This window comes from Alosa sapidissima, chromosome 2 (genome assembly GCF_018492685.1).
Source record: "Alosa sapidissima isolate fAloSap1 chromosome 2, fAloSap1.pri, whole genome shotgun sequence".
Lineage (NCBI taxonomy): Eukaryota > Metazoa > Chordata > Actinopteri > Clupeiformes > Clupeidae > Alosa > Alosa sapidissima.
In genome coordinates this window covers 38,694,616-38,807,708 of record NC_055958.1, presented here as the reverse complement: position 1 = coordinate 38,807,708, position 113,093 = coordinate 38,694,616, and the positions used below count along the sequence as shown (strand labels likewise).

The following is a 113,093-nucleotide window of genomic DNA, read 5'->3' as shown; positions in this document are numbered from 1 at the left end:
GCAGTCACAGTTCCACAGGGCGGTGTTGGGTTGGGGGGGGGGGGGGTAGGGTAGACAGGATCCTAGGTTCCTAGGTTCCTGGCTGTCAGTGATGGGAGAGTGGGTAGAGTGTTCAGCATCCTGATTGCTTGGTGGATGAAGCTACTTGCAAGTCTGGTGGTGCGGGAGCGGAGGCTCCTGTACCTCTTTCCAGAGGGCAGGAGGCTGAACAGTTTGTGTGCAGGGTGGGTTGTGTCCTTGACAATCATTAGTGCTTTGCGGGTGAGGCGGGTGGTGTAAATGTCCTGCAGGGAGGGGAGTGGTGCTCCAATGATCCTCTTAGCTGTGTTAACAATGCGCTGGAGGGTCTTCCTGAGGGAGGTACTGAATCCTAGCTTGTCCAATTTGCTGATGAGTTGTTGTGGTATTATGGTATTGAATGCTGAACTGAAGTCTATGAACAGCATTCTCACATATGAGTCTTTATTGTCCAAGTGGGTGAGGGCTGGATGGAGGGCAGAGCAGATTGCATCCTCCGTGGATCGTTTGGCTCGGTATGCAAACTGGAAGGGGTCCAGGGTGGGGGGTAGGGTGGCTTTGATGTGTGACATGACTAGCCGTTCGAAGCACCTCATGATTATGGGCGTGAGTGCTACAGGACGGTAGTCATTGAAGCATGAAATGTGATGATTTCTTTGGCACGGGTATGATGGTGGCAGTTTTGAAAAGTGATGGGATGACTGCTTGCTCCAGAGAGGTGTTGAAAATGTCTGTAAAAACATCCTTCAGCTCTTCTGCACAGTCCTTCAACACTCGTCCTGGTATGTTGTCTGGGCCTGCTGCTTTGCGTGGGTTAATGGTGGCTAGTGTCCTCTTCACGCTGGCAGAGGACAGGTACAGGGGTTGGTCGTGGGGGGGAGGTGGGGTTTTCTGTGGGTGAGTGTCATTTTGTGCTTCAAAACGGGCGAAAAAACTGTTCAGGTCATTTAGCAGAGAGGTGTTGTTCTCACAGCTCCGTGGCGCAGGCTTGTAGTCAGTGATGGTCTGTATGCCCTGCCATAGGCTCTGTGCATCTCTGCTGTCTTTGAAGTGTGTTGTTATTTTGTCTGTGTAATCCTTTTTTGCCTTCCTTTATTAGAGGAAGTTTGTCTGAAACATTCTCTATTATACAACAGTTCCGGTCGAGCTATTTATCCATTTTTGATTGGACGAGAAGCATTCTATGAGTCATCACGAGTGGCAAGTCACCGCACATTGCCACTCAAGACTTTTTACTGCTATTAATCACTCTGCGAATGATACATTGTCACCATTAACACTAGCATTCCATTCATTCATAAAAAGCGTGGTGGCAGTATTGCTCAGCCCTGCCCCCCATATGTGGTCTGAGCTGGAGACCAGTGCAGACAGCATAATACATTAGGAACAAAACTCTCAGGAGGTCAAATTTCTACCATTTACCATAGTTATGTATTCCTTCATGTTGGTTTGGTGTGCTGGGGTTTGAAGGGGTCCTGTTTGGATGGTGATTTTGTCAGGGGTTACGAGGATAGGACCCACGTGCAAGACTCTTACACACAGGTTTAGTCTACAGGTATAAACAAGTTAAATTTAAGACTTTTTAAGACCTTTTAATACCACTTCTAAATTAAATTTAAGACTAAATTTACAATGGAATTACAATACCGGTATTGGAAATATACAGTACTCTTTCCAAATAAACACACTGATGTCTGTTCAAAATGAACAGTAGCCTACAGTAGAATGAGTCTAAAGATGTGTAGCGCTCTTGCTCTTTAAATTAATAATAAGAACAAGGTGAACTACCGTATCTGCTAGGTTCTAGAAGCTGATATAAGGTTATTAGAAATAGTTTGAATGACTAGGAGAGTAACAAATAAACAACTAGAAAAGCATTTCCTGAAGGAAATACAGTGCATGAAAATGCAAAAATATGATGTAACATATCATAAAGAGTAAAAACAAACTATAGATTAGTTTTAATATAGTTGGTGTGACTGAACAGTTAAATAGGTGGATAGTTTAAATGGTTAAATTATTTAGGTAGATAGTTGACGATAACTGACAGTTGGAATGGCTCTAATGTTTCCTAACAGTTATGATAACTATGTTAACAAAGATAACAATGCTAACCAAGTTACTTAACTTAGTTACTTTAGCTAATGTTTTCTAGCAGTTTCTTTTAAAATACTAATAATGCTAATGCTGTTAACTATGCTAACAATGCTAACCATGTGACTTAGCTAAGTTAGCTAATAATTTATAGCAGTTATGCTAAATAGTAAGAATGTTAACATGCTAACCATATGACTTAGCTATTCATTTTTAGCAGTTATGCTAACTATGCTAACCATGTTACTTAGCTAACTTAGCTAATGTTTACTAATAGTTTTGTCAAAAATGATAACTATGCTAACAATGCTAACTAACATGTTATCAATGCTAACTATATGACTTAGCTAACTTAGCTTATCATTTTTAGTAGTTATGCTAACTATGCTAACTAGCATGCTAACAATGCTAAATTTTTAACTATGCTAACCATGTGACTTAGCTAATCATTTTAATAGTTATGCTAACCATACTAACTAGCATGCTAACATGCTAATTATGTTAACCATGTGACTTAGCTAATCATTTTTAGCAGTTTTGCTAAAAATGCTAGCAATGCTAACCATATTACTTAGCTAACTTAGCTAATCATTTTTAGCAGTTTTGCTAAAAATGCTAACTATGCTAACCATATTACTTAGCTAACTTAGCTAATCATTTTTAGCAGTTTTGCTAAAAATGTTAACAATGCTAACTATGTTAACCATGCTAACTAGCTACAGTGGGTAGGAGTCATAGTTGATGACAAGTAACAGTTACAATAAGCCATTATCACGCTGATACGACGTACTTCCGCATTCATGATTTTTGTGCACTGCCACTTCCGGTGAATTATTCATCATTCTGGCGTACCCATGATGGATGAGCGCAAGTTTACTTATACTGCATCCCTGGTAAATTTACCTAAAATAACTTTTTCTGACGTACATCGGCTAACTGAACAACACTCCATCACAGCCCGCTCCAAAGTGGACAAGGGATACAGTTTCTTTTTCGAGAACTTCATCTACGACTATGAAGGTGAGTGGCTACTAGCTAGCTACAGGGTTCTTGCAGGTCTCAGTAAGTCAAATTTAAGACCTTTTTAAGACATTTTAAGACCATAAAGATTGAAATTTAAGACCTACACAACGCATTACCAAAAAATATTCAAATCAAAGAAATTCTGAAAAAATCATTGAAAAGTCGTTGAAAAAGCATTAATTTAATTTACAGATAAAGCAATCAAACTAGTAACCTTCCACACCCACCGTCTACAACCCAACTGATTTTTACATTGCTCACTTGTAGTATACTGAAGGAAAAATATCCTCACGTACCAAATGCCCTAAACCTTAAGCCCAAAATGAAAATAATCTAAAACAAACTAGCCCTCAAATAGAATAGATTTCATCAACAAAGTCAAAAATGAGACTGGAGTTGAAACTGGGTGTGAAAGTATGTTTTGGTTGGACACTGCACTTGTGTGCGTGTGTGTATTTGCATTAGAATGTGTGTGGTGGGGTATGTGTATGAGCCTTGTCAAAGACGTTGTTAGGCTTACAGTATTTTGGGGGAGCTGAATTCACCTAAAGATGATCAAAAGCCCTCCTAAAAATATATAGTATTAATATGCGTCCAAATTCACTTCCATTATTCTCTGTTGAATTGCTCACAGAGTACTTATCTCGCACAAGTCGCACAGATGTCACTTGAAAGAGCGAAACCGGAGCTTTAAAATGATGTTAGCGGCTTGTGCTGATAAACAGTTTGCATTTTGCGGCTAGCTTATGTTTCTCTGCATGCGTTCCACCCAGCGCCTTCACACCCAGAGTCCCTAATTGAATAGTTTTTTTGCAAAGTTTGCAGCGAGCCTCGCACCTGGAGCTGGGTACCACTTGTAACCAACAGCAGACATCACTGTGATCTAGCCAGTGTTGCCACAGTTACCTTGGAAAAGTAATCTGATTACTCCTTTAAAAAGTAACTTAGTTACTTTTAAAGGTCACATTCACTGAGAAACCGTTTAATACTTGTTACTTTCGAAATACTATAGCTCACTCCAAGTTGCATATGCATGCTGCACGTGAAAATGATCTTCTACCCCCATTGCCCGCATTAGCCAATGAAAGAAAATACACTGAAAAACAAGCGAATCAGAAAGAGCCCTTCCCAATGACGCCGAAGGGAAACTGACTATTCATGGCCTCGCCCACCTTGGCTTGTGACCGCCCACAGGAAGACAGGAAGATTTTGGCCAGGAGATTGTCTCTGCAGCTAGTAGGAGCTAACAGCAAGTTGTTAACATGGCGGAGCAAATTCGTGCCTGTGTTATTTGTGGCAATAACACATCAATGTTGCATGTCTTGCCTTAGAAAGAAGAGTTGAGGAAGAAATGGTTGGAATTTATCGTTGGAACACCACCACCGAAGTATAGTGCAACATTAGTTCTGTGTTCCAATAATTTCGACCACACTCACTGTGCCTGCCTACAGTTAGAAAGGGGTTTTGCATCGATGTTCTGAAAACCTGGACGTCACAACGATCGACCACCAGCTCACAGGCTGTAAGTACAAACAAACTTTTCCACCTAACGACTGTTACAAAATAGCATGTTTATATTCTTCGTTAGCATGCATGAAAAGGGCACAAGCTAGGCTTAGGCTAGCCTATATTACAGGAAGCTACACCAGGTACGTAACTGAAGTGTTCTGTTCGCAACGTGTAAAATCAGAGAATGTCTAATAGGAAGGGCTCTGGTAAAATCCATTAGAGCAATGGTCTATTTTTTTGAACGTAGCCTACAGGCCACGCGCCAGGTGTAGCTACTTCCATTGATTAGACCTATTGGAAGCTAATTGTTGCAGAAGACACAAAACGCGAACGGAATGCTTCAGTTACGTGCCTGGTGTAGCTACACTCATAAGAAACTGTATGACCACACTACCCAGAGATTTAGCTTGTTGAACCTATAATCTTCTAACCGAAGCGTTAAACCACAAATAATAATATTGGCAACAATATCTTATGCTCAACTAAGGACTGGTATTGTTCTAGTCTAAACAGGGAAAATCAAAAACACAATACCCGTGCACTATTAGGCTAAGTCGCTATCACTAGAGCCCAGGTATTTACACTTCAGTCTAATTTATGTCTTCTTGCCATTATTACATTGGCCTTTGTAGGCCTACAATGATGTTTTGTTTGATTACTTGCTGTTTACTTAGTGTTTTGTATGTCTTCCAGAGCACATCCTCATGTTGGGCTACACAGCTTTCTAGCCTACATTAGGTCATCACGTTAGAAGCAAAGGTTTGTGATCTAACTTTTATTGTTGTGCTAGTTAGTTTCTAGAAGTCTTTTTCTAGTAGGCTAATACAGGTTCTTATGTGCTCGTCAATGTTTTGGAAAGTCAATTCATGGGTTTCTTCAGGTCACTTTCCACAGGTGTATAAAATCAAGCACCTTGATTATGAATGCAGACTGCATGGTGCTTGATTAATACACCTGTGTAAATGGACCTGATGAAACCCATGAATTGCATAACAGATATAATTGATGTTACTGAATGTCTTCTTGTGGGTGTGCTACTTAGTAAATCATACACCTTACCACAGTCACTAAAATATTTTTTGTTTCCATTGTGCCAGTACAGTTTTGTGTGAGAGAGTGAATGTCCTGTGTACTATTAGTATCTTGTTTACACAGTAATACACATTTATTTACTTTAGGTACCCAAACAGAATACTTCATGAAAAGTATGAGTATTTATACAAGCACTTCGGATACACCATGGACATGGGGGCCTGCTACCTCTACTCCCATCAAGTCTGTTCATCCAAGGCCAGCTAGAAGACCTCGGGTTGATCAAGAGGAGGAGGAGGAGGAGGATGAAAGTGACATCTCCACAATAACACCTGATGGCTCCACCTATGGCCCAGCGCAATCAATGAGCAATGTAATAGAATCATCACAGCCAACGAATGTGTTTTGTGTATTGTCCCTTCGGATACCCAGGACAACACAAGCCGAAACAACATCTCAGACCTTTTTCCCCTAAATAATCCCAGCACCATCTTACAAAGGATCTGTAGGCCAGATGTCTGCATCGTCTGGCAAAAAGAGGACATTGTTAATTCTGTGCATAGTTTGGATGGTCTTGTTTTGTGTTTGCATTATTTTAATAGACTGCAATATTACTATTTGTCAGTGTTTCTCAAACTTTTTCAGACCAAGGACCACTTAAACAATAATAATTTATTGGAAAAACTTGTTAACAGACTATATATCATTAGAAAACCTATCAACTACAAACTTAATCAATACTCAGGATACAACCTCTCCTTGGTACCCCTTTATCACCTACTTACAGTCCTGACCCTCTTTGCCTGAGTTCCATCTCCACACGATCATAACACACTTCATCAACAGATACACATATCATCGAACACTAGGCAGGGGAGGGTAGCTGGAACTATTATTGTTATTATTATTATTATTATTAGTAATATAAATAGCATCCCCTTCTTTCCCTCCCCCTTTTATTTACATTCTCTGATAACTTTACTAATTTCACTCTTTCTCTATGCCTCTCCCATCGTTATTCTGCCGGGGCCCCATTGGATGGCTTGGGAGACTCGGTCCTGGCGGGTCGCTGTGTGGTTTTGGCATTGGTTGGGTCCTGTGGGTTATCTATTGGCCCTGGGCCCCTGGTGTGCACCCTCCTCATACGCTCATGCACACGCCTTGTCCTGGAAGCACACAGCACGCTTTACTCTCTTTTAATCGCACTACATGTTAGGTGACATACATAAACAAAAACTACAAAACAGGCTAGGGTAAGAGTGGAGTGCAGGTAGATGCCTCATCAGGTGTCTATCTGCATGCCTCACTTATTTTAATGCACACATTGAGGAGGCATACATCTTACACAGGGTAAGTGTGGTGTGCATGGGGAAATCCTGACAGATATTCACCATGCATGCCCACTTCTTTTAATGCTACACTCTAGATAGACCCCTCAACCTAGCCATTCACATACTGTACATATTTAGGTCAAGAGTGGCGTGTTGGGTGAAGGTCTGGGGGCGAGGTGTGGTTGGTCGTGGTAGTGGGGGATGTGTGCATATGCTGGGGGCCTGGGGCGATGGGTGGCACACAGGTCCTCCCCTCTGTCAGCTCGTCGCAGTATAACTGCAGGGGCTGGGTGGAACTGTGGCCATTAATGGGTGCCCAGGTTGGCAATCAGTCAGGCAATCAACCAGGCAATCAGTTATTCCTATTATTATACTTATCATTAATAGAATAATTACAACTCCTCTCCTCTGAAACCCTCCCTCTCTATGTTCCAGCTTCTCTCCTCCTGGCCCAACAGCAAGCCAGCCTTATACATATGCGCACACACACACACACACATACATCCTCACATACTCACTACCCCTCACCCCCCATCCCCACCCCCATCCCAACACCACCTCATTCACACTCGTAGAGCTACCATCCGCATCCCCCCTTCTTTTCATTCCGGTCATCAATTTCATCCCTGATAATCATATCTGTAATCATCCTGGACGCAAATCATCCTTAGCCTTTCTGTTATTAATGTTATGTTGTGTTATGTTTGTGGAAGCCAAGTCAATGTGATGTCTTGTTAAGTTACAGTATGTGTTTATGTAATGTACGTCTGTTTGTCGTATGTAGTATTCATGTGCATGTCGTAGTGTTGCATTTTTTGTAATGTCAATGATGTTTGCAAATTAAAAAAAAAAAAAAAAGTTAAAAAAAAAAAAAAACAATTTAAACAAAAAAAAGATCACTGACCACCTAGCAAAAAAAAAACAGTAGACCTACTTCAACAGTCTATTACACAATAGGCCTTCTCACTAAACCACCTTGCTTATTGTCTTTGCACCATGCTTATGCTTTCAGAGGATTCATATGATTTAAACTGGCATACTGTAGGTTACATGAGTGTTGCAGAACTGCAGAAACAACTCATCTATTATATTTTACCACATCTACTTGTGGAACACTTGAGGGAGCTTGCGGACCACACTTTGAGTACCACTACTGTATGTAAATATAATAAAGCTATTTATTGAAAATGTACCTGTTTTGTATATTAGTTTTAGGAGTTGCATCAGTTTTTGTCCCTTTTAGGCTAAAGGTTTATCTTACCTTTCATATCTTCTGTCTCACAGGGGGCCATAGTAGTCATAGTCGAATGTTTAGTGCATTTTGAAGGGAGTACATTATGTTAAGGCAGACTGGTTCTAATCCTGGGTACAGGGTCATACAGACAACAGGGGTACTGGTGTTGCCCATTTTTCTAACCACATGAGCAATCCCCTTATGAAAAAGTAGTATAGGAATCTTATAGTATTTTGGGACAAAATATTATAGTAATCTTATAGGAATACGTATTTTGGGACATACTGTAGAAGTACTACTAATAACTCTATAATATCCTATAACTGCTATAGTTTTTCTATAGTAGTCTTATACTATAAGATTCCTATAGTACTTTTTCCTAAGGGTCATATGTGACAGAAAACAACTTGTTTGGTCTGGTGCAATTCCAGCGAAATATAGCTAGGACGGAGTAGGTAAGTGTGTTTGCATTTAGATCTATATATATATTGAGCTATAACCAAGTGGTCTTTCAATGATAGTTATGGTTTGAAATCCATGATACTATCTATTCCGATAGCATACAATTAGCAGGCTAGGTCAGTGGCTGAACTGCATTTAGGGTGCTTATAACCAGTGTTGTGAAGTAAAATATCTACTAGGAAGATTGCAAAGACTTTTGACTGTGTAAAGAAATAGGTCTTTATTTTAAAACGTTTCCAACTGTTTATTACTTGAATGCAAGATGACGATTGCCACAAACGTTTACCTCTTTTAGGAGAAATTTTAAGCTGACATGCAATTGTTACCATTCTATTAAACCAACGTTCACCGACAAACGATCAGGAAGCGGTTCTTCTTCCTACTCGGATACTATGATCAAACACATGAAGTTGTATCCACGAAGACATTTTGTGCAACAGTTTTGACTCGAGTTTTAGCCAGGTTTTAGCACTGTAAAGTTGAATATGGAGCATAGCACAGGCAGAATCGGATGAGGACGCACTGGAGGGAGCGTCACAGTACTGTTAGCCAATCAGAGGCGAAGTCATTAACATGTCATGAATATTCATGAGCAAGAGGCAAATCCTGTTGTTCCTCCCCTCCCACCTTCCCCACCAAACTAGAACAGCATGAAATAGACGCAGGAGAGCATTTTTTTCACCAAAACCGGCTCACAGGGCATTCATTAATACTAGAGACCATGGCAAAATTAATGAAAAAACGATGAGATGAGACCTTTAAAATCAAGTAATCAGTAAAGTAAGTTAGATTACAAGTTACTTTATTAGTTACTTTCAGCAGCTGCTGACAACACCCCCACCGCCTCAACATAAAAATGATAACTGGTTTTGCCAATACTCGTGCTGATAAACAGTTTGCATTTTGCGGCTAGCTTATGTTTCTCTGCATGCTCTGGCTTGTGACTCCAGCGCCTTCACACCCAGAGTCCCTAATTAAATATTTTTTTTGCAAAGTTTGCAGCGAGCCTCGCACCTGGAGCTGGGTACCACTTGTAACCAACAGCAGACATCACTGTGATCTAGCCAGTGTTGCCACAGTTACCTTGGAAAAGTAATCTGATTACTCCTTTAAAAAGTAACTTAGTTACTTTTAAAATCAAGTAATCAGTAAAGTAAGTTAGATTACAAGTTACTTTATTAGTTACTTTCAGCAGCTGCTGACAACACCCCCACCGCCTCAACATAAAAATGATAACTGGTTTTGCCAATACTCACTTTATTGGAAATGCATTTTAACAGTAATGTCAACAATGTATAGCAAACATCCCAACCTGAAAAAAAGTAATTTTTGGGAGGTAGCCCTTTAGCCTAATTAGATACTGAAATTCAGATGTTTGTGCAATAATGTCTAGTCAGTACACCAAATAAGGAAGGCCTATTGATAGAAATTGTGATGATAAAATATGTAGATTTTGGTAGTTTGGGCTTTTCATTTTCAAAAAGAGAACAAACGGGAGAGCGCGGTGTTTGCAAAGAAAAGGCTTTTCATGTAGCCTTGGCAACTAGCTATCTAGTATAGGCCTGAATAATAGCAAATTAAATGACACTTGTTCCTTTTTGGGGTCCACTGACTCTGCTCTCTGTCTTGGATGCGCTTCAGGCACACACGCACCACCCCTTTCTCTCTCCCTCTCCGTCGTGTGCGCGCTAAACTCAGATGAACACGCGATTAGAATTCCCGGTCTGGCTTGTGCGCTCTTGTTCATTCTAGATTCCGGGAGATTTTATCTAATTTGCGGGCGTCAGGAAGCCGCTATCGGGAGACTCCCAGAACTTCAAGAGACTTGGGATGTCTAGTTAGACAGCACTTTGTCACCAGCACAGAGTGTACAACGTACCTTAATGTTATCATGTTTAGCGGACACAAACTCAAAATAATGACTGTATAGCTAAAATGCTCTCTCCTCCCTCTATTGTTGTTTATGTTTGTGTTGCTGCGTGGTATTACACGTGAGTCATCATGCTGAAAACGTGAGTGTTAATCCACGAGACAAGAAAAAAGCAAAGAATATATCTTTTACTAAGGTAAATGACAAAAATAGTAGGCCTAACGCATAGTGACTTGGATAAGTAACTTGAATCTGATTGCTAGAAATAGTAGCGTGTTAGACTCGTTACCGAAAAAAAAAAAAAATGATCAAAATAGAGTAACGCGTTACTGGCATCACTGGATCTAGCCATGTCTCATTGAAAGTAGGCCTACACTTTCCCATTTTCCACATGTAGCCAAACTTTAACAAATTCTGAGGAGACGCAGACGTATTTTGCGGGCAGGTATTGCATTTATCACGGGATTTGTAGATTTATCACTGCGTAGGCTAGGTACCAACACCAATATCCCCCAGAAAGAACTACAACACACTGAACCAATGTTCTGAACATTCTGCTGGTTTTGTTACAATGGTAGCAAAGACGCTAGAGCTCTGCTTTGCAAGCTACGACTCAATACTTTTTTGCTACTTTGTAATAACTTTCTGCGGCCAGCGTTTCTGGAAATGAACGATGGTAAAATATTTTTAGACCTGACTAAATGAATTTTAAGACCTCGGAATGAAAATCTGGCCGTTTTTAAGACGTTTTAAGGCCTTAAATTTAAAGTTCTGAATTTTAGGCTTTTTAAGACTTTTTAAGGCCCCGCGGGAACCCTGTATTCACAAGGTTTCTGGGCAGCATATTTATGTTCTGTTAGCAAGCGAACTTCTCATGACTACCGACAAAGTAGCCTACTGCCAGCTGAAGAAGCTCTAATTTTAAAACATTACTGAGAGACAGGCACTGTACAATCAAGAAATCTTGCCACTGAATCCAAAACTATGTTTAACATTATGTACAAAGCTTAGGCTACAGTAGACTAGCATGTTGCAGGGGCTGCTAAAATCACACAGAAACGCAAAACTCGGCCAATCACAGCCCTTGCTGTCGAATGCGCCGTCTGGTTCGACCGTGGAACGCAGACTATGCTGCCCCCAAGCGGCTGCAGTTGTACTTACATTTCACCCAGCTGCGTGAATCACCTTGATCATGAATGAAGTGTCAATTTTTAACTGGGACCCACTGTAAGATTTTCATAGCCATATGTGTTTCTGGCGGTAAGGGTTTTGTATAAGACTTTTGTATTCATCCTTTTAGAAGTTCTAGAGAAGTTTTAGAATTCATACAAAAAAACGTTAAAACGAACATGCTGCCGCCCCTGATATCAACAACCAATCATTTCCCATGGTCAATAAGTCACAATGCATATTTTTTTAGCGTTCAAGCTAACTGATAAAGTGAGGTAACCTATGTGGTAAGACGCGCAAAGTGCCTGTAGCCTACTTGTTTTGAACATTTCAAAGTCCAGCGTTTCTCGACTATGGGCCACGCGGACCAGCACCGGAGTCCGGAGCCCCAGAGAGAAATTATTCCCGGGCTTCGTCTGATAATTTGCTGCGCAATTGATCAAGGAACCGCGGACCGACAGAAAAAGAAAACAAACGTTTCTGCAATCAGTAGGAAATACTTGCTAATTTGGTGTCATCAAACATAGAGGCATACAATTAAATGGTGGTATGAGCGTTCATTCAATGCACGAGAGAAACTGAAACCACTTGATAACGTTGGTAGCAAAGCTCCAATTCAACCTATTGGAAGGCTATTTATGAAACTACATTTAATAGAACTGTCACGGTACTGACCGGAGTTACCTTCAATCAAAGTGTGTGACCAAGGAAGCACAGTGGTTGAGAATGGACCAAAAAATTAATGACGTGGCTTGCACACAATACAAGCAGAGGGGTACATAGGAAAATTACTGAACTAATAAAGAAAAAAAAAACTAGCAATAATTCTTTAAAAATTTCAATAGATTTTACAGGTGACTGTTACGACCCTGTATTTGGAAAATACTCACGTTGCACATCACCAACAACATCAAGACTGACATCAAATGAAACAGAGGGGTACATATACCTGACGACCAGCACCATTCACATAGACGGGGAAACAATTACTAAATAAAAGACAAGACAGACCCTGAATCACAAGCATACAGATGTGACCTATGCTCTAGATGTTATATCAAAAAAACATTGCTAAATAGTACACCCTATTGCTTGTGTTAAGAATAAATTCGAAGCAATTGCGCCGGAATTGTGTCGAGGCTTCGAAACAATCCGACACACGTAACTCCATGGTGACATCTAGTGGCCAGTTTTGCTAACATCACATTTTGACCATGAAGCACAACTGCTCCAGACAAAGAATATAAATAGCCAACATGGAACGCAAGATTACGTCCACAGCCACGTGGTTCAGTGGTTAACATACTTGCATTCGGCCGGAGTGGCCGGTGTTCGACTCCCTGCTGGTGCTTAAAAAGTTCAGACTAGCATGCCTTCAGTAACTAGAACATTTTTATATCTGCCAGTTACAGATGTTTTGTTATTTCAGTTTCATAGTACATTATCCTTTGGAATATGCTGGAGAGGAACATGCTACAATGGTTTTAAAATGTAGGCTATGCTTATGGCCCAGGGGTTTTTTTTGGGAACATGTTGTAGGGAAATTAGTACAGCGGCTAAGGCCAGATTTTTACCTGAATCGTTCAGTTTTTGCAGAAAGCACGAAACCTGGTACAGGTATACTACTACCCCTAGTGATCAAAAATTGAAATGGACCCCAACACATAGCACCCCCTAGTGTCCCCTATCTTGACTTCAAATATGGCCACCAAAATATGCCCTTTTTTCTACTTTTATAATGCTTATGATGTGTCTATAGCCATCTTTCAGCATTATGACATACATAATGAGACAATCATGCATATTTAAAATGACTAAACTCTGCACTTGCCTGGGCTCAATCCTTCTAATTTGTCCCCTAGAGGCTGGCATGCTAGCAAGGAGGCTAAAACCCATGGATGCTAGCGTCTAGTCTCTCAAAGAAACATATGATGCCTTTTGGGAAATTAGCTATTTTGTCTTCTATCCTAGAGTTAGATAAATTAGTACATACACCCAGTAAGAGTTAGATAAATTAGTACATAACCCAGTCCAACACATCCTACTGTTAGCCTAATTCAATTGAGGTGGGTGGGGCCAATTAGCATATGCTAAAGTTTCTTTTAAGGCTTATAGTGATCGTTTGAAAAGATCCATTTTGTTTTATTGTAGTTTAACATTTTGCATCCCATAACATGATTATGCCTGTCAATGAAGCTTATTTAAATACGTAATACCTTATGAGTTTAGCTCCCTCCTGACAGGGAGGGCTCATGCTAGTCAGTGAACCAGCACTTTCAGGACACTGGCTAGTGCGTTCAACACCCAGTCCTTGGGTGTGCTTTGTGGTGGAAACACCAAAAGCTCAAGACAGGTAAAGTTGAGTATCATCCAAATACCATTGATAATCAAATTCATGGGAGCGAATGGTCTCACCCAAGGAAGTGTGTAAATAGAGAAAAGTAGGGGCCCTAATACTGATCCTTGAGGCACACCTGTGGTGAGGTCATGTGCCCTTTAAGGTAGGATTTAAACCAGTCAAGGGCTTTCCTAGACATCCCAGTTCAGATAGTGTAGAAATAGTATTGAAGGCTGCAGATAAGTCTAGTAGAATGAATACTAATGACTTAGCAACTTAGATTAGGACTTAGCTACTCTCCATGCTTCGGTCACAGACAGAAAAGGAGTTTCAGTAGAATGACTCTTGAAAACAGACTGCATAGGGTCTAGCAGGTTGTTCTGATATAGTAAGTCCAAGACTTGCTTGAAAACCACTTTCTCGAAAAACTTTGACAAGAAAGGAAGAAGGGAGATAGGTCTGTAAAAACAGGAATGGTTTTAGAGGTGGTGGCAAACGATACATTTTCCAACTTTATCCTCCTTGACTGATTTTTTACTAGTTTGGCTAGGGTCAGTGTCACTACTGGTAGCATAAGCCAGTACCTGGAGCCTACAAACGTTGCACAGGTAGTCCAACTCCTCCAAAATGGCACACCAATACGTTCCATTGCCAGAAAGATTGCTGTGAGCCCTGCCAGAGCCCTACAAAATTACCTCCTCCAGGCCGCTGGTGTGAATGTCTCTGACCACAGTGTCAGACTTCATGAAGGTGGCCTGAGGGCCCGATAGCCTCTGGAAGGACCTATGCTCACTGCCCAGCACCGTGCAGCTTAATTGGCATTTGCCACAGAATACAAAATTGGCAGATTCGCCATTGACGCCCTGTGCTTTTTACAAATGAGACCATGTTCACCCTGAGCACATGTGACGTCTGAAGATGTCTTGGAGAATGTAAGGCTGCCTGCAACATCATTTAGCAGGACTGGTTTGGTGGTGGGCCAGTGTTGGTCTAGGGAGGGATATCCTTGGAAGGACGCACACACCTCTACGGGCAAGACAACTGCACCCTCACTGCTCTTAGGCATCAGGATGAAAACCTCAGACCCATTGTCTGACCCTGTATTGGTGCAGTGGGCCCTGGGTTCCTCAATGGCTGGAAACATGTAGAATGTGCAGGCAGTTCCTGGAGGATGAAGGCATTGATACCATTGACTGTCCCCCAACACTCCCCTGACTTAAATCCGATTGAACACCTCTGGGATATTTTGGTCCATCCAACACCGCCAGGTTGCACCACCGACTGTCAAGGAGCTCAGTACCATGTCCACATCTGGGAGCAGATCCCCCAGGACACCATCCGCCGTTTCATTAGGAGCATGCCCCAATGCCATCAAGCATGTCGGGACCATACAAACTACTGAGTACCATCATGAGTTGCTGTGCTGAAATTCAAGCAAAATGGACTAGCTTGCCGCGTCATCTTAGATTTTCGGGGGGTCTTTGAATTCAGTCCTCTGTGGATTGATAATTTTCATTCCAAAATAACGAAGTGGCATCCTTTTGTTCCTAACATTACCCAGTCCATATCAGTTTGAATCCTACCTTACAGGATGCTCATTTAGCATATCATGGCTTAGACAGCTGTCCGCACCTCACCATCCCACCACAGGGGTCCCCCAGTGCTCAGTACTGGGCCCCCTTCTCTTTCGTATCCACACCACTTCTTTGGGACAGATTATCCATTCACACAGCTTCTCATACCACTGCTATGCAGATGACACACAACTTTTAACTGTTCTTTCTACCTGATGACCCCTTGGTCTCAGCACGGATCTCGGATTGCCTCTCAGACATATCTACATGGATGAAGGCACACCACCTCCAGCTAAACCTCTCAAAAACCAAACTGCTGGTCCTCCCAGCTAAACCTACTGCTCCCACCTACTCAAATGCCCATAGGCATATGCTACCCCCCGACCGTTGCGCTCTTCAGACAAACATCGTCTAGCTCTGCCATCGGTACGCTCCAAACCTTTTTCATCTTTTGTTACTCGTTGGTAGAACGCGCTACCAGTTCCTACTAGAGCAGGGACATCCCTCTCCATCTTCAAAAAACCCAGCTCTTCAGAGAATCAGATCCCCCTTGGGGATCAATAAAGTATCTATCTATCTATCTATCTAGTTAGCTAATTCTAGCACTTACCACCTGACTTGACTGTAAAACAGCACTCACTGATGCACTTTTCCCTGTTGTACTCTACCTTTTTGAATGGTTTTAAATTGTTATAGAATTGTTGAGAGAATTGTTTTAAAAGCGTTAAACTGTTTACCAGGTTGTAAGTCGCTTTGGCTAAAAATGCGTCAGCCAAATGTAATGTAATGTAGATATCCAGCATGATGTTTTTTCCCCATTGAGCAGTGTATAGTAAGAGTTAAGGTTTACTCAGAAAGAGAAGAAGGTAGAATAAGAATTTATTGATGATGTAGGTAGTTACTTCAATTAAGCAAAATATAGAATAATTGGCTTATTTTCTTACACATAGTGGCCATATTGGAATCTTACCAGATTATACTTGATGCCTCGTATATTATTGAGGTTGTCATGTGATAAAATGACTGTTCAAACTTTGAAATTGTTTTTGAATGATATTTCTATCATGAATAACAATTGAGATGGTCTATATTTTCACATTTGGTATCCGCCATATTGGATTTCAAAATGGCCAACATCAAGTTTGTTTGGAAATCATGTCAATAGCTTCCTTGGCCCTAAAAATTGAGTGTTAGAACTTAAAATACTTTTTTATCTTGTTTAATTTTGAAGTTGTATCAACAATTCTATTAAGAATGGTAGCCATATTTGAATTCAAGATGGCGGCCACTAGGGGGCGCTATGTGTTGGGTTCCATTTCAATTTTTGATCACTAGGGGTAGTAGTATAACTGTGCCAAGTTTCATGCTTTCTGCAAAAACTGAACGATTCCGGTGCTTAGCCGCTGTACTAAAATAAAGGATACATGAATGAAGCAGGTTAGACTAATCAGGTTCAACATGGGAAAAATAAACAACACATTTTTTGTATGTCAACATACATTTTTATTTAGGAATAACTTGTTCTGCCGTCTTGGCATTTAATCTGTTTCTTGTTTTTGAATAAACCTCCCCAGCCTTGGAAAAAAATCTTTCACAAGGCACACTTGTTGCTGGCATGCACAAATATTTGTTTGCCATCATACTTGGGTTTGGATAAACCACTCTCCTCTCCTGCCAGTATTTCAAAGGGTCACTAGACTATATCTATCTAAACTATCGCCCACTGTCGGTCTCTAGCGTGTCAATTAATCTATATCACTAACCTATCAATCACAAGAATGCACTATCAATTTGCTATATGTCGCTATATCTCTCAAAATCTCTCTCCTCACAAAAAAACACAAAGATAGGATGTGTTTGAATGACTTTTACTGGGACTGGGACTTTGTAATTTAGATCAAACAGGTGTTTACTCGGGTAATTGGCTCGCGCGGTAAGTGTGCCACCTGTCCAAACCAAATTGAAACACCACGAAGACTCACTTAGCCATGGTCACGTGACATGGGCTTTTTGAACCACACTTCGAAACACTTGCGTTTCGGAAGCTCGACATTGTTTCGAAACGTCAGCTTTGAGCGTCACATCCCTACGTATAACTTAAGTTAACAATAAACGTACAAACATAGCAGCTAGTTGTCTTGTGTCATACCTTGCCTTACATGAAACATTACAACATAATGGGAAATAGTGTTACTGTAGGTGAGTGCGAATGTCCACAGTGCTAGCCACGTAGCTATGTCCCAAAGTTACACTCTTGCGCAACAGCATGTTGCAGTCGCCACACAGACGCAGTCCATTCTGTTATGTTCCATTCCATTCGGTTATGATCTCCCAATGCTGCCATCCATAAGGTAACAGTCCATAATGTGGTGTCAAAGTCATTTAGTGAATGTTAATATTAATGTTGTGTATGCATGTGTGGGTACATAACCACTGACATGGAGGGAAGATGAGGGCCGCACAGGGCACAAGTCCTGTGCGGTCATGTCTTGACCATCACAAGAACAATGTGGATTTATGCAACTTCCATAAAAACAGCACAGATTATATTACTCTATCTAGAATATTGTATAGTCAAATTTGAATAACGTGGCCAAAAGATTGTGGCATAATTAAATATGTCAATATTCTTTCCATTTGCCTACCAGTGTATGATGCTTGCATGAGGGAAACATCCCAAAATGATGACACCCATATAATTGCTGTTTTGAGAAGTATTTATCATGCAACCATGCAAAAGCAATGGAACTATTGTAATTATATTTTACATTAGTAAAGCAGTCCTCTGATGTGCATGTTTTCACAAACTTTTTGTGAACAATGTTAGCACTTTAAACACTGGCTGCTTTGAAGTGCATGTGTAACAAGGTGGACGTTAATGCATTGCAGGTGACCCAAATAAATGGATAGGAACAGAGAGCTTTGGTAAATAATTATTGCTTTTATTTTTCTTTAACTGCTCCAGGAGGAGGAAAGGAGACTTGGTCAGGGGGAATGTCAGAACAGAAACAAACAAAAATACCTAACTCAATAAACTTGCGGATAACACAGAGACAAGGACACCGGGAAAACACTTGGGTACAGCTGTGACTGTCTTTTAAGCACTAGCACTACCAATCAGGAGTGAGTAATCAATCACACTAAAGAACACTCATGAAATGTTTGAAACCCACACTGGCCACTAGGGCATATACTAAGAGGGAGCCTACTGCTACTGTATACAGGCATTGGCTAACTAGTAGAATGTTACACAATAGGTCACAGCTAGGGGGGCAAAGAGACTAGAGGAAACAAATGAAAATAATAAAACTCAGACCAGTAAAAAGGGAGAAAAATCAGGCAGGGAACATTAACTGAGACAGCCCTCGAGCGGGTAGTTAAGAGGGCTGCTCAAAAACATGGCCGACTAGGCCAGTGCCGACAGGGTAGGAGAGGGGGAAAGCAGAAAACAAACAAACTGGGGATGAACAACCAAACTAAATTCACACTGACCATAAACCAACCTAGCGCTGCTACTCGGCATTGGAAGGCACAATAATGGGCACTGGTATGAAGCATCTTTTACGTAATGAATGCGCACTCTAGAAAGTGAAAGTAGCCTAACGTAGGCCTACTATGTCGACCTACTATATCATTGTTTTGGTATGAAGCATCTTTTACGTAATGAATGCGCACTCTAGAAAGTGAAAGTAGCCTAACCTAGGCCTACAGTATATGCGCTCTGTGTCTGAGCTGTGCACGTCTGCAATTGATTACGTTCCTCAAATGGAGAACACCTCAATCTCATGGTATTGTTTGCCCTAAAATGCACGAAACATGCAAGTTCAAAATCCCGCCGGTAGCCACGTTACATCTCCGTTTCATATTTGCCTAGGCTACTAGCCTACAATAAATGAATTGAACGAACTCAACTCTACTGCTTCGGTCTTTGAGACTATGAATTCAGTACAACAAACTTTCTGTCTTTCTGAAGTTTATTTTTGTATACCGGGGTACAGTAGCCTAATTGCCTAATGTATTGACAATAGTTTTTCTTACCGGCTTGCTGTTTAAACTGATTGCACCGCTCTGAACTTTCCTGCCAGGTTTATGACGTAAACCGCTACATCTCGGCTCTGGCATTGCCTAAACTCATCGTGTGGGAAATCAGATTATCTGTCAATATTGGGCTTTGAAAATAAGGGATATTTGCTCAGTAATAGTAGCCTACATTTTGTAACATTTATAGAGAAACCGAGGGGAAGTTAAATTAGACATTAGAATCGTTGGAAATTGAAAACACATACAAAAAAAACATTCGGGGCTTTTGAAAAAAGATTCGGGGCTTGAGCCCCCGAAAGCCACCCCCTCGCTCCGCCAATGATGGGTAGCCTACTAGTCAAATGTCGGGTGAAGTAAGGCAGGATTCCAGGGAGCTTTCGTCACACTGCAGTGAGAATGGGCCATACGGCACGGCACAATCAGCCAACATCCTTAAAACCCACCATAAAGCTAAACACTATGCACCCCCCCCCCCCATACATTAGCCTAGTATAAAAGTCCATCTACCGATGCCCAGCGTGAGATAAGCACAGGAAAACGCTCCTGTCCTCCAGAGTAGCCTACTGCCAGCGACGGCAACTTTCACTCCCACGAGCCTCGCAGAACACCATTATATTTCCAGGGAGTGTTGTGCCCATTGGTTCCATGTCATTCCCACAGGTGGGCACAATTAGTGTGCGCCTAATCAGTAGGCGTGCTCACACACGTATAACAATATAGCATAACAATAACAATTGTGATGTGATATAATGATAATTTGATGGGAGGTGGGTTCATGTAGGTGGGCCCTATGACCCCAAAGTATGCCATGACCGGGCCACAGGTCAAATAAGTTGTCTATGTCCATGGCAACACTGGCATACAAATAAAGTCTATCAAAGGTCTGACATTAGATCTGAAGGTAGAATTTAAATGGGTGTTTTTTTTTTATACATAATGTTTTTGAACAGTTTACTTACAGTAATACAGCTTCTAACAAAAGTAGGGTGATATGTATTTTACGTTTTCCCTTTAGTTGAGTTCAAAATAAAATGGACACAACAAAATAACAAGCACTTGATTTTTAAAAAAATTAGTCGTTTAGATTAGTCGACTAATCGAAAAATAAGGTCGAAAGATTAGTTGTTAGAAAATTAGCCGTTAGGGGCAGCACTGTGGACAGAACAGAACTGTGTGTGGGGGATATCCTGGACCTTAACAGAGGGTGGGCTCGGGCCTGATACTGTTACCACTTAACATCTTCTGCCTGCTCTGTACTATGCTTGCTGCTGCTCCCTTGTTAATAAATCCTGTAAATTTATTCTGTGTGGTGTTTGTCTGAGAGAGGTTCAGATCTGCATTGTTAAGAGTGGCACGACATATATACCAAAACATACCTAGCAATGACCCCTCTAGGGCTCCGTAACGCATGACCCGACAGGTCCACATTTATTGTGCCACACGCGACAGGACCCACTTGCACTCTTCCTCTCTCGACCCACACATACACACACACACACACAGGCCTACGCTCTCAGGCTCACAACATACTCTACATTCATGCACACACTCATTATCGCATACATTCCCTTGTACTACACAACAAACACTCTCCACTCTCACTCCGATTTCCTGACAGCATTCTAGTCACTCATTACATCCTCAACCAGATCCCACATTCCCTAGAAATACTGTTTTGATATATAAATAAATATGTTTCTTAGATTTCGTTAGGTGTTCATTTCGTTTTCATGTTTTCGGCCCATACAAGCCTGAGCCATAACAATGGCATAACAAATATTTTATTAATTAATTCAAATCAATAATATTGCATACATTAGTCCACACTGATATGATTAAACGATTCATACATTAAAATGTCCATTACAGATGCAGTATATATTTCTACATACCCCAAATAAAAAGTATCCGCCCCCCCAATGAGGAAAAAAATCTTGGTAAAGGCAGTTGTAAGCGTTTTTGAAAACTGTTCCAGAAGTATTTGTCGAGGAGTCAGAGATAAACAAATTGATTATAAGGTATATGTTACACAAGTACAATGTTTATGATCTTCCATTACATTATAGAAATATCGGTCCCTGTTTCTGCTGTCTATATCTCTGCTACGTTTCCTGTTATTGTCTATTTTGTCTTTTCTCCTGCTGTGTCTTTCCCTACAGTCCCTGCTGTCTCTGCTTCTGCTGTCTCTGCCTCTGCTATCTTTGCCTCTGCTATCTTTGCTGTTTCTGTTCTGGCTGGGTTTGTTCCTGCTGTAGGAGTTTTTGTTGTTACATAAAGTAATGGGTCAGAAATTACAATCCAGCTAGATTCTTCTTCTTTTGACCCTTCTTTTGACTCCTGTTTCAGCTCCTCTTTCTGAATTTTGTCAAATATATCAATACACATGATTTTAGCTTTGTCTTTTGCTAGCTCTTGTATTTTCTTTTTTATATACAAGTGTGTCTCCTTTTCTTTATATTTTTCATACTTTAATTCATAGAATGGACGCTTCATTAAAAAGAGAGGAGGGAGTAATATCCAGAGAAGTAAAACTACACAAAGGCACCCGAATCCAATTACCTACAATAGGACATAAAGAAATTAAAACAATAAGCAACTTTGTTATACATAATGTACATCATACAGAGAAAGTGGAGGTGATGTTGTTTCACTTACTTGTGATTCACTCTTCAACTTGTTGAAAGTAAGACTGTCTGCTTGAGTACGGTTCTTCTTGCACAAGAGTTGTTCATGCTCGCCACCATAAGTCATTAAACATATGTACCACTCTCCATCAAATAATGCTGTTATTACCCATATCATGGCAATTACCCCCCCTTTAAGAAAACACTTACAGATAAGAAAGCAAAATTGCAGGCAGTTTGAGCATTCACACTGTTTTTGACATTTTCCATATTTAACGAAACAATGTTTGATTGTCTTCTTGAACTGTCTGTCTTTCAAACAGACTACAAGAAACAGTGTGAAAAAAGGCAGCACCATATACATTGCCACAATGACAAGTTGATACTTTGATGAAGAACAAGGACAGGTGAAGTCCAGTTTTAAAACATACTGGAATATGATAATTGACATCACTAATGCAGGGGCACCTCCTGAAACCATAAACTTCCTCAGTATTTCCAGGATATTTTTGTCTGGGTCAGGGTGCACCATGGTGGAAATCAAAATGATTTTGACTTCCCAATTGCAACTGAAGAAAAAGAGACAACAGTTTCACACAACATCATATAACAACAACCCCCCCCCCCCCACACACACACACACACCTTCATTCAACATTCTAAATCAAAATTGTATGCACCATATTGCTATGTACCATAGTAATATTATACAGCGTTTGAAAGCTTGGACTCTTGGGAATCCATACATGACAATCTTTTTCATGTACAATCTGTATAGTGCTTTACATTGTCAAATTAACTTACTATGTCTCAAAAACAAATGTAATTACTATGTCTCAATTAAATTTGATTTAAATGCCCCCCCCCCACTCCACCTTTGGTGCTTCCCTACCATTCCAGACATAGTGTATATCCTTAGCAGTAAGTTGTGCAGATGTATAGTCCATCTTATGCACACCCATTGAACAAAAAAATGCAAAAATAGAGACGTTTGTGTTTATAATTCCATATTCTGTGTAGTCATTCTATATCAAAACCCCTGACATCCAAGTCTACAAGAAACTTCAGAGTGTTACCTTTCATTTGAGAGCATGATTATGCTTCTACACCAAGGGGTTCATATACAGTAAGCCTTTTATAGTCAGTATGCATTTGGGCTGAGAGTCGGTGGAAAAATGCCTATAGAGGGCTGAGATGTAGAAAAAACTATATTCTAGCTGCTGTAACTCTGTGCCAATACATGACACATTAATTCTGATTGTTTCCTAACTACAGTCTCAGCTTTCTAAAGAGGTCTTTCGATGGTAGGCCAAAATAGATGAAAACAGTGCCCTCTGAAGTAGGCACAGTGCAATTTTTTGGGGGGGAATGGCATATATCCCAGATAAAGTTAAAGACCCTGAGATGCTGTCTAAGTGGTCTTCTACCTAATGGTACTAATTAGGTATTATACAACAGTTAGGTCCAGTCAAACAATTCATTAATGTCTAATTGGAAAAGAGGCATTCCCCACATGTAATAAATTGTCTGACTTTAACATTCCATACATTCAAAGCGAGAGAGCAACAGCAAACATCACTTTTGAAAGTTATTTGGTGAAAAAATGGATTAGGGTTAATGTTCAAATTAAATATTATGGGTCCTACCATAGAAAATATATCAAAGCCATCACTTAACAAAACATAAAAATGTGTGCAGTGTTTTAGTTGCAGTTTTAAAGCAGTTATTTAGTCTTTGACAGAATGTATCGCATCAAATGAATGACTGCATTCAAATCCCAGTATCCCATCATTACATGTTGTGTCTGTCACCGTGTTTGGTGACTCCTTTTGGTCATGTATTAGCAGAAAGATTTTATAGGGTTAGTTATATTATGGTACACAGAAATGATGGTGAGTCACAAGGCAGAATCTAGCTAAATGCAAAATGAAAGACCAATCTTACCTCTGTTGTGTCAACCTCCAGAGTAATCTAGGTGGGGCACTGAGAAACTTGTGAGAAGACTTGTGAGTTGATGGGAGTTACATAAGGGATGGGAGGGATAACACACATTATACAGCATCTTCCTGGCATCTCTCCCCTCCTCTCAGTCCCTCCTACAGCTTGTAAGTCTACCTTCTAATAGACAATTGCTATTTCAAGAAGAAGGACTTTTTTTATCATAATTAACATGTGCTGCCCTGTTCCCAAGCAGAATTTTGAGTTTTTGACCATCTAAATAGCATAAAGAAAATGGCTGCCAAAATGGCGATTTTGGGCACTTTCTTCGGACGGGCAAGTTATACCATGTAAATAAATTAATATTGTTCACATCTGTGCATCTCAGAAATCTCCTGTGAGCAATAAATAAAAAGTAAAGGCTGTGAAAAAAATAAAAAGACTATTATTATGCTAGCCTTATTATCACCTTGTGAACAATACTCTTGACTATGTAAGATGACACAGGTGTTTGGCTTTTGTTGTATATTTTGTCTGTTCTAAATCCTCCATCTCCAACAATGCACATGTATAGCAGGCCCAGATCTAGACTGCTCAGATTGGGGGTTCAAATATCATTTTTTGGTATTCACACAATGAATGGAACATTTTCCTAATAAACATCAGGTAGGCTTTGCTTAGGGAACCCAAAATCATTGTTTCTCCGAAATATTTTTCCAGCTGCAGGGGTGTTAGTCACAGTTAGCTGCTGCACATGAGAGGAGGGTTCAACGTGCAATTGGTATTCACGGCAGTGGTACAGCCTTCTAATGTGAGCCTATCTGACTTTTCACAAAGGTTATATCAGAACAAAGTTTCATATGTACAATAGCTTCATGGGGCTTTCTTCTGTATGGTTTTGTGTTATGGGAAGTTGCTATGCTGCCCATGTACCCATCCAGACTTGCAACGTGTTTTTTTCCCTGTGTGGTTGTGGTTCTGTGCAAAAAGAAGAAGGAACATATCCAACCCAAGTTGCATTTCATCTGCATGTGTGTGTGTCTTCTGATTAGTCTATCCCAGGGACTGTATTATGTTTGACAGTAACATGGTGAGTCGTCCTCTCTCTTCAGGAGCGGTAGAGCAGGAGCAGCATGAGGATCTGCAGCAGGTGAGTGTGGGAGAGTGCGCTCTTCTCCCCTGTCTGCTCCCACTCCCACCTCCCTCTCTGGGTGACATCCGAGTCTACTGGCAAACAGACAAAACATACCAGGTGGTTCACGTCTTCAACAAAGGCCAGGAGGAGTTTACGCATCAGTCCCCCTCTTACCACAACAGGACCCGGCTCTTCACCAATCAGCTGCAGTTTGGCAACTTCAGCCTGGAGTTACGCAACGTCTCTGAGTACGACAACCTCACCACCTTTCAGTGTCTTGCATTTTACCATGGAAGCAGGAGGCCTACGTACCAGAACACTACCTTACTGGTGTTGAGGGAAGACGGTAAGGATCATCAAGCTCTAATTGCTTTATTAGTATTAACTCCACAATCAGTGTACAAACATTTGTGTATAAACAAGGCTGTATAGTGCTACATAATTATTACAAAAAAATCAGTCTGTGCTATGGATGATTTACCAGCTTAGCACTGGTCTGGTGACGCCTTATTTAAAATGTGTTCTAGAGTGCAGCCTACAGCTGAGGTGGTAGTGACATTCCGATGCTACAGTAGGGACTTTCAGTGTGTTGTGTGTTATGACCGACGGGGAGGAAACACTTTGAACCAGAAGAGGGGCAGCGATGAGAGAGAGTTTATGTGTCACTTGACCTTATCCTGCTCTGTGTTTACTGGTTGTCTGGTTGAGTGAGCTAATGATACCTAATACACGCATTGCAATCATTAAAAAAACAAAAAAGTGACTGTTTATGTTTTTTAGTGAATATATCGCATGATGGCGGAGCTGGAAACACTACATTGCCTGCAGTGGCTGTTGCTTTGCTAGTGTTGATCTTCATTATTTTGGTTTTGGTCTGGGGTATAAGAAAACGTGAGTCACTGATCTTTCTACTTACAACACAGCTTAGATCTTTTTTAGCCTTGAAGGGAATTTCCTTGTGCTTACTTCATTGCAAGTGTAACTGTGTCAGCTTCAGTTATAATAAAGTCCTTGTTGTATTTGTTTTTCTAAGAATGGTAAAAAAAAACTTACATCATTAGAATAACATTCAACAAGATTGTTCATCTCTTCCTGATGTAGACCTGGATGTCATGTGGTGGCAAAAGTGTTATCTATTTACACTGGTTGGTGTTTGTCCACAGAATGAACATGAATGTCACCTGGATGACCAATTGGTTAATTTAAGGCTCTATGTCCATTTCAGGTCTAAAAAAGTGATGTGATTCCTCAACTGAAAATGTACGCCCTGTTTAGGATTTAGACTAGAACAAAAACTAGAGGACTGGAGAGGACAGGAGGACTGTCAGACCAATACCAGAGTTTAACCCTCAGAATTCTGTGCCTATTGAAAGGGGAGGATTCAGGGATTACTGTATGCTAAGATAATTGGTTTTCCAATCCATTAAGTAGAACCAATGTTATTGTCATTTTAAGGACATGTATTTTTTTACCGCAACAGGAATGTGTGAAAGACAAAAAAAAAATGTGAAAAAAATTTGTGAAAAAAATATATATAATAAAAACATTGTTTCATCATTATTTCTGACCATCAGACCAACCAGGAAGCAAACTGAAATGACCATGGGACGTTTGTATGGAAGTCATTTCCATATGAGTGATAGGTGATGGGTAGATTAATCACTTATTGAAGGCCTGTTAACGTTAAATCCTCCGGGTTGGTCTGAAGACACAGCTGTAGCTACGCCATATCATTGCCATTGGACTGAGTTGGACTAACCTTAAATTAACACAGACTTTTCTTTATTTTAATTTCTTATTTATTGATTTATTTTATTACTTGTTCATTTTTGTTTGTTGTCTGTCTTGTATGTCTACCATTAGGTGTCACAGGAATGCTGGCGACTACGCCGCTCCGTCTGGCATTTTGTCTTACGCGTAAATGTCTAGTGTGTAAAGCGACCTTGGGTGCTTTGAAAGGCGCTATGTAACAAATAAAATGTATTATTATTATTATTATTATTAGATTAACTAGATCAGCAACAGCGCCATCTATCCATAGACCGTAATCCACCCATTGACTTGCATTATAGAAAGTAGTGTCAACATGACTTTGAGGAGTGATATCTTATAATAGTTGTAGTAAAAATGTCAATGGTATTTATTTCAGAATAAGTGTGTTTCAAGTAGAAGAAAAAGTTTAATCTACATATTTGTGTTCTTGGCCAATAGTTTCTTTATAAAATAATAAATAAATAAATAAATACATATTTTGATGTTGGTTAAAATGAAATGACAATACTTTGATCATATTGCTTAGCATGTGCTGCAAAAAAGGATATAAGACACATTATTTAGCCTGGGTGTTCCCATGCTGCCTTGCGCACGATTTGATTCACGCTGCTAAGGCAGCCTGGAGACCATGGAGCAAATTTTCGCCTGAGATAGGGGACCAATCACAGAACAAGGGGGAAAGCAAGACGATGATGAGCTATGCACAGACGCATTTGATAGACATCCGTGGCACCCAATAAACGGATCTGGGTATTTTTTTCAAATACGAGAAAATTAACGTTTGGGTCAACAAACCAACAGACAAGGGTGAGAGGTGTAGCAACTGACATTACCAGATTGAGAATTTACCACACACATAAAACAAGAACATACGCTGTACAGCATAGTAGTTTAACAGTTCTATTAGCCCAAAGGTAACAGTGGACAACAACTTATCCTAACACACATTAGCTATTTCAACCACACAGCATAGGCCTACAGACTTAGATTTGCAGCAAAACTATCAGCGTGAAACACTTTATGTAAATTTCTTGGCAGCTCATAATAAACCAAGCTCATGAGCTGCAGTTATGTATTACTACAACCATAGACTAATCTCAGGGGTCATAAAGATATTGTGTCTCATGAGGGCTTTGAGCAACAGGCTGTATGGATCCAAGTGTCGTCCTGATATTAGACCAGGATGAGGGTTAGCACTGCAGATATCCTGATATTAGACCAGGATGAGGGTTAGCACTAACCTGACAATAGCCAGATGAATTTTGTTCCGCTTAGCTCCGCCTAGCTTCACTCACATCCATCTGGGACCTCTTCCATTGAGAGTGATTTCTGCAACCGATTTTATGGTACAGCCAATCAGGACGCAGGGCGGGAGTTTCATAGATGTGACATAGCGTAGAAGCGACTGTGAGACTGTTATTAGCGTCACGGGTTGGCTTCGATGTGAGTGGTTGAAGTAGCACGTCAATAGATGACGGACAAGTGGCTTATTCAATCATATGCAAGCATTTTTTGATTAGGCCCAGCCTTCTGAAGCAACACTTCAATGGATCGGTTCCAGATGGATGAGTGGAGCTAGGCGGAGCAAAATTCATCTGGCTAGGGTCAGGTTAGGTTAGCACTGCAGATATCCTGATATTAGACCAGGATGAGGGTTAGCACTGCAGATATCCTGATATTAGACCAGGATGAGGGTTAGCACCACAGATATCATCCTGATATTAGACCAGGATGAGCACCACAGATATCATCCTGATATTAGACCAGGATGAGCACTGCAGATATCATGATATCAGACCAGGATGAGGGTTGTGTACAGTAATGTTTAAGATTATGCTAATTAGTTATTAGCTAAACTTGTTACTTGTATTACCCTGTTTCTTACATGGCAGTGTCCTGCTTATAACATAACATATGCATTCAAACCTATCTAGCATAATTTGCCAACCTTGAAGGTGCAGTCAGGGATTTTGCAGAAAGTCGCTTTGGTTTGTGTTTATGTTTATATTTAAATTCATTAGCAGACAATTTTTTAAAATATTTTAACTAAGAGGTAAACTAACCCCTACCTTCAGCATTCCCAGAGAAATTCCATGCATGGTTTTGTTTCTGTTTGGGGGGCAGGTTGTCCCCACTCGTGTTTCCAGTGTTCGGAGCCTGGGCTGCCTACAGAGATCGTTTTTTTTTACAGTGCTCTCACCGAATGGGCAGCTAGTGGTCCTAAGTGTGACAAAATATGTTATGGACTTGAAATCGGGTATGACTGTAATTCCTAAAGTCTACTGGTGGAAAGAAATGATACATCCTCTCCATATGTACCTCCCTCCTTGATCTCTTTTCAATAAGTCCCTTCCTCATCTTCTCACGTCACCAACTCTTAGGACTAACATCTTCATCCTGTGCTCAGTCCCTCTCACACTCTTCTCTCAGCAGAGACTGGGTGTGGCTCAGATTGCTGACATCCTGCCTCAGCTTCTCCATCTCTCTGTTCAGCTTCAGAGTAATCCGTTTCAGTCGCTCCTTCTCTGCCAGACTTCTCTCTCTTTTCTGTTTCAGTTTCATCCTCTCCATCTCTCTGTTCTTCTCCTCCAGCATGTGTCTCAGTCTCTCCATCTCTCTGTTCTTCTCCTCCAGCATGTGTCTCAGTCTCTCCATCTCTCTGTTCTTCTCCTCCAGCATGTGTCTCAGTCTCTCCATCTCTCTCTCCTGCTTTTGCAGCTCTACCTCCATTGCTTTCTGTTCATCGCTGCTCCTGTGTGTCAGTTTCTCCAACATTGTATTCCTCTCTCTGAGCTCCCAAATACGTGTCTCGATCACTCTATTCCTCTCCTCTATCTGCCTGTTGAACTCTCCCTCCATCTTCTCCTTGGTGATGTTGATGTTTCTCAGTAGTTCAGGCAGGATGATCTTCGTGAGGTTTCTCTCTGCTTCAGCCCTGGCCTCTCTCTCGCAGCTCTCTCTCATCTCCTCTCTGTTTCTCTCCTCCATCTCTCTCTTCTCTTTTTTCCTCTTCTCTCTTACTCGGCTCAGCTTCAGCTCCATCTCCTCTCTCAACATTTAGTCATTTGTGCACATCATAGTAGCAATTTCTCCTTCCTCTGAACAAATTGCAAATGCTTTTGGACATGTATCAGTTGCTTTCATACAATTCTCTGCTGTTTTTTAACATTATCATTTGCTTATGTCATGTCAGTCAAAATGAACTATACTTATGGATGCTGAATAGTCGTTCCCAATAAAACTAATAGTCTTCATTTCATTGCTTGAGACATTACATACAAAATTGTTGAACTAGTTATCAAATTCTGTCACAATGCTGTAGAATTGCAAAGAGCATACAGTAAAAATGTACTTACTCAGTGTCTTGTACTCACTTACTCCCTAACTACAGCAATGTGTAACTTTACTGTAGTTTTCAAATGGCTGTACAAGTACTGTATAGTGCTGTCTTGAGCATGTTCAGGTAGTGTCACCGAGTTCTGACCTTTTTTTACATTGGAAAACACTGAGAACTGTCATAATGAAAACATGACAAAGCCATTTGACTATCTTGTTCATAAACGATGGTGTCAAGACTTCTCATTTTGATGACACTGACAGTTTCATTGACATGAATACCTGCTTTCGAGGAATGGACTATCCATTTTGAGCAAGTGACGTGCTTTTGCAGGTCGTCCACTAGGTTTTGCAGTTTGCACTAATTGTTTTGAGAAATGCACTTCTCACTCACAACTTCTGTGCAAATGTTAATAGTGATGTGAGAAAAGCACCAAAGCGACTGAGAAAAACTGTAATTCTCTCTCCATCTCTCTCTTCTTCTCTTCATCCCTTTCTCCTTTCAGCTTTCCCTCCAGCTCTGAGGTTCTTTCACTTAATATTCTAATTTCTCCTTCATGCTGCTGAATCTCTCCCTCCATCTTCTTCAGAGACTCCCATGGGTGGATTATGAACTTTCAGGCCCCTGGGCCAAGATGTATTAAGGGCCCCCATTTATTGTCGTATATGTGGGAGGGGGGGTTTGGGGGTCGTCCCCCATAATTTTTTTTATTTGTTTGATGGGATTTCCTGTATTCTGGTGCATTTTGATGGCCAATACTAAATTCAATCAGATTCATAGCCTACAGTACATCCTGATTTGTTGATATTGAGGCAATATTGATTCCATGGCTTGGGCTTGGGCTTCAGGGCCCCCTGACCCCTTGGGCCTGGGCCCGGTAGGCCCGTGCAGTAATCCATCCCTGGAGACTCCTGCACATTTGTATCATGTTCCTCTCTTCTCTCTCTCTCCTGCCTCAGTTTCCTCTCCTCCACCTCTCATTCTTTCTGCATCCTTCTCTCTATCTCTCTGAGCTGTCTCTCTGCCTCCTGGTAGGTCTCACTGCTGTAGAATCTCTCTCTGTTTCCTGACACCATCTCTTCTATCTTCTCTAGCAGCTGTGTGATGTTAGTGTCATCAGGCCTGTCCTTAACGTTGAGAAGGTGACACCTGTTCCCACATTTCTCTACCAGCTGCTGGAGCTCCTGGCTCCCTGTCTGGAGCAACTCCTCCACACTCCTCTCTCTCAGCCCCTCAGCATGGGTGAAGAGGATCAGTGTGTGTCCCCAACAGCCCTCCCCAAAAATATCCTCCATTTTCTCCAGCATCCTCCTCTCCTCCCCTTCAGACGGCTCCACTGGAATCAGCAGGAGGAAGGCGTGAGGTCCTGGGGCAGACAGACGGACACAAAGCCCCACGTCCTGTCTCATGTCCTTCTCAGAGAGTCTACTGCAGAACCAGTCTGGAGTGTCCACCACGGTCACCCGTCTCCCAGCCACCTCCCCCTGTCTGCTCTCACTGTGCTGGGTCTCTGTGGATGTGTGTGTGAGTGTGTTTGTGCCCAGGATGGTGTTTCCTGCTGCCCTCTTCCCAGCTGTGCTCCCCCCCAGCAGCACCAGCCTCAGCTCAGACACAGCAGGAGACATTGTGGCGGCTGGACCCAGGCTCTCTCTTTGAACTGGAAACAGACAAATTCATATGTCATTACTTGAAGAGTTATCTGTTCACAAATGGCCTTGTCTTCTGTCTGGACTCCATTCATAATATTAAATACAAAATAGCACTGTCAGCTGGGCCTTACTAAGTAAATTTAGATTTAGGAAATGTATTGCTATTGGACTGGTGTTGCCTAATGTTTAGAGTCCAATGGAAGGGAAATGGGCATTTCATGTTATTGATAATGTACTGTACATGATCAAAAACATATAGTATGTCAGTTTTCATTGTATCATTTAGTTTTGGTCCAAAAAAAAAGTCTATTGAAGGATGCCAACCACTGGTGCCACAGCGCTGCTTGTGTTCTCCATCCATGCTTACCCAAAAATGACATTGTAAGCCGAGTACAAATGCACATATTACAGTGCTAAATGCTGACTCACAGTTCGGGGGATGGCCCCGGCTCCATCTGGTGGTGATGTGGGGGGAAACTGCATCATGGGACCCAGCACAGAGAGACGCCGGCTCTGAAGCCCAACCAGTTACTGCGGTAAGTATAGAGCACAGGGTAAGCCACAGTGTGGCGAGAATTCATAACTTACACGATGATACTTAGTATTGTGCAGAAACTGTACACATTTAAAATAAAAACAATGTTAACTTTAAAATGTAACATTTAAAATGACAACAACACTATGATGAGAACAATTTTAACTTTAAAGCCTCCCCTGTGTAAGAAATTCTCCCACTAACGTCTCATTTAGAACTACGGGAGCCGTCACACATCAAAACTGACACTAGTTCTGGACTCCTATAGGCACTTTGAAGCATAAACTTCTCTCTGAATAAGCAGTAACATATTAATAAACTTTTGTGTACTATTTTATTGCCATTGCTTTTGTGTGATGCCATTGAAACACTCTTTCAGACACTGAATAAATAGTTTCATTTTGCCTGTTAACCGAGCTAACTACAGTAGCTAACGTTAGCACAGTAAACGAAAAGTGAATGGGAATGGCTAGTTATGTTCGCTAGCTAGGTAGCAGCTAAGGACTTTGGTTAAACTTGTATATTGTTGCAAACTAACCTGAAATAACAAACGTTCAGCAACTTTGTGGTAGTCTACTAGTCCTAGCAAAACTAAGTTAGGTTAGTTTGTCAACTGTCTCTGGGTCTAGAAACTAGCTTCTAGAGATCAAGTGAGACAAGACAGCTCATAAACAAAGTTATTTTTCTCTTTATTTATTTAGTTGGAAAATACAATTTCAATGTCGGACATATGACTTGTAGATAATGGGCTCATAACCAGACCCCCACACCAGAGACTCCTATGCAGGACCCATAACCAGACCCCCACAGAGACTCCTATGCAGGACTGACATACAGTGCACACACACACCGGAGGCTCTCATACAAGGCACCAACCTGTTCATCAGAAGCAGATTGGGGTTGAGAGTCATTTTTATTCAAGGACACTTTGACAATCCTCCCGACTCACTGTGCTCCCCATGGCTCACAAGACACCGAGATGTGCAAACTGAATACAAATTGACATACAGCATAACTGTGCTAAATACTGACTTACAGTTCATAGGGTGCTTCATACTCCATCTGTCTGTGATGTAGGTAAATAGTGACGTACATCGTGGAGGGAGCTCCATGCTCTGTCTTGTCGTGATACGTGGAAGATCTGGTCTGACGAGCCCAGCACAGAGAGACACTGGAGCCGAGGCCCGTCCAGCCCCTGCAGTGTGGTGAGGATTAATGACACTCATGAAATACTCTACTGCAGTGTGAAGTGTGGTGAGGATTGATTACACTCATGAAATACTCTACTGCAGTGTGAAGTGTGGTGAGGATTGATTACACTCATGAAATACTCTACTGCAGTGTGAAGTGTGGTAAGGATTGATTACACTCATGAAATACTCTACTGCAGTGTGGTGAGGATTGATTACACTCATGAAATACTCTACTGCAGTGTGAAGTGTGGTGAGGATTGATTACACTCATGAAATACTCTACGGAATAAGAATGTATTTTAAACAGGGAACTGAGGATATATAATGACATTAATGTTTATACTAAACTCATTATTTTTGTTTCATTATTTAATGTTTAGAAATGTTTAATGTTTTATTGCAATGGACAAGGAATGAACGGGAATGCTTTGAGATGGTCACCAATTCACATGCAAGTACACCAGAGAAACTCCTCACCTGCAGGAGGCAGTAGACGGTGTCTTCTGACTGTGACCATCACCATTCATTAGATATGAGAGAAAAATAGGGTAAAAAAAGGGGTAAAAAGTAATGATCCACAGCAAATGGGACTGCAGGTCAGGTGCAAACTTTTTGACCTGATATAAAAGATGCACACCAGTCATTGATTAATCCCTAAAGACACATTTTAGTTCCTGAAGAATACATATTCATACTGTATGAAGAGTTCAGATTCTTAAAGGACAATTCCGGCACAAAATTAACCTAGGGGTTAATAACACCGTGTACCGAGTTCGCCCGTTCTCTGGGATTTGTTTTCATGCTAATAGAATGTGACTAGTTTTATCGCAAACCGCTAATACTTATAACAAAGATTCTATAGTTAACTAAGATGAATCATAAGACGATTCATCAATGGAACGAAATGGCACTAGTTCCGGACTCCTAAATAGGCGTGTCAAAACATAAACTTTTCTCTGAATAAGCAATAATAACATATACATATAATTTTGTATACTATTTTACAGTCATTGTTTGTGTGTGATGCCAATGAAACACTCTTTCGGACACGCAATGAATAATTTCATTTTGCCCCGTTAACCGAGCTAGCTAGCTAGCTAGCTAACGTTAGCATAGTAAACGGAAAGTGAATGGGAATGTTCGCTAGCTAGCTAGCAGCTAAGAACTTTGGTTAAACTTATATATTGTTGCAAACAAACCTGAAATAACATATGTTCAGCAACTTTGTGGTAGTCTACTAGTTCTAGCAAAAAATATGTTAGGTTAGTTTATCAACCATCTCTGAGTCTAGAGCCTCTGAGAACAGGTGGCTGTGCACCAGAGCTTTGAGGAGACAGTGACAGATCACGAACAAAGCTATTTTTGTCTTTATTTGTTTCGTTGGAAAATACAGTTTCAATGTCGGAATGTTAGGGAGACATGTGGCTTCTAGAAAATGGGTTCAAAACTTACATCGCTGAATTTAGGGCTAAGGGATTGGTCATATTCCGTGAAAATGTTCATTTCTGCCATAGGAATACATAGACACTGGACCTACCGCTAGACTCCTAAATGGGCGTGACTGCTTCGAACCCCACGTCACAACGTGCCAGAATTTACCCTCTTATGAATCGTCTCGCTTTATCAACCGTCTCTGCTTATAACGCTAGTCTTAGGGGCACAAGCATACGCAGAGTTAGTGGGGGGGCAGGGGAGCACTGCCCCCCCTGATGGAAACGGGTAATTGCATTGTTTCAAAAATGAGTGAAATACGTCTGGCATGACCAGATATTTTAAAAATAATTTAAATAACACAAAACAACAATATAAGGAATGGGCTGCAGTTGATGATGGGAGCAGCCAGGTTTTCTTCTCTTGTGATCCTTCACATCGAAAGCGACATTACGACATGAAAATTACTGTTGCACTAGTATGGACATCTTGCCGTGCCAACGTTGCAATAAAGGCTGCCTAAATGCCATGTATATAAATGTCCTGTCAGCTTACTAATTGATTTTGCATTGTGTGTAGATTTGGACTTTTTATTCCACTTAGTTTAAACAGCAAAGTGGCGAAGCCTTGTTCACCTGTTTGGAACTGGCTGGTGAATGTGACGTGCGTAGGCCTGGCTACACCATGACCCTTTTTGTGCATCTAGGCCTACTGATTGCGGTGGATTACTTTTTTTCGTGTCATTGGATTACAGCAAAATATGAATATTTTTTTCTTAACATGTCTTAACGTAATGGTGTGATTGCTCTTCGTTTCTGCGATTGGAGAGGCATCACTGCAAGTGAACACTTCCTTTGATTCTTGGAGTTCTCACTATGATTTAAGTCTGCCCTACACTCAATAGCCTACAGTTTGGAGTTTACTTGCTTTGCCTTTGTTGAATCGAATTTGAGTTTTCAATGACTCGTTCTCCTTAAAGCTAAGCATACATGACCGATGCATCTTGTTATTATGACCGCCGCGCAGCGAAGCGGCGGTCATATAGGTTTAGTCAGATTTTTTTTTCTTTTTTTTTTTCGCATGCCCAAATTTCCGTCAATGATTCCCGGGACACTGAAAGACCGGGGTACACGAAACTTGGTGGGCATGTAACCCCACATGGATAGCATGGAACCATAGTTTTTCGTTTTGATCTGTAGCCCCCCCGCTGAACTGGACCCCCCGAAAGGAGGGTAGGGCAGACACAGTTTTCTGTGAATATCTCGAAAACCGTGGGGTTTAGGAGGACCATTTTTTTTTGTATGTTGATCTCAAGGGGCCATGTCAACCCATTCCATAACCACTCATTTCATGTATAGCGTCACCTAGTTAAAAACAAAAAAGAAAAAATTAGGTGTTGTAATTGAAGGTATCTGTGACCTAACATAGTCAAAACTGCACGAAATTGGAAGTGTAGGATCATTATGACACCCTCTGTATGCACGCCAAGTTTTGTGGAATTCCGTTCATGGGGGGCCACACAATAAATTAATTTATGTTACTATACACCAACTGGCCTGTAGGTGGCCGGAGACAGTTTTCTGTGAATATCTCAAGAACCGTAGGGCCTAGGAGGTCCACCTTTTTTATGTAAGTTGGTCTTAAGGGGGCATGTCAACCCATCCCATTACCACTTATTTCATGTATAGCGCCACCTAGTTAAAAATTAAAAAGCAAAAAATTAGGTGTTTTCATCACAATATCTCTGGCTGACAAGGTCAAAACTGCACGAAATTAAAAGTGTAGGATCATTATGACATCCTCCGAATGCATGCCAAGTTTTGTGTACTTTCGTTCATGGAGGGCCTTACAATAAAATAATTTATGTGTACATTTAGTGACGTACACCAACAAGGATTCCCGGGACACTGAAAGACCGGGGTACACGAAACTTGGTGGGCATGTACCCCCACATGGATAGCATGGAACCGTCATTTTTCATTTTGATCTGTAGTCCCCCCACTGGACTGGACCCCCCGAAAGGAGGGTAGGGCAGACACAGTTCTCTGTGAATATCTTAAGAACTGTAGGGCCTAGGATGACCATTTTCTTCCGTATGTTTGCCTCCAGGGGTCATGTTAACCCATTTCATGTGCACACATGTGCACAAACAGATACACGCACACACACACATACATTCACAGTAATCATACGTATGACACATACTCGCACAGTAGACATATGTACGCTTGCATGAACAGGCACATACGCAAGCACACAAGCACGCACGCACACACACACACACACACACACACACACACACACACACACACACACACTCACACACACACACACACATAACATAAACATAACACAAACAATCAAGAATTTCTCAGAATTATGAACAGGCAAGATGGAGGTGGGGTTGTATAAAATGAATTTTACATGTGAAATCTATGAACTAATCATGTTTTGGTACTTGTTGTCTAGCAGATACCAGTGAGAATTGAGTGTGGATAATGCAATTTAGTGAGACAGTTAGAATCATATAGGCCTTTCAGCGTGATTTCTTTTTGTGGAAAAAATGTGCTGGACTGGGCGGCGGTCATATTTTGTACTGCTCTGCGGTACATCTAGTTTAAAACTCCACTCTGCCAGGTGGCTCACATGCCAGCAGCACTCTTGAGGCGTCAGAGGTTTACCAACGATCCACAAGCACAGCTAACTGGCATCCGTTACACAAGGCTATATAGTTTGTTTTTAATAGCAAACAGAAACAGAAGAATAGAAACAGAAAAAGCGTACAAGATGGCAACAGGTCATTACATTCTTTAATTGACAAAATATGATTGTACAAAATATTCAATCAATGTGGCGCAAATGAGGCTAGAGGCAGTGGATTAATTTATCAAAAGTGAACAGCAACCATGACTCTATGGGCCAAGCCCCGAATGTTTTCAACTGCTAGACGACACCCCTGTCTATTGTGTTTCAAGACAACCGTGCAGCATTGGATTTCATAAGGACAAATTGTTAAATTGTTACAATGTAATTGTATATATCTTTATTTAGCATGTTTGTTTTCTCCATATGTGCTCATGCTGTGTTCCCCAAGTGGTAGGCCAGGTCTCAGCTGCTACAATTTTTTTTGTCTGCCCCCCCTGGCTCGAATGTCAAACTCCGCCTATGGGCACAAGTAAAGTAAAAAGAAATCGCTATTTCTATGCCACTAACAAGACTCAAAATACTGTAGCACCACACTTACACAGTAGCATAATGAAGGTCCCTACATGTAAACCGAAGCATTGAGAACTTTGTAAGTGTTAGGCCTGTGAAAATGCACTGCAGATCCACAAATCTAGCTAGGTTTGTTTGTGTTTGTGGTCATCCAGAAATATGTGTAGCAGTGGCACCTGATTTCAAACATATTACAAGCCCTGTGCCCCTGATTTGGAGGGCTTGGATGATGCTGGAAAGAATTCCACACACGTTTTTCACACCGTGGTTATCCACCACGGTAATTAAGATAATTAAAATCAAAATGATAACTGTTGGCTATTCAAACACAGAACAGTTGTATATACAGATGTATATAAGCAGGAAACCTTGTATAAGCTATGTGTAAAGTGTATGGTCACATAAATCCTGTCACAGGACCTTTAAAAAGTTTGTAACTTAAAGGTGGTTTGTAACTTAAACATTTGGTTTCATATACTCACACGTTACTTGTTCTCTGTCCTCCAGCTGTTTATCTCTCTCCTCCAGATGTTTATTTCTCTCCTCCAGCTGTTTATCTCTCTCCTCCAATTGTTTGTTTTTCTCCTCTAGCTGTTTATTTCTCTCCTCCAGCTGTTTGTCTTTCCCCTCCAGCGCCCTCTCCTGTTCCTGCAGTTGGGTTCTCAGGTCCTGTAGTTGGCTGTTCCTGTCCTGCAGTTCCTTCTCCAGGTACTGCACCTGTCGTTTACGGTTCTCCACCTCACTGGTCATGTTCTCAGTCGGTTTCTCTCTGACGCTTCTCTTTCTCTCCAGTAGTTTTGTGCTGACCTTCCCCTTCTCATCAGCGCCCTCTGTTGGTTCGTCCTTCCCCTCTTGCTGTTCACTCTTCTCCATCATTTTCTTAATTTTCAGTTGTTTTTCAGCTCGTAGAGTAACTAAATAAGGCAGAGTTATCAGTACAGTGGGTCCCCGTTAAGTTTGGACGGGTTCCTTCAGGAATCACGATCCCTATTTTCTCAGCAGAAATGGCACAAACTGCAGTTGACACAAACAACCACAAGGTGTCACTTTGGAGTTCTGCCACTACTATTTTTGATGCGACTTGACTTACTGCTTCCATGATGCAGTTTCCAAGTCAGTAGAACAATCAGAGAAAGCTGAGCCATTACCAAACATATATGATAATACAATAGCGTGAGTTTATATATCTTATACCCTATTTGTCACGGTTACTTCTGCTTGCCGACGTTTAAACAAAAAAGATATCAAAGCACCTTTTGCGTTTGAATGTAACACGAAAAAATGTTTAAACAGCTGGACAAATGATTTAGCTAATTGATTATAGCCTGTACACCAGCAATTGTTGAACATTTGGAAAAAGATCGCTCAGCTGTTGCCACAGTCACAGGCAATGTAGAAACAACATGAGAGCAGTACACACTTCCCCGAATGTGGATGTTACACTGTCATAATCTACCACCAGCCTTTTGGCAAGTTGAAAAATAGATGACTTCTGTGAAATCTCTGCTTTAAAGCAAGACCTAAATGAGAGGAGTTGTGTTGGGAATGTCGGTGCAATGTCCATGCTATAATGGTCTGACAAACGTCTTGCCTTTTCAAGCAGTTCATCATCACCTGCAAGTTGAAGGATCATAGGACGTAAAGACTCAACCACATAACAAGTTTCCCGCATGCTTGCACATCTTTGGGAGAGCTGACTGATTATGATGTCCAGAGTTGCATTAAATACCTGCACTTTGAAGCATCGGTTAAGCGTTCATCTTCCGATAGTTCGTCAAAGTGACGCTTCACTCTCCGTGCTCTAACATTTTCAAATGTACTCTGAACCCCCAATTATTTGCGAGTGTTTGCGCTGTAGCCTTGGCCTGGTCAAAGGCACGCAGGTAGTCAGAAAGGACCGGTATAGAATTTTCCAGCAATTGCATTGCGGGGGTAGCGACGGAGGTCACAGGCCCTGGTGCGACTGCACTTGCTGCACCTACTAGGCCTAGTTACGCCACTGCGTGGAGCGCTAATGTGTCTACTGTAAATCATTCATGTGTGAAAGTCATTAGGCTGGAAGCGCTAATGTGTCTAAGCTCATTAGTCTACTTTCAATAGGCCTACTGTACAGCCTGAGAGGGGGAACATAACCTATAGCCTAGGCTACTGTAGAGTAGGCCTACAGTAGGCTAAACAATCAGTTGTGAAAGTCTGCAACGAAAGTTTCCTAATGGAAGCGCTAACGTGTCTGTTGAGCTCATTAGCCTACTTTCAATAGGCCTACTGTACAGCCTCAGAGGGGGAACATAGCCTACTGTAGAGTAAACAATCAGTTTACTTAGTTACATTTGTTTAGTTAAATCCAGTTTTCTACTCTATCTCCATGATATGCTTAGCCTATAGAAAGACGAAGTCGGGAAAGTGCTTCAGAGAAAACGTATTTATTGAAATAATGAACAGTCTACATTCTACATTCTACAGTCTAAATTTAAAGCACGTTGAATCCTTGGGAAGATCTGCGTGTTGTGCGGAGGAATTCGTTGATCTTATTGATGCAGTCCTTCAGTTCACTCCTCCCCATAGCAGGGAACTTTCGTTGTAGTGTTGAGACCACAAAGTTTTTCACATTTTGCGGCAGTGCTCGCTTGCCCTTCGCTCCAGGATTTATAGTGTTCCTCTGTGACGATGGACCTGAAGAGCAGGCATCCGTATCTGCCCACTTGGCCGTAGCTCTGTTGGTGAATCTTAGCGTGGTCTTCGGGACCAACATCACGCAAGGTCACGTCTGCGTGTTGACTAGGAACTTGGATGCTGTCGTTGAGTGTGACGGAGAGGGCCAATGGAGACATCTGCAAGGAGGACGTTTCTGGAGCTGGTGTCGAGGTGCACCTGGGGATTGGTCTCTCAGGCGTCGAATAACTTCTCTGCTCACGTAGCGTCGCCTGAAGTTCTCCGATTCCAGCTCTCATCTCCTGTAAAATGTCTCTGTGGCTCTCCAAGTGGCTGGTCTCTCGGAGTTGTTGAAGCTCTCGTTCGAGGTTTTTGACCTCCGCTTTCAACCGATCATTCTCGGCGTCTCTCTCGGCTACTCGAGCTTTCTCTGCTCTCTCGGCTACTCGAGCTTTCTCTGCAAAATGTGTGAAAGTCATTAGGCTGGAAGCGTGTCTACTGTCAGTGACTAGTGCGAGAAGCGGGTTCTGTGTTGTAGGCTATGCATTTTTCCGACACTTGGCTGCAAGCTCCCCTCCCCCACCCCCTTCTTTCACAAGCAGTGCAGCTTTCAGAAGCGGTGCCTTTTGAAGCTAATGTAACAAATACCACCAATATTGTTGTGTGGCAATAAAAGTATCCAGGGTTTGCGCAAGTAGCCTAAATATATAAATAAATTAAGGACATACAATCCTTAACGTGAAAAAGCTTAACGTAGCTTAATGTCCCAAACAACAAGTCGTTTTATGCGCTCATTATAAAGAAAGTTTAACGTGTCCCAAAACAGCTGTCAATTAATCACCAAACGTCAAGAGGGTTGAGTCTGAATGACACCGAGTTTTAGACACTGTGTTTTTGAAGTTAAGAAATATTTTTGTAATAAAAATGGTCATTTAACCAATAAAGGCTGAAAAAATGTACAGTAAAACTAGGCTATACAGTACATGCAACCCAGCAGAAGACTATTATAGGCTATTGGCAAATCATTGAGCATCATTCACACATTGTATTCTGCACAGTCTCTACACGTGGAGCGCTAATGTATAGGCATACTGTAAATCATTCAAAATGTGTGAAAGTCATTAGGCTGGAAGCGTGTCTACTGTCAGTGACTAATGCGAGAGTTCTGTGTTGTAGGCTATGCATTTTTCCGACACTTGGCTGCAAGCTCCCCTCCCCCACCCCCTTCTTTCACAAGCAGTGCAGCTTTCTGAAGCGGTGCCTTTTGAAGCTAATGTAACAAATACCACCAATATTGTTGTGTGGCAATAAAAGTATCCAGGGTTTGCGCAAGTAGCCTAAATATGCCTATATAAATAAATTAAGGACATACAATCCTTAAAGCTTAACGTAGCCTACATGTAGATTAATGTCCCAAAACGTCAACAAGTCGTTTTATGCGCTCATTATATATGGATTTCTATGAAACGTCACGAAAACATGCGTGCGCAACCAAGAGGCAGAAAGCACCATAGAACAGCATAGAGCAATGCAAAAGAGCAAAAGAATAAAATGATTTTTTGTGCTGACAACTGCACCAATTCGAAATCACGATGGTTAGAGAATGTTAAATATGTTCAATATCTCTAACGGAATACATGTCTTCGCCAAAAATGACAAAATACGATGTTATGTTAATAATGCAAATGAACGGCACACTTTGAAATATAGTCGGAAATGAGATGTTATCATCATTGAGACAACAGGGGTATACAATAAAATCCGATTGTAGCTTACAGCAGCCGGCTATTTAGGTTAAGTTTATAACGTTGTGGACGGCCACCAAGCGTCTTCTGCCCCACGGCTGCGGCACAGTCTTGAGTGACCGGATTCGTTTTCCTTTGTCATATGAATGCTGTCATTTTGTTAACATTACTGTTAAGGAGATGCTGTAGGCAAAGGCTATATTTCAACCTCGTTAGTGTCAGAACTATTCACAAGGTTTCTGGGCAGCATTTTTATGTTCTGTTAGCAAGCGAACTTCTCATGACTACCGACAAAGTAGCCTACTGCCAGCTGACGAAGCTCTCATTTTAAAACATTACTGAGAGACAGGCACTATACAATCAAGAAATCTTGCCACTGAATCCAAAACTATGTTTAACATTATGTACAAAGCTTAGGCTACAGTGGATTAGCATGTTGCAGGGGCTGCTAAAAACAGAGAAACGCACTGAAAACTCAGCCAATCACAGCCCTTGCTGTCGAATGCGCCGTCCGGTTCGACCGTTGAACGCCACAGCGGACTATGCTGCCCCCAAGCGGCTGCAGTTGTACTTACATGTCACCCAGCTGCGTGAATCACCATTATCGTGAATGAAGTGTCAATTTTTAACGGGGACCCTCTGTACATTCCCTCAGCACTTTGAGTAACTAAAAAAGGCAGAGTTATCAGTACATTCGCTCTCAGCACTTTGATTTGGATGTTTGATCTGTCGTCAAATATTTCTGTCACGGGTGATGGTGAGGGTATCCTAATGAAGTGTCTATCCATGATGATAATTTGGTTATTAATTAGGTTGTGAAGCCTTTATACGCCATTAATAAGCTATCATGTTGCTTGCACTTTGTGCCCTCATTGTTAAGTGCAAACAGAAAAGGTATTGTGGGGAAATTTCCAGTAATTAGACAACACTTTAGCTGTTAAATGGCTACTGTGGGATACTTTTTGCCTCTTTGTGGATTAATACTCTATTTTTACCACAGTATCACTTTTAAGCAGCTGGTGTATCTTCATGTTCAATGATACACCTATCAGATTGTTTGTCTTACTCATATACCTTACAGAGTCTAGTCTTTCAGTCACTGTATTGTTTGTGATGGTATGAGTCTTTATTTAAGCCTGTCTGCATTGCAGTACAAAGAGTGAGTACCTTAGTTCTGCACATTCTTCTGTAGTACTTACCAAGAGCTCTCTCAGAGTCCTCCATTTTCAACAGGTATAGTGCTATTAACAGAGAAACAAATGAACACATCACTCACACACACACACACACACCCACACACACACACACACACACATACATACACAGTTATGCAAATTTGTTTTAACTCCAGACAAATGCATTTAGTTCTCTGTCTCTCCACACATCAAATTAATCAGTGCTAGGTTTTAGTACCCAGCATCCTTTGCGAGCATTCTCTTCTGAAAAAATGAGACATTAAAGGTGTTCTAAGCGATGCTGGGCAACATCACTTCTGTTGACTTTCAAACAAAACTAGCTAGCTTGCTACTTCCTCCCCCTCCCTCCTGTGCTGCTCCCGTGCAATTGAAACTCTCCTAAACGTGCATCTCGTCTATGATTTGCTGGAACAGTTTGTTATGTTTTTATGGGCTAGGTTTGCCCAGGTTGTTTTTGCCGTTCTTGGAGCCTGGGCTGTCCACAGAGATCGCGTTTTTTACAGTGTATTCAGGACACAGACAGCTAGCGGTTGGTTAGGTGATGTTTGCAGTAAGTGACATAAAATGTTTTAGACTAAAACACGTGTGCCATCACTTAGAGCACCTTTAAGTCCCCAAGCAGAAGTTTCCTAGCTGTGGTTTATCACAGTACTAATATACACACTATTTTTCTTCATGATGACAACTTTCTCCCGATCACAAGATATATCCACACATTGTTTCATAAATTTCAGAAAATGGCATTAAAAATGGTACTTTGAAAGTAGATGACTAAAAGGTCAAGTGTGCAGTGGTGTGTTATGTCTCTGGTACTTACCACTATAGATAACCCCTCTTCCTCCTTAACAGGTGAATAGGGAGAGAAAGGTCATGTAAAGTCATTCATCTAATAAGAAGACCAAGAGCATTACAATGTCCCTTATTAACTCATTAAGTACACATACGGTACACACACATGCACGCACGCGCACACACACACACACACAGACATGCACACACATACACATACACACACGCACACACACACACACACACACACACACGCACACGCACACACATACACACACATACACACACACACGCGCGCACACACACATACACACACACACGCGCACACACACACACTCACACACAGCGCACATACACATACACACACACACACACTCACACACAGTGATGCACAGGCTCACTTTATCTTTGTATGAAGAAATAGGCTAAATCTAAATAAGTAGCCAAATGAAGTAGTCTAAACATGTCAGACCAAATGTAACAGAGTAGGCTGTGATTCACTGGTATTACATTATATTTATATGTATTCATTTAGCAAGCAGATGCTTTTTTTCCTCAACTACATTACAAGGGCCAATGTCCTCTTCGGGTTAAGCGCTCAGGTGCACAATGATGGATACCGGGAATTGAACCCACAACTTTTTATGCTAGTACATCCTAACCCAGCTCCTTATCAGCTACTGTACTGTACACTATGATACCAGCACCCTATGTATGCCTATAGACTACTGTGTGCATTATTGTGTGCGTGATTAAACCGTGCTTATTCAACTGCAATGCAGCACACAATTTGTTGGACTAAACAGAATTGTGTTGGTGCTGCATTTAAATGCCTCAGTTAATGTAAGTTGTGTGTAGGACAGAAGTATACTATTCATGTTTAATTGTAGAACTGTTTGCTCTGTTACACTTACAAACACACACACACACACACACACACACACACACACACAGGAATTCTGGAAAAGAGGTCTTTTGGGAGATTTTCTCATTCACATGGATGACAATTAGTCTTTTGGCACAAGATAAATGACCAGAGATGAATGAAAAGCACTCACCATCATAGCGCAGTCCTATTCGCGTCCCCACCACGTGTTCTCCACTGATCACCTGACACTGATATCGTCCAGTATCGGACTCTCTGCTCTCCCTCAGTCTGAGAGACACGTCTCCTCTCTGCAGTCTCTGAGTGTTCAGACTCACTCTGCCCTCATAGTCCTCACTCACTGTAACGTGGCCGTTCTTATACAGGTAGATACAGTCTGTCCCCCTAAACCACCTGATCTCCATGGAAACAGCACTGGTTTCAGGAGAGAGGTGACAGCGCAGTGTGATGTCATCACCAGTTGAGAACTCCTTATTAGTGACTGTGGCCAGTTCCATCTCTGAGGGAAACCAAATGTATAGTAGCATTTGGCGAGGATCACATTAGCCAGCGGCAGCGGCAAACGTAATGCAACGCTCAGACCATAACACAAACGGTTTGTCAATTGAATACGCACGCGTTGCGCTTTGAAAGTTGAACCAAGTTGAACGCTCAGCTTCATGCCAGCATTGCCACCGTTCCACTGCCGAACCATAGAGAACAATACAGTAGGAAACCTGCCGCTTGCCGCTGGCTAATGTGATCCCCGCCTTAATGTTTTTCACAGATACACAGTTCAGACACACACAGCCATTCAAAGGCATGAGCACCCTTGTGTACACACAAATGAACCAACGCTACTTCAGACCAATCTGGTTACATATGCATGCACATATATGGACTGGTAGTGCTAACATCAAGCCCACTAATACAAATACTCAAATATGTTTAAGTGTACATAGGATTACAATTTGACACACATGAATGCACACACACACACACACACATACACAAGCATGCACATACACACACACGCATGTGCACACACACACATACACACACATGCACACACACGCACACACACACACACACACATTCCATTCCATAATAGACTTACCTTTATTCTTGGACTCAGTTGCCATGCTAATGTTTTCTGTAAGTCAAACATATAATATCTCTTCACGTCTTGAATGCTCAGCGTGGACCTACTCTGCTCAAATGGTTTTGCACATGTGCTGTTTTCACACACTTTTTCACTAGAATTGTTCCAGAGTAAAGTTTGTGCTTGCGCTCCTGTATACAGATGCTTAGATGTATCTGTTCGAGGCTACAATCAGATATGCATCTGTAGGTGTGTCTTTGTCTGCAAAGGTCCACCAATCACAGAGAGACATGGGAGGACCGATTACTGCATTGATCCACCAATCACACAGAGACATGGGAGGACTGATTACTGCATTGGCAGGACCAAAACCAAACAGTTGCCCTTGAACCAATCAAGGTCACTCTGTGGTTCGAGTGATGCAAAGAGACGTGGGAAAGTTCAAGGTGGAAGTGAAATAAGTCCCCGGTCAGCAACACCATATCTGATCACCATCCATCTCACCAACTGTACGGGTCAGATAGGCAAGGTAATGTTTGAAGAGGATGTGAAATCCCTGGGCAACACAATGCTACTCTTAGTGACATGGAGCTCAGTAGCCACAGGGGCCTGAGCAAAAGAAAGGCTTTTGTAGATAATGGCATATGCAGACGTGTGAACAAAAGCAACAGTCTAAGGGCGGAAACCATCATGACTGACCCAAGCCGTACCACTACTGTCAGATTTTGAAAAAAAAAAACTGTTGAAAACTGTGGGAAAACACTGTTAAAAAGGTACATTGACTCTTTTCTGGTTTCATTGTCTAGCCCCACCTATGGATGTTTATGGATATGTACACATAGGTACTCCCCCCCCCCCCCGGACACACACACACACACACACACACACACACACCTTTTTAACGCCCCCAACCCCGCACACCCCACACACACACAAACACAGCAACAACCCCTTCACTCACACAAACAGGTACCCCCCCCCCCCCCCCCCCCCCCACACACACACACGCACACTTAACCCCCATACACACACACACCATTTCATCATCCCTCCTCTCCCCCAAAAACAAAACACACACAGGTACACCTCCTCTCCCAAACACCCCATTAATCCCCCCCAACACACATGCCAGACCCTTCAACACCTCTCATTTCTCCCAATCTCATGTCTGTTGTGCCATCTAGTGGTGGATATTCAGACATGTCAAATGAAATTGAAAAAAGCCTCATTATTATTCTCATGTGACTCTAAAGTAGGCCTCATGATATCTGATTGCTGTATCACAGCACTAAAGTATGCTGTATCACAGCGCTAAAGAGTCAAATTGTAGGATTTGAAAACATTATTATTTATTGATATTGTTGTTAACATGCTCCCATGGGACCATCATTAGAGAGGCCAAAATCTCATGAATATGACACAAGCAAAATTGTATACTGTGTATCACTGTATCATTGTGATATGAACAAACAAAAACCTCATTATTATATTATATATTGTATATAGATAGATAGATACTTTATTGATCCCCAAGGGGAAATATATATTCTATATATAAAAACTCATTATAAAGACATTATTATTCCACTTAATTCCAGAGGATAACCTTTTCACAACCAAGGTTAAGAAAACAGCAGTCCTATCTGTCCCAACTTCACTGTGCCATTGTATTGCCACGCATGTTTTTATTGTTGAAAGGGTCTATTGCCAAGCATGGAGGATCTCCAATCCCCTCAACATCCGGATTTAGGGGGTAGCAATAAGCATTTATTCATTTATTTAGGGGCAGCCGTGGCCTACTGGTTAGCACTTCGGACCTGTAACCGGAGTGTTGTCGGTTTCCTGAACTGCAGTGACTGCTGAGAAGTCACATGGGTGGGTAAGGAATCTGGGGTGTAAATCTAAACACAGACGTGTCTAAGGATCTCCAGTGGCTGGAGGCTCTCTGAGTCACTCGTCCATGCGCAGCTCCTATTCCCACACAGGTCACTGATTGGTCTTTTTTTTACCTGGAAAACCCCGGCGGAAATGCATAAATGTCCCGTGTGATTCACTGTCTTGTTGGAGTTCTGGGCATGACTAGGGCATGGCACAGCACAGCACAGTACAGCACCAGCGCCTCCAAGGACCCAGTGCTTCAGTTTAAACTCAAGAAACTACACTTGTGAGTATACTTCTATTTAAAAACACACAAAGACACAATATCAACACACACACACACACACACAAACACACACACACACAAACACACTGTCGTCTCTATATTTTTTGGCTCAATGTTATAATGAGCAGTACAGTATAGCCACAAAATACAGAAAATGCCGTTTTGTTCTGGTTCCAATCCCAGGTAACTATTGGAATAGTTATTTTAACAGTGTTATAATGATCAACCTTGTGGGGAATAGTTATTTTAACAGTGTTATAATGATCAACCTTGTGGGGAATAGTTATTATGACCGCCAAGCAGCGTGGCCAATTTTCCGTCATGGATGGCCAATTTTCCGTCCAGGATTCCCGGGACACTAAAAGACCGGGGTACACGAAACTTGGTGGGCATGTAGCCCCACATGGATAGCATGGAATCATTGTTTTTCATTTTGATCTGTAGCCCCCCCGCTGGACTGGACCCCCTGAAAGGAGGGTAGGGCAGACACAGTATTCTGTGAATATCTCGAGAACCGTAGGGTTTAGGAGGACCATATTTGTATGTTGATCTTAAGGGGCAATGTCAACCCATTCCATAACCACTCATTTCATGGATAGCACCACCTAGTTAAAAACAAAAAAGTAAAAATGAGGTGTTGTAATCGCAGGTATCTGTGACCTAACATGGTCAAACCTGCACAAAATTGGAAGTTCAGGATCATTATGACACCCTCTTTCATTCAAAATGAATTCATGCTGTGACAACCCAATTTGATCAAGTAATTCCAATGAAATTGATTGATTAGGCTTAGGCCCACTTGAAATATTCATTCATATACATGGAATTTCAACATGATTTTGTTATACAGGTGACATGTGCTGAGAGTAGGCATCAGATAAAGTACTGCAACATCAATGTTAAAGGAAGATAACTTTGATATTTAAGACTTCAAGATAAATCTTAGAATGAAACATGCTGAAAATGTTGTGCCACAATATTTAAAAAGTATTTATTGAACCACTGATACTGTGTGCATGCTCAATACCTAACATTCATGGTGGGAACAAAGCATAGTTTATCTTAAAGCATAACATAAGATACTACTGGTCTCTAAGCATAACCCTGTTTAAGAAAACTTATGTTAAAACTTTTGGCAACACTGTATATTCATGTTTAATTTAGTCGGCATACACTTTTCTATTATTAATTAATATACAAATTACTCCCTGAATTGTATTATGTTTTGTCATTAGACTTCCTCTCCTTCAGTCCAAGAACAATGGGTGGAACATACTCAGTCAAAAATGAAACTGCATATAGATGGCACTATAACACACACAAGCAGGTGAGTGTTTACACTGTTTAATCCTTGACTTGTTCAAATGTCCCATTACATATTGAAGGCTAATTACGCTTAAAAAATAGTTAATTTGCAGGCATTTGGAAGAAGGCATAAATAATTGTACTGTTGTCAGTCTGGGAAGTCAGATGTCTGTTAATGATTAATACAACAGTAGCAAGACACAAGACTCCAATACACCCAGTGCAAGTGTCTATCACACTCAAGGACCAGTGTTGCGCGGGTTTGGTCACAAGCGGCCCGCGGTCGCCCGATATTTTAATCAACCCGACCGCAACTCGGACCGCGAATATTAATTAGGACAAAATTATACCCGACCCGCGATCCGACCCGCTTATTTACAAAATGTGTGCTTTTGGTTATAGCCTGCATACAGTGTGACAGTAGGCCATTTCTGTAAAACAAACTAATTTATTTGCGAAACTTTATGCAGTAGAACTACACGCAGTAGGCATGCAGGACATATGTTTGCGCAGGCACGCATGCAACCACCGAGGATTAGAACACTAGGATAAGATTTGAAGGCCATGGACATACATCTTTCTTTCGAAAACAGAAATGGTGAGGCAAGGTAGGCAAGAGATACATTGCTGGTCAAAACGTTAGCGTAAGATCTGGTTTATAATGCTGAATGAAGCACAAAGCTTTACTAAAGCACATCCACTGTTTAAAGTCACAAACACAACGAACTAAGGTAACTTTTATGCATGCGCGAACCTACCGGTAGATATGGCTGTGTAGTCTGTGCCATAACATTTATTCCTGTAGGCTGCCCGTTTTGGCTGTCATACTTAAATGGCTTCAAGAAGTAGGCCTACATAGACCATATACCATAGTACAAGAAACTTGTACTACTGTCATCTTCTTTAAGAACTTTTCCCAATATTTCCCATAGCCTATATCGCTTTTCCTGAAGGGGTGTCTTTATTATTTTAACTCGCGTCTTCAGCTTCTTTACTGTTGACTTTACTGTATTGATGCTAGCTAGCCTTCTTGTGATATTTTAAGTAGGCCTATTTGTAGAAAATATATATTTAATTAATTTTAACTGACCCGCCCGCAAATGACCCGAATATCATTAAAATATTTTGTTTACGACTCATAACGTGTCATCCGCGGGCGACCGCTTAATTTCGGGCAGACCGCGCAACACTGTCAAGGACTATTCTTCACAACATTATTCAGAGACATCAAACAGTAAACAGCATAGTGTTGTGCAGCTTTCAACTGATATTCAAAGAGATTACCATTGTATGCAGTGTGGCAAGTGAGAGAGATATAACATCCACCTTCTGTCAAGATGATGGATGGGGGGCCCCCTCATTAAGGTCAGAGGTCAAATTAAAAATGCGCTGATTCAGGGGGGCGTTACCTTCCAGATCATTCTTGATCACGTGAGGTAGGAGGTAGATCACGTGCCCTCTCACACTCAGGTTGTGCTTTACAGACTTTTATTTTAATTTCTTTTTATTTTTCAATAATACATAATAAAAGGCGAGGTAGGATTATGACGTCATGATGGGGAGGTCTTACTTTCTGCAGGCGTGTCTTATGACATCATACAAAGGGGCGGGGACCGTTCTTGTTTTTCTGGAACTTTCAGCAACATCGGTGTAACTTTGCTTTGTACCTTGAAACCGTAAAAAGTTTAGACTTTGTTTTTTTAAATGTATAAAAGAAGTAATGTTTTTTTGTTTTTTTTAAATGTATTATTGAAAAATAAAAATAAATTAAAATAAAAGTCTGTAAAGCACAACCTGAGTGTGAGAGGGCACCGTGTTGAACAGTTAATTTTTGTTGTCGGGGGCCTGTGCGGCGTGCGTGGCTTGCGAGGGCTCTGAACTCAGGGAGCTTGGGATTCCTTAGGATTCCCTGTGATTCCCTGGGCCTAGTAGCGGGCAGAGGTAGGCAGGCAGGCAGGCAGGCAGGCAGAGTCCCGGGGATGGGGCTCCGCGCGCGCGCGCGCGCGAGAGAGAGAGCCTGAAGTCTGGAGCTCTTAGTCGCACGTCTTCTCCCTCCGACGGTTTGACTGAAAATGACTGAAAAAGCGGGAAGGTTTAGGGGCGTGATCAAACAAATGGGGAGGAATCAAAAATGCCTGTGGGCCGGGTTAGAGGCTGAGTGTACAGGCACAGCAGGGGGTAGGGGTTGAACTTGCACATGCACATGTATGTTGCAAACGTAGGGGCATTCCTTAACCATCAAGTCACGCTACGTCATCAAGCACGAGGTTCGCAAACACAGAGAGGATAAAAGGAGCAGATGCAATCAGGCCCCGGGCAACCTTTTTAAAATTCTCCTTCTCTGCAGCATCAGCGCGCATAAGAGGTGAAACCTAGGCTAGCCATTGTGTGAAAATGGCTGAGCAGACGCAAACAGGCACTGGGTAACCTTTTTAAAATTCACCTTTAAGCCTTATGGCCTGCGATTGAAAGTTCAAGCACAATAGAGGGTAGTGTAGGATTACATACATGTAGCCTATGTTGCAAACACAGACATTCCTTAAGCATTAAGACACGCTGCGCCATCAAGGACGAGGGTCGTAAAAACAGAGGATAAAAGGAGCAGATGCAATCGGGCCCGGGCAACCTTTTTAAAATTCTCTTTTAAGCCTTATGGCATGCGATTGAAAAGTTCAAGCACAATAGGGGTAGTGTAGCAGGGCTGCCAACTTTTCAAAAAACCTTGGAGTGAGATTTGGTGGGGCCAACCAAAATTTTGCTGCGGAAATTTTTGTTTGGCTCGTTCAGCATTATACCGTACAGTAAAAAAAAAGTACATTGGTTCTCAGGTGTAGGGACCAGGGTCCCAGAGTTAAATTAACATTGGTATCAAAGGGATCTAGCCTAATGCTAGGACCATGGGCGATGGAGGCATTCTGAAAGCGGGTGGGACATTTCAGTGGGGGGTATGGGGGTCCTCCCATACCCCCCACTGAAATGTTTTTTTTTTGGACTAGATTGTTTTTTTTTTGGACTAGATGCAATTTCCTGAATTCTGGTACATTTTACCAGGTTATTTAGATACTTCTACATAACAAAATAAAGCCAGCCTACGAAATTAATAAAAAGTAAATCATGCATAATTTAAAAATAACTCAATATATAGGCTACTTGGCTACGCAATGAGGTTTCCATTACAGCACTGCGGACGTTCAATGAACGCATGAAAGCGGATAAAGTAAATTAAATATCAAACTAAAGCGAAAATGTCATGCTTTTGAAGGCCTACCATTGTGCAGTCTAGCTGTGGTTAGTGACGTGATGCTGTTAATGGGGAGTTTTACATAAACCTATAGGTTATTATTTATTTGGCGTACAAACAGCACTGGTATTTCGCACGGCAATAGTGGGGGGGTCCAAACTAACAATTTTAAAAAGTGGGTGGGTGTTTTGTAAGAATTTAAGAAATGTTTGTATATTTTTACTTTTAAATGCATCAATCTGGTGCACTTTTATTTTTCACAATTCAGAGGTCAGACTTATTACAGGCTTATTTTTATGGAAATATTTGTGCTGTAGCCTAAGCTATTTTGCACTTCAGAATTAAAACTATACATACACAGGTGGAATAGTTATGGTGATATTGCAATAAGTTCACAACCACAAAAACATATGGTCCATTTCACAGTTCAGAAATGTTCAGCACTCCATGAAATTATGCAGAAGTGGTCACCTGTGTTTTTCATCTAGTTCATTTAAGATAATATATTGGTCATTGTAATGGTCATAGCCTACAGGCTATTCCTTTTTCAGGATGTACCCATATCTGCATGATGTGAATGTTTGCATATGGCTTATGTCAGGCTTTATATCAATATTTGTGTCTCCTTATTTGATTTTCTTTATATTTTTGCATTAATGTCACTAGAAAGCATGGCAATATAAATATATTCATTTATCTGTGTAAGTGGGATTGGCTGGAACCTGACAATATAAGAACCATGTTAGTGGGATAATCTACTGAGCAATTTACAAAAATGTATGTAGGCCTACTGACAAATAGTTTACATTAGAATACATTATAATTTCGCCCCAATGAGGCTATGTAGAAATGTGTTGCAATTTCAAAAACAGAGGCATGCTTTATATCCTCGTATTCGGTACGGTTTGCTGTTTATTGTGATATTAGGTTTGCCACATGTTGTGTGAAGGGTTAGTGAGATATTACAACCGAGAGTAATGGGTGTGCACTGTGTGCAAAATGCAAATATGATTAGCCTAAATTGCACGTCGGTTCAATTGCACGTCGGATAATTTTCTCGCGAACCATTTATCACAGCAACTTGGCGCTAATATCATTGGAAAGCTTAGATTCCGCTCGTTCACATGATGTGTGATATCATGTATAGGTTTAGTTTAGTTGAACCTCATCTGCCAGGTATTTGACCTACCACGTTGACACTTCAGCGTGAAAAATACTCAAAGCATAGGCCTACCTGAAGCCGGGGGAATGCGCCTGGGATGGCTTTTGAAGTAGCATCGCAAATGAGAGAAAATTTAGAAAATTCCACAGACAGGGGGTGCTCTTGAACCCTCTCACCGTCTCTGAAAGCATAACCGTGGCTCAACAGGTAGATCTATAGGCTAAACTCATTTTTCAGGCATCTGACCGACCGGGTTGACACTTCAGCGTGAGAAATCGTGGGTGTGGCGTGTGAGTGTGTGAAACTAATCAAATGCGTGTGTCTCACGGCCAATACGTGAGAGTTGGCAGCTATGGTGTAGGATTACATACATGTAGCCTATGTTGCAAACGTAGGTATTCTTTAAGCATTAAGACACGCTAGGCCATCAAGCGCAGAGGCTCGTAAACACAGAGAGGATAAAAGAGCTAGAGAGAAAGAGCTAGAGAGAAAGAGCAAACATGGCTGAGAGAAGCTGGCAGCAGTGCTAGCGGCAGTGAGGAAGAGGCGCTCACTATTGATATGAATGCTGTTGCGGGGCCGTCTAGCGAAGCAGTCACTCCTCAAAACAGGATTTCTAAACCTGACGAAGGCTTGGCGAACGCTCCGGCAAGGAAAAAACCGAAGCCCATTTTTACCTCCAGATATCAAGATCCTCCTCCCAACGAGTTAGGAGGAAAAGAGAGATGGTGTAATATCATTTTAGGCTACGACTTTCATTTTCAATTGGGGAAACTGAGTCTGTAGACCTATAGTCTACTGTGACGGAACAGATCGAGGGGTCTCCTCCGGACAACACCATCATTTTGAGATCTTACGATTGGAAAACGTGTCAAGGAATCATCGGTAACTGTTTGAAAGGTAAAACGGAGGGAGAAGAGAGTATCTCTGCGGTGTGGTGCTCTGTACCTACAACTGATGAGAACGTTGTCTATCAGGTGTTTTTGTTGCCTGAAGAATGAAGCTCCGCCGTCTTTCATTACACTCTCTCGTCAAGTGGGTGAGGATGAGGAAAAGGCTACAGTGTAAATTGTGATTAGTTCACTTTACTTAAAAAACTGTGAAAACCTGTTGCCTTAGAAAAAGTAAGTAAATTAACTTGGTAAAGTTTGTTGTACTGTATATTGTATAATATTCTGAGTTGTAAGTTCATACGAAAGTTGTTGTTACTCACACACTCACAAACACACACACACACATCCATATGTACATGTATAGGCTACAGACACACACACATTCAACAACATGTAGTCATTCAAACTAACTTGAGCTTCAAACTAACTTGCTTGCTTACTTAAAGATTATTAAGTAATTATTCCAGTTGTTAATACAACTTATATAGCACATTAACTTCCACAATTTTGCATTGACATAGAATGTAATGCTAAACTGTTTTCATTCAAATAATGACAAGATTTACCATAAACATTACAGAGTGTGCACCCTGCATGTATGAAACTCAGGCTTTTAATACATATTTTTAGTTTGTGCAGAAGGTGATGTTGGAGTTAGCCTTAAGGGGTTGCATGAGAAATGTATGTTAGATTGTGTAAAATACCCTATAGGGTTTATAGGCATATTAAGGCCTGCATCTGCATAATCTATCTTTAATAATCAATTTTTCTGATTTTTCATAAAGCCAGATTGTATTTGAGTATATAGGCCTACTATAGACATATCAGCCTCAACTAAAGCAAACATTTTATATTCAACAGTTAATATTGAGATTGGATGTCAGTTGTCAATAAAAGACTGCGTTGTTACATTCCTTGTGTCACTGATTCCTTGTGTCATTGTCTTCTGCCTCACACATTCTTTATACATAGCACCGAACCCTCATTATAGCCCCAAAATTAACACGGAATTCCACTAAACGTAGCATTCTATCTTGTTTTGAAGGGACTGGTTGTTTTTGAATGGTCTGGCACTTGCCTAAAGCTAGCCTCTAGTGTGAATTTGGTGAGGTTTCACGTGTACTCTTCAGTTTAGAGATTGAGGCGTCTGATGCTCTGTGTTTCCGTGTGATAGTGAGGCCTTGCTGTTCCGGACAGTATTATTTGGCGACCTTCAACATTTTATCCATTCCTACTTGTGATAATAAACTGTATAAAATAATAAACTCTCTCGTTCAATCCTTTAAGCAATAATAAGCCTAATAAGGCTCATTTCCATAACGTTACACTTTCTTCATGGAATGGTGGGCATTCCATTCATTCATCATTGCTCTGTAAGCATTCTTGCATGCGTTCATTTCTGAACAGAATTCACAATCAAATTGACAGATTCACTTTGTCAGATTCAGATGTTTTTTTTTTTAAATGTTTATGTGCACTGAGTAATACTTACTTGACTTGACTTACTTACTTAGTATAACTTCATCTAGATAAGTTCCTTTACTTGTCTTTTCCAGGCAATCGGTTTCCAAATTGTTTAAAGTGTAGTTGTATAGTTAACACATCAGATTTTACAGTGTACATTACTGTGTGTACATGATTCAAGTGTAATCGGATCATTTGGTGTGTTTGTGATTTGACAACAAAATAGAGTTTCATTTTAAAACAAGTGTTTCATTTTGTAAAAGATCTGAGGGATTCTGTTATTTGGCTGTGGCGGCTATGTGTTAATTGTGTTTTTCGAAAAAAAAAAATTGAATTTGAAATTTCAAAATTCTGCTTAAGCAATGGAAGGAAAAAAAACTGTAACAACAGTTCTGCTCACACCGTTCTCTAAAAATTTGCTCCACGATCTTACGAAGCCCCCTTTAGTCAAATAAATCTCCTCAGGTTGTAATTTTAGGCTATTCTCTTTTGACAACTCAACTGTTTCCACAACTTTGTTTTCTGGAGATTTTAATCATTTTACATCTCTGAATGACAATATATCTTGTTTTATACTTTGAGAATCCCCACATTTTTTTGTTTAGATCAGTAAACCGCATCGGAAATCAGTTTCCGTCCTTTAATAGAGCATTGTTCAATTTCCAATAACCTCATAGTGATGGAAAATCTGAGGGGTCTGTCCAACGATTCCACGATTTGAGCGTTACGTTTTTTATTTGACATAGTGATGTCCAAACCTCCTCCTCTGTACATACAGTACTGTGCATATCCGTCTATATGGTTTTCTTATAATCATTTCTTATAATATATTCTGTAAATAAGCTGCAAACATCTATAGTATTCTTACTACTATTATAAAGTTACTGCTACTTCATTGCACATATCTGTAGCCTACATGTTGTTCATACATTGTTCATATGCTATATAGGCCTGCTGCTAATACGCTGCACGTATTTACCTTCTGGGTTTACCTTCTGTAAACCAGCTATTCTTTTCAATTTCTTGTCCTGTCCGTCTATAATTTATATATCACATTGCACTTTCCTGCTTTTGTTACACTTCTGGTTAGACGCAAACTGCATTTCGCTAACTTTGTACTTGTACTCTGCATAATGCCAATAAAGTTGAATCTAATCTAAGACCCAGCAATTCAAGTTGAATCTAATCTAAGACCTATACGTAAGTCAAGCATCACACTGGCAAATTTGCAGTGCATGTATTCGAGTCCTACCGCACTCTTTGTGTTGCACCCTGTGCATGTAAAATGTGCTATATAAATAAATACTTACTTACTTACTTAACGGAGCGCACAAACTTTCTTTTCAAAATGGCGGACATAGCATTTTTCTCATTTTTATAGCGACGCAAGGGGTGATTGATGACATTTTTGGGGGTGTGTTAGTTTTTCACAGTGTTTCATTGGTTGATAACAGTTCAGGGGGGAGTGTTGTAACATAAAGACATAAAAAGCATCGGGTAGGTGTGTACCGAGTAACTAACTTTCAAGACAGTCAAACCAATAACTTGTCAAGAGTTTCTGGACCTGTATTTACAAGGATGGCCGAATCGCATACACCAAGAGTATCCGTTTCCAAGAAAAGAGTTACGCTCACGTCGGTTAGCAACAGGCTAATGGATCCTGAAATAACTTTTGCCATCCTAGAGTGCCCCCCACACTCATCTCTGTGGTCCATCATGCAGAGGTCAGACTGTGAGGGTCCCTAATACAGTTCACTGATTCTTGGGAATTTGTATAAAACAGGTTTTAATTTGGAAAATAAAAAGTTTGTGAAATTATAAAATCTGAAGGTACATCATTATAGACCAAGGTATTGGCTGTTCAGCAATGTACTGGTGCAACCTCCTCATTTTATATTTTCCTATAAGTAAATTTATATCATTATATGGGAGAAAAATCACTTTCAGTGACATTATACACAATACTACGCATGAATGCAGGTACAATAAATGATAACATTAAATCATCTTCATATTAAAAACACATTCATATCAAAACATCAAAGTATTTTGCATTCATATCAATATACTTATGCAAAACATGCTCTTTATGTAAGAGTAAATAATAAAACACTTTGATTTACAATATTAGCCACATTGTGTATATGCAGAAGAAAAAAAAATGAACTTGCATGATAGGTGGTCAACACTAATAACACTTTTATTTTATCTATATTACAGCAATATTTGACTTAGTAACATTTCACACAAAAAACCTTGCATGCTTTCAAGTTCATGTGAATGAGTGATGAAAATACACACTCTGCTTACCGTCACCATTACAAATGCATAGAGAATGTTACAGAGAAAAGCTCCCAGCACTATTGCATCTTGTGCTTGTCACTTAAGGTTTTACAAAATTACTTTTCAAAGTCATTGCAGTAACTTTGCAGAAGCTATTATCTATTATCTTATTTTCATGTTTGGATTCATAGCCATAGACCATAGAATTTAGGTGAACAATGTGTTTCTTTAAGTATGATGTAATGAGTCATTTAGCAACATTTTAGAGTAGTATCTCAGAAAACAATGCACAAGCCTTGGGAAACATGAGCAAGCCTGTAAAAACATACAATATGTTCATACCATCACCAATAAATAAATAAATCAGAAAACACACTCCAATCCTTCCAACTGGGTAGTCATCATCGGTGACTTTACATCATTTGAATACCTGTGTGTGCACACATTACTGCAAGTCTTCTCCTCAGATTTTATTATTGACAATTTACATGTCTTCAAAACATTCAGCTAAAGTCTTTCTTGAAGAGCTAGGTGATATGCTGTCAGTCATTTGCATAGAGTTTGACTGTCTTATCAGTCAGTCTTATCAGATTATATCAGAGGATCTAAACTTACATGTGGATAATCCTGAAAACAATTATGCCAAGGAATTAATGTACAGGGGGCCAACACACTCTCTTAGCCATATCCTCGACTTTGTTATCACAAAGGGTCTCAATGTCTCTACAACTGTTAAAGACCTGACCTTACCCGATCATTTCTGTGTTCTTTTATAATGTCTATGTTCCCAATAACATTTCTATGATGACAAAAAAAGGAGAATCATAAATGAAAACACAAGTGCTCTCTTTGAGCAAGCACTTTCACAGACGTCAAGTCTACTTTCAGACGGTAGAAGACTAATTGGATGACTTTAACACAAAAATGGCAACCATTATGGATGACATTGCTCCATTACAATTCAGGAAAGTTAAGGACAAACAAAGCACCATGGAGGCAAAATCCAGCGGTTAAACTCCTAAAAAGAGAGTGTAGGAAGACCGAAAGAAAATGGCGTAAATACAAACTTCAGATCCGCATTGAGATCCATAAAGAGATGCTCCGCACATACAGTATAACTCTGACGTATGCAAAGGAAGATAGACTTTCTTTTCTAACATCATCAGTAGAAGTTAAAATAACACTATTTTCTATTTTCAACTGTCAAGAAGTTAACAAATCCCCCCTCAAAATAAATGCCTGAACTTCTCTCAACTAGTCATCTTTTTCAAAGGTAAAATTGACAAAATCAGTCAATATATCTGCTCAATTACTACTTCAACATCAGGAATTTCCAGCTACAAATAGAGGGAAACTTAACTTGATAGAGAACAGAGTTCAGCTTGATAGACTACAAAACACTTGAAAAAAACGGTACAGCTCTGTCGCCAAATGACTATGGTTCCCTAGAATCTCTGTCAGTGTATTGAGCAAATGAACAAATGGATGTCTCAAAATTTTCTTCAGCTGAACAAAGACAAGACGGAAGTAATAATATTTGGTAAAATGGAGGAAAGACTTTGGGTTGCCACACTCTTTGACACAAAAGGGTTGAAAGCAAAGTATACTGTTAGAAATCTAGGTGTATTAACTGACAGTGATATACAGTAAATTTCAACAGCCACATGAAAGCAATAACTAGTGTAAATCAGCTTTTTACCGTCTCAAAAATATTGGCAAATGTTTGACATGTCAGTTCTCATTTGCACCGCTGGTTAGATGAAAAATAATATTTCACCCGTGCAATGGCAATAAAGTTGAACATACTCTAATCTAAAAACTTAGAAATATGAACTAAACGTGAATTTAATCTTAGTGGAACAAAATCTTCAGCACATCTACTTACTCAAAAATATATGAACTGACTTACAATGCGTATAAGAAAAATGAACCGCTTCATTCTCAATACCAATTTCAAATTTTTTCTCTGAAATTGCACAGCGCCTGCTTCAGAGGCCACCTAGTTGGGCCTATCCAATGCTTGACCTCTTTGGACACTGTAGTTAGACAGAGGCACTGTAGTTTCTTTGGAAACAATCAGAATAACTGTACTGACACAGAGTTACAAAGGCTAGAATATAGATTTTGTTTTCTGTCGGATTACAAGCATCTCTGAACTGACCACATTTTAACCCTCTAGGTCACTTGATACGACTTAGAAACACAACTGAGCCCTAGCACCAGGTATTGTGGAGCTGTGTGCAACAGTAGATCAATATAGAATGAAAATGTGGGTACCATTATTTGCCAAGATATGCTCATGCGTTTCGTAAAATGCCCTATGGAAACTCCCCATAGGACTATTGGTTATCCAAAATGCATACTGACAATCAAATGCTTACTGTCTATGAACCCCTTTTGTGTAGAAGCATAATCTTGGTATCAAATGAAAGATAACACTCTGAAGTTTCTTGTAGACTATTTGGATTGTATGTCAGGGTTTCTGATATAGAATGACTACGCAAAATATGGAACAATTACACAAAAGTCTCATTTTGAGTGTATAAGATGGACTATACATATGCACATCGAATATTGGATAAAACAGCATGACGATTCCATTTCTATGGATCCAAGCTTTCAAATGGTGTATACCATTACCATGCTACATAGCAATATGGTGCATACAATTGGTTTAGAATGTTGGGGGAGGGGGGATAACCGTCTCGCCAGCGGGACACTGAAGACGGAGTAGCATGACCTCTCTTTCTGATACCCGTTGAAAAGTTGAACTGCATGGAACTGACAGGGATTATTTTTTTGTTTTTTATAAATTCAACAACAAAATAGCATGGCATATCATACCATACTGATAGATTTTGCTCTTCTCAAACACAATGTAGCCGGGTGAGATGTTTACAACTACATGACCTTTTATCAATCCAGTTGCAGTAGCCCTAGATCCCAACCACAATTGATGATTTTGAATTGATTTTATTCCGATGAAACAGAATTTATGGCTGGTGCTACAAAACTTTTAACCTCTGTAGCACCGGTGTTACTTGCAAAAAAGTTAACGTACAGCCCTGATCATGCTTACTGCATGCATCCACATACCAGGCTTCTTTCACCAACACTAATGTTATAACGTTACCATCCTTTTTGAATTAGCGCATATGTTTGGCTTACCATGTTAGTCTATGCTCATATCTATGAGCTAACACTGCTAGTTAGGAAAATGATAGCTAATGTTTGTGAAAGCTGGCTTCCACAAAAAAATTAACATTTACATGGGAAAAGATAGATAAAACACACAAAACATCCTTTCCTTAACATCTATCACAATAGTCAATTAGCATTTGAACAATAGCATTTGAATACCATTTAATGATAGCCTATTGCTAATTGAACCAATATGTTTCTTATTGAATGTTTGCCACAGTGCTCACAATTGTTATTTGTTATCTGTTCTTCACGTCATAAATACAGTTTACAATCCAGTTTTCAGAACAATACAATGTATTATTATGAATTAGCATGAGTAGGGGCACTAGATGACGGTTTAAGATGATGTCAGTGATGCATAATTCCTACTGGTAATGACTTTATTTTTTACTATGATGATTTAATATTTGATGATGGGTACTTTTAATAATGGTATTGCTTAATTGTACCTTATATTCCTTGAAAAATGTTTATCTCAGTGCTCAGGATTATTTAACCATTGGTCCAAAAAATAACAAAGTTGTTAAGCAAGAAGCTATTGACTTGAGTGGTATAAGTTTTGGAATTGTATGTTGTAATGAGGCCACTGTGATTAGTGCCCACAGTCAGTTCTAAAGTCACCACCGTCAGAGGGAGTTTTTATTTGTTTTAAATGAATAAGCTTACAATATGTTTCTTCAGTGCTGTTGAGTTATTAAAGTAATAGTCTCTTTTAATACAAAAAATATGTTTGTTGAAGAATTTTGCCCCACGGTCCGTTTGCATGCAATTTCTGAGGTCAACTATTTATACAATTATTTTTTTCATACATACCCAGGTATATTTGCTAAAAATGTCTATGTGTGTGAACGTATATTTAAAGTTATCATTCTACTTTCTACTACTATATACTGAGTATATAGGCATATCCACCAAGTCTGCTTGAAACTGTTTCAAAACAATTATCTTGTAATTAGCATGCATATTTTTGTGAAGTGTATAAGAATCCTCGACAGATAACCAGTCGGTGACATCTTTGTCAGACAAACGTACACCTGTATCTTTAAATACAGCTTCTTTTAATCTTGTTTTATCGTCGAAAGACCCCTCACTGGATGGTGTATAGTAAACCGCATTTAGAGGGTCCGTCATGATAACCTTTTCACCAAATATTGATTTTGATAACATTTATTGTCACCCACACAAACACATTTACAATGGTAAAGTATCAAACTAGTTTAAAAGCTATCTATAAATACAAAAAACACATTTTCATACAAATTAATGATACAAACATCTACAGTATATGTACATACAGCTATTATATGTTGTCTATGACATGTTTTTTCAAATTTCACATACTGTTACGTGATATGGTTTCTTAATGGAGGCCCCTACTCTACATACAATAGGTTAGAGCAGTCTTCAGACAATGACCTAGCAAGCATCATTTGTTTTTAAGGGCATTAAGCACTGCAAATTCTATGGTAGGCTATAACAGAATCTTGAAAAGTCAGAATCTTTTGATTGCCTGTTTCTAACACAATGATCTTTTGAAAAAAGTATTTTTCACACCAACAGTCCAGAGCTTTAATCCAGAGCTTCAGCAATGTTTTCCTTGATTGTAATGTTTCATACACAAGGGCCTCTACAGCACCCCAGGAATTTTGAGGGTTTGCATGAATTCCTTACGTCTGGAAAACACTCGTGATGACTTGTAACAATTCTGGCTTAAAAAGTCTCTGTTTTTTAGATCCCCTATGTGCTTCTGCTAGTAGTAGGCATCCGGACTTCACCGCCGAAACAATTTTCACATAACTTCTCAGCGATGATATGCTGTAGAATGCTGCACACACACGCCTTTAGGATGTTGTAAGGTAGTGACAACCAAATCCGGTAGCTTCAGAGGATTCACAGGTATTTGTTGACGAGACAATCATTGGTGTTTCAGCATTTTCTTCTTCTTGTATGTCTGTCATTTCGTTAAGTCAAACATACTCTTCAGCCATTTCAAGTTTCAAGTTATCACTGAGACTGAAGTGACCCTTTGCATGCTCACTGTTTAAGCTTCGTAAACGAGGGGCGTTGATTCCAAAGCTGACGATTCACAATTGTTGGCTAGATCAAGGCAACGCATCGGGAAAAGACGCCTCTTGATCCTTTGGTATCTATCCAAGCAAACACTACATTTGAACAATCTATCAACCTTTTTGAAAACATTACTTAAAACAAGCATGTCTTTCCATAGATACCTCACTTTAGGACCTTGTACGAATTTCTCTACATCATTTTCTGCAGTAAATATTGCTTCAGCATATGTTGCTATTCTGTAGTCATCACTACACAGGTGAATGAACCCCTGTGGTTCTATTTCAAGACAATTAGCATAAATATGGTAACATTTGGTATAGACCGAACTATTCCATGATGCTGTGAAGGTGCTATCCGAAACAGGTAGTTCAAGATCACTCCAAATATCCCTAAACATTATCCAATCGGCAGCACAAAATGAGATGTGTAGCATCCCCTCTGAAAACACCAAATACGGTGAAGCCAAAACATATAGCTTCACACTGCATTCTTCTTTGTCAAAAACATAGCCTCCTATGCGACCATCACTCAACATCCATTGGTATTCCAGAGCATTGCTCGGTTTATGAAAAAAGTTTACGAATGTTTCCTGCTTTCCTCTTTTTGGTGCAAAAGTTATTTCAGGATCCATTAGCCTGTTGCTAACCGACGTGAGCGTAACTCTTTTCTTGGAAACGGATACTCTTGGTGTATGCGATTCGGCCATCCTTGTAAATGCAGGTCCAGAAACTCTTGACAAGTTATTGGTTTGACTGTCTTGAAAGTTAGTTACTCGGTACACACCTACCCGATGCTTTTTATGTCTTAAAAACACTCCCCCCTGAACTGTTATCAACCAATGAAACACTGTGAAAAACTAACACACCCCCAAAAATGTCATCAATCACCCCTTGCGTCGCTATAAAAATGAGAAAAATGCTATGTCCGCCATTTTGAAAAGAAAGTTTGTGCGCTCCGTTAAGTAAGTAAGTAAGTATTTATTTATATAGCACATTTTACATGCACAGGGTGCAACACAAAGAGTGCGGTAGGACTCGAATACATGCACTGCAAATTTGCCAGTGTGATGCTTGACTTACGTATAGGTCTTAGATTAGATTCAACTTGAATTGCTGGGTCTTAGATTAGATTCAACTTTATTGGCATTATGCAGAGTACAAGTACAAAGTTAGCGAAATGCAGTTTGCGTCTAACCAGAAGTGTAAAAAAAGCAGGAAAGTGCAATGTGATATATAAATTATAGACGGACAGGACAAGAAATTGAAAAGAATAGCTGGTTTACAGAAGGTAAACCCAGAAGGTAAATATGTGCAGCGTATTAGCAGCAGGCCTATATAGCATATGAACAATGTATGAACAACATGTAGGCTACAGATATGTGCAATGAAGTAGCAGTAACTTTATAATAGTAGTAAGAATACTATAGATGTTTGCAGCTTATTTACAGAATATATTATAAGAAATGATTATAAGAAAACCATATAGACGGATATGCACAGTACTGTATGTACAGATATGTGCAGGAGGTTTGGACATCACTATGTCAAATAAAAAACGTAACGCTCAAATCGTGGATTGATCATGTCTTACGTTTCCCCAGTCTGCTATTTGTCCGGATAAACAGACCCCTCAGATTTTCCATCACTATGAGGTTATTGGAAATTGAACAATGCTCTATTAAAGGACGGAAACTGATTTCCGATGCGGTTTTCTGATCTAAACAAAAAAATGTGGGGATTCTCAAAGTATAAAACAAGATATATTGTCATTCAGAGATGTAAAATGATTAAAATCTCCAGAAAACAAAGTTGTGGAAACAGTTGAGTTGTCAAAAGAGAATAGCCTAAAATTACAACCTGAGGAGTGTCATGAGCCCTCTCACTCCACCGGGTTACCACCTTAATTGGTTTCCATTATCTTCCACTCTGCTCACCACTCTCTCTACTCAGCCTAACTAGCTCCACCTGTCCCTGCTCTGCTCTGCTCTAATTACTCTGCCAGCTGTGCTGCATTACCCACTAACCTCTCCCAGTATTTAAAGCCCTGTCTTTCAGCTCTCCTTTGTCAGATCGTCTGCAAAGCTCACACCCGGAACCTGTTTGCTCGCGCTTCTGGCTCACTCTTGTTTTGTGACCCCGGACCTGCCTGAATCTTGGATACTCTTCTGCCCCAGAAAACCAGACCTGCTTTCTGCCGTAACGACTCCTGACTACTCTTCGATCCCGGTAACTCTGACCAGCCTTCTGCCTTGCTACTACGAATTTGGATTTCCCTTGAACTGTACTTCTGCCTCGTTTCATCTGCCCTGTTGTGTCTGTGTTCCCCCCCCCCCCAGGACTTCCGGACCACCCACCACCGGCGTCATAGGACGCATCGCTGCCACTGGGGGGGACAGTCACAGCACATTGGACGGAACCCCTGTATCCCTGTTATTCCTGGTAACCCCTGGAGCCTTCACTCACTCCCTACTTCCCTTTTCCCTTAAGTTTAATAAACTTTCTGGTGTGACGCAATTGTGGTCCTCTGGTCGTCTGTCTGAACCGTGACAGTACGATCTGACCATCATGGACTCAGCACACACTTCCCCCAACATGGAAACCGACGAACCTGAGCAACCCACCGCCATGCAACGCCTGGAACACACTGAGAGAGGGCTAGCCCGCATGAGCGGCGACATCACCTCCCTGCTTCAGGTCGGCCACCAACAGCACCAGCAGCAGTTCCAGCAGCAGCAACAACAACTCGCCATGTTCATCCAACTCCTCACCAACCTTACCCCAGCCACTCCGCCCACCGGCCCAGTTCCAGGCAGTCTGCCCACCAGCCCTGCCCCCGAGTTACCTGCCCCGGTCATTGCAGCCGCTGCTCCGGAACCCAAGATTGGAAACCCCGAGCGGTTCAACGGCGATTCAACCCAGGTCCGGCCATTCCTGACTAGCTGCCGACTTCAGTTCTCCTTGCAGCCAAGGACCTTCGCCACGGAAGGGGCTAAAGTTGGGTATGCCATCACTCACCTGACGGGCCGAGCTCGACTCTGGGGAACAGCGGAGTTCGAACGTCAAACCCCCGCATGTGCAACCTTCGACCTGTTTGCTGAGGAGATGCTGACGGTGTTTGACCTGGATTCACCAACCGCAGAGGCGTCTCGTGAACTGTTCAGTATTCGGCAAGGCAGACGTACAGTCGCAGACCATTCCATCGACTTCCGAACCCTGGCAAGACGAAGTTCTTGGAACACACCATCGTTGGTGGACGTGTTCTTCCATAGCTTGGCCGACTATATCAAGGACGAGTTGGTCTCCCATGAACTGCCTTCCACTCTTGATGAAGCCATCGCACTGACTGTCCGGATCGACAGAAGGATACAGACCCGTCGTCGTGAGAGGGGGCGCCAAGGTCCACCAACTACCGGCATTCGGAGAGATCCGACTGGGCTCCTGTCATCTACTGCCACTCACCCAAGTCAGCTTGACCAGTCTGAGCCCATGGAGATTGGGCGAGCCTCTCTCACTCCTGCAGAGCGCCAGCGCCGCTTCACCTCAAACCTCTGCCTCTATTGTGGAGGTGATGGACATCGTGTGGTAACCTGCCCTTTTAAAGGCCGAAGCTCACCGGGCATAGGGGGAGTCCGGTTGAGCTCAATGACCATCCAGTCCTCCGACCGCAAACCCCTGCTGCAAGTTCACCTCCGCCTCTCTGACTCAACTCACACCCTGACTGCTCTGGTGGATTCTGGCGCCGAAGCCAACATAATGGACATCAAGCTGGCACGCCAACTGGGACTGGAGAACCACCGTTTGACACCTCCTATTCCTGCCCGGGCACTGGATGGACACTTACTCGGATCGGTCACTCATGTCACGGCCCCGGTCTCGATGGGTCTGTCTGGAAACTATCCAGTTTCACCTGCTCCCCTCTCCAGGCCAACCTCTCATCCTGGGTTACCCATGGCTCCGCCGGCACAACCCTCAGCTCGACTGGGTGACCGGGGTGATCAGGGAGTGGGGAGAGGACTGCCACCGAACCTGCCTGCTTGCTGCCGCACTACCCCCTCGGCCAGTACCCACTAACTCCGCTCCTGACCTCTCCAATGTCCCAGAATGCTACCATGGTCTCAGAGAAGTGTTTAACAAAGCAAGAGCCACATCTCTGCCCCCTCACCGACCGTACGACTGTGCCATCGACCTCCTCCCTGGAACAGCCCCTCCAAAGGGCCGTCTTTATTCGTTGTCTGCTCCTGAAAGAAAGTCCATGGAGGACTACATCAACGACTCTCTGTCCGCAGGATTAATCCGTCCATCTTCATCTCCTGCTGGTGCTGGCTTCTTCTTTGTGGGGAAGAAGGACGGATCTCTTCGCCCCTGCATCGACTACAGGGGACTCAACGACATCACAGTGAAAAACCGTTACCCTCTGCCTCTGCTCACCTCTGCCTTTGAGTTGCTCCAGGGAGCCACTGTTTTTACCAAGTTGGATCTCAGAAACGCTTACCACCTAGTGCGGATCCGGGAGGGAGATGAATGGAAAACCGCATTCAATACACCAACAGGCCACTACGAGTATCTGGTTATGCCTTTTGGCCTCACCAATGCTCCTGCTGTGTTCCAGGCTCTAGTGAATGATGTGCTGCGGGACATGTTAAACAAGTTTGTCTTCGTTTACCTGGATGACATCTTAATCTACTCCAGAAACCTGTCTGAACACACCCGCCATGTCCAGCAAGTCCTTCATCGTCTCCTGGAGAATTCCCTCTACGCCAAGGCAGAGAAATGTGAGTTTCACGTCAAGACAGTGGCCTTCCTGGGGTACATAGTGGCAGAGGGAAGTATCCAAATGGATCCTGCCAAAGTATCAGCAGTCACTTCATGGCCAGTTCCGGAGAACAGAAAGAAGCTGCAACAGTTTCTGGGGTTTGCTAACTTCTATAGAAAGTTTATCCGGAACTACAGTAACATTGCTGCCCCTCTCACTGCTCTAACCAGCACCAAGCAACCCTTCACCTGGACCCCAGCAGCCGACAAAGCCTTCAGTACCCTCAAGGTAAGGTTCACCTCCGCTCCCATCCTCCAGATGCCTGATGTGGACCGGCAATTCATTGTGGAGGTGGACGCCTCGGATGTGGGAGTTGGTGCTGTGATTTCTCAGTGGGCTGCGGAGGATAGGAAGCTCCATCCCTGTGCCTTTTTCTCACGTCGGTTGTCCCCCTCTGAGTGCAATTACGACATAGGGAACCGAGAGCTGCTGGCTGTGAAGCTTGCCTTGGAGGAGTGGCGTCACTGGCTGGAGGGGTCCACCATTCCATTTCTCGTTTGGACCGATCATAAGAACTTGGAGTACATCCGCACGGCCAAACGGTTGAACTCCAGGCAGTCCCGCTGGGCCCTGTTCTTCACCAGGTTTAATTTCACTCTGTCATACCGGCCTGGATCACGCAACACCAAGCCAGACGCCCTCTCCCGTCAATTCCAGAAGGATGACACCCCCTCCAAGGACCCTGTGTCGATTCTGCCAAGTCCCTGCATCGTAGCAGCTCTGACCTGGGCTGTTGAACAGGTGCTGGAAGCGCTCCGTAACCAGCCAGGTCCCAGCGCCTGCCCAGCTGACCGCCTTTTTGTCCCCGAAAACCTGAGGTCCCAGGTCATTCAGTGGGGACATGACTCCCGCCTAGCTTGTCACCCTGGCTCCACCCGCACTTACAACCTGCTCGCCCAGAGGTTCTGGTGGCCCTCTCTGAGAAGGGATGTACGGGAATTCGTCCAAGCCTGCCCCATCTGCAACCAACACAAGTCGTCCTGCCAGCCCCCAGCCGGATTGCTGCAGCCCCTGCCTGTGCCCAGATGTCCCTGGTCTCACATCGCCCTTGACTTTGTCACGGGGCTGCCCCCTTCAAGTGGCATGACCGTCATTCTCACCATAGTTGACCGATTCAGCAAGATGGCACACTTCGTTCCCCTCCCCAAGCTCCCAACTGCCAAGGAGACCGCCCAGGTGGTCCTGGAACACGTCTTCCGGATCCACGGACTGCCAAAGGATGTAGTTTCTGACTGTGGCCCACAATTCTCCTCCGCCTTTTGGAAGGAGTTCTGTCACCTGCTGGGAGCCACAGTCAGTCTGACTTCCGGATTCCATCCCCAATCCAATGGGCAGTCAGAGCGGGCAAATCAGGAGCTCGAGAAGGCACTGCGATGCATGACCTCACGCAACCCCCACTCCTGGTCGCAGCAATTGACATGGGTGGAGTACGCACACAATTCTCTGACCTGCTCTGCCATCGGTATGTCCCCCTTCCAATGTGTTTATGGATACCAGCCTCCTCTATTTGCCAGCCAGGAAGGGGAGGTTACTTGCCCATCTGCACTTGCTTTTGCCCGTCGATGTCGCCGCACCTGGTCACAAGCCCGAGCCACACTCCTCAGATCCGTTGCCAGCTACACTACCGGGGCCAACCGTCGGAGAATTCCTGCTCCCACCTACCATGTTGGTCAAAGGGTGTGGTTGTCATCGAAGAATCTGCCACTCAGGGTGGAGTCGCAAAAGCTGGCACCTCGGTTCCTTGGCCCATTCCCTATCGTAAGAGTGATTAGCCCAACTGCTGTCCGGCTCCAACTGCCTAATTCCATGAGGGTGCACCCCACTTTCCATGTGTCTAAGATTAAGCCCATTCATGAGAGTCCGCTGGTCCCTGCTGTGCCTTCTCCTCCTCCACGGCTCGTCGATGGTGGTCTGGTTTACACCGTCCGCCGCCTGCTTCGGTCCAGACGGAGGGGTAGGGGTCTCCAGTACCTCATTGACTGGGAGGGCTATGGACCTGAGGAAAGGACCTGGGTGCCGGCTAGTCGGATTGTGGATCGGACTCTCATCACCGCCTTCCACCAACGGCATCCTGATCAACCTGCAATCCGTAGGGGCCGCCCCAGAGGGGTCCCTAACCGTCCTGCCCGCCCAGCTTCCCGTCCTGTGCCTGACCCTGTCTCGGGACCTGTCCCATCTCCCGACCACGACCCTCCGGCTTCCTCCGAGGATGAGGACGTTCACTCGGACCGTTCGGAGGAGTTCTAGCCCTCCTCCGGCTCCCCTCCTCCCGCCCGGCGTGGTGTTGCTCTTAGGACTTCTGGGGCCGTCCCTTGGGGGGGGGGTTCTGTCATGAGCCCTCTCACTCCACCGGGTTACCACCTTAATTGGTTTCCATTATCTTCCACTCTGCTCACCACTCTCTCTACTCAGCCTAACTAGCTCCACCTGTCCCTGCTCTGCTCTGCTCTAATTACTCTGCCAGCTGTGCTGCATTACCCACTAACCTCTCCCAGTATTTAAAGCCCTGTCTTTCAGCTCTCCTTTGTCAGATCGTCTGCAAAGCTCACACCCGGAACCTGTTTGCTCGCGCTTCTGGCTCACTCTTGTTTTGTGACCCCGGACCTGCCTGAATCTTGGATACTCTTCTGCCCCAGAAAACCAGACCTGCTTTCTGCCGTAACGACTCCTGACTACTCTTCAATCCCGGTAACTCTGACCAGCCTTCTGCCTTGCAACTACGAATTTGGATTTCCCTTGAACTGTACTTCTGCCTCGTTTCATCCGCCCTGTTGTGTCTGTGTTCCCCCCCCCCCCAGGACTTCCGGACCACCCACCACCGGCGTCATAGGACGCATCGCTGCCACTGGGGGGGACAGTCACAGCACATTGGACGGAACCCCTGTATCCCTGTTATTCCCGGTAACCCCTGGAGCCTTCACTCACTCCCTACTTCCCTTTTCCCTTAAGTTTAATAAACTTTCTGGTGTGACGCAATTGTGGTCCTCTGGTCGTCTGTCTGAACCGTGACAAGGAGATTTATTTGACTAAAGGGGGCTTCGTAAGATCGTGGAGCAAATTTTTAGAGAACGGTGTGAGCAGAACTGTTACAGTTTTTTTTTTCCCTTCCATTGCTTAAGCAGAATTTTGAAATTTCAAATTCAATTTTTTTTTTTCGAAAAACACAAACAATTTGGAAACCGATTGCCTGGAAAAGACAAGTAAAGGAACTTATCTAGATGAAGTTATACTAAGTAAGTCAAGTCAAGTAAGTATTACTCAGTGCACATAAACATTTAAAAAAAAAAACCCATCTGAATCTGACAAAGTGAATCTGTCAATTTGATTGTGAATTCTGTTCAGAAATGAACGCATGCAAGAATGCTTACAGAGCAATGATGAATGAATGGAATGCCCACCATTCCATGAAGAAAGTGTAACGTTATGGAAATGAGCCTTATTAGGCTTATTATTGCTTAAAGGATTGAACGAGAGAGTTTATTATTTTATACAGTTTATTATCACAAGTAGGAATGGATAAAATGTTGAAGGTCGCCAAATAATACTGTCCGGAACAGCAAGGCCTCACTATCACACGGAAACACAGAGCATCAGACGCCTCAATCTCTAAACTGAAGAGTACACGTGAAACCTCACCAAATTCACACTAGAGGCTAGCTTTAGGCAAGTGCCAGACCATTCAAAAACAACCAGTCCCTTCAAAACAAGATAGAATGCTACGTTTAGTGGAATTCCGTGTTAATTTTGGGGCTATAATGAGGGTTCGGTGCTATGTATAAAGAATGTGTGAGGCAGAAGACAATGACACAAGGAATCAGTGACACAAGGAATGTAACAACGCAGTCTTTTATTGACAACTGACATCCAATCTCAATATTAACTGTTGAATATAAAATGTTTGCTTTAGTTGAGGCTGATATGTCTATAGTAGGCCTATATACTCAAATACAATCTGGCTTTATGAAAAATCAGAAAAATTGATTATTAAAGATAGATTATGCAGATGCAGGCCTTAATATGCCTATAAACCCTATAGGGTATTTTACACAATCTAACATACATTTCTCATGCAACCCCTTAAGGCTAACTCCAACATCACCTTCTGCACAAACTAAAAATATGTATTAAAAGCCTGAGTTTCATACATGCAGGGTGCACACTCTGTAATGTTTATGGTAAATCTTGTCATTATTTGAATGAAAACAGTTTAGCATTACATTCTATGTCAATGCAAAATTGTGGAAGTTAATGTGCTATATAAGTTGTATTAACAACTGGAATAATTACTTAATAATCTTTAAGTAAGCAAGCAAGTTAGTTTGAAGCTCAAGTTAGTTTGAATGACTACATGTTGTTGAATGTGTGTGTGTCTGTAGCCTATACATGTACATATGGATGTGTGTGTGTGTGTTTGTGAGTGTGTGAGTAACAACAACTTTCGTATGAACTTACAACTCAGAATATTATACAATATACAGTACAACAAACTTTACCAAGTTAATTTACTTACTTTTTCTAAGGCAACAGGTTTTCACAGTTTTTTAAGTAAAGTGAACTAATCACAATTTACACTGTAGCCTTTTCCTCATCCTCACCCACTTGACGAGAGAGTGTAATGAAAGACGGCGGAGCTTCATTCTTCAGGCAACAAAAACACCTGATAGACAACGTTCTCATCAGTTGTAGGTACAGAGCACCACACCGCAGAGATACTCTCTTCTCCCTCCGTTTTACCTTTCAAACAGTTACCGATGATTCCTTGACACGTTTTCCAATCGTAAGATCTCAAAATGATGGTGTTGTCCGGAGGAGACCCCTCGATCTGTTCCGTCACAGTAGACTATAGGTCTACAGACTCAGTTTCCCCAATTGAAAATGAAAGTCGTAGCCTAAAATGATATTACACCATCACTCTTTTCCTCCTAACTCGTTGGGAGGAGGATCTTGATATCTGGAGGTAAAAATGGGCTTCGGTTTTTTCCTTGCCGGAGCGTTCGCCAAGCCTTCGTCAGGTTTAGAAATCCTGTTTTGAGGAGTGACTGCTTCGCTAGACGGCCCCGCAACAGCATTCATATCAATAATGAGCGCCTCTTCCTCACTGCCGCTAGCACTGCTGCTAGCTTCTCTCAGCCATGTTTGCTCTTTCTCTCTAGCTCTTTTATCCTCTCTGTGTTTACGAGCCTCTGCGCTTGATGGCCTAGCGTGTCTTAATGCTTAAAGAATACCTACGTTTGCAACATAGGCTACATGTATGTAATCCTACACTACCCCTATTGTGCTTGAACTTTTCAATCGCATGCCATAAGGCTTAAAGGTGAATTTTAAAAAGGTTACCCAGTGCCTGTTTGCGTCTGCTCAGCCATTTTCACACAATGGCTAGCCTAGGTTTCACCTCTTATGCGCGCTGATGCTGCAGAGAAGGAGAATTTTAAAAAGGTTGCCCGGGGCCTGATTGCATCTGCTCCTTTTATCCTCTCTGTGTTTGCGAACCTCGTGCTTGATGACGTAGCGTGACTTGATGGTTAAGGAATGCCCCTACGTTTGCAACATACATGTGCATGTGCAAGTTCAACCCCTACCCCCTGCTGTGCCTGTACACTCAGCCTCTAACCCGGCCCACAGGCATTTTTGATTCCTCCCCATTTGTTTGATCACGCCCCTAAACCTTCCCGCTTTTTCAGTCATTTTCAGTCAAACCGTCGGAGGGAGAAGACGTGCGACTAAGAGCTCCAGACTTCAGGCTCTCTCTCTTTCGCGCGCGGAGCCCCATCCCCGGGACTCTGCCTGCCTGCCTGCCTGCCTGCCTACCTCTGCCCGCTACTAGGCCCAGGGAATCACAGGGAATCCTAAGGAATCCCAAGCTCCCTGAGTTCAGAGCCCTCGCAAGCCACGCACGCCGCACAGGCCCCCGACAACAAAAATTAACTGTTCAACACGGTGCCCTCTCACACTCAGGTTGTGCTTTACAGACTTTTATTTTAATTTATTTTTATTTTTCAATAATACATTTAAAAAAAAAAAAAAACATTACTTCTTTTATACATTTAAAAAAACAAAGTCTAAACTTTTTACGGTTTCAAGGTACAAAGCAAAGTTACACCGATGTTGCTGAAAGTTCTAGAAAAACAAGAACGGTCCCCGCCCCTTTGTATGATGTCATAAGACACGCCTGCAGAAAGTAAGACCTCCCCATCATGACGTCATAAGACACGCCTACCTCACGTGATCAAGAATGATCTGGAAGGTAACGCCCCCCTGAATCAGCGCATTTTTAATTTGACCTCTGACCTTAATGAGGGGGCCCCCCATCCATCATCTTGACAGAAGGTGGATGTTATATCTCTCTCAAGTGGTAGTGTTTTTAAAAAGAAGGGATCATGGAGAATAAAGAAAAAATATAAAAAAATCTTTGTATATTCCCACAAGGTGTCTGGAAATGGGAACCAAAATGATTTTCCAGACTTGTGAGCTCTGCTGTTCCCTCTCATTAAATCTCTCAAAGGTTCCATTCCCTTGGGGCCTGTACGATGTTGTTCGGATCTTAGAACAGCCATAGAGGCTACACAGTTGGGCTACTAGGGCTGACTCAAAGGACGCCCCTTGATCGGACAGGATTCGTTCAGGACACCCCCATGGTTGAATGAGGTGGCGCCAGAGAACCCGAGCCGTAGTGACTGCCGTCTGGTCCTTTGTAGGGACAGCCCATCCGTACTTGGAGAAAAGGTCTGTTATGACTAGCAGATAGGGATAAGCATCAGCTGGTCGGCCTAGGGACAAATAGTCAATTGCAACAGTTTCTAAGGTGTATGATGTTAAAATAGGCACCAGAGGTGCCCTTACCTCTGGGCCCCTTTTCTGTTGAACGCAGCCGGGGCACATAGAGGTCCATTTCTGGAGATCTGTTCCCATTCCTGGCTAGTAGAATATCTTCCTCAGTAGCCCTTCGACCTAGGCCATGCCCATGTATCTTCCAGACGCAACAGCTGGAGATCCCCATTCTGTTGCCCAGGGTCTACTTTCTTAATTTATATATTCAGGAATCGAATCTACAATTTTTACATACAATATTTTTTTGTTTTTGTTTTTCTGTAGGAGAATAAATATCCATATGAATCTTTAGAACCTGGAGTTACTGCAATCTTCAAAGTTGGCTACCCAATATACCTGAGATATGAAAATCACAAAACTGCTGCTCTGCATTGTGATTATGGTGGATATAAATACAGCATTAGAGAAAAGAGACACAGCAAACAATTTGAACTACACTGTGGAACTGCAAAACATACACATCTGTGTCCACATTTTGGTAAGTACAAATCATTTCATGAAGTGTAAAATGGCCAACATTATCAAATCAGTACAAAGTTGACATTCACAATAGGGACAGATAGCTATTGTTTTATTGGATCATGTCATCAAAGGCCTTCTAAAGAGTTTTCTGATGGTATTAAATCTCTTACAGATGAACAGGAGAAAAGCTTGCGGCAACAGCAAGAGAAAGAACAAAGAGAACAGCAGAGACGAGAACAAGAACAAAGAGAACAGCAGAGACGAGAACAAGAACGAAGAGAACAGCAGAGACAAGAACAAGAACAAAGAGAACAGCAGAGACAAGAACAAGAACAAAGAGAACAGCAGAGACGAGAACAGCAGAGACAAGAACAAGAACAAAGAGAACAGCAGAGACGAGAACAAGAACAAAGAGAACAGCAGAGACGAGAACAGCAGAGACGGGAACAAGAACAAAGAGAACAGCAGAGACGAGAACAGCAGAGACGAGAACAAGAACAAAGAGAACAGCAGAGACGAGAACAAGAACAAAGAGAACAGCAGAGACGAGAACAAGAACAAAGAGAACAGCAGAGACGAGAACAAGAACGAAGAGAACAGCAGAGACAAGAACAAGAACAAAGAGAACAGCAGAGACAAGAACAAGAACAAAGAGAACAGCAGAGACGAGAACAGCAGAGACAAGAACAAGAACAAAGAGAACAGCAGAGACGAGAACAAGAACAAAGAGAACAGCAGAGACGAGAACAGCAGAGACGGGAACAAGAACAAAGAGAACAGCAGAGACGAGAACAGCAGAGACGAGAACAAGAACAAAGAGAACAGCAGAGACTAGAACAAGAACGAAGAGAACAGCAGAGACTAGAACAAGAACGAAGAGAACAGCAGAGACAAGAACAAGAACAAAGAGAACAGCAGAGACGAGAACAGCAGAGACGAGAACAAGAACAAAGAGAACAGCAGAGACTAGAACAAGAAGGAAGAGAACAGCAGAGACGAGAACAAGAACAAAGAGAACAGCAGAGACGAGAACAGCAGAGACGGGAACAAGAACAAAGAGAACAGCAGAGACGAGAACAGCAGAGACGAGAACAAGAACAAAGAGAACAGCAGAGACTAGAACAAGAACGAAGAGAACAGCAGAGACTAGAACAAGAACGAAGAGAACAGCAGAGACAAGAACAAGAACAAAGAGAACAGCAGAGACGAGAACAGCAGAGACGAGAACAAGAACAAAGAGAACAGCAGAGACTAGAACAAGAAGGAAGAGAACAGCAGAGACGAGAACAAGAACGAAGAGAACAGCAGAGACGAGAACAAGAACAAAGAGAACAGCAGAGACAAGAACAAGAGCAAAAAGAACAGCTGAAAAGAGAAGAAACACAGCATTGTGTGACCACAGGATACAGACTACAGCAGGATAACACTGGAGTGAACTGCGATGAGGTCTGTTTTTTTACACAGTTTATTAGTCAGGCACAACATCATTCATCAGGCACAACATAATTTCCTTAATATTGTCTGATCAATATAGAAAATAAACGTCCATTTTATATTAATACAAAGTGCCCCCTAGCCTGACATAGCCAACTCAATTCTAGTCACATTTTGAATATAACCAGAACATTGGGAAGTGTTTATGAGGAATGTATCAACCAATGCAGGGTAAATGAATTTCTCTGCACACAACTCGATAGTAGGGATTTTTACTAAACAATGGGAAAAAGACAATCACCCATAGGCACTTGGCACGGAATTACCCTACTGTCACAGCTCGCATTATGTGTGGCCCAATTAGACGACGATTGTTTTTGAATTAGTAGATACAAGGATACAAGGATACAAGGAAGTTTATTGTCACATGCATATAGTTACTGGAAGTAAGAAATGCAGTGAAATTATGTCTGGTGTCAGCCTATTCTATGAGCACACACGAGAGGGAGAGAAAACGAGTGACAGCTTCCAGCTGGCTTGTCATTGTTGATGATAATTGATATCTCCTTTTTATTAAGTTAAGATTAAACTAAATGCGGCGGTGGTTGGGACAGACTTATGGGGTCGAGGAGAGGAATGAAGCAGGGGATGAGGATATTGACAGAGAAATAGATAGATACAGTAGATAGATAGATAGATAGATAGATAGATAGATAGATAGATAGATAGATAGAGATCCCAAACATGAAATGAAGTGTTTGCACTTTCTGTGTATATTTTGTGGTATGTATTCATGCCAACAATGTTAATAAAATGATCAAATGCATTCAGTGACACTCATCTCATAAACTCATAATTCTCTTATTTTCACCGGGAAAAAAATGGCTAGTAGAAATTCTGATTGGCTAGTAACTTTAGAAAGTTACCAGCCACATTGGCTGGTGATCAAAAAAGTTAATTTAGAACCCTGGTCATGAGTGCTGAGGAGTGAATGAGTGCAAAGTCAGTATAGTGTGAGTTCAGAGTTGGGAAATGTTTGAGAGTGCTGAGGAGTGAATGTGTGCAAAGTCAGTATAGTGTGAGTTCAGAGTTGGGAAATGTTTGAGAGTGCTGAGGAGTGAATGAGTGCAAAGTCAGTATAGTGTGAGTTCAGAGTTGGGAAATGTTTGAGAGTGCTGAGGAGTGAATGTGTGCAAAGTCAGTATAGTGTGAGTTCAGAGTTTGGATGGCCTGGGGATAAAAACTTCTCCTGAGTCTCTCAGTTCTGGCTTTGTGACTACATAGGCGTGTTCTTGATTTCAGCGGTAGGAATAATCCATTGTTAGGATGAGAAGAGTACTCTTCTGGAATAGATGAGAAGAGTTCTCTTCTGGAATAGATGAGAAGAGTTCTCTTCTGGAATAGATGTCTTGTAGAGCAGGGAGTTGAGTTCTTATAGTACGTTCAGCTGAGCGCACTACTCTCTGCAGAGTACTACGATCTCTCCAGCAACAGTAAAACCAAACCACCAAAGCCACTGCACATGTGAGACTAATGCCTCATAAAAAATCACCAAAATTTACAGATGAAAATTCAGCTTTCAGTGGTTCTGATAACTCCCTAGTGCACCCTCTTAATTTCACTGCTTCATCTTCAACTTTTGGGGCTGTAAAATTAGGGAACCTGTAAAACACTCAGAAATGATATATATAGCCTCGGAAACATAGACATCGAACTATATCCTCACTTGAAGGAGCTTGTGTGGACAAATAGGGTGAAGAGTTAAATGGCAATGATGTTATTACATACTCGTTAATCTGACTCCATTTGATTAATAATTTGTCAATTACCAATCAATTACCAAGTAACTAGTTTATCAGCTATGGAGGAGAATGGCATGGCACACTACGAGAATTGAAGTTATCCGATTGGTAGGCAAATTAACAATTTAATAGGCATTAAGTCTTAAAGGTAAATGTAACCAATATCACTTCAGTTGAATGTCCAAGTAAACTCACATGGTCTACTGTAACAAAGTAGCAAATGGTAACAAAGGAAACTTAACCAATTCACAGAGGTAAACTTGACAAGTTAAAGATAATTGATACACCAGATAAAACAATACAAACCCAGAGATAGAGAAAGGGGGAGGGAGAAAGAGAGAGAGACAGAAAGACAAAGGGAGACAGAGAGAGAGAGAGGAAGAGGGGGAGAGAGAGGAAGAGGGAGAGAGAGATGGAAAAGAAGAGAGAAGAGAAGCCCAAGAGGACAAGAGCCTCCACTTTTATCATTCACTTGGGCCACCCCCGACTCATCAGAGCCTTTGTTGTCTGAGGTGGATGGGTGTGGCCCAGGTGGATATCATAACTTTATGCTACAGTGTAATTCCTAGTCTAGAACTATGCACAGATACATTCAATTGTAACGAAACTATGATCAGACTGTTGCCCACGTTACAAGTATTAATTCAAGACCAAACATGAATGTATTATTCACAACACATATTTACAGAGCAATACTGTATGATAATGAGGTTGGCTCATACTTGACTCATACTATCTCACCACAAGACATCAAGTAGGCCCAGGACTGAGTTATCTCTCAGTAGAGGGGCCAGAACAAGGAGCAAATGGTCACTTTATGCATGAGCGGGTGTTGGGGATCTTTGGCCATGGCCAGCTAAGACAATACAGATCAAACACAGGCATCCACACATGTAAATTGAATGCAAAAGGCATTCTTTAGAAATGCATAAGGTTTGGGCAAAAGACGGGCCTTACAAACCCAAGCTCTATGGAAATATAAACATTATGTTCATGTCTTTATCCGAATTATCAGAGTAGCCATTGCAACTTCAATAATTTTCAGCCATGACTTGTTTGATTTTTGAGGATCTCCAAGGGGGGTCCCAGAACTCAGTTACGAAAAATAGCTGGAGGGTTTTAATTATATGGTTCATAGTTCCACATAATTATCACACATACAAAGTATGAGCCAACTTGGCTGACCCCCATCTTCCGACCTCTGCCTACTTTTGAACGATTCATGCTAGATTCTTGACATTTTTTAGGGAGTATACTATAATAATTGTATTCAGCTTCAAAAAGAATTGCCCTACAGTTGAATATATAAGGCTATAACAATTAAAATAACTAGATGTACCGCAGAGCAGTATAAAATATGACCGCCGCCCAGTCCAGCACATTTTTTCCACAAAAATAAGTCAAGCTGAAAGGCATATATAATTCTAACTGTCTCACTGAATTGCATTATGCACACTCAATTCTCAATGGTATCTGCTAGACAACAAGTACCAAAACATGATTAGTTCATAGATTTCATATGTAAAATACATTTTATACAACCCCACCCCCATCTTGCCTGTTCATAATTCTGAGAAATTCATGAATTGTGTGCATGTGTGCATGTGTGTGTGTACATGTTTATGTGTGTGTGTGTGTGCGTGTGTGTGTGTGTGTGTGCATGTGCATCCATGTGTACATATGCCTACTGTGTGAGTATGTGTCATACGTATGATTACTGTGAATGTATGTGTTTGCGTGTATCTGTTTATGCACATGTGTGCATATGGAATGGGTTAACATGACCCCTGGAGGCAAACATGCGCAGAAAATTGGTCATCCTAGGCCCTACGGTTCTCAAGATATTCACAGAAAACTCTGTTGGTGTACGGTTACTAAATGTACACATACATTATTTTATTGTATGGCCCCCCATGAACGGAATTCCACGAAACTTGGCGTGCATTTAGAGGGTGTCATAATGATCCTACACTTCCAATTTCGTGCAGTTTTGACCATGTTAGGTCACAGATATCTGCGATTACAACACCTCATTTTCACTTTTTTGTTTTTAACTAGGTGGCGCTATACATGAAATGAGTGGTTATGGAATGGGTTGACATGGCCCCTTGAGATCAACATACAAAAAATAAATGGTCCTCCTAAACCCTACGGTTTTCGAGATATTCACAGAAAACTGTGTCTGCCCTACCCTCCTTTCGGGGGGTCCAGTCCAGCGGGGGGGCTACAGATCAAAACGAAAAATGATGGTTCCATGCTATCCATGTGGGGTTACATGCCCACCAAGTTTCGTGTACCCCGGTCTTTCAGTGTCCCGGGAATCAATGACGGAAATTTGGGCATGCGAAAAAAAAAAATAAATAAATAAAAAATCTGACTAAACCTATATGGTTTAGTCAGATTTGGCAGCGAAGCGGCGGTCATAATTAAATGTGAACAAAGAGCCAACTTTAAAATAGGGAACATATTCTGCATTACAAAGACTTAATTATGAGTTATTTGTTACAAAGTGGTTGAGCACTGCTCTCCCATGTCCACATCCACAGCTGAAGTGCCCTTGAGCAAGGCATCTAACCCCTCACTGCTCCCCAAGTGCCACTGTAGCAAGGCAGCTCACTGCTCCGGTTAGTGTGTGCTTCACCTCATTGTGTTCTCATTGTGTGCTTCACTGTGTGCGTTAGTGTGTTTCACTAATTCACGGATGGGATAAATGCAGAGACCAAATTCCTTGTATGCACAACAGGGTTTCCGTTGTCCGGTAATTACCGGACATTGGGCGAAAAAAAAATGAAATGTCCGAAAAAAATTAAATCTCTCCGGTCAAATTGTCTGATTGAAATTGGCTAATAATCCCGTCCTCTTAACGTAATCTGAATTTGAGAATAAGCCTTAATATGTAAGCCTATATTATATGTCCTCTGGCTATGTTTTTAAATGAACAGGCTCTACCATTTGAAAAGTAAGCTATTAAACAACACGCATAGCCTATGCTGCATTTGAAATAGGAAGCGCACGCTTAAAACGTCCATGTTAAACAACGAACAAATGAGTGAGGCGGTTCAAACATGGCCAGGCCCAGGCAGACTAGCCTTAAAAGTTTTTTCAGAGGCATGACGCGATGGATGATAAATTGGTAACGTCTGAAGCCTCAGATGTCCGGTCAACTCCACCACCACCAGATAAAAAGCAGAAGTGTCGAGCGTAGCCTATCTGTCGGAATCAGTGACATTGGAAGTGGAGTTGCGGGGGGTGCGGCCGCTCCAAGACACTGTCATTCTCCGTGTACACTGGACATGCAAAGTGTTCTTTACCCAAAGCATACAGTAGGCCTACTGTATGTGTTCTCTGTCTATGATCTGCAGGGTTAGGGCCTTCTCGACGAGGAGATTACTAGTCTGCGGATAATTTCTGGCACAATTAAATGGTATCATTGAACCGCGGCCGAAAGAAAAAGAAAATAAACATCCCAGAATAGGAAACATTTCTTAATTTATTGTTATCAAATAAAGAGTCATAGCATTAGGGGGTAGTGGTGTGAGCACTCATTCTTGTGTGTGCGCATCTGTGTAAGTGGAGATAACGTGGGTAGCAGCAACAAACAACGTAGCCTTTTTAAAACAACGAACGAAGCGGACTCTTGCTGTCCATGAAAATATACTGGCTAGATCTTGTTTAAGTTAGGCTAATGAACATGTTGCATTCTATACAGCCTGATTATGTCATTCTTTAAGCTACATAGCCTGTCTCCTAGCCTGGCGAGCCAGACCCACATTAAAATGTAGGGTCTGGGCACTCACCGTACGCAGTGCTCAGTCCGAGGGGCGGGATAATCAGTTGTATTTCAAATTCCCTCTGCACACAATAGGACGCAATAGGATATTTGTTTTCAAGTAGCAGGGAATTCAAGCCAAACCGTTGCAACTCTGCCATCAAGCCCACCAAAACGACTATATACACGATTTCAATGCCTGATTAAGTTTCGATTTCTGGAGCTCACAAGCCAACGGAGAGTTGCTAGACTAGCCCTGGCAGCAAATGTAATTTGCTGCCGCTAGGGGCGCGTCTAGATTTCTAGGCTACCTGTCTCCAGTTTTCCTCAATTTGACTAATTAAGAAGCGATAATAGGATGTTTGACCGGCATATCATCAAAATGTCCGAAAAAAGAAACCTCTGCCGGTCACTTTGACCGGCACCATTTTTTTCTAGCGGAAACTCTGATGCACAAGTATATTTTACCTATTTACATTTACACTTTCTGGAACCATGGAAAAGGATATTTGTATAATACCCCTGGGTGCATTGGATATAAATACTAATTAAATTAATTAAATTATAAACTGATGTTAAGTCACATATTAAAAGATGATTTGTAAATGTTTTATATAAAACATATACAAATGTACAAAACATATTTAAAGTTACAAACACATATCAATCTTGTGTTAATAATGAGATAACCATTAACTACTCATGTACAAACATAATACAAATGTTTTGCTCATAATTAGTTCACTATTAACTAATGTATTATACATGCTTTATGACTATCACCAAATTATAATAATCTATGCTGTTCTACTTTTTAATGCAGCTCTTAAGGGTGGGGAGAATGTTTGATGAACTCATATCGGAATTTGATGTTTCTGAAAGTGAAGACATGAAATTTCGGAAGCTGGAAGACAGGATGAAGATTCTTCAGAATGAGCTAATGATTCAGTATTTTGAAGAGGATTGTTTCCCCTATTCCTCTCTGTTGGCCATAGACCAGATAATAGGCTCTGATAATCTGTCCCTAACTGAGAGCTTGGCTGTGGTGAAGGCCATGCTGCAGCTGACAGTGGAGAAGGATGAGGAAGATGATGATGAGGAAGGGAATGAAGATGAGGATGAGGAGCTGACAGTGGATTCTGCTGTTAAGGATGACAGCAACTTCCTCTCACTTTCTCTAAATAGAGAATGTAACTTTCTCCTCAAATTACTGGGGAAGCTGGAAAACTCAGACCTGGCTTTGAGGATTTTTAATGTCTTTACTGAATCTCAGTCTGAGTATGCGCAAACTTCAGAGGATACAATGATTCTTGGTCATATCTTCTTCAACAACATATGGACACCTGTTGAAATCATGCTTTTTCTGCAAAGGGTTATGGAGAGCTCAAAACATCACGGCAAAATCACAGCTATCCTTCAAACAGTGCTATCTTACAGACTCAGCTGGTCTTCTGTTTTACATGCTCTATCCAAAAGAGACCCCGTAAATGACTTACGCCAACAGGTTGAGAGCGTAGCTGATAAAGACCTGGACACATTGATAAGTGAAATGAGTAAACTAAACTACCCAGAGAGCATATTAAACATCATGAATGATGTGCTAAGACATGTCCAAGATCAGCTTCCCAAGCTCTTTGACAATACAATATCAATAATTGAAGTATTAGAAATCAAACGGAAAATATGTTCACTGAATTTTGGTGATCCTGACATTGCTCATCTTCAACAGGTGTTGCTAGTTATGTGCAAATCTGTGAGGAGTGTCCAAGGCTACGTCCCTAGACTTACTCAGCTGGCATCCGTCCTTCTACTGCTGTTGCCACGGGCGAGAGGAGAAAAGGGCTGTCTCTTAGAAATAGCCACAGGGGAAGGAAAGACATGCATTTTAGCCATGTTTGCTGCAATACAAGCAATCCGCGGACTTAAACCAGACATTGTGACAAGCTCTCCTGTCCTAGCAGTCCGTGACCAAAAGGAATGGTCTGCCTTTTATCAAAAGTTTGGTTTGAGATCAGCTGTCGTACCACCAGAGATGGCAAATACAAATTTTGAAGAGCTGGTTAGAAATGCATACAACAAACACATAGTCTATGGAACTATTGGTACATTTGCTGCAGACATATTGAAACAGGAGTTTGAGGGGGAAACAACCAGGGGAACTAGAAAGTGTGAAATGGTCATTGTAGATGAAGTTGATTATATGACTTTGGACAATGGAGTCCAAATAACATTCTTGTCTCATCAACACAGTGTTCTGAGGCATATGGAGCAAGTCCTTGCTGGGATTTGGGCTATGATGTCTGCATGTCGACCAATAGAAATGCTAGAGACGGGGAACGTTCATTGGACCAATCGACCCCAGCTGTTTCACAAGACTGTGGTATCTGCTTTGGATGTCTCAGAATCTGAGGACTTCTCCTCCCTGGATATACTCCAACTTGGAGTGAAACTTGGGTTCTACTCACAGGAGGAGATCAATGGTGTGGAACAGGCTGAAAGTGATGTGGGAGCTGAAGATGCTGACCAGGACTTTAGGGATGCTAAGTGGAAGGCTCTGGAGAACATCATGACCAGAATCGGTCCAAAACAACAGTATGAAGTACTGAGGGAGTTTGCAAATGAAGTGGGTAAAGGTGACTTCATTGAATATTTCTCAGTGGTTGACAACAAAGCCGTCATTTATGGAGAAATTGTAGGTCCAAACTCCTCAGAGGACAAAGTCCGACTCCTTCTCCTTGAGAAGGGCTATGTATGTCAAATAATACCTGAAAATGATTTAATTTCCTGGGCTGTTGACAATATGAAGTCAAAAATAAAGTATTCAGACCATTGTGATTCAGAGAACATTGATGAATTCAGAGATTTTATTGTGATTCCAGCATTTCTGAAGGAATACACAGAGCACCATTTGCGTCTGTTTGCTGAAAATGCACTGAGAGCCATTGTGATGGTTGAAGGTAGGGAATACATGATTGAGAAATCCTCTGAGGCTGAAACAAAAGGGGAGAGTGACAGTGAGAACCATCAGTATGATGCCATCATACCTGTGGACTACGTGTCCACTGGAGTGCTACAGAAGAACTCAAAGTGGGGGGAAGGCCTCCAGCAGTTTTTGGAAATGAAGCACAAACTGGCCATTTCCCCAATGACTACTGTGACCAACTACATGTCAAACATCCATTACATCCAAAGGTACCTTGGAGGTGAAGGTGTATTTGGGGTAACAGGAACATTAGGAGGTGATGCTGAGAAAGACTTCCTATACAGACATTATGAGACAAAAAGCTGTGTGATGCCAACCCACCGCCGTAAGAAGGTGATTGAGATCCCAGCTGTCCAGGTGCCAGGAGGAAAGGAACTGTGGATTCAGAAAATCTGTGAAACTACATGGAAAGTTGCAGACAGAGGACAGGTTGTTGTTGTTGTATGTGAGGATGTCAAGACAGCCAATGAACTATACAATAAAATTCAACATAGAAAATTCAAAAAATATCCCATCACTATGTACACAAACAGTGGAAAGCATGACATTGAGAAACAAGTATTCAGCGGAGAAAATATCATCGTTGCTACAAATCTTGCTGGACGTGGGACAGACATACGAGTCCAAACAGAGGTCAACAGATGTGGGGGTCTTTTTGTGCTTCTGACATATTTTCAAATGAACCAACGTGTAGAGAAGCAGGTCTTTGGACGCACTGCCCGTAAAGGAAACCCAGGCATGGTACAGATGATCCTCAACCAAGAGCGGCTTGAGCCTGCTTACCAAGGCCAGTCTGTTGATGTTATGAGGCAGCTCAGAGAAGAGAAGGAGTTGAACCACATACAGCGTATGGAAGCCAAGGAGCTCCATGTGATTAACATTAAAGAAACATTGTTTTCCACATTTTCTAGAATTCTGAATGATTTTCACAGGAATTATACTGATGAGGATAAGAAGAGTTGTGATAATATGAAGACACAGGATGTTCCAGAAGGTTTTAAGAGCTTTCGCCACAAATTTGATTACCACCCTGCAGTCAAGTCACTGAAGGAATCATGGGCCTTTTGGCTCTCTCAACATGAAGAGCACATTCATGAGACAGGAAAAGACATTGATGGGTTAATGGAAGATCTTAGAGGAGAATTAGAACAGAGAATGAACTCGCTTCTTAAAGGGGAAAGCAGGAACTTCCATGACCATATCAATCAGGCAGCAAGCAGGACATGCCTTCACCGTTGGAATAAGAGAGAAAGTTATGGTGCAGACATATACTGGCAGAGAGCTGCTGATTGTGATCCATTATACAGTGCTGTAGCTTTGTACAACAAAGCATATGTCACCATCAACCTTCGCCAGAAAGACTACATGACTACAGCAAAGCAGTTGCTGGAGAAAGCACAGTCCTTAGTGAATGTCTTCTTGTTTGAAACAACAAACAGTATGACTTTCTGCAATCTCTCTGTAACCAATGATTTTAAATCCCACCAGGCAAACAGTAACTTCCTAATGCAAATGCAGGTCAGGATGAACATCTTTAACTCATGGAAGGGTTACATCAAAAGTGCGTTGGATAAGCTTGATGAACTTAAAGGCAAAGGAGATGATGCCATCACAGAAGACTCAGTAGTCTACTGTCTCCTTGAAGAAAAAGACTTCATCACAGCAAATGAACTCAGGACAATGTACCAATATGGCTTAGAAATAGTTTTTGAAGTAAAAAAGAAGCCAAGATTTTCCATTAATTCTCTCATCTGCTTATTCATTGGTGTCCTGCAAGTGGTGGCTGGTGCATTAGTCTGTGCCTTTACATGTGGTGCGGCTACAAATTTCAGTTTAGGTTTAATTAGTGAGGGGGTGTCTGACATGATCAATGGCATTAGTGGCATGATTAATGGGACTTTTAGTTGGGCAGAGTGGGCCATCTCCAAAAGCATCAGCATTGGATTATCTCTGCTCTGTGGCGGAATTAAACTTCTGAGTAAGGGGCTGAAATATGTAGGGAAATCAATTTATAAAGGAGCAAAGTCCATACAAATTGGTGCCAAGTCAGCAACAACCCTGACAGTGAAGCAAACACTGAAACAAACAGCAAAATATACCATTCAGGAGCTAGGAATGCAAGGGGTACTCACTGCTGTGAATTATGCTATGGATGCAGGGTTCAAAACTGCCTTTACAAAAATATTTAAGGAGGCATTTGAAAGTGATGTATCTTCACTAATAACAGCAAACAGAGATCTTGATGAGGCTCTCACTCATTTCATCTGCCAGGTGGTACCAAAGAAAGTGACAGCTGACTATAAAATAAACTCCCAGAGTAAGAAGGAGCTTCGTGAACATGTTACACACATGACAACTCAGGTCATCCCAGAACTGCTGACTGATCTTACAAAAGTGCATAAAGTTATCAGTATTCTGTCCCAGGTGTCCAGCTCTGCCTTGCAGGCCCTGGACAAACATAAGGCATCAAACATTGTGTCAACAATTTTGAATCAATCGGATTACATGATATCAGTTCACGAGATGCTCCGTTCAATTCCAACAAAGGAATTAATACATGGGCAACTTGTACCTCAATTGCTAACAGAAATGAAACACCTACAACAAGTGGACTATGTCAAAGATGGAAGAGAGAACTTACAAGATGTGAGGAGCCTTAAGAAAGATTTAACCAATGAAATTGCAAAGAAGGTGTCCGAAGCATTGGTTAATGCTTTTGTAGCCCACCTGACATCCATTACTTCTCGACATACCGGTCCAATAGTGAACAAAGCAATTGGTGGATGTGTTGGGAATGTCCTTGGCAGACATGAATCAATGTCATTTTTTGATGACCAGAAGCACAATCACAAAATGAGAGTGGCCTGCCAGACACCAGCTAAGTCCTTGTCCACCTATGAGAAAAGCGAACTGTCACACTACACAAAGAGTCTGAGCAGCTCGGAGAAACCTGCCACTGGGCTTGATCTTCACATTCTCACAAAGAGTGACATGCTCGATGGCAAAGGCATCCGCATCATTATTACCGATGAACACGGAAAACCACTCTCTGAGGAGCGCTACCAAGGGAAAGATAAATCAGCTGGAGATGTAACACTTCGACTAGTTAAAGAAAAGGACACATCACAACAGTAAGCATAACACCTTTTCTGTTATCAGAAAATGTATGATCATAAGATATATACAGTATGAATGTATTTATGATTGATTTCCATGACTCCCTGTTACAACATGTTGATGTTTTCCTACATTTCTACGCTCAAAAAATAAATACATGTTTTTGTATTTAATCCATTCCTAAAAGAAAAGAAAATCTTTCCACAGGAGAAAGGGTGTTCTGCCATCTTTAAATCGAAGGATCCGTGGTGAACATCAACCATTCAGTGGCCATTTTGAGGTTCTGAATGCAGATGGCACATTTAGCCAAGTTCTTTCAGACGGACAGAACTGTTTATTCCATGCTGTTGCTCAGGCAACCAGTCATGGCCGAAAAGATGTCAATGATCTACGAAGAGACGCATCAAAGCTTCGTAGTGAGGTACACCAGGAGGTAAGATAGTGGGAGGTTGATGCCTGCCTCATGAACAACTTAATGTCAATACTCTTCAGGATTCTTGACATGTTCATTTATACAATTTCATGTTCCCTTTTTGTGTTTGGTAAGAATTCCATGAGTAGTATATTACCTAAAAAGCACTGGCCAATTGTAGAAAGCTGTGGATTATGGAAAATGTTCTGTTCCAAAAATGTTCTGTTCTACGGAGCCCAGGACGTGTCATTGCAAGATATTCTTGTGTATCGATATAATGTGCGCTCATTTTAGGCCATTGTACACTCGTATTACTACATTGTGCTCTCAATTTAGTAAATCGTGCACACATTTTACTAAATTGGGCCAAATTGTGAGAGCACAATTTAGTAAAATGAGTACACTATTTAGTAAAACAAGCACACGATTTAGTAAAATGTGCATACAATTTAGTAAAATGTGCGCACATTTTCTGGATATATACCAAAAAATATCTTGCAATGACACCTCTAGGGTTCCGTGCTGTTCCAATAGTCCTATTCAGGTTTGTTTATGATATGGTATATGCGATACGATATGATTTTCATCCACTGGTGACAGGTGGAATGACATTGGTTGCATTGAGGTTTTGTGCACACGATGTAGTTTGTTTTGTATATAATTTGTTATGGTGTTTTATAGAAGTGCATGTGTTCCAACATCATTTGTTCCTCCACTCAGATCCAACAGAACATGTCAAACTATGCTCCTCTTCTGAAGCTGCAAAGAGGATATGAGGAATCCTGCAGGAACCCAGGACTTTTCACCATCGGTGGAGGAACAAGGCAGACAAGAAGGGAAGGCAGACGCAACTTCATGGAGGCCATTAACTCTAGCCCCTTATCAAATGAACAACGAGAGGAGTGCAAAAACCTCCATCTCGGCCTGGTTGGAGAACACGGAGAGTAAGGCCTTTTTTTTTATCAATCAAACCGCTTTCTCAGATTAACGTGAAACATGTTCAACAGGTCATGTTCCACAGATCAGGTTATGATGTGTTCTATATCTCTAGCTAGCCAGCAAAAAAAAAAAAAAAATGGAACTGCTTACAAAAACAGGAATTGTTTATTACCAGAAATTTCACTTGTGTATTGTCGTGGAAAACTATCCACTTTCCCGAACCTCCAATCCAAACTAGCACTTTGATGTCAAAGACCCGAAGGAGAACACCAAGACGAGAGAAGCTGAAGACTGTTGATCCTTTATTCACTGTATTGCAGTGAAAATACAATCCAAACAGCGTCAGGACTGGACCGTCAGGCAATAGAGTGATGAGTGGCAGCTGCTACCCCGATGAGATCTGATCTGAATGTGCCTGAGCTCTTTCTTTTATACTCTTAGGGGCCCGAGGGGCGTTTCTATCACCAGGAACGTCACCGGGCCCCTTTTAGCCAATCAGAACGTTTTGGGGCTTGAGATATGGTGGAAAACCCTTCCCATTTAAACATTAAAAAATGTGTGTTGCTAGGCAGAATGCATGTGACCAGGTCCTATGTGTAATCCGTTGCCAGGCAGAGTATGCATTTGTTTTGGTTCTATGTGTACTTTCCCTTTTGGTTCTGCCTCCTTTTCTTGTAAACCCCTCCACTTCTCATAAGCCCTGTTTGGTTTTACTTTCACTGCCATTCCTCCTCAGTTTCACTCTTAGTCTCTGACAGTTCAGTCTCATGACTTCCAGTAAATGTTGCATAACAGTTGCACAAACAGTATCCTTAAGATGGAATGTTTCTACTAAACCAGCATGCACACACACACACACACAAGTTATTATGTCTAGATAAAATCACCACAGTATCTCATCTTGGTAAAGTTTCTTTTTATTATGGACAATCAATGCATTTGCATATGTCATAAAGCATATTTATTATACTAAATATATTCAAACATATTGAAGAATAAACTTTAAGTTCGTAACACCTCAAACAATAAACATTTACATTTAGCAAACACTTTTATCCAAAGTGACTTACGTAAATTATACACGGGTTTCCCGTTTACCAACAAAACTAGATGCGCGCGCAGCCGTAAGGCAAAAGACGCTTGGTGGCCGTCCACAAGTTATAAACTAAACCTAAATAGTCAGCTGCTGTAAGCTACAATCGGATTTTTTTGTATACCCCTGTTGGCTCAATGATAATAACATCTCATTTCAGACTATATTTCAAAGTTTGACGTTCATTTGCATTATTAATATAACATCGTATTTTGTCATTTTTGGCGAAGACATGTATTCCGTTAGGGATATTGAACATATTTAACATTCTCTAATCATCGTGATTTCGAATTGGTGCAGTTTTCAGCACAAAAACTCATTTTATTCTTTTGCTCTTTTGCATTGCTCTATGCTGTTCTATGGTGCTTTCTGCCTCTTGGTTGCGCACACATGTTTTCGTGACGTTGCATAGAAATCCATGTATTACAAGGGCCATTGTTCCCAGAGCAACAAAGGCTTGCTAAAAGGGTTACAACAGTGTAAGCTGGGAAAAGAACCCACATGTTTTCAGGCTACTGCATGCTAGCCCAGCTCCTTAGCCACTATGCTACTGCATGCTAGCCCAGCTCCTTAGCCACTATCAAAGATCCTTGATTACTAGCAAGATAGAGCAACGTAATTCGTTACTATGGGAGCAAAACGGGACAGTTCCGGTCTGCATAAGTGGGAGTGTCACCTTACGTCACTAAATAAACGTTCTCTCTTAATAAGCAATAAAAACAGATAAACATAATTGACCGTTCGCAAAAGCCACGCCCCCTAGTTATTGTTACTACGCCCGTCAAACTCAGACCGGACCGGAGTTGTCTAGAAATTCAATGGTAGCTGTTCATTTACTGTCTGTAAAAGTTACAGCACAAGAGTCTCTTTTAGAGAGCCACGGACCTAAATTCATTTACAATCATTTATAATCAGTTGAAAGACTGCAGTATGACATGGAGACACATGTATAAAAATTCATATCTTGCTTTGTTGAGTGACAAGTTTAAACGGGAGGCGAGTGTGATTCACTGATATTAATATTAGCTGTGCTAGATAGACTTGCATGCATGTTACAAGGACACAGGGCCATGTCATGTAAGGAACATGGTGCTGCCAAAAAACGGAAACATAGCCTACATTGCAGAGCCACTTCAACTTTATTATTTTATGGTGAATAAATGTTACACTACTGTGCACAGCCCCATGCTTCTCTGACGTGATGAAGCTAGCACATTATTAGCAGCGGTTAGCTAACTGTGAAGTCCCCTCCAAGTGACAATCATTTTATACACAATGCTGGCAATGCTGATAACAATTAACATCCACATTTATTTTACTTATTGAGTTGACTGTGTGGCTTAATCCACAGATGTGGTGGAGTACTGTTTCGTTATGGTTTGCTAAGGAGTAACCCTTTGCTTAAAATAGTGGAGATCTGGGACAGATATATTTAATCTATAACATAATTACAGAAAACTTAATCAAGATTGAAAGACATTTTTCTGTGTGTCGGTGTTGCGCTAATCTCACATATGTCATTTGACTGTCCTTTTCAACTCATATCACTATAAAATCCCATAAAACCGGACAAAAATCAAGGCTCCCAATACATTTCTATGGAGCCGTAAGGTGAAGTTGACGGGCCATGTCTGCCTGCACGGAGTTACAGGACTGTCATTGGCTCATCTGCGTTCGATGGGCGGGGTTTTGCGAACAGTCAATTGTGTTCACAGTATTATTGTCTATAATCATGTATGATACCAATGAATCATTCTTTAGGACATGATATGAATAATTTAATCAGTCATGTGAACCGAGCTAGCTAGCTAGATAACGCTAGCTTAAATGGTATACAAGTGGATGGGAGTAGCTATGGCAATACAGCTATGTGCTAACAAGTGACTAGTAGTTGAAGGACTTCACTTACACTTAATATACTGTTACAAATTCACTTGAGTATAAACTATCCACTTTAACTAATGTCAGTAATGTTATTCAGCTAGTTGTCATTTCAAAGAAATTACACTTCTCCGTTTAAAATGTTACCTTAGCTAAGAGGCTAACTAGCATGCTAACAACCGGACAGTAACTGGCAGCAGCATGGTCTGATATTAAGTTATTTTGTTACAAATCCGAACACTAAAAAATTACACTTTTAGGCTTGAAATGATCCCAAACACTTACGGATTATGAATTTTTTTCCCAAAAAACCCTCAACAAATCCAGAAAGACATAATGACCAATTTATTGGTAAAATTCCACAAGTCTCCATTGACATTAGTGCAGCGAGGGATTACTCTGGTCTGCATAAAGGGGGATTTCCCCCCCTCCCCCTTGCAATAATCCAAACGCGGAAATTGTCGAACGTTTGCGCCTCTCGCTCCGCTTTAACCCTCTCTGCCACTATGCTACTGCGTGCTAGCCCAGCTTCATTAGCCGCTATGCTACTGCATGCTAGCCCAGCTCCTTAGCCGCTATGCTACCACCACCCAAATGGCCTCAACTTTAAGTTGCAACATGATTTGTGTTTAATGTGAATAAGGCAGCAGTTTTATTACACAAAGAACCACTGTTACTACCTCTGCTATTGCTGCCAGGATTAGTATTGGTAATAGTAGTTGTAGTATTATTGGTAATAGTAATAGTATTGGTTGTAGTATTAATCTGGCTAGTAATAGTTGTAGTATTATCGGTTGCAGTAGCAAGAGTCATGTAAGAATTAGTATGGGTAGTAGTAGTAAAAGCAAATGTACTCATATGCTAACAAATGCATGTGTGTGTTTAGTCTTACAGGACGTAATCAACAGCCTGGAGATAACCAACACAAAAGGGAGGCAGACCACATACCACCCAAAGACTGCTACAAGAAAGTCTCAGGGACTTTGGCCAGAAACCCACAGTTATCTGAAGAATTCCAGAAAAACAACCCAAAATTTTTTGAAGAATTGAATAAGTCCCCATACTTTTTACTCTGCATGAAGGTCCGTAAAGAACATCATAGACAAGCCCTCACTACTGGCAATAGCACGGAGTCTCAGATATGCAGGTATGTAATGTGTGTGTGTGTGTGTGTGTGTGTGTGAGAGAGAGAGTGTGTGTAAAATTCACCGCTCTTTCCCAGCTGAAAGAGTCCCTCCGAAATGTTATGTTTTTTGAGGAAACCTTGGAATTACTTTTACACTGTTAGATTTTACAGTACAGTTTAATGCTTTCACTAATTAAATGATATATGAATTTGGTAGTGTGTACATGGATGGTGTGACTATGACAACTCCAGGTTGCATCGGGCTGATATTCTGCTTGGTTCAGGGAATACGAGGAACCATTTTCAAACATTAATTGGCCACCCATGACTTTCATCCCATTTATAACCTTTCAGATGTGCTTGAAAAGACATTGACATCGACTCTCCAATTATCAATGCAGGATCTCTGCAAAAAATAATACAACTAATGAATGAATGAATTAATTAATTAATGGAGACATTTTTCAATAGATCTCTGTTTCTCGAGGTCACTGAGTACTGTCGGTACGGAAAAAAAGAAAAATGAAAACAGTCAGATTTCAAAAGGATTTCTCCTTTAATACAAAAACATTTTGAAGGGAACAATGCCATGTTAACTGTATGTTTTAATGTGAATCTAAAGGCATGTCCAACAGCATGTTGTGTGTGGATAAGTATGTGATTGTCTTACTCCCTTCTCACCAGGGATTGTATGTATTGTAAATGAGTGTATATGTGTGTGCAGGAATGAGATGTCCCAGGCCCTCAGTAAAGGAGACGTGGAAACAACCCTGAAGATGTCATTCATAACGGCCCATCCAGAGACTTCACAGTGGCTCAGACAGGATGCAGGTAATGTAGATATATTTGCTCTCTGTTATAATATACGTATCTGATTCAAAATGTAATGACAAAATAACTGTGAAGGTTAAGGTGACTCGTGTACAGAAATTTTCATGTACAGGGTTCGATTTGTGTTCCACACACCATTACACAATGGCACTCTCTGTTTACTTGTATCATGTTAATAGTAATTCAATGCCACGTGTCACATGAGAGACATCTAGAATCTGGCTACTTTGCGTCCTAACTTCAATGGCCAAAACACATTATGTTGCTATGTATAAGTGTTTTTTTTTTTTTTTCAAATAATAATAATAAAAAAATTAAATAATGTTAGGCATCCTTTACATAACTCCATTTTGAGATTATGTCATTCTAAACCGAAGTGGACCAAGATGCTGTGTGTATCATGATATTGGCTCATCACAAATGAAATGTGAAAGGTCAACTCTAATTTACTTATTTTGTCTCTTCAGGAATACAGCGGCAAACCCCTCACAACATCCAGCCCAGGGTTCACAGCGCAGACTACTATCAAGTGGGCTACAGGCTGATGATAGATAAATACTATGACAAAGGCCTCATTGACGGCACTGTAAAGGACAGACTTAACTCCTGGGTAAACAGTGGGGCATATAGGAGTCGAAACGCACAGGAGTACAGGTCTTTAAAGACGGCCATTTCCAGGCCATGAATCCCACTGAAAATGTGAAAATGTTTTGAAATTAAATAGCACATGCTTGTACAGTATGAAATAGTGCAAATTTCCTCAGTGCTAATACTAATATATTACACAATGTGTGTTTTAACACGTTTTTGTTTTGTTTTGTTTTTTGCCTCAATGATGACTGAACTCAATGAATTTGATTGAAATGTCCCTTAAGTATTCTGCATTACTGAGTGTGGATTATATCTGATCTGCACGTTGTATGTGGGGGTTGTAGTGAAGTAGTTAAACAAGCTAAGCTTCCAAAATTAAAGCTTCAATTTGTTCAGTCACTAATAAATGATATAGAACTGGCCTGGAAATATTCCATTTGTATGATGCTTTAATCACAATACAAAATAAACATACTCGACTTTGTGAAGGGACAAAATAATCTTTGATTTCCCCCAGGAACCTAATAATGAGCACTAAAGAGGTGTGGGATGCTGCCCTCCTGTTTGGAAATGTTGAAGATCACGAAATGAAGAGAATATAAGCAGCTTGAAGATAAGAATGTTGTTTTGTTAGTTTACTTCAGGGTGTAATACAAAAAGGTGCAATTATAACTTGAACATTACAGTGTCAGCTTAAGTCATACTGTGAGGTATAAAAAACGATAATCATAAATGAAGAAAAAGAAAAGTTAAAGATGACACAATTTTCATTCAACTGGCTCTCTATGGTCCAGCAGTAAGCGTATCAGGCAGATGGCAAAAGCAGTGGGAAAAGCGATGTGGCACAGTAACGGGCTGCGACTTCTCACAGATCTGGCACACTATTGACTGATCATTGATCTGTGAGATCTGGCGCACTATTGACTGATCGTTGATCTGTGAGATCTGGCGCACTATTGACTGATCGTTGTTGACCTCCGGGTTGCAGAGCAGTGAACTTTAGCAATTGACAACCAACAGTCAACAGTCAAAAATGGCAAGAGAACAAAGTGCTTCCAAATTCACTCATATCTCATTTTTTATAGACATGCAGTATATCACCAGGTGATATGAATTTATGACTTGTGGCTTGATTTCTTCTCAGTAAGTCCATTGTCATGTTGATGCTCTGACTCTGAGGATTAACATCTTCATCCTGTACTCACCTCCTCATCCTCAGTCCCTCTCACACTCTTCTCTCAGCAGAGACTGGGTGTGGCTCAGATTGCTGACATCCTGCCTCAGCTTCTCCATCTCTCTGTTCAGCTTCAGAGTAATCCGTTTCAGTCGCTCCTTCTCTGTCAGACTTCCCTCTCTTCTAGGTTTGAGAGTCATTCTCTCCATTTCTCTGTCCTTCTCCTCCAACATCTGTTTCATTCTCTCTATCTCTCTCTTTTGCTCTTGCAAAAGTATGTCAACCTCATTCATTCCTTTCTGCTCATCTTTTGCATGTGACAGTTTCTCCAACATTGCAACCCTCTCTCTGAGCTCCCAAAGCACAATCACATCATTCTTCTGCTCGTTTTGTCTGTTGAACTCTGCTTCCATCTTCAGCTGAGTGATGCTATTATGTCTTTGCCAGGCAGTTAGGATGATCTTCATGAGGTTTCTCTCTGCTTCAGCCCTGGCCTCTCTCTCATAGCTCTCTCTCATTTCCTCCATTTCCTCTCTGTGTCTCTCTTCCATCTCTCTCCTCTTTTCTGCCAAACTATTTAGTTTTCTCTCCATCTCCTCTCTCAGGGAAATCTCATGCTTTAATTTCCTCTCCACCTCTCCTTTCTTCTCCTCATCCCTCTCCTCTATCATTTTTCTCTCCAGTTCTGTTGCCCTTAGATTAATCGTTTTAATTTCTACTTCATGCTGCTGAATCTCTCCCTCCATCTTCCTCAGAGACTCCTGTATGCGTTTGTCAAGTTCCTCTCTCTTCTTTCTTTCCTCCCTCAGTTTCCTCTCCTCCACCTCTTGTTTGCTCTGCATCCTTAACTCTCTGAGTTGTCTCTCTGCCTCTTGGTAGGTCTCACTGCTATAGAATTGCTCTCTGTTTCTTGACACCATCTCTTCTATCTTCTCTAGCAGCTGTGTGATCTTAGTGTCATCAGGCCTGTCCTTAACGTTGAGAAGGTGACACCTGTTGCCACATTTCTCTACCAGCTGCTGGAGCTCCTGGCTCCCTGTCTGGAGCAACTCCTCCACACTCCTCTCTCTCAGCCCCTCAGCATGGGTGAAGAGGATCAGTGTGTGTCCCCAACAGCCCTCCCCAAAAATATCCTCCATTTTCTCCAGCATCCTCCTCTCCTCCCCTTCAGACGGCTCCACTGGAATCAGCAGGAGGAAGGCGTGAGGTCCTGGGGCAGACAGACGGACACAAAGCCCCACGTCCTGCCTCATGTCCTTCTCAGAGAGTCCATTGAAATAATTCAGTGGAAATGCATGGATTCCAGTTGCTGCTACTGGAAGAAACTGGAATCCATGCATTTCCACTGAATTATTTTTGGAATCTGATCCCTTATCATACCTGTTCATTCTTACTCGTTGCTCGACTTATCGTCACTAAATTCAAGATGGCTGCAAACGCTAAACTTCGTGAAGATACTGTCTGTATAAATCGTCTTTAACGTTCGCTGCAATGTTGTATGATAAAGCCACATTTAGGTTTGACCTCCTCCGCAATTACTTTGTTGTATGGAATAAAATAACACTGTATTTGTAAATAACAGACTTTATTTTGTTATATATGTGCTTTGGGAATATTTCAGCCACCACTTGGCCTAACGTAGGCTACAGCAGTGGATAACGTTAACGTTAGAGAAGGTAACGGTAACGTTAACACTCTTTCAAATATGGCTAATGAAATCTCTAATAACAGATTAGTACACAGCAATGAAATGTACGCTTTGTGTGGTAATGATAAGTAGCCTGTTTAGTAGCCTATTTGTAGGCTACTGCTAGGTCCATATGATTTCCAGTGAATACAAACATCATTCAAACACTGCGACCAACTTTTTTTTGAGCAAGCATTGATTATGCGTGACACAGTCTCAATTTGCGGGAAGCATGAATTGGGCTTCAAACGCTGTGCGCGCACACGCTACGTGGGACGGGTGGTCACCCTAGGGTTGAGAACTGACTGCAGGTCCAATGAGGTGGCGTCTGGTTTAGGATGCCAGCAGTACCACTAATCTAAGTAAGTTTAAAAATTTCAACAAAAAAATACGTACAGATGAGATGTTCAGCCATGCTCCACCTTTTCCAGATATGATCTTGATCATGGATCCCAGCACAAAGAGAGACGGGTTCGGAGCGCCATCCAGTTACTGCAGTAAATACACAGCACAGAGTGAGTCACTGTAGGATGAATAGCTGATGTGAACTAGAATAGTTTCCAAGGAACTGCAAAGTGTGCTTGCTCAGGAGCGGTTCACTAACGTGAGCAGACAGCGGAATATACAGCATTGAACTTGGCTTGATCCAAAGATTCTGACAGTGCCTTTCAGTGTTGGCACAGTGGCAATATCTCAAAAGCTCTGGGAGAGGGCTATTCACCAGAGGTGGAAAGTAACGAAATACATTTACTCATGTTACTGTATTGAGTAGTTTTTTTGTGTATTTTGTATTTTTTAAGTAGTTTATAAAATCGGTATTTTAAATTTTACTTGATTACATTTTGAGTGAAGTATTGTACTTCGCTACATCAAAAATCCCATCCGTTACTTGAGTAAAAAAAAAAGACTATCGAAAACGGAAAGGGAGAGAAAGAAAATCGCGCCCTAAACCACTAGCCTAGTGATAATGATCAGCATGTAGCCTACAACAGCACATGAATTAAACTGGCGCCATGCAGTCTTTCTGAAAGTGATGGAGACTGGATCACGAAATGCATCAGATTAGCCTAACCTATGAAAGTGTATTTTCCGCTATTCCAATCGGTTGTCTCAGTTTGTTTTAGCACTAATAATTGCGGAGATATTTAAGCAAACACCATGGGATTTCGTGTTTTGACATTTGTGCTCACCTTTCTTTGGAAAGAAGTTTATTAGCAGTTGTTTCCCCTCATTTTGATGTCTCTCTTTTTCCTGTTTTGGGCTTTGTTTTTAGTAACCTGACTTGGCTTTCTTGGAGAAAGACATTGCACCAGCAGCAAAACAATTAGCGGTCCACTACTAGCGATGCTCAACTAAATAAACAAAAGATAGACTACCTTATGAATCGTGCAGGCGGACTAAACCATTTAGCTCTTTAGCAAGGGAGAGTGAGAGTGACCTTACACAGTTTTCACTATGTTTTGTATACAAAATCCACTCAGTCAAACTTTAAATTTCGTCTGACATTCATTTTGACATTTAATTTGGAAGTTATAATATTCAGGTAAAATAAATATATGGTGGAAATAAGTATTGAATGCTTTTTTTTTTTTTTTTTCAGTAATTAGCCTAAACTTCCAGTGAGTCTATTTGAAATTTTCACCACACATTATATTAACACACATATAAAAAATCCAAACATAAGAGTTTTGTGTATTAAAGTGGAATGACACAGAAAAAAGGATTGAATGTGCCTACTGAAATTTCTTCAATACTTTGTGGAAAAGCCTTTGTTTGTAAAGACAGTTTCAAGACATTTCCTGTATGACAAAACTTATTGGTCGCAGTATCAGGTCTGATTTTGGCCCATTGTTCTAAACAGATTCCAGGGGTCCCTCTTGTGAATCCTGATATTTAGTTACTTCCAGAACTATTTAATTGAATTGGCTGCCTTCAAGTCTTTCTGGAGCTTTCTCCGAGTGGTCCTTGGCTCTTGGAATTGACTATCCTTCTGACTCCCTGGTCAGAAATATTACGAGATCCTGTGCATGGCCGGTTGATGATGCAGTGATGTTTCTTCCACTTGCAGATAATGGCTCCCATGCTGCTTACTGGAAGATTCTGATGTTTTGAAATGCATCTGTAACCAGTTTCATTGATATGTTTTACAACAATAAGGTTGCAAAGGCTCCCAAGACCTTTGCAACCTTATTGTTGTAAAACATATCAATGAAACTATCAAAAAAGCTTTTTGCTTTTATCCATCATGAAATGTTTCTTGTGTGACACCTTGGTAATGAAAAACCTTTTTATAGCCCATCAATATGTAGGCTAATAACCAAGCTTATATTAATTTGCACAGATAGAAAGGATAACAACCAGGGTAGGAATTTCACGGCGTCCACGACGGCCATGGCCGTCGTAGCCCCTTGCGTTGGCCGTGACGCCCCTTTGAGAATCAGAGGTTTACAGGCCACGGTGGCCTTGGTGCCCCCTTCTTTCAATATTCTGCTTTGCGTCCTACTAATAGCGATATATATTTAGCCTATGGCCTGTCAAAACAATCTTAGCATTCACAGCGCAAATTACGCAGTGGAGAAAGTTAGCGCAAGAAAGAAAGTGCATCCAAATTCACCCATTCTTCTCAGTTGAACTAAGTAGCCTACTCATCACACAGACATCACAAGTAAAGAGCTTTTTCTCCGCTTTTAAATGATGTCAGCCGCTAATTGCTGTGGTGAACGGTTCGCGAGAAAAGTAAATAATATCATTCAATTTAATCATAAATTCTACTGAAGGTTTTGCGTCCATCTCCCTACCCATTCATCTCGGCGGAATACTTCACGAACCCCTCGTTTAACACATGACAAACCATATATCAGAATAAACAGCAGACCTTACCGAACACAAAGGTGTAAAGTGTAAGGTGTAAAGGTGTACAGTCCCCTGTACAGTTAGCCGTTCCAGAGTAATCCCGTTTTTAATTTGCAGTAAATTTCAACATACATGGATGTCTCCAAATTTGGGTTTTAAGTTTTACACTGTGTTTGTTTGTTCCACATTATTTTATAACGGGCCAAATACTAAATAAATATTACAAATATCGCCTAGATATCGGTAAATCAGAGGACAGCTGACTAAGAGTTTGTGAAAGTAGCCTTAATGATCACAAAATGCTAAGCATGCATCTAGGCTATTTGACTTTCTTAAAGCTGAGCTGTGCTTAAATTGTTCAATACATGATTTCATAACAGGGCAAATATCAAATAAATGTTAAATATAGCCTAGATATCTGCAAATATTAGATGATCAGATGATTTACAGTTATATGTAATGTGTCATGTTTCATTTTTTTGTAATGTTTCATACAGTGATGCAGGTCTACTGCAGTGAATAGGCTAAATACAACTTTGATCATTTTTATAGCCTACTACTGTATAGTTAACGTTGGCCTTAGTGCCCTGACATGTGGCCTTTGTGCCCTCCACCAAATATGCCCAACTGAAGGCCAAGTGGCCTTGCCCCCAGAATGTTGAAATTCCAAGCCTGATAACAACTCTCTATACAGATTCCAGCTCGTTCCTTCCCTTTCCTTGCCTTAGTGCTTTTTCTTAGCGTGTTTAATACATTTCCCCTGTGTTATTCCACTTCATTACATGACTATACTTATGGAGTTGTTTGTTTTTATGTGTGGATTACCTGAGTTATTACTAATGCCTGGTGAAAATGTTGTGCCCCCTGTATTTTCACGGGCCCTCTCCTCCATTGGGGCCCTACACTACCCCCCCCCCCCCCCCACCCCCCCCAGTACGACGCCCTTTAATCTGCTGAACCTTCTGCTCGTTTCCAAATATAAAAAAAACTCTCTGCAACTCAATATTGGCCTGCCTGCCTCAACTGCCTGTGAGGGGCTTTTCAGTTGTGCTGGATTACTGTTCACTGCAAAGCGACCCAAGGATGACTGCAACTAACTTTGAAAATTAACTACTGCTCAAACCTAAAGGAGAACTCCGGTGATTTTTCACATAGATCTCCATTTCTCAACGTCCTTTTCAGGCAAGTACCTCCACTCGGCAGCCATATTGCAACAGTTTTTGGGCACTTATCGTGCATCTATTTCAGCAGAAATGTGTGTGCGTAAGGCTTCACGACACCAATCTTGCTCCAGCAGCGAGATCACAACAGATGATTGGCACGATGTCTTCAGTGCACCCCACATGATTGGCTCAATGTATTTTACAACACACCACATGATTGGCTCAATGTATTCACATGTCGACGTTTTGCCGCGGAAGGGTTGTGATATGTGTAGACATATGATGTGTAGACAGCTGCCATATTGGCGTTACAAACTGACCCCATGCATTACTATGGAGGATTTTTTGAGTGCTGTATCTCCTCATTAGAAAGTCTTTGGTAAAACTGGTTGTTCTGGTACCCCCCCCAAAAAAAAAAGTAACTAAGTAACTTTTACTTAAAGTACATTTTAAATTAACTACTTTTTACTTTTACTTGAGTACATTTTTAGATCGGTATTTTAACTTGTACTTGAGTAATATTTCATCAAGGTATTGGTACTTTTACTTGAGTACAATATTTTCGTACTTTTTCCACCTCTGATGTAGGCCTACTTAGTATTGCAGCATAATATTAATATCAAGATAATTTTGAGATTAAAGACTTCAAGCAAAGTCCTTTTAGGCAAGTCCCTCCACTCAGCGGCCGTAATGCAATGCTTTTTGGGTACTCATTGGGCATCCTATTCGGCAGAAATGCGCACGTGCAAGGCTTTGCGACACCAACCGTGCTCCAGCGGCGAGTTCACAACACATGATTGGCACGATGTCTGCACAACACAGCACATGATTGGCTCAATGTATACACGTGTCAACGTTTTGGCGAGGAAGGGGTGGGATGTTTGTAGACAACTAACCCCATGCATTTCTATGGAGGATTTTTTGAGTGCTGTGTTTGAGTCCTATGGAGGATTTTTTGAGTGCTGTGTCTCCTCATCCTCATAATACTTCAAGATGCAGTCTTGACATAAACATTTCTGAATATGTCGTTCCACAGTATTCAGAAGCATTCATTAGTTGGGGTCATCCCTATGTTCCCCGGGTCCAAAATGGGCAAAATGCACCATTGAGATCAATAGGTCTTGTATAGAGTTACCACAGGTTACTCTATACAACCACAGGTGGCACTGTGGTGACTCCACAGTATATAAAACATATTGATCTCATTGGTGCATTTTGCCCATGTTCAGGGTGGAAAATAAAAAAGAAAGATTTGCATAAGACAAGTCAAATTGGTGTCTTTAAAAAGAAGGGATCATGGAGAATAAAGAAACAAATATAAAAAAAAATATTTGTAAATTCCCACAAGGTGTGAAAATGAGAACCAAAATGATTTTTCTAACTAGTGAGGTCTGCTGTTCAGACCCTGAAGGAATTTATTTTCTGTTCATTGCTTTTTGTGAGAGTGTTTCTACTTATCTCAGTAAGGAAAATAAATCAAGAGCCTATGTTGTACAAATATGTCTTCTGAAGGCCTAAACAGAGCCCAGCCAAAAACACCAATACAATTTTGATCAACTTTGAGGGACAGCTATGAACACACAGGATCATCCAGACCAAATGTGATGATTTTGCTACATACTATTCCTATTTATGTACCAGCATGCAAAATTTGAGCCTCCTACATGGTTTAGTTCTTGCGCTATGAGCTTGTGAAATTTGACAAAAAAAGAGGCCGAACAAAATTGACACACCCCTCCCCCCGTAAAACTGGCTGTATCTTGGAAAATATTGATATTACATAAAAGTAATTTTACAGTGTGTCTCCAGGGTAACATAGGTACACCTGGTAATTTTTTCAGAATTTTTTGAGACCTAAGTGCGTGGGCCCTGGTTGAATTGACGTGGAATGACCCTATTGTGGAATGACCATACTGTAGCTGTACATACTGTCCATATTTATTATTTTTATGTATTTTTTTATGTTTTTCTCATATATTCTGTAATACACTGCATATTATTCATTGCACATATGTGTACGTTATTGTACTCCCTGCTCATGTATCCATGTCATAAATTATTCATATTACATAGCCATATTATTATTATTCTGCATGCTCTTATAAGGTAACTGCTAATACACTGCACATATATAACTTATATTACTCTAAATCACAGACACAAAGACACAAACTGCATTTTGTTGTCTTCATATACTGTACAGTATGACAATAAAGTTGAATCTAATCTAATCTAATCTAAACACATTTACTTTGTAGATGATCTGTCATAAAATATGCCACTGTTTTGATTATGTTAAAAATATTTGTTCACTTCCATGTTTTGACTTCCATGTTTTGACCACATATACCTTGTGATTGACTTGTGTAAGAGAACCTGTCTAGACCTATGTGGTTTTGCTTATTCAAGTCTTTTTTTCTTATGGGAAGAGAAACTTCCTACATAAGAAAGCTCAGTGTAATTTTGAACTTGGTTTGTCATTGTTTATATCTCTAATTTTATTGCACATCACTAGCCTAACAATAACAGGTTGCAAAATGTACATAGCTACTCTGACAGCTTGTCCTCATCTTGTCCTCATCTCAGGCTCCTGCTTTGCTCGATTGTGTCGTCTTTTCTAATTGAACTTTTGTCATTTTCATTTCTTCTTTTATCTTCTTCTTGTTCTTCTTTCGTTATGGTTGCATGCATTACAAGCCAAAAGCCACATCTCAGAATGCATGAAATATTTTTTTATTACCTGAAATATGTTCATTTTTACTATAGGTTATACCTGTTGCATTGAAGAATGATGAGCTTTTGCGACCAAATAAAATACATTGAAGTATATACAGCTGCTATACTGTACATTGTAGTTCAATCCTGGAACCAGTTATTGGATGGCATCAAAAAGGCCCTTCTAGAGTTACGACTAAACTGTTCTCAGATGATTGCAGATCAAATGCAACTCCTGTTAAAGGTGCAGTCTCCAATTGTACAAGATTTCAAACCCATAACATTTTCTTTTTCACATTACACAATCATAGCCTCATGATCTGCTAGCTGCCCATTCCGTGAGTACTCTGTAAACAAACTGGTTTCTGTAGGCAGCCCAGGCTCCGAAAACTGGAAAGAATCAAATTGGGGGCAGTCTGTGTGGAGATTCTCTGGGAATACTGAAGGGAGAGGTGAGCTATCTCTGGTGTGCTTTGTTTGGTTAAAAAATAAAGTATGTTCTTTTGGACAAAAGGGTCTGCTAATAATTTTAGGTATAAACATGCTGCTTTTTTTAACGATTGCCCTTTTATGCTGTTATTGTCTAGCATTATATTGTTTTTGCTAATGGAAAGCACATTGAAATACTCCTGTGTATAAAATGTGCTATATTAATACACTTCCCTTGTCTTAACTATAATAGCTACTACGAAGGCAAGATACATTTCAAAGTAGTACAATGTTTTAAACTGAGTTTTCTATCACATGCCTTTTTCATAAAAAAAAAAAAATGAAGTCAATAAAATGGAATATAGTGCCCAAATGTCCTGTATTAGAGTCCCTGCACTTGTAGGAACATAAAAAGGCCTTTGATTTGTTAATGAAGACCTCTTTGAGAGTATGCTATTTAACACCTCAAATTTAAGTGGGCAAAAGTAAGGAAACTGTAAGGAAACTGACAGAGGGACAGGGATAAGTAGTAATGATATCACATTTCCTTTCAAAGTTACATATTGTATGTCTTAATGGCTATTGTGGCAATTTGCCACTGCTGATATTCTGTCAAAATTATTTAGTTTGTTTCAATCCTATATTATTATTAGTATTGTTTATGTTGTCTGACTATTCTGAACAGTTAATTAGTGATGATAATGTTTATTAGTATTTTGTGTGCCACTTTGGAAAAGAGAACCACATCCATAACCATAACCGTAATGTTATGTCTTTACTTACTTCTGTAGATTACCCCTCTTCCTCCTTAAAGAGACAAAAAGAGAAAGCCGAGAGAAATCATTAAACAGGCAACATTTCAATGAGCTTTATTGTTGCATCAAATGTACACATATAATTCTGCAAAAACAATTTTGATGAACAGTGTATGAAGGGGGGCAGCATTGAAAGAGGCCATCTCATTCACATGGATGACAGCACTAATCTCATAGCTCAGAGATAAATGAAAAACACTCACCATCATAGCGCAGTCCTATTCGTGTCCCCACCACGTGTTCTCCACTGATGACCTGACACTGATATCGTCCAGTATCGGACTCTCTGCTCTCCCTCAGTCTGAGAGACACGTCTCCTCTCTGCAGTCTCTGAGTGTTCAGACTCACTCTGCCCTCATAGTCCTCACTCACTGTAACTTGGCCATTCTTATACAGGTAGATACAGTCTGTCCCCCTAAACCACCTGATCTCCATGGAAACAGCACTGGTTTCAGGAGAGAAGTGACAGCGCAGTGTGATGTCATCTCCAGTGGAAAACTCCTTATTATCAACTGTGGCCAATTCCATCTCTGAGGGAAACACAAAGCAGCATTACTGTATTTAACCCTTTCCCTGCCTTTAGACACACATAAATGCATTCCAATACAAACCTCAATACACTTATCCACACATACATACAAACACACACACACAGACACACACATACACACACACACACACACACACACACATTATGTTGTCCTCACTGCAGTGTATTAACTGAAGCTATCCAACAAGTTAAACTCTGATGCAATAACCAGGAGTCTGTTCTGTAGTTAACATTTCACTGTTGTTTACTTGAAGATCCAGCATTACATGGCAGAGTGAAAACTGCAACAAAATAAAGTTTGACTGTTTTTAACATAAAGTTCAGCTTCACATGAAGTCTCATGAAATCTCATTGTAAATACATGTAAATAAAACGGTCTTTTTAACCTATTTATTACCTTCTCTTTCTACTATAAACTTAACTTAAACTATCAATAATTTAACTTAACAATGCATTTACTTACGACTTTGCTTCTAGCATCGTTCACAGAGAGGAATTATTTAAGTAGAAACCGTTTTCAGCAGATAGGAACTAAATGTGAAGTAACTGATGACAAGGCAGGAAGTGGTAAGGAAAATACAGGAAACGGTATCAAAATAAAAGGTCCTATTCTTTCTGAATGTGTCAATATAAAAGTCTCTATACATATATCGCCCTAATGGCGACACACTCCCCGCCTGACCACTGTGAGGTCACTACACTAGGATAAACATTTAACTCAATCAAGAACTACATCAGAAACATCAGTCCTTACGGAGAAGCAAAACAGTTTCGGTCACTGGTCTAAGGTAAGTCTTTGATTGTCCTTGGTTTGCTGTCCTCAATTCCACCTTACGGACTCTTCCATCTGTTCCTGGAATAGCCTTTGTGACCACTGCCAAAGGCCAGTTGTTGCGGGCAGCTTGGTTGTCTTTGAGAAGGACGAGGTCACCGTCTTGCAGGTTCTGGTGGGACCTTGTCCATTTCTTGCGGCTTTGTAGGGTTGACAGGTACGCTTGTCTCCAACGATTCCAGAACAAGTTGGATAGGGCTTGTACTTGTCTCCACTGCTTAGTGAGGAGGTCCCTGTCTGTGAAGTCACCTGGAGGTGGTGGGACCCCAACTTTCTGCGTTAACAGCATCGATGGTGTAAGGATGTATGGATTCTCTGGATCATTCGATACTGGAACTAGCGGTCTTGCATTCAGAATTGCGGTCACTTCCGCCATTAGTGTGCACAGAACTTCATGAGTTAGGCGAGTGCTGTGATCACGTAGCATTGAATCCAGGATTCTTCGGGCTACCCCAATGAGGCGCTCCCATGAACCCCCCATGTGTGAGGCATGAGGCGGGTTAAACACCCAGGAGCATCCTTGTTGGTGCAGGTACCTCTGCACCGTGCTGTCCGGTTGGTCTGCACTCAGCCCGAGTTCTTTACAGGCCCCAATGAAATTCGTGCCACAGTCTGACCTCAGTTGTTTGGCTGGTCCTCTTATGGCAAAGAAACGCCTCAACGCGTTTATGCAGCTTGAGGTGTCCATCGAGGTAATCACCTCAACGTGAACTGCTCTGGAGCTCATGCAGCAGAATAGTATGGCCCAGCACTTGCTCTCAGGTTGCGTCCCTCTGGTGCGTCTGGTGGAGACGTGCCAGGGTCCGAAAACATCTAGGCCTACGTATGTGAAGGGAGGGCAGGTTGTAAGGCGCTCTGCGGGCAAATCTGCCATTTGTTGTTCTTGCATCCGTCCTCTAAGTCTGCGACAGGTGATGCACTTGTGAATAGTTGAGTTCACAAGCCGCTTGCCTCCCAGGATCCAGAGTCCAGCAGCTCGTACAGCACCTTCTGTTAGATGACGGCCCTGATGCTTTACTTGGGCATGATGATATCTGGTAAGAAGCAAGGAAACGTGGTGTTCTTTTGGGAGAATGACAGGGTTATTTTGTTCAATGGCCACATCCGCATTCTTCAGTCTGCCTCCAAGGCGGAGGAGGTCAGCCTGTAAGATCGGGTTGAGGGAGCGTAGGCAGCTGTTTAACGGAACTTGCTTTCCTCTCTCCAGAGCTTCAAATTCCTTCACAAACGTATTCCTCTGAACAGCTCTGATTATGACTTCTCTTGCTTGTGAAAGCTCATCAACTGAGTGAGGTAAGCCACAGCGATGCCATCCCTTACACTTGCCTGTCGGAGTCTTGAAGGATCTTGCTATATGAATCAGGAGTGCGATGGCTCGTTGGAGAGTGTCGAATGTGGAGAACCTTTCAAAGCGCTCTGTGCTGAGAACTTTCCCTTGCAGATCGGTGATGTAGCTCTTCACAACTGGACGGACCTCTGCATCGGACTCCGGAGAGACTAAGCTGAATGACTGAGCTAGGTCTGGCTGAACGGACAGCTTGCGCAGGAAGGTTGGTCCGTTGAACCACCTCGTCTGTGTGAGGCGTGCTGCTGGAACCGACCGTGATGCCAGATCAGCCGGATTGTCTTCGGTGTTCACGTAGTGCCATTGTTCAGGGATGGTAGATTGGCGTATACGCAGGACACGATTGTGGACGTACACATAGAACCGTCTGGACTGGTTGTAAATGTATCCAAGGACAACCTTGCTATCAGTGTAGAACTTGGTGGCGTCCAGCTTTAGATCTAATTCATCCTGAATCCGCTCAGCTATTTCCACTGCTAAGACTGCTGCACACAGTTCAAGTCTGGGAATGGTTGGATCTGATTGAGGAGCAAGTTTGGCCTTTGCCATGACAAATCCAACGTCTACTGTGTCTCCTTGGATGGCTCTCAAATAGGCCACGGCGCCAATGGCCTTCACAGATGCATCGCTAAAGACGTGGAGTTCTACTCGCTCAGCCTTGGTTGGACAGATGCCTGTGTACATCCTAGATATGTGAAAGTGCCTTAAGTCTTGAAGCGAGTTTCTCCAAGCCTCCCACTTGCGTAACTTATCTTCAGGCAATGGGGTGTCCCACTCCGATGTCTCGGAATTCAAATCTCTGAGAAGGTCCCTGCCTTGGATCGTAACTGGAGCCAGAAACCCTAAAGGGTCAAAGACACTGTTCACCATGGAAAGAACCCCTCGACGGGTGAATGGTTTGGTGTCAGTTGACACAGAGAAGGTGAATGTGTCGCTTGCTATTTCCCACAGGAGCCCCAAGCTGCGTTGGGTGGGTGACTCATCTCCGCTGAGGTCTACCTCCTTTTTGGCTTGTATGCAGTCCTCGCTTGGGAAGGCTTCCAAGACAGCCTGACTGTTTGAGGCAAATTTGTGGAGCCTCAGGTTAGACTCAGCAAGTGAGGCTTGAGTCCTATGGAGCAGCCCAATAGCCTCTGCATCAGTTGGGACAGAACAGAGGCCATCATCAACATAAAAGTGCCGTTCGACGAAGTTGACTGTGTCTGCTCCATATTTCTCTGCGCCATCTCTGATGGCTCTTCTGAGCCCATAGATTGCCACTGCAGGAGATGGGCTGTTTCCAAAAACATGAACTTTCATTCTGTAGTCAATTACCTCGTTGGCTACGTTGTTGTCTTTGAACCATAGGAATCGCAGGTAGTTTCTGTGCCTTTCGGCCACAAGGAAGCAATAGAACATTTGTTGAATGTCCGCCATCACAGCGACCTTGTCTTTTCGGAACCGCATGAGCACTCCTAGAAGGGTGTTGTTCAGATCCGGTCCTGTCAAGAGCACATTATTCAAGGAGATTCCAGACTGTTGGGCACTTGAATCAAACACAACCCTGATTTGATCGGGTTTCTGTGGGTGATACACTGCAAAGCTTGGTAAATACCAGCGCTCTTCTTCTCTTAGCTCTGGTGCCACCTCAGCATGGTTGTTTTTCAGCAGTTTGTCCATGAATTCCAAGTATTGCTTTTGCATTTCTGGCTTTCTTCTGAATTGGCGTTGGAGTGATTCAAACCGCTTGAGGGCTTGCTCGCGATTGTTGGGAAGCTGTTGCCTTGGTTGTCTGAACGGCAATGGAGCAACCCAGCTGTGTAAATGGTTTCTGTAGACTTCTTTGTCCATGATTTTTAGGAAAGTTTCATCTTCGATTGAAGGTGCTAGCTTATTATCCTGTTCAGTGCAGTCAAACACGTTTTGACCCAGACTGTCTTCCTTAGCTCTGGGTGGTAAGGTGCTGTCGTGAAGTTCCTCTTTAATGTGCAAATTGCTTGTGCATGGCTGAAAGAGTGAGGGCCGATGACAGTCAACCATGGTCGTCCGGAAAGAACTGACATTCGGCTTGTGTGTGTTCCCTAAGCAGACTTCTCCTACCAGCACCCAGCCCAAGTCAAGGCGCTGAGCGAAGGGTGCATTGGCAGGGCCATTTATTTGTTCCCGTACTTTGTGTGCTCTGATTGTGTCTCTCCCTAGTAGCAGGAGGATCTCAGCTGTGGGGTCCAGCTCTGGGATGTGTTCTGCTACCTTTGACAGGTGAGGCTGATGAAGAGCGGCATTTGGTGTGGGAATTTCGGACCTATTGTCAGGTAAGTCATTACACTCAGTGAGTGGTGGTAAGGGGATTGTAACTTTTCCATTTAGGGACTCCACGAAAAAATCCGATGCCCTTCTGCCAGACGTTTCCACTACACCAGAACACGTTTTCAGTTGGTAAGGATATGACTTAGTGTGAATGTCAAACTTGTCAAAGAAACTAGACTTGGCCAGCGAGCGGTTACTGTGGTCGTCTAACACGATGTAGGCCTTGATGACTTCGTCTGGGTGGTCTTTCTGGTACACTCTTGCCAGGCATATCTTGGAGCACGACCGTCCGACTTGTCCTGTGCCGCATACTGCTGTGCAGCTTGAGCTAATCTCACTGGTGTCGTTTACCGCTTCTCCCTCCCCGCCATGCTGTGGCGAGGTCAGAGGAGTTGTAGGTAGCGGTGCTGGTCCCGGGTGCATAGCTGAGACATGTTGGGTGCTGTCACACTCAAAACACTTCACAATTGTAGTGCAGTTCTTTGCCATATGGTTGGTGGAG

The 113,093-nt window shown here is 41.6% G+C and overlaps 4 protein-coding genes and 2 long non-coding RNA genes across 9 annotated transcripts in view; 3 read left to right on the top strand and 3 right to left on the bottom strand.

The window, feature by feature from the left end:
* Positions 1-22,065: 22,065 nt before the first annotated feature.
* On the bottom strand, positions 22,066-24,314 carry LOC121692223. The gene is made up of 3 exons (XR_006025241.1): positions 24,265-24,314; positions 22,352-22,889; positions 22,066-22,255 (listed from the first exon to the last, which is right to left on the bottom strand). It is a non-coding gene; the product is annotated as an uncharacterized LOC121692223 (long non-coding RNA).
* Positions 24,315-25,360: 1,046 nt separating this feature from the next.
* Positions 25,361-26,735, top strand: LOC121692134. The gene is made up of 3 exons (XR_006025233.1): positions 25,361-25,739; positions 26,174-26,284; positions 26,619-26,735. It is a non-coding gene; the product is annotated as an uncharacterized LOC121692134 (long non-coding RNA).
* A 2,831-nt stretch (positions 26,736-29,566) lies between these two features.
* On the bottom strand, positions 29,567-99,187 carry LOC121690582 (GTPase IMAP family member 7-like). 2 transcript variants are annotated; one of them, XM_042071109.1, is made up of 2 exons: positions 97,957-99,187; positions 29,567-29,624 (listed from the first exon to the last, which is right to left on the bottom strand). In XM_042071109.1, the coding sequence occupies exon 1, from the start codon at positions 99,167-99,169 to the stop codon at positions 97,958-97,960; it is 1,212 nt and encodes a 403-aa protein (XP_041927043.1). In that variant the 5' UTR covers positions 99,170-99,187; the 3' UTR covers positions 29,567-29,624; position 97,957. The 2 variants fall into 2 exon arrangements, with proteins under 2 accessions (XP_041927043.1, XP_041927044.1); XM_042071110.1 differs by lacking the exon at positions 29,567-29,624 and having other exon boundaries at positions 97,305-98,174; positions 98,772-99,187.
* On the top strand, positions 48,750-78,072 carry LOC121697442 (trichohyalin-like; the record flags this gene model as incomplete). The annotated part of the gene is made up of 4 exons (XM_042078974.1): positions 48,750-49,040; positions 50,276-50,367; positions 76,567-76,780; positions 76,937-78,072. Coding segments are annotated over exons 2-4 (1,416 nt in total), but the record flags the coding sequence as incomplete, so codon positions are not given.
* Positions 89,327-97,172, top strand: LOC121690257. The gene is made up of 6 exons (XM_042070738.1): positions 89,327-89,883; positions 90,077-90,302; positions 91,002-91,225; positions 95,081-95,341; positions 96,045-96,151; positions 96,619-97,172. Exons 1-6 carry the CDS (start codon positions 89,342-89,344, stop codon positions 96,834-96,836), a joined length of 1,578 nt encoding a protein of 525 aa, XP_041926672.1. The 5' UTR covers positions 89,327-89,341; the 3' UTR covers positions 96,837-97,172.
* Positions 99,188-108,349: 9,162 nt separating the features above from the next.
* LOC121690066 overlaps positions 108,350-113,093 on the bottom strand; it is a 6,802-nt gene continuing 2,058 nt past the window's right edge. Inside the window, exons 1-2 of one of the 3 annotated variants that reach the window (XR_006024982.1) lie at positions 108,592-113,093; positions 108,350-108,409 (exon numbers count right to left, since the gene is read on the bottom strand). The exon at positions 108,592-113,093 is cut by the window's right edge and continues 2,058 nt beyond it. Coding sequence is in view for 2 of the 3 variants with exons in the window: in XM_042070405.1 (XP_041926339.1) it covers positions 108,872-113,093 (4,222 nt within the window). In the remaining variant the exon portion in view is untranslated. The other 2 variants (XM_042070418.1, XM_042070405.1) reach the window with 2 other exon arrangements.

What these genes read in the sequence shown, in the direction of transcription:
- LOC121690257 (XM_042070738.1), top strand. Translation starts at nt 89,342, where the DNA reads ATGAAACACCTACAACAAGTGGACTATGTCAAAGATGGAAGAGAGAAC. An exon ending in ACGGAGTCTCAGATATGCAG is followed by an intron (nt 95,342 to 96,044) that starts GTATGTAATGTG and finishes ATGTGTGTGCAG; the next exon opens with GAATGAGATGTCCCAGGCCC. An exon ending in GTGGCTCAGACAGGATGCAG is followed by an intron (nt 96,152 to 96,618) that starts GTAATGTAGATA and finishes TTGTCTCTTCAG; the next exon opens with GAATACAGCGGCAAACCCCT.
- LOC121690582 (XM_042071109.1), bottom strand. Translation starts at nt 99,169, where the DNA reads ATGAGGCAGGACGTGGGGCTTTGTGTCCGTCTGTCTGCCCCAGGACCT.